General features: G+C 43.1%; 1 protein-coding gene across 1 annotated transcript; it reads right to left on the bottom strand.

The window, feature by feature from the left end:
- Positions 1-51,875: 51,875 nt before the first annotated feature.
- Positions 51,876-108,842, bottom strand: znf598 (zinc finger protein 598). The gene is made up of 12 exons (XM_048552296.2): positions 108,557-108,842; positions 106,759-106,871; positions 100,563-100,692; positions 97,643-97,854; positions 95,462-95,679; positions 92,561-92,663; positions 86,339-86,523; positions 81,651-81,726; positions 77,901-78,634; positions 74,255-74,405; positions 61,149-61,284; positions 51,876-55,128 (listed from the first exon to the last, which is right to left on the bottom strand). Exons 1-12 carry the CDS (start codon positions 108,746-108,748, stop codon positions 54,787-54,789), a joined length of 2,592 nt encoding a protein of 863 aa, XP_048408253.1. The 5' UTR covers positions 108,749-108,842; the 3' UTR covers positions 51,876-54,786.
- Between the last annotated feature and the right edge of the window lie 35,337 nt (positions 108,843-144,179).

Raw genomic sequence — 144,179 nt, 5'->3', positions numbered from 1 at the left:
GAACTCTGGCAAGTGGGCGGCCTTTAAAAGTGTGATGGCTAGAGTTCAAGGTCTATATGTTCCTGTGAGGGTGAAGGGCAAGGTTGGCAGGAGTAGGGAACTCTGGATAATAAGAGATGTTGAGGCTTTGACCAGGAAAAAGAAGGAGGCACAGCTCAGGAGCAGGCATCTGGGATCAAGGGAATCCTTGTGGGTACATGGGGAATTCAGGAGTTTACTGAAGGAGGAAATCAGAAGGGTGAAAAGGAGACACAAGATAGCTTTGGCCGAGAAGATTAGGGTGAGTCCAAAGAGATTCTTTAAGTATATTAAAGGAAAAAGAACAACTAGAGACAGAATAGAAACCCTCAAGGACCAAAGTGGAAATATATGTGGAACTGTAGGAGATGAACAAGGTCCTCAATGTTTACTTTTCTTGTGTGTTTACCATGGAGAAAGTCATGAAGACTTGGGAACTTGGGAGAGTGAGTGGCAATATCTTAGGGACAGTCCGTATCACAGTAGAGGAGGTGTTGGAAGTATTAGTCGTTATGAACTTGGATAAATCTCCTGGTCCTGATGAGATATATCCAAGAACCCTGCAAGATACTAGGGAAGAAATTGCAGGAGCCCTTGCTGATATATTTGCATCATCATTAGCCATGGGTGAAATTCCAGAAGACTGGAGGGTAGCGAATGTTGTGCCCTTATTCAAGAAGGGCTACAAACAAAATTGGGAATTATAGACCAGTAAACTTAACATCTGTGGTAGGTAAGTTACTTGAGAAGATTCTCAGGGATAATATATACATGCATTTAGAAAGACAGGGTTTAATTAGGAATAGTCAGTGTGGCTTTGTGCATGGGAGATCATGCCCCACAAATTTGTTAGAGTTCTTTGATTAAGTGACCAGGAAAGTTGGTGAGGGCAGGGCAGTAGATGTAATATATATGGATTTCAGTAAGTCCTTTGATAAGGTTCCATATGGTAGGCTGCTCTGAAAGATTAGATCATTAGATCATTAGATCATTAGGAATTCACAGAGACCTAGCAAATTGGATATACAATAAGCTTAATGGTAGGAAGTAGAAGCAAATACTGGAAAGATGCTTGTCTGATTGGAGGCCTGTGACCAGTGGTGTCCCTCAGGGGTCGCTGCTGGGCCCATTGCTGTTTGTTATCTATATTGATGATTTGGATAAGAATGTACAAGACGTGATTAGTTAGCTTGTGGATGACACTAAAATAGACGGTAATGCAGACAGTGAGGAAGATTATCAGAAATTGCAGCAGGATCTTAATCAGCTGGGGAAGTGGGCCAAGAAATGGCAAATGGAGTTTAATATAGATGTGTGTAGTGTTGCATTTTGGAAAATCAAATCAACGTAGGAATTTCATGATGAATGGTAAGGCCTTCAGGAGGATAGTGGAACAGAGAGACCTTGGCGTTCAGGTGCACGGTTTCCTGAAAGTGGAGTCACAGGTTGACAGGCAGTGAAGAAGGCTTTTGGCATACTGGTCTTCAGTCAGGGTGTTGAGTACAGAAGTTGGGAAGTTATGTTGTAGTTATACAGGATGTTGGTGAGGCTGCACTTGGAGTATTGTGTTCAGTTTAGGTCACCTTGCTAGAAGAAGGATGTTATTAAACTGGAAAGAATGCAGAAGAAATTTATAAGGATGTTGCCAGGACTGAAGGGACTGAGTTATAGGGAGAGGTTGGACAAGCTCGGACTATTTTCTTTACTGCATAGGAGACTGAGGGGGTATCTTATGGAAGTGTATAAGATGATGAGAGGCATGGATAGGGTGAATGCACCTTTTTCCCAGGGTTGAGGATTCGAGGACTAGAGGGCATCAGTTTAAAGTAAGAGGGGAAAGAATACATTGCAACTTGTGTGGCAACGTTTTTACACAGAGGGTGGTATGGATATGGAATGAGCTTCCAGCAGAAGTGATTGAGGCGGGTACATTTAAATGTTATTAAAGACATTTGGACAAATACATCGATAGGCAGTGTTTAGAAGGATATGAGCTAAATGCGGCAAAATCAGCTTCGCATGGATAGACATTTGGGTTGGCATGGACCAGTTTGGGCCAAAGGGCCTGGACAATTCAAGTAAAATAGACACAACAGAGATGGGACCTTTCTCTTTGTAATAAAGAGCAAAATGATCACTAAATGTCCTTGGGCATGAGGCCTTTCCTGGATTTATTGGAAATCAAACCAGGTACTGAATGTTCTTAGTAACTGAGGAATGGACGTTTAAAAAGCACTTTTCAGGATGTGAGGTTATCCAAAAGTGCTTTACAGGAAATTGAGCTGTGTTGAATTTATTCAGTGTTTCTGAGGGAATGAGGAGGTAATTTCAAAGACAGAGAGAGTTACAGACACAGAGATAGGCCAAGAGATACAGATAGAGCATGAGACTGTCCTGGAAATGTTTCAGAGCCGAATCTGTGACACACATGTTGAAGTACGGCAGCAGATAGAAATCAATTCTTCTGTTTTGATATAGAGTAAGCTTCGTATTGTGTCTGGTGTGATATGTCGTTAGAGTGTTTGATGGGGCGGGGGGGGGCGCTGTATCAAGGGAGCTTCCCACTGTGTCTAATCCTATGCTATCCCTGTCCTCGGAGTGTTTGATGGGGGCAGTGTTGAGCTAGCTTTATTTCAGTGTTGTTGGAACCTGGACTTTGGAGACACACCTGTAGCAAATGTTGCCAACTGGGGCCAAGAGCTAAAGGTCTCTCCTTGCTGCTGCCCAGAGCCTAAACATTCTGTTGCTGTTGTTAATTGGACCTAAGGATTGGGTAGCAGTTACTGCCTAAAGCCTGGAGTTTCTGTATTGACAACAGCCTGGGGCTCTCTTCTTTCTGCTGACTGGAGCCTGGGGCCTCTCCATGCTGCTGCCTGGAGCTTGGACATTTGTGGCTGCTTTTGACTGGGACCCTCCACATTAAGGCACTGTTTTCAGACCAAGACTCCCTGCATGGACCTAAAGCCATGAGCCTCTACAGTAGCACAGGATCTGATTTTCCAGTTTGTGATGGCGGCCTGTCAAAAGACCGTGCCTTTAGGAGTTCATCCCAGGATCTGGCAAGATAGAGCACAGGTGTGTGCTGAAGTGTCCCTGGCTTCCCCAGCCCCTCATGCTTTCCCAAACCACAGCTCCCATGCTGTTTGAGTGTGGGCCTCATTTAGCTGGATTAACCAGCTAACCAAGGACAGCCTGAGCAATATACAGAGAACAGCTCCATCATGATTTGTGCGCGTAGACCTCAGTCAGCTAGTGTAACACAGACCAGGGACAGCCTGAGTAATCTTCAGAGCACAGATCACTCCCTGTCTCTGTGCATGGGGATTAGTCAACTGGTTTAACCTCATTTAGCTGGATTAACCAGCTAACCAAGGACAGCCTGAGCAATATACAGAGAACAGCTCCATCATGATTTGTGCGTGTAGACCTCAGTCAGCTAGTGTAACACAGACCAGGGACAGCCTGAGTTATCTTCAGAGCACAGATCACTCCCTGTCTCTGTGCATGGGGATTAGTCAGCTGGTTTAACTCAACAGGGGAAGTCTGAGTAATATACAGAGTACAGCTACCTCATTGTTTGTCTGTAAGAGGCAAGGTCAGTAGGGTTTACACAATCTGGGTGTACACTGAGTAATATACAGGCTCAACCTACCTCATTGTGTGTGTGCCTGGATCTCAGTGCTGGTTTAACCCAGACAAGGGACATTAAATTACATTTCAGTGAGCATATTTCAGGGAACTGGCTGTCAAGTGAGCTATAATCACCGGTTGTAGCTACTTCCAGTCAGCTCACTGGAACACACTCACACGCCTTTTGTAACTGGGTAAAGTTCTTTCCACTGTCATTTCACTGCAACACTCTCAATTAGGTTATGTGACTGATTACATCTCCCTCCACAGTTACCTAACTGAAACACAGTCTCATTCTCTGTAACAGGGTTTGGTTCACTGCACAGTTACATTACTATAATATTCTCTATTACTTTGTTCAAGTATTTATGGCTCACTCTACAGTCTGTTCACTGGAACACACTCACTCAATCTGTTGACCTGGTTATTGACCTCTACATTCACATACTTTTATTTTACGTAACTGGTTATAAGCTCTCTCCAGTCAGTTCACTTACACACACTCTCATTCTGTGTAACTGGTTATACTTCCTCCCACAATCAGTTCACTGGTACATACTCTCTCTCTCTCTCGAACCAAATGTAACTCTCTCCCACAATCAGATCACAGAAATACACTCTCACTCTCTGTAATTGTTGAGAGGTCTCCACACAATCAGTTCACTGGAAACGTATTCACTCATCTATGTAAATACTCAAAGCTCTTGCCATAGTCAGTTCACTGGAACACTCTTCTTTAGTTTGTGTAATGGTTGAAGCTTCTTCCATAGTGAGTTCACTAAAAGCCACCCACTCAGCCTCTCCAACCGGATATAGCTCTTTCTGCAGTTCACTGAAACACTCTCACTCATTCTGTGTATCTTGTGATAGTTTTCTCCACAGTCTGTTCACTGGGTCAAACTCACTCACACTCTGCAACTGATCATGGCTCTTTCCACAGATTCTTCACTGGAACAAATGAACATACCCAGTGTTACAGCTCTTTTCACACTCTGTTCACTAGAAAAACTCACTGTCTGTCTAACTGGTTAAAGCTTTTTCCTTAGTCAGTTCACTGAAACATGCTCGCTCGTTTCAAGTAACTGGCTAAGGCTCTCATCAGAATGTGTTAATTAGAAGCCAATCACCTATCTCCCCAACTGGATAAAGCTTTCTCCACAGATAACAAAGTGTGGGGCTGGATGAATACAGCAGGCCGAGCAGCATCTTAGGAGCACAAAAGCTGACGTTTCGGGCCTAGACCCTATCTGATGAAGGGCCTAGGCCTGAAACGTCAGCTTTTGTGCTCCTAAGATGCTGCTTGGCCTGCTGTGTTCATCCAGCCTCACGCTTTGTTATCTTGGATTCTCCAGTATCTGCAGTTTCCATTATCTCTGAAAGTTTTCTCCAGAGTTCACTTGATACATGATCATTCTGCGTAGCTTGTTATAGCTTTCTCCACAGTCTGTTCACTGAAGCACACTCACTCACTCTTCCACAATTACTTATAGTTCTGTGCACAGTTTGTACACTTGAACACAGTTTGCCTATTTAAGTGGTTATACCTCACTGCACAGCTACTTAACTAAAACAGTCTCACTCATTCTGTGTAACTGACTGTAGCTTTCTCCACAGTCAGTTAACAGGATCATTCACACACATTCAATGTAGCTAGTTATAGCTCTTTCCAAAATCATTTCTGTCAAGCACATTCACTCATTCTATCAATCCAGTTAAACTTCTCTCCACAGTTGGTTTACAGAAAAGCGCTCACTCAGTCCATGTATCTGGTCATTGCTCTCTCCATAGTCAGTTCTCTGAGCACACACTTCAGCTCACTTGCACGCACCATCAGTCTGTCTCACGGTATACAGCTCCTTCTAGTCAGTACACAGGAACACATTCTCACTCTGTCCAACTGCTTATCGCTCTCTTCACAATCATTTAAATGAAACACACTCTGTTATTTCATAACTGGTTAGAGCTCTCTCCACAGTCATTTCAATGGAACACCCCTTCCCGCTGTCTGCAATGAGTTTTGGCTCACTCCAAAACCTATTCACAGAACGTCCTCTTTTTTTTGCAACTGATAAAGACGCTGTGTAATTGGTTATAGCTATTTGCACTCTGTGTACACTGGAACATAGTTATTCAGTCTGAGTTATTGTTTATAGCTCTTTACACAATTAGATCCCTGAAGCATACCCACTTGCTTTACAGAAGTGGTTAAAGCTCTCTCCACAATCAGTTCACTGGAACATATTCTCTCACGATCTGTAATTGCTGATAACTTTTTCCACATGGTAGGATGGTTAGTCAGGCTTGCTTAATAGAAACAAGGAACACTTGCACTTGCATGAGTAATATAGAGTACAGATCCCTCATTGACTCTGGGTGATTGGGTTCCTTTAGATAGGTTAACACAGATCAAGAACAGGCTGAGAAAGTTGCACAGCGCAGCTCCTTTGACCATTCAGTCAGCTGGTTCATCAGAGACCTGGAGTACTGAGACACATACAGCATACAGGTTTCTAGGTTCAGTGAACTGAGATAATACAGAACAGGGGCACTCTGATTTATGTACAGAGAGCAATTAGCTCATTGCCTCTGTGTGAGGAGTTCAGTTAGCTGTGTTATAACAGACCTGGAGTGCCTGAACATTGTACACAAGTCTGATCCTTGTTAGTCTGTGTGTGGGATTTGATCTGTGTGGGAAGTGTTAGACTAGTGGTATTATCAGTGGACTGTTAATCCAAGGTCCCAGATAACGTTCTGGGGACCCAGGTGCGAATTCTGCCATGGTAGATGGTGGAAATTGAATTTAGTAAATTTGTTTGGAATTAAGAGCCTAAGGATGACCATGAATCTATTGCCAATTGTTGGGGGAAAATCTGCCTGGTTCACTGATGTCGTTTAGGGAAGGAAACTGCCACCCTTAGATGGTCTGGCCTACGTGACTCCAGACCCACAGCAATGTGGTTGACTCTTAACTGTCCTCTGGGCAATCAGGGATGGGCAATAAATGCCAGCTAGTCAGTGTAGCCCTCATTATCTGAATGAATAAAGAGGGGGAAAAAAATCAGCTGAGTAAGGACAGAGCAAAATACAGAGCACAACTCCCTCACTATTTCTGGGTTTGGGGGTCAGTCAGCTGGGCTAACACAGACCAAGGACAGACTGAGTACCATACGGAGCAAAACACGCTTATTATTTCCATGTGTGCTCACCAGTGATGTCCAGATCACCAAACCCTCATTATCTCCATGTGAGGGTCTCAGTCAGGTGGTTTAACACAGATGAGGGGCAGACCGAGTCATCTGCAGAGTACATTCCCTCACTGTTCTGTGTTCAGTCAGTTGGATAGTCTGAGTAATATACAGAGCACAGCTCACTCACTGTATGCACTTCATAGAAGTATAAGTTTTACGGATAATAAACCATGTCTCATGGTAAATCATGTCTAATAATTGGTATAAAACATGTCCCAGTTAGTAAGCAAATAATACAATGCTTACAAGACATAGCATTATGTGTAGGGCCTGAAGAAGCTGATATACATAGGGAGGGTTCAGATGATGGATGATGTTGCAGAGATAGTGAGGAGTGTATTGTCTGGAGGAGATTACAGTTATAGATTGGATGTTGGGCAAAGAGGATGCAGTGATGAGTAGGGATGTAGGTCTGGAGGACGTAACAGAGAGAGATGTAGATACTGGAGGATATTCCAAAGATAAGGAGGGTTGTAGGTCCTGGAGGAGGTTACAGGTACATGGAAGGTTGTAACTGATTCTAATTCTCAGCTCCCTAACTAAGCAACTTCTTCAAACTCTTGATGATCATGAGTGAATGGCTAATAGTGACATGTTTTCTGGATAATACTAAGGAATAGGTGCAAAGAATTGTGACAAAGCCATCGCTGCCCATCACCTGTGCATCCTAAATCTTTCCTCTCTCACTTTAAATCAATGCTGTCTAGTTTTTGACTCGGATGCCCTGGGGAAAGACTTTGGCTATTCACCCTGTCCATGCCCCTCATGATTTTATAAACTTCTATAAGGTCATCCCTCAGCCTCCAATGCTCCAGGGAATAAAAGCTGCAGCCTATTCAACCTCTCCCTAAAGCACAAACCCTCCAAACCTGACAACATCCTTTTAAATCTTTTCTGAACCCTTTCAAGTTTAGCATCTTTCCTATAGTGAGGAAACCAGAAACGAACACAGCTTTCCAAAAGTGGCCTGCCAATGTCCTTTACAGCCACAATATGACCTCCCAACTCTAATACTCAATGCACCGTGCACCAAATGCCTTTTTCACTACCCTGTCTACCTGCAATTCCACTTTCAAGGAACTATGAACTTGCACTTAAGATGGTGAGTTAGAAAGGTTAGTCTAAATTGTACAAAAAACCCAAAAGAATTACATATGCTGGAAAACAGAAACAAAAACGCAAATTGCTGGAAAAACTCAATAGATCTGGCAGCATCTGTGGAGAGAAAGCTGAATTAATGCTTTGAGTCCAGTCCATTCTGATGAAAGGTCACTCAAACGAAAATGTCGACTCTGTTCCTTCTCTGTGTGTGCCAGACGTAATTGCTGTCTCCAGCAATTTCTGCTTTTGTTTATCTCAATAAATCTGTTTAGATAATTTCAGTAAAGTAGAATGAGCAACACAATTGTCTTGGAAAGACCCTTCAAGTGCAGAGTTGAATAGCAAACAGTTGGAGATCAGACCCCAAGGTGTTGTGTTCAAGTGGTGTCAGCAGAACAAAAGTGGAAAAGTGACTTCTGACACAGAGTTTGACTGTAGATAGTTGGAGACCAGGCAGTGTTTTCAGATGGTGTCAGCGAAACAGAAGTAAAACATTTGTCTTGGGAATCATTTACCTGACCAGGTCCATTTCAGAGGGCAGTTCAGAATCAGTCACATTTTTGTGGATCTGAAGCCACACATGGACCGTTGGGTCAGTTACTGACTGGGCAAACCCTCTGAGTGACAGACTAGGGAATTCCCAGAGTTAATCCCAAGTCTGTAAATTTAAAGACTTATCAGGTTCATCCAGCCTTCTGTCCAGCAGATAGTGAAACCTCATGTCCCAACTGCAATACTGTTCATGGAAGAGAAAGAAAGGTGACCAATTCAGAAAAATACTCAGAGTACTTGCTCTGTCCATCTCTGAGGCACCAGGAAGGAGAACATTGTTACTCCTGATAAAACCCAATCTAAATTGATCACTGCAGGCCAAGCAGCATCAGAGGAGCAGGATTCCTAAAACACACACTCGCAGCAATGCGCCGGCATCTCCTCAGCCTTCCTGCTCCTCTGATGCTGCTTGGCCTGCTGCCTTCATCGAACTCTACACCTTGTTATTTCAGATTCTCCAGCATCTGCAGCTCCTACTATCTCTAAATTGATCACTAACTCCTTTCCGTTGAACTAGCACTGTCCTCTCAGTGAGGAATTTATCGATTTTCCCTTCCAATATCAGTAGGGAACCTTGACTCATCAGATATTATATGCCTTTCATGATCACTCCAACCAGTGACAAATTGGGATAGCACAGACAAAGACCATTCTACACATGTTCTGTTGGTGTCTATAACTGATTGCTGTAAAAGCCAAATAGGGACTTCCTCCAAAACCTTCTGAAAATCTATTTATTGGGGAATTAAGATGAGAGATGAGAGATGTAAAAAAGACAAGAGCATTAGTTTTTTTTACACAGAGGGTGGTTTGTGTATGGAATGAACTTTCCAAGGCAGTGGTGGATGTGGGTACAATTACAATATTTAAAAGACATTTGGGTAAGCCCATGAACAGAAAACGTATGGAGGATATGGGCCAGAAGCAGGCAGGAGGTACTAGGTTTGTTTGGGATTATGTTTCTATGGACCGAAGGTCTGTTTCTGTGCAGTGTGACTCTGTGACTATGACTCTATGAGGGGCTGGATTCGAGTGAATTGATTTGGGACAGACAAAACTTGGCACTTTATCCAACACTTTGCCAAGCAAAAAGGTCTCTTTAATATATGGCCAGGAGTGGACACCAAAACAAGGCCGAATATGAAAAGACTAACAGAGAAATGAGGTTTGTCAGCATTCGTGAACAGAAATCAGACACCACCATACACCAGGCCTTGTTATCACATAGTCTGCTACTACTCACAACCCATTGTTAGCTACTAACAGTCCCCATTAGTAGCTATTCACCTTCCTAGCCAGATCATTATCCACACCTTTGTATGTCCAGATGTTCTTCCCTCTCTTTGGGCTCTATCCACACCTATTGCTCACTCCTTACCCCCTCCTCCAACCCTATCTTCTGCACCATCATTTCTGAGGAATGGCCAATGGACCCAAAATATTAACTATGATTTCTGTTCAGAGATGCTGCCAGACCTGCTGAGCTTTTCCAGCAATATCTGTTTTTGTTTCTGATTTATGCAGCATCCACAGTTCTTTTGGTTTTTATCTAGTTATAAAGTATTACATTTTGTTGGCAGTGGGTGAGAAGTAGTGTGTATGTGAAGGGAATAGAATGGTGAGGATATTGACACAGTCACAGTCAAAAAGAATATTTTTAACTTTATAATGAATCACTAGGAGATGCCTGGAGGCAGCAGGAATATAATCAAGAGGGAAATCAGGAGGTCAAAAACAGGACATGAGATAGCTTTGGCAAATAGGGTTAAGGAGAATCCAAAGAGAATTTACACATACATTGACAACAAAAGAGTAAATAGGGAGAAAATATGGGCCCCTTAAAATTCAGCAAGGCTGTCTACGTGTGGGACCTCAGGAGATGGGTGAGATACTAAATGAGTATTTTGCATCAGTATTTACTGTGGAGAAGGCTTTGGAAGGCAGAGGACTTGAGAAATAAATATTTATATCTGGAAAAGTGTCCATATTACATAGGAGGAGGTGCTGGATGTCTTGGAATGCATAAAGAAGGATAAATCCTCAGCAACTGATCAGGTGTATTCTAGAACTTTGTGGGAAGCCATGGAAATGATTGCTGGGCCCCATGCTGAGATATTTGTAACGTCGACAGTCATGCCTGGGGTGACTGGAGTTTAGTTAATGTGGTACCACAATTTAGAAAAACCAGGGAACTATAAACAAGTGAGCCTGACTTATTGGTGAATAACTTGTTTGAGGGGATCCTGAGGAACAGGATTTACAAGTATTTGGAAAAGCAAGGCCTGATTAGGGACGGTCAACATGGCTTTGTGTGTGGGAAATGGTATCTCACTAACTTGCTTCAGTTCTTTTGAAGATGTGACAAAGGAGATTGATGAGGGCAGAGTGGTAGATGTTAACTATATGGATTTTAGAGTGGATTTCTAGCTCAAATTGTGGATGCTGTGGTTGGTTGACTCGTCGAGCTGGCTTGTTGTAGGTAACATCATCAGTGCAGCCTCCGATGAAGTGCTGTTGTGTTTTCCCACCCCTTGTTTAAACTCTGGTGTCTATTGAGCTGGGTTACATCACTTCTGGTTTTCCTTCATGGTGGAGTATATATAGGGTCTAGCTCTATGTGTTTGTTGATGGCTTTCTTAATGGAGAACTAGGCCCCTAGGAATTCCCTTGCTTGTCTCTGCTTGGCCTGTCCCAGGCTCCTGGTGTTGTCCCAATCAAACTGGTGGTTCTCTTTATCCTTGTGGATGGAGATGAGCGAGTGTTAGAACACAGAACATAGAAAAGTACAGCACAGTACAGGCCCTTCGGCCCACAATTTGTGCCATGGAATAACCCTAATCCAAAAATAAAATAACCTAACATACACTCTCCTCAATTCACTGCCCTCCATGTGCATGTCCAGCAGTCGTTTAAATGTCACTAATGACTCTGCTTCCACGACTTCCAACTGGCAAAGTATTCCGTGCGCTCACAACTCTCTGGGTGAAGAACCTCCCTCTGACGTCTCCACTATACCCTCCTCCTAACACCTTAAAACTATGACCCCTCGTGGCAGTCAATCCTGCCCTGGAGGAAAGTCTCTGGCTATCAACTCTATCCATGCCTCTCATTACCTTGTACACCTCGATCAGGTCACCTCTCTTCCTCCTTCTCTCCAGAGAGAAAAGCCCGAGCTCAGTCAACCTCTCCTCGTAAAGCAAGCCCTCCAGTTCAGCCAGCATCTTGGTAAACCTCGTTTGCACCCTCTCCAAAGCCTCCACATCTTTCGTATAATAGGGCGACCAGAACTGGACACAATATTCCAATTGTGGTCTCACCAGGATTTTGTAGAGCTGCAGCATAACCTCGCGGCTCTTAAACTCGATCCAGCTGTTAATGAAAGCCAAAACAGTATATGCTTTCTTAACAACCTTATCCACTTGGGTGGCAACTTTGAGGGAGCTATGCATTTGAACACCAAGATCCCGCTGTTCCTCCACACTGCCGAGGATCCTGCCTTTAATCCTATATTCAGCATTTAAGTTCGACCTTCCAAAATGCATCACTTCGCATTTGTCCAGGTTGAACTCCATCTGCCATTTCTCAGCCCAGCTCTGCATTCTGTCAATGTCTCGCTGAAGCCTGCAATAGCCCTCAATACTATCAACGGCACCTCCAACCTTTGTGTCATCAGCAAACATACTAACCCACCCCTCAACCTCCTCATCCAAGTCATTTATAAAAACTACAAAGAGCAGAGGCCCAAGAACAGAGCCCTGCAGGACACCACTCAGCACTGACCTCCAGGCAGAATACTTACCATCTACAACCACTCTCCGCCTCCTGTCAGCCAACCAACTCTGAATCCAGACAGCCAAATCACCCTGTATCCCATATCTCCTGGTTGACCGTGTCTTTTTGTTGCCAGTTGATGTTTGTGTACCCTTGTGGTTAATTTCCTTCCTGTCTATCCAGGAACATTACATTGAATGCCCGCATTCACCACCATTTCTGAAGAAGGGTCCCAACCTGACCTGAAACTTCAACTTTCCTGCTCCTCTGATGCTGCCTGGTCTGCTATGATCTTCCACCTCCACACCGTGTTATCTCTGACTCCAGCATCAGCAGTTCTTACTAACTGTGAGTAAGTCATAACCCCACTGCGAAGCCTCTTCTAGGGATGCTACCTTGAAGAAGTTTTCCTCCTGTCTCCAGAGAGACAGAGGGAAATGTGGTACGCTATAAATCAGTTTGTTCCAGGTCTGTGTTGACATAGAATACTGACGCACTGATGCAGAAACAATGAAGTAGCAGTGCTCCCTATAATACACAGGCTGTCCAAGGTTCGTGAGAGCACATTATGGTGTACCTTGCAGAGACATTTGTATCATTGACAGCCACGAGTGAGGTTCCACAAAACTGGAGGGTGTTTAAAGTTGTGTCATTATTTAAGAAAGGCTGTAAGGAAAAGCCAATGAACTACACACAGACAGGTGAATCTGATGTCAGTAGTGGGTAAGTTGTGGGATTGATTTCTGAGAAACAGGATTTACATTTGGAAAGACACGGACTCTGGATGGCTTTGTGCAAGAGAAAACATGACTCACAAACTTGATTAAGTTTTTTGAAGAGGTAACCAAGAATATAGATAAAGGCAAGCGGTAAATGTTGCCGACATGGACTTTAGCATGGCCTTTGGCAAGATTCCACAAGGTAGACGGGGTAATTAGATTAGATCACATGGAACCAGGGAGAGCCAGACAATTGGATACAAAATTGGCTCAAATGTAAGGGACAGAGAGTGACAGTAAAGAGTTGCTAGAGAGATGCTTGCCTGTGCAGGGTATTATGCTGGCAGTCTGCCCTCTGCTTGCTATCTGCATCAGTTAGAGATTGGAGAATGAAATGAGAACACCTGCTTTCCCAGGAGAAGCTGCTGCTGATTGAGGGCATAGCCTGGGCCATTGGGTACTGCAGCCTGCCTACCTGCCTGGAGGGGAAACCAAGCCTTAGGATTCTGTTGCTGCTGCCTTTTGAAGCCTGATAACTTGCATCCTTCTTTGGCGAGTTAAAGACTGAAGTAACAACACATGTTGCACCTGGGAGTTGCTGCTGCTGCTGAACTGAGGTTCAGAGCACAGGGCTCTTTGGTCTTGCTGCCTTGATAAGGCTAGTGGTCTGCATTTCTACTCAGTTGGTGCCCAGAAGGTCAATTACTGGAGTGTAGACACTTTTCTTCAGTCTGGGAATTCAGGCCTGGACGGTTGACAGCGTGTTGTCTGAACATTTGTATGCAAGTGACTGTAGTTTGGATTCTGGAGCCTGGAACTGTTCAAAGCCTGGGCCCTTTCCTTGTTACTACTTCCTGACTGTGGCCTATACTATATCATCATCTGCTGCCAGTGGCTCCTGCCTTTGGACTTTAGGGAACTGTTGTGTGGGAGCTGTAGGTTGGGTAGCAGGTCAGGACATGGCTGCCTGGGGCAACTCGATTCGCAAGTGAGGTCTTAGATGTATGGTGAAGCAGTGTTCTTCCTGAAGACTGAGCAGGCAGTGCACCTTGCCCTGGAGAAGGGCTTACTGTCGATGGGACATTCTTGCCTTTCGACCGAGGTCTTAGATGTATGGTGAGGCAGTGTTCTTCCTGAAGACTGAGCAGGCAGTGCACCTTGCCCTGGAGAAGGGCTTACTGTCGATGGGACATTCTTGCCTGTCGACCTGGAGGTAGTTGAATAGAGGGTCATTTTACTGAATGTCCAGCCCTTTGTGCCATCCGACCTCCCTCTCCCCCACCTCCATCAGCTCAGGAATTGAGGTCAGGTGTGGCACTGCTGCTGCTCAGTCTGAAGGAGGCCCTCCTGAGACATATCTACTCCTTTAGGCAACAGGAGGAGAATGTGGAGGGTGTGTTTACTGAAAAGCATGAAGGAGACGGAATTCTCTCCTGCTTCCAGTCATGTCTGCCCAGCAGCTATTAGTGGCCCTGGGAGTGGACAGAAATATGAGGTGGCTGTGAAGGGGGAAAAGGAAGTCCCTCTCCCGCTTAGTAAGTTGGTTTTCCTGCTGTTGGTGATGGAACATACATAGAACATTACAGCGCAGTACAGGCCCTTTAGCCCTCAATGTTGCGCCGATCTGTGAAACCAATCTGAAGCCCATCTAACCTACACTATTCCATTATCATCCATATGTTTATCCAATGACCATTTAAATGCCCTTAAAGTTGGCAAGTCTACTACTGTTGCAGGCAGGGCATTCCACGTCCTTACTACTCTCTGAGTAAAGAATCTACCTCTGACATCTGTCCTGTATCTATCACCCCTCAACTTAAAGCTATGCCCCCTCGTGCTAGCCATCACCATCTGAGGAAAAAGACTCTCACTGTCCACCCTATCTAATTCTATGATCGTCTTGTATGTCTCTATTAAGTCACCTCAACCTTTTTCTCTCCAACAAAAACAGCCTCAAGTCCCTCAGTCTTTCCTCATAAGACCTTTCTTCTATACCAGGCAACATCCTGGTAAATCTCTGTATCCTTTCCAATGCTTCCACATCCTTCCTATAATGCAGTGACCAGAACTGCATGGAATACTCCAAGTGCGGCCACATCAGATAACAAAGTGTGGGGCTGGATGAACACAGCAGGCCAAGCAGCATCTTAGGAGCACAAAAAAATGACGTTTTGGGCCTAGACCCTTCATCAGAAAAGCTTCCTTCGACACGAAGGGTCAAGGCCCGAAACATCAGTTTTTGTGCTCCTAAGATGCTGCTTGGCCTGCTGTGTTCATCCAGCCCCACACTTTGTTATCTTGGATTCTCCAGCATCTGCAATTCCCATTATCTCTGCGGCCACACCAGAGTTTTGTACAGCTACAACATGACCTCATGGCTCCAAAACTCAATCCCTCTACCAAAAAAACCGAACACACCGTATGCCTTCTCAACTACCCTATCAACCTGGTGGCAACTTTCAGGGATCTATGCACATGGACTCCGAGATCTCTCTGCTCGTCCACACTACCAAGAATCTTTCCATTCGCCCAGCACTCTGTATTCCTGTTATTCCTTCCAAAGTGAATCACCTCATACTTTTCTGCATTAAACTCCATTTGCCACCTCTCTGCCCAGCTCTGCAGCTTATCTATGTTCCTCTGTAACCTGCAACATCCTTCCGCATTAAGATAACAAAGTGTGGAGCTGGATGAACACAACAGGCCAAGCAGCATCTTAGGAGCACAAAAGCTGACGTTTCGAGCCTAGACCCTTCATCAGAAAAGCTTCCTTCCGCACTATCCACAACTCCACCCACTTTAGTGTCATCTGCAAATTTACTAACCCATCCTTCTACTCCTTCATCCAGGTCATTTATAAAAATGACAAACAGCTGTGGCCCCAAAACTGATTCTTGCAGTAAACCACTAGCAACTGACCTCAGGATGAACATTTCCCACCAACCACGACCCTCTGTCTTCTTACAGCTAGCCAATTTCTGATGCAAGCCGCTAAATCACCTTCAGTTTCATGCCTCCGTAATTTCTGCAACAGCCTACCGTGGGGAACCTTATTAAATATAGAACATTTCAGCACAGTACAGGCCCTTTGGCCCTCGATATTGTGCCGACCTGTTGTGCCGACCATTTCAGGAGACAAAGCTACATGGCAAGGAAGGGTCTTCACGAGTCTCCTGGCCTCCAGTCCTGGCGGCTGGCTATCACGTTGGCCCCTTTTACCACTCGGAGATCTTGAAGATCAAGGAGCACTTGCCAGGCCGTCTGCTCCAACTCATGGTTCATTTCAGAGACATAGAGCTTCATTTCATGAATGTATTCGCACCTTGGATGGGACCTGAGCAGACGTGCTTCTTTGAGGAAGTTTACTCTTCTTAGCTCATCAGTGAGGGCAAACAAGTCCTTCTCGGTGGAAATTTCAATTTGACCCTCGAAAGGAGGACTGAGACTCACACATACACACATGCACACACACTCTCTCACACAAACACACTCACGGTTTCTCAAATGCACACTTTCTCACGCGCGCACACGCATAGGCACACGCAATGCACACAAACATATCTATGTTTATTTATTTGCAGATAAATTCTATTTTGTTCATCACAGTCAGTCAGTGTGACATCTTATAAATTCCAGCTTTCAGAAATAAATCAGCCTCATTCCAGCTTAAAATTCTGAAATAGACCCTAAATAAAGCCTCACACCTACAATTCAGTGTCTGACCTAAGATGTCACCTTTCATGAATTCCTGTGGCTCTGCCTGATTGTGCTGACAGCAAAGCACTGTCATTGACTTTATAAACACTTTACACTCTTGGTCACCTGTCACTTGACACTCCACTCATACCAGTTGTATGATATTTTGATCTCTTTGCTTTTGATCTCTCTACCTATAAATACCAGTCTGTGTGCCCTGCTGTCTGACTACACCTGACGAAACAACTGTGGTCCAAAAGCTTGTGTGACTCCAGATAAAACTGTTGGACTCTAACCTGGTGTTGTATGTCTTCTGACTCTGGCAGAGGTTACCAGAGGAAGGATGCTTTTCAGAATGGAGGACTGTGACGAGTGGTGCTCCACAGTGATCAATGCTACGACCACCTGCTATTCATGATCTACATAAATGATTTGAAGGAAAATGTAGTTGGTCAAATTAGTAAGTTTGCAGCTGATACAATGATTGGTGGAGTTGTGGACAGTGAGGAAGATTGTCAGAGGATACAACAAGATATAGATCAGTTGAAGACATGGGAAAAATGGAAGATTGAATTTAAATGTGAGATGATACATTTTGGAAGGTTAAGTATAGGTGGAAATTATATGGTGAATGGTAGAACCCTTAGGAGTATTGACTTGCAAAGAGATCTGGGTGTGCAGGTCCACAGATCACTGAACATGGCAGTGTAGAAAGATAATGCAATAAAAAAGGCAAATGATATGCTTGTCTTCATCGGAAGGAGCATTGAGTATAAGGTTAGGCAAGCTATGGCTGCAGCTTTATAGAACTTCAGTTATGCCACGTTTGCAATATTGCATACAGTTCTGGTCACCACACTAATAGAAGGATGTGGATGTTTTGTAGTGGGTACAGAACAGGTTTACCAGGATGTTGCCTGGTATGAGGGATTTTAGCTATGAAGAACATTTGGATAGATTGGGTTTGTTTTCACTGGAACATAGGAGATTGAGGGGGTGACCTGATAGAAGTTTAAAAGATTATGAATGGCATTGATAGAGTGGAAAGTATGAGGCTTTTTCCCAGACAGGAGAGGTTGATTACTAGGGGACACAGGTTCAAGGTGTAAGGAAGGTAGTTTAAAAGAGATGTGTGAGGCAAGTTTTTCACATAAAGGGTGGTGAGTTCCTGAAACATGTTGCCAGAGGAGGCACAGGAAGCAGACACAATAGCGGCATTCAAGAAGCATTTGGTCAAGTACATGAATAGGAAAGGAATAGAGGGATAGCGATCCTGTAAGTGAAGATAGCTTAAGTATGGAAGGGCAAAATGTGGGGATGCAGGGTTAGAGGGCCGAAGGGACTAAACTTGTGCTGTATTGTTCTTGTTCTCCATGACAAAGCATATCATCACCTTCATCTGCAAGTGGAAAGGGGAGAGGGAGGAAGTTAGAAATTGCAACCAATTTCACTGCTCCCACCTTGACTCCATCTCCTCTCCTTTGGGTCAGATCCTGCCCCGCTACATTCGCAACTCCTCTGGTGCCCTTCGCCACATTGACAATTTCCAGTTCCTTGACCCCAACTTTGGCCTTTTGACCTGACCAGCTCGATCACTAGTGCTGCTGCTGAACGACTTTTGTTGGTGGACATTGAAATCCCCCACCTGGAATACATTTTGCACCCTTGCCACCCCACTTACTCCAAGTGTTCTTCAACATAGAGAGAGGACAATATGTGATAATCAGCAGACGGCTTCCATTTTCAAGTTGATGCCTTGAAACTTCATGGGTCTGGCATCATAGATCGTAGAATCCCTACAATGCAGAAACAGGCCCTTCAGCCCAAAAAGTCCATACTGACCCCCAGAGCATCCCACCCAGACCCATCCTTCTAATACCCCACCAAATCTACACATCCCCGAATGCATGGGGCAATTTAACATAGCTAGTCCACCGAGCCTGCACATCTTTGGACTGTGGGAGGAAACCAGAACACCCAGAGAGAATGTGCAAACTCCACACAGACTGTCACCTGAGAGTGGAATCAATCCTGGATCCCTGTGCTGTGAGGCAGCAGTGCTAACCACTGAACCACCGTGCTGTCAATGTTGAGGACTCCCAGGGAAACTCCTTCCCAACTGTATACCACTGTGCTGCCATCTGTTCTGGGTGACAGGTGACAGGAGAAATCAGGTGATGGTGGTGTCTGGGACATAGTCATAGTCACATACTCATACCTTACAGACAATATCAAACTGTTGTGAGACAGCTTGTCCAATTTTGTCAATGCCAGGTGGTTCGCCCAGATTCATTTCTTTGTTGAAAATTTGTACTGGTTGATGCAACTGAGAGGCTTGCTGGTAGGAAAAGGGTTAGGCTTTCATAGTTTAACTATGGTGGGGGCAGCTCTGTCACTGTATTACACTTGTGTGCAGTCATAGTGGGAACAGATCGATCACAGTACAATGATGGATATAGAAATGGCCAGCTTAGGTCTGTCCCTGTATGACCACTGGGATACAGTACTCATGGAGTTTGGTCTGTCAGAGTATTACAGTTGAAAATAGGACTTTTGTGGAAATGTCTGTCTCTATAGAACAATGAATTACAATTTAATATAGTTTGAAAATACTTACTCACCAGCCAGTTGCTCCCGTTGGTCCATGTCACTTCCTGAAATGTCCAGGTTTGCTTTGTTCTGCTCCATGAGAGAATGGTGAAGGGAGGTATACAGGGGGGAGGAATCTGAAGGAGGGCACAATTGAGGACTCGAGCAGTGAGGCAATATGGGCAGAACTCAGAAATAGGAAAGGTGCAGTAACAATGTTGGGACTGTACTACAGGCTTCCCAACAGCGAGCGTGAGATAGTGGTACAAATATGTAAACAGATTATGAAAAGGTGTAGGGGCAAAAGGGTAGTGGTGATGGGAGATTTTAATTTTCTCAACATTGACTGGGATTCACTTAGTGTTAGGGGTCAAGATGGAGCAGAATTCATAAGGAGCATCCAGGAGGGTTTTCTAGAGCAGTATGAATGTAGTCCAACGCGGGAAGGGGCCTACTGGACCTGGTGTTGGGGAATGAGCCCAGCCAGGTGGTTGAAATTACAGCACGGGACTACTTTGGGAATAGTGACCACAATTCTGTAAGTTTTACAATACTCATGGAGAAAGATGAAAGTGGTCCTAAAGGAAGAGTCCTAAACTGGGGGAAGGCCAACTATACCAAAACTCAGCAGGAACTTGGGAATGTCGATTGTGAGAAACTGATTGAAGGTAAATCCATATTTGATTTGTGGGAGGCTTTTAAAGACAGGTTGATTAGCGTGCAGGAGAGACATGTTCCTGTGAAAGTGAGGGATAGAAATGGCAAGGTTAAGGAATCATGGATGACAGGTGAAATTGTGAGATTAGCTAAAAGGAAAAAGGAAGCATACATGAGGTCTAGGTGACTAAAGACAAATGAAGTTTTGGAAGAATATCGTGAATGTAGGGTGAATCTGAAACAAGGAATTAAGAGGGCAAAAAGGAGACATGAGATATCTTTAGCAAACATGGTTAAGGAAAATCTCAAAGCCTTTTATTCATATATGAAGAGCAAGAGGGTAACTAGAGAAAGGATTGGCCCACTTAAGGACAAAGAAGGAAAGTTATGCATTGAGTCAGAGAAAATGGGTGACATTCTTAACCAGTACTTTGCATTGGTATTCACCAGGGAGAGGGACATGACAGATGTTGAGGTTAGGGATAGATGTTTGATTACTGTAGGTCAAGTCGGTATAAGGACAGAGGAAGTGTTGGGTATCCTAAAAGATATTAAGGTGGACAAATCCCCAGGTCTGGATGGGATCTATCCCAGGTTATTGAGGGAAGCGAGAGAGGAAATAGTCGGGTCCGTAACAGATATCTTTGCAGCATCCTTAAATGCATGAGGTCCCGGAGGACTGGAGACTTGCTAATGTTGTCCCCTTGTTTAAGAAGGGTAGCAGGGATAATCCAGGTAATTATTGACCGATGAGCCTGACGTCAGTGGTTGGGAAGCTACTGGAGAAGATACTGAGGGATAGGATCTATTCCCATTTGGAAGAAAATGGGCTTATCAGTGATAGACAACAAGGTTTTGTGCAGGGCAGGTCATGTCTTCCCAACTTAATAGAATTCTTTGAGGACGTGACAAAGTTGTTTAATGAGGGAGAGGCTGTAGATGTCATGTACATGGACTTCAGGAAGGCGTTTGATAACGTTCCCCGTGGCAGGCTGATGAAGAAAGTGAGGTCGCATGGGGTCTGCTAGCTAGATGGATAAAAAACTGGCTAGGCAACAGGAGACAGAGAGTAGTAGTGGAAGGGGGTTTCTCAAATTGGAAACCTGTGACCAGTGGTGTTCCACAGGGATCTGTGCTGGGACCACTGTTGTTTGTGATGTACGCAAATGATTTGGAGGAAGGTATAGGTGGTCTGATTAGCAACTTTGCAGATAACATGAAAATTGTTGGAGTAGCAGATTTTGAAGGGGACTGTCAGAGATTGCAGCAGATTGGAGAGTTGGGCAGATAAATGGCAGATGGAGTTCAATCTGGGAAAACGCGAGGCGATGCATTTTGGAAGATCTAATTCAAAAGCGAACAATAGTAAATGGAGAAGTCCTGGGGAAAATTGATGTTCAGAGAGATCTGGGTGTTCAGGTCCATTGTTCCCTGAAGGTGGCAACGCAGGTCAATAGAGTGGTCACGAAGGCATACGGCATGCTTTCCTTCATCGGACGATGTATTGAGTACAAGAGTTGGCAGGTCATGTTGCAGTTGTATAAGACTTTAGTTCGGCCACATTTAGAGTACTGCGTATAGTTCTGGTCGCCACATTACCAAAAGGATGTGGCTGCTTTGGAGAGGGAGCAGAGGAGGTTCACCAGGATGTTGCCTGGTATGGAGGGTGCTAGCTATGAAGTAAAGTTGAGTAGATTAGGATTATTTCATTAGAAAGATGGAGATTGAGGAGGGACCTGATTGAGGTCCACAAAATCATGCAGGATATAGACATGGTGGATAGCAAGAAGCTCTTTTCTAGAGTGGGGGACTCAATATCTAGGGGTCATGAGTTCAAAGTGAGAGGAGGAAATTTTATGGGAGATGTGCGTGGAAAGTTCTTTACGCAGAGGGTGGTGGGTGCCTGGAACGCGTTGCCAGTCGAGGTGGTAGACACAGATACGATAGTGTCTTTTAAGATGTATCTGGACAGATGCACGGATGGGCAGGGAGCAAAGGGATACAGACCCTTAGAAAATAGATGACAGGTTTAGACAGAGGATCTCGATCGGCACAGGCTTGGAGGACCAAAGGGCCTGTTCCTGTGCTGTAATTTTCTTTGTACTTTGTTCTATCTTCTGTCACATTTGGATACAATGAGGCAGCTGCACACTTTATGCAACTCAGCCTGTCCCAGTTCTGTGTTCACCCAGCTGACTGATGCAGTCACGCAGCTATAACGGAACCGTGCTCTGCATTTAACCCAGGCTGTTGCTGATCTGTGTTTATCAGTTAACTAAGCCCAACACAGCAACAATCAGGAACCTGTGCTCTGTATAATACACAGGCTGTTGCTGGTCTACATTATCTGAAATGTCTGAGCGCCTGGTGCTTTGTATGTTACTCAGTCCGTCCCAGTTCTGTGTTAACCTAACCTGAAGAAGTTACCCTCCTCCCTCCGGACCAACCTCAGGGAATCTCTCCATCTTCGGTCCGCTTCCCCCTCTCTTCCTATTTATTCCAGAACCCTCACCCCATCCCCCTCTCTGATGAAGGGTCTAGGCCCGAAACGTCAGCTTTTGTGCTCCTGAAATGCTGCTTGGCCTGCTGTGTTCATCCAGCCTCACATTTTATTATCTTGGATTCTCCAGCATCTGCAGTTCCCACTATCTCTGTGTTAACCCAGCTGAGCCACGCCCACAGAGACAATAAGGAAGCTTGTCATTCAGGCTGCCCCTGGTCTCTGTTAAACCAGTTGACCAAGTCCCTTACATAGAGACAATGAGGGAGTATTGTCTGGAAATTACTCATGCTGTCCCTGGGGTTTCTGTTAACTCAGCTAAGCCTCTTGTACAGATAAGAATCCATAGAATCCCAACAGTGTGGAAACTGGCCATTCAGCCCAACAAGTCCACACTGACCGTCTGAAGACCATTGCACCCAGGCCCATCCCCACCCCCACCCTATAATCCTGCATTTCCCATGGCTAACACACCTAACCTACACATCCTTGAACAGTATGGGTAACTTGACGTGTCCTTGCCACCTAACTTGCACAACTTTGGACTGTGGGAGGAAACCAAGCAGAAACCCACACAGATATAGGGAGAACATGCAAACTCCACACAGACAGTTACCCAAGGCTGGAATCGAACCCAGGTCTCTGGCACTCTGAGGCATCAACGCTAACCATTGAGCCACTGTGCTACCCCAGATAAAGTGGGAAAACATATTTTTCCTCAACATCACTGTGACTGCAAATGCATTTATTCATGAAGATATCAATAAGAGTGACCATCAATCACATGTTCCTTGTGGAGGCAAATTTCAGCCTTAAATTGAGGACACCCTTCATTGCACTGTGTGGTACTATCAGCATGCTAAATGGGACAGATTTCAAACAGTCTAGCAACTCTGGGCATCCATGAGCTCTGTTGAACCATCAACAGCAGCAGAATTGTATTCACCACAATCAGCAACTTCATGGCCCAGCATACCCCACCCCTCATAGTGCCATGGAGTCATAGAGATGTACAGCATGGAAGCAATCCCTTTGGTCCAACTGGTCCATGCCAACCAATATTCTAAGTTAATCCAGTGTCATTTTCCAGCATTTGGCCCCTATCCTCTAAACCCTTCCTATTCATATAGTAGTCCAGATGCCTTTTAAATGTTGCAATTGTACCAGTCCCAACTATTTCCTCTGGAGCTCATTCCATGCACACACCACCATCTGCATGGAAAAGCTGCCCCTTGGGTCTTTTTTTAACTCTTTCCCCTCTCACCTTAAACCTATTCCCCTTTGTTTTGAATTCACCTACCCTGGGGAAAAGACCATGACTATTCATCCTGTCTGTGCACCTCATGATTTTATAAAGTTCTGTACCATCGCCCCTCAGCCTCTGATGCTCCAAGGAAAATAGCACCAGCCTATCCAGCCACTCCTTATAGCTGAAACCCTCCAATCGTGGCAACATCCTTGTAAATCATTTCTGAAACCTTTCAAATGATGCTGGGGACCACTGGAGGAGGCCAGGCTTGATCATCCACTCAACCCTTAGAACAAAGAACAATACAACACTGGGACAGGCCCTTTGGCTCACTGAGACTGTGCGGACACATTTTGTCTTTCTGTGCTAAAACTGTCTTCACATACAGGACCTGTATCCCTCTATTTTCTACCTATTCCGGTATTCATCCAGGTGCTTGAATGCTGCTGTTGTGTCTGCTTTCACCATCTCCTCTGGCAGCACATCCCAGGCACTCACTACACTTTGTGTGAAAACTTACCTCTTTTAAACTTACACCATGCCCCCACATCTTGAACCTGTGCACCCTAGTAACCCAGGAAAAAGCCTCATACATTCCACTCTATCCATACCATTCACAATCTTATAAACTTCTATCAGGTCTCCCCTCAACCTCCTGCATTCCAGTGAAAACAAACCCAGTCTATCCGAACTTTCTTCAGAGCTAAACTCCTCCATACCAGGCAACATCTGGTGAACATTTTCTGTACCCTCTCCAAAGCATCGATATCCTTCTGCTAGTGTGGTGACCAGAACTGTATGCCTATTCAGTGTGAATTGAAGTTCTGTAAAGTGTGAAGTGTGAAGTTCTGTAAAGCTGAAGCATAACTTGCCTATCCTTATACTCAATGCTGCTTCCAATGAAGTTAAACATGCCATTTGCCTTTATTACTACCTTATCTACCTGTGCTGCCACCTTCAGTAGTCTGTGGACCTGCACATCCAGATTGCTCTGCATATCAATACTTCTAAGGGCTCTACTATTCATTGTATAATTTCCACCTGTATTGACTTTCCAAAATGCATCACCACACATTTTTCTGGATTAAACGCCATCTGCCATTTTTCTGCCCATGCCTCCAACTGATTTACATCCTGCTGTATCCTCTGACAGTCCTCCTCACTATCCACAACACCACCAATCTTTGCATCGTCCGCAAATTTGCTGATTAGACCAGCCATGTTTTCCTCCAAATCATTTATGTAGACCACAAACAGCTGACGTCCCAGCACTGATCCCCACGGAACACCACTAGTCACAACTCTCTATTCCGAAGAGCTTCTGGCTGAAGATTGCTGCAATTACTTCAGCCTTATCTTTTGCATTATGTATTGGTTTCTTCCATCATTGAGGACGAAGATATTTATGGAACCTTCTCCTGCAGTTTAATTGTCTATCTCCATTCACATTGGACTGCAGTGTGTAGATCTAATCTGTTGTTTATGGAATCATTTAGCTCAGGCCATCACTTGCTGCTTTCGCTGCTTGGCATAGTAGTCCTGTTTGGAGACTTCACCAGGCTGACACCTCATTTCCAGGTATGCCTGGTGCTGCTCTTGGCATGTCCTCTTGCACTCTCTGTTGAACCAGCGTTGATCCAGCCTTAATGGGAACGTGTCAGGTATAGACAGTAGGGAATCAAATGAATCCTTAGAAGAGTATCAGGGCAGTAGAAGTATATTCAAGAGGGAAATCAGGAGTACAAAAAGGGGACATGAGGTAGCTTTGGCAAATAGAGTTAAGAAGCATCTAAAGGGCTACTACAAGTACATTAAGATCAAAAGGGAGAGAACAGGGCCCCTTAAAGATCAGCAAGGCCATACTTGTTTAGTATGCTACAGAAGATGGGAGAGATACTAAACAAGTATTTTATATCAGTGTTCCCTGTGGAAAATGATATGGAAGCTAGAAAACTTGGGGAACTAAACAATGACATCTTATAAAGTGTCCATATTGCGTATTGCTGGACATTATAAAACGTACAAAAGTGGGTAAGTCACCAGGACTTGATCAGGTATACCCTAGAACTTTGTGGAAAGTTAGGGAAGTGATCTCTGGGCCCCTTGTGGAGATATTTATATCATCGATTGCTACGGATGAGGTGCTGGGTTTGGCTAATGTGGTGCTACTATTTAAGCAAGGTGGGAAGGAAGAGCCAGGAAACTATAGACCATTGAGCCTGACATTGGTGGTGGGCAAGTTGTTGGAGGGGCTTCTGAGGAATGGGATTTACATGTATTCGGAAAGACAAGAACTGATTAGGAAGAGTCAGTATAGTTCATGCGTGGGAAATGGTGTCTCATTAACTTGATTGAGTTTTTTGAAGACATGTCAAAGAGGATTGATGAAGGCAGAACGGTGGGCATTGTCCATATGGACTTCAGTTTGACAAGGTTCCACATGGTTGACTGGTTAACAAGGTTAGATCACATGGAATAGAGGAGAACCAGCCATTTGGATACAAAATTGGATCAAAGGCAGGAGACAGAGGGTGGTGGTGGAGGGTTGCTTTTCAGGCTAGATGTCTGTGGCCAGCAGTACGCCAGTGCTGGGTCTACTGTTTTTTGTTATTTATATAAGTATTTTGGGTGTGAATATAGGAGGTATGGTTAGTAAGTTTGCAGATGATGGTGTAATGGACAGCAAACCAGGTTACCTCAGAGCAAACCTGGGCTTTCATCAGATGGGAAAATGGACCAGGGGAAGTTTTAGGTGGATTTTTGGATAAATATGATATGCTGTATCTTGGTAGGGTAAATCAGGGCAGGATTTATACATCTAATAGTGAGGTCCTGGGGAGTGTTGCTGAACAAAGAGTTCTTGCAGAGCAGGTTCATAGTTCCTTAAAAGTGGAGTCCCAGGTAGACAGGACAGTAAAGAAGGCATTTGATATGCTTGCCTTTATTGACCAATGCATTGAGTATAAGAGTTGGGATGTTATGTTGTGGCTGCACAGGACCATTGGTTAGGAATACTGCTTTCAATTCTTGTCTCCTTGCTATAGGAAGGACAAAAATTTAAAGGATTCAGAAGCGATTTAATAGCATGTTACCAGGGTTTGAGCTATAGGAAGAGACTAATAGGCTGGGGCTATTTTCTCTGGATCGTCAGAGGCTGAGCGGTGATCTCATAGAAGTTTATAAAATCATGAGGAGCATTAATAGGATGACCAGTCAGTCTTTTCCCCAGGGAGCAGAGGTTCAAAATTAAGAGGGTATAAATTTAAGTTGACAGGGGAAGGATGTAAAAGGGACCTGAGGGGCAACTTTTTCTGTACCATCTCCAAAGCATCGATAACCTTGTGACCAGAGCTGTATATAATATTTCAAGTGTGAAGTTCTGTAAAGCTGAAGCATAACTTGCCTATCCTTATACTCAATGCTGCTTCCAATGAAGGTAAGCATGCCACTTGCCTAGAGCATGGTGTGTGTATGGAATGAGCTGCCAGAAGAAGTGATGGAGGCTGGCACGATAACAACATATAAAAGGCGTCTGGAAGGGTAAATTAATAGGAAGGTTTTAGAAGGATATGGGACAAATGGTAGCAAATGGGACTAGATAAATTCAGGATATTTGGTCAGCCTGGTTGAGTTGGACTGAAGGATCTGTTTCTATGCTGTACAGCTCTATGAATATACGAGTAAGGGCCAGAGAGAGGGCGAGGTTGAAAGAGCAAGGGCCAGGTCGAGGATAAGGCCAAGGGAGCAAGGGGCAGGTAGAAGAAAGAGAAGAAGAGCAGGCCAGGGAAAAGGGACAGGAGTGAGGGAAATGGAGATGGAGTGGGCAAGGGATAGGGAGAAGGACAAGGGCTAGGGAGGGCAAGTGAGCAAAGGTGAGCAAGGCAGAGTGAGGAGGGGAGGCAAATGAGGAAGGGGGAGCGAGAGAGGAGGAAGCAGGAAAGGATGGACCAAGGGAGGAGGGCGCAAGGAAGGGGTAGTGAGACAGGGAAGAGCAGGAAAGGGTAGAGAAAGTATGAGGGGAGCAAGAGAGGAGAGAACAAGGGCTAGTGAAAGGAAATGAGGGAGAGCAAGTGAGGAAGGAATGAGAGAAAGGGAGCAAAGGAAAGGAAGTGAGGACCAGAAAGAGGAAGCAAGGGCCAAGGAGATGGAGAGCAAATGAACATCAGGAGACAAATATGGAGGCAGGGTCAAGGAGATGGAGGCAGGGCCAGGGAGATGGAAATGGAGGCAAAATCAGGGAGCAGGAGATGAAGGCAAGGCCAGGGAGAGGGAGAGCAAATGAGGACCAGAGAGATGGAGGGAGGAAGAGAAACAGAGAGATAGTGAAGACTTGGCAGCATAGGCCAGAGTGAGGGTAACGGTGTGAGGGCCAACAAGAGGGGTAGAAGGGAGGGGGGCAGGGGTCCAGGGAGTGGGAGAGGGAGATGCTGAGGGATTGTAGACAATAGGAGAGGGAGAGGTTAAGCGAGCAAGGGTCAGGGAGAGGGAATATGAGAGAGCATCAGTGAGAGGGAATGAGAATCAAGGCCAGGGAGAAGGAGAGGTGAAGGGAGCAAGGGCCATGAAGACAGAGACAGAATGAAGACAAAGGAGAGGGAGAAGGAGTGGGAGCAAAGGCCATTTACTGAGAGAGGAATTGAGCGTGGGAGTGAGTGACTCAGAGCAGTATGAATAAGAATGAGCGAGTGAGGAATTATAGTGAGTGAGACATACACTTTTAGATATATCCAGTGCTGCACTTGATGTGCCCTCCTGCATTTTTCTTTGTAGCAGGGTAGATAATTCTGGCATGATGTGAATGGTAGGGTTGGAGGCTAGGCAAGCCTGTGACGCTATGACGTTGTGGTGGAGTTCAATTCTGTTGGCCTCCAGGGCCTCAAGGATGTCCATTTTTGAGATGCAAGGCCTGTTTGAAGCCTCTGCCATTTAACACAATTTTGCCACACAATATGCTGGAGAGTATCCTCAATGAGAAGATGGGATTTCGTCTCCATAGTATGATGCTCATATCAGCTATTACTGTTTAAGTGAGAGTGGGTAAAAGCAAGTGTCAGTGTGTGGAGTGGCTGTGGGTGTATGAGAGCTTATGAGGGAGTGCAGGCAAGTAACAGCGAGTAGGAGCAAGCACTCGTGAGTGAGGGGTTTCAAAAGTGAATGAGTGTGAGTTGGCGAATACAAGTGAGTAAACATGAGTGAGCGCAAGTGGGAGTGACTGAGAGACAGCAAGTGCAAATCCATGTGTGAGCCTAATTGAAAGCAACAATTAAAGTAAATGACAGCAACAGACAGAGCAAGAGCAAATGTGATTGAATTAAATTATGTGAGAATACGTGCTTGGGTTAGCAAGTGTGGGGGAGGCAGAGTGAGTGAAAGCAAATGAAGATCAGTTAGTGAGAGTGAAATTGGGGGGTTAGAGAGCAACTAAGTTCAGCTGTGAATAAGAGCAAGTGAGATAGACAGAGAGTAAGTGAGGGCATGAAGGTGAGTGAGGACACGTGAAAGCGAGACCAAGCAAGTGAGAATGGGTGTGTGTGAAAAGGAGTGAGAGTGAATTCATGGGATTCCCTCAGCCATACCCTTTGTTTCAGTGAGCAGTTTACCGTGCTTGTTCCTCAAAGTCTACACTCTATTCATTTACTACTAATCTTTTACTATTAATATGTTTGAAGAATATTTTGTTATTTGTTTTATTTTGCAATGTCGTAGCCTCACAGGCTTGCATAGCCTCCAACCCTACCATTCACATCAAGCCAGAATTATCTACCCCGCTGCAAAGAAGAATGCAGGAGGGCACATCAAGTGCAGCACTGGATATATCTAAAAGTGTATGTCTCACTCACTATAATTCCTCACTCGCTCATTCTTATTCATACTGCTCTGAGTCACTCACTCCCACTCTCAATTCCTCTTTCAGTAAATGGCCTTTGCTCCCACTCCTTCTCCCTCTCTTCTGTCTTCATTCTCTCTGCCATTCTTTTCTCGTGCCTCCTCTTAGCCTTCCTGATTTCAGCCTTAACCTCTCCCCTGCATTTGAGGTACTCTTCCAGATTTCTATTGTTATCTTAATTCTAGTATGCATCATATGCTTCCTTTCTCTTCCTTGTTTTCTCATCAATATCCTTGATTATTCAGGGTTCTCTAGCTTTGGATATCCTGCATTATTTCTCAGGGTTATGTATCTTGCTTGCACCATATTCATCTCTCTTTGAATTCACCCATCTTTCATTCACTCTTTTATCCACCAAAATGCATTTCCACCCAGTGTGCTCCTGTTCAATTTTTAGACCCCTAAAATCTGCCCTTTTTCAGTCTGCAAGCTTAATCAATGACTGACTTACATCCTTTTCAACTTAATATTGAACCTTATGTTGTGATCATTATTTTCCAAATTTTTACCCACCCTGATGTTCTCCACTCATTTCCGAGGACAAAATCTCTCCCCCTGACAGGATTGGAAAAGTACTGTTACAGAATGTCCTCCTGCATACATTGCATGAATTTCTCTGTTTCCGCGGCCCATGTTCACCTTACTGGAAAAAAGATAAATTGAGATCTCCAACTATTACAACCCTACTGGTCCTGCAGATTTCCATAATTTGCCTTCAAATATTCTCTTCTACTGCCTCTCCAGTATTTGGATGTCTATAATAAATAGATTACTGCTTCCTTCCTGATTCTCACCAACAACCAGAAAGATTCTAATTCAAGAACTGCATCTTGTTCAAGGGCAATGATACAATCTTTGAACTTCTTCCTTTTTATCACCCTGTTTCTATTAAAATAAACCTCAAACCCAAAATGTTACATCCTGGACAGACTTGTTCTGGCTTGAGCCATGTTTCTGTCAATGCTATTGTGTCATATCCCCCAAGAGCAATTTATGCATCCATTTCCCCAATTTTGTTCACTATATCCCATGCATTTATATACAGACAATTTAAGTTTGCCCTGACTCTTTCTTGACCATTAGAAGATGACCATTTCTTTGTTCACCATCAACACTCAAGCTTTTCCTCATTTCCTTTGCCCCATTTGCATCATTTTTTTTTGCCCTCTCTGGTACTTCCAAATTAGGCCTATTAGACAACTCACTGCCCTCCCTTACAAATTTAAATCCACCCTCACTGTTGTGATTGGAATGAGGTCAGCCTGGCAGATCTCATAGAATATCAGTTCTCTAGTTGATGCCAGGGACTCCTGGCTGACATATTAACAGAAGCATCAAAGGTTCTGTTCATGTTTTGAGAAGATTTGTAGCTCAGGTTGAGGTTCTGGATGTGAGTTTGCTCGCTGAGCTGGAAGGTTAGTTTTCAGACGTTTCGTCACCATTCTAGGTAACATCATCAGTGAGCATCCGACGAAGCGCTGGTGTTATGTTCCGCTTTCTATTTATCTGGTTAGGTTTCCTTGGGTTGGTGATGTCATTTCCTGCATTGGTGATGTCATTTCCTGTTCTTTTTCTCAGGGGATGGTAGATTGGCTCCAAATCAATGTGTTTGTTGATGGAGTTCCGGTTGGAATGCTATGCTTCTAGGAATTCTCGTGCGTGTCTCTGTTTGGCTTGTCCTAGAATGGATGTGTTGTCCCAATCAAAGTGGTTTGTACCAGCGCTTCGTCGGAGGCTCACTGATGATGTTACCTAGAATGGTGACAAAATGTCTGAAAACTAACCTTCCAGCTCAGCGAGCAAACTCACATCCAGGTTCTGTTCATACTAGGAGCTGACTTTGACCTATCTGGGTCCAGGTCATGTACTATGCACGTGTAAATAAGTGTGACTTGGTGACAGGGGGAATGGCCTTCATGGAATTATTTCACTCATTACATGATTTATGCCCTCAATCATACAATAATTTCATTTCTGCTTGGGGAAACCCACCACTTCTGAACAGCTTTGTTTTCCCAAAAGTGATCTCAATTTCCCAAATATCCAAACCCCTCACTTCTACATCAACCCTCAGGTCATGCATTTACCGTTCTGATCTGTCTTTGCCTAAATGGATGTTCTAGAGGTTCTGTTTTTCAACATACTCCATAATTCCAACTGATCCTGCAAGTCCTCCATGCTATACCTCCCTATCCTATCTTGTTGGTTCGCATGTGGACCACAACTATTGATTGTTCATCTTCCTTTTCAGAGGTTTATCCAGCCATTCTGTTACGTCCTCAACCCTTGTACCCGGGAGACATCAGACCATAACGACTCACAATCTCGGCTGCAAACTCAACTGTCTATCCCTCAAACTATTGAGTCACAACCACCACCATCTTTCTAATCTGCCTAACAGCCTCTTCCTCTTTTTCTACAGTGGAGTTGGGCACCATGGTATTGTGGTTTTCCCTCACGTCATCTATTCTCAACTCAGTTTGGGGCTTCCATAGTCCCCTTCTTAGTTATGGCAAATGAGCTGACTTCTCCCACAAATATCTTCAATCAACATCTCACCAGTGTCCTCTCAGAGGTAGGTGAGATTATGAGATGCATGGATAGCTGTTTACTTTCGAGTCATTGAACTGTACAGCATGTAAAACCACTCTTCAGTCAAACTCGTCCATGCTGACCAGCTATCCTAAATTGATCTAGTCCCATTTGCCAGCATTTGTCCCACATCCCTTTAAACCCTTCCTATTCATGTATCCATCCAGATACCTTTTAAATGTTGTAATTGTACCAGACTCCTTAGGACCCTTTTAAACTTTTCTCTTCTCACCTGAAACCTATGCCCTCTAGTTTTGGAATCCCCACCCCAGGGAAAAGACCTTGGCTATTCATAAACCTCTATAAGGTCACCTCAGTCTCTGATACTCCAAGGAAGACTGCCCCAGCCTAATCAGCCTCTTTCTGTATCTCAAACCCTCCGACCCTGGTAACATTTTCTTAAATCTTTTCTGAACTCTTTTAAGTGTAACAACATCCTTCCTATAGCAGGGAGATCAGATATGCATGCAGTATTTCAAAAGCGACCTAACCAATTTTCTGTACAGCTGTAACATGACCCTCCCCAATCCTACACTCAATGTGCTTACCACTAAAGGCAAGTGTTCCAAAAACCTTCTTCACTGTTCTGTCTACCTGGGACTCCACTTTCAAGGATGTATGAACCTGCACTCTGAGGTCTCTTTGTTCAGCAACACTCCCCAGGACCCTATCATTAAGAGCATAAGCCCTAATTTGCCTTTCCAAAATGCATCACTTCACATTTATCTAAACTAAACTCCATCAGCCACTCCTTGATCCATCAGAGGATCTGATCAAGATCCTGTCGTACTCTGAGGTAACTTTCTTCGCTGTCCTTTACACCTCCAATTTTGGTATCACCTGCAAACTTACTAACCGTTACATCCTATGTTCACATTCGAATCATTTATATAGTGATGAAAAGCATGGACCCAACACTGATCCTTGTGGCATACCACTGGTCACAGGCCTCCTTTAGTTGAAAGATCAACAATAAATGGGTATAAGTTTAAGGTGAAAAGCTGGAGTTTTACAAGGGATTTGAGGAAAGAGTTTCTTCGCATGGAATGCGTTGCCAGCAGCAGTTGTGGAAGCAAGGTCATTGGGGTCATTTAAGAGACTGCTGGACATGCATATAGTCACAGAAATTTGAGGGTGCATACATGAGGATCAATGGTCGGCACAACATTGTGGGCTGAAGGGCCTGTTCTGTGCTGTACTGTTCTATGTTCTATGTTCTATGTTCTATGTTCACCTAGAGGGTGGTGGGAATCTGGAATGCACTGCTGGGAAGGTAGGCAAGGCAGCAAACCCCAGAACCTTTATGAAGAAATTGGATGAATATTGAAGTGTCATTATGTTCAAGACTATGGGTTAAGTGTGGGAAAGTGGGACTAATGTAGGTTTAGTGTAACTTTGGCAGTACAGACTTGATTGGGCCAAAGGTCCTCTTCTATATTGTTTGTTTCTATGATTAATATGATAACATTTAAGGCTATGGGCTGAGTGTTTGAAAGTAGGTCTAGTAGACTCTGTAGTTTTGAGCCAAAGATTCTGTTCTCCCTATGAGCCAGCTCCATGCTAGCTCAGTGTTTTGTACTATGTACATGCAAATAAGGGTGTCCTGGTGACAGAGTACTGGCCTTCATGAAGTTATATCAGTGGCAACGAGAGAAAACATGCCCCTGAAGAGATTCACTCACAACAGTTAACTTTGAACTGGGGCAAGTATTTCTGGCATCATGTCACTATTTGGAATGTTTGATTTGGTCAGTCCTGGCGTCAAAAACTGGGCCCAGAGTGTGGAAAGAATGCATTATTGTTTTCTGAACAAATGACTTTGGGGCAACGAAGAACAATGAGTAATTCACCTGACCCATACATTTTGGTTTAGTTATTAGGAACCTAACTTTCCCAGAGACAGCAGATAGTAAAACCTTTCAAGAGTCGATGGATTTAGCTAAGGAATATTATAACCCCAAGCCTCCTATATCAGACACATCATCAGTTTTACTCAATAGTTTGAGAACCAGGGGAATCCATATCAGAATTTTTGATGAGATTAAAGTGACTGGCAGAGGCTTGTGATTTTGGATTAACCCTAAGAGAGATGCTGAGACAAGCTGAAGTCCAACAAGTACAACAACTGGCTTTGCAGCAAGTGGAGCATGTGGGTTACGGGGTATACCAATGGAACTGGAAACCCTTGCCAGGCTGAATTGGTGAACACCACTTGAGTGAAAGCCACACCCTGAACAGAGAGACCCTGGGTCAACCCATAGCAAAAGCCCAAAACAAAGCCAAATCTCAATCAAGCAGTTACGTTTGGGGGCTCAAGTGGTTAGCACTGCAGCCTCACAGCACAGGGACCCGGGTTCGATTCCCGCCTCAGGTGACCGTCTGTGTGGAGTTTGCACATTCTCCCCGTGTCTGCGTGGGTTTCCTCCGAGTGCTCCGGTTTCCTCTCACAGTCCAAAGATGTGCAGGTTAAGTGGATTGGCGATGCCAAATTGCCCGTAGTGCTTAGAATTGTGTGGGTTATAGGGCGATGGGTCTGGGTGGGATGCTTCAAGTGGCAGTGTGGACTTGTTGGGCCGAAGGGCCTGTTTCCACACTGTAGGGAATCTAATCATTTCTCAAGGATCTGGGCTGGTATTCCACTGTAGTTGCTGCAAGGGAGTCCCAGTAGGCCTGAATTGAGTTGGAGATCTCATAGGCAGGTATCCTGGAGAGTGCACATCTTGTAAAGTCTTCCTACGGGTGATTTGGAACAGTTAAATTGCTTAACAACATCCAAATCAAAACCAATCAAATTAAAAGTCTGGTTAAATGGTCACCCAATTCAAATGGAAGTCAATACCGGTGCGGAAGCATCATGATTGCAGAATGAGTTTTTACCAAAATCTGCTGTGGACTCCAACCTTTAGGTTTGCATAAGACTTGAGCCAGGCTGAGAATCTATACTGGGGACCAACAGAGATTAAGTGTACAACTTCCATCTAATCTTCTGTGAAAAGCAGCCGGTTCACTTACCACTGATAATAGTAGAAGGATCGGGCCCAAGCTTGATGGGCAAAATTGGTTGTGAACTATTCAATTTGATTGGCTCAACAATTTTCCATTAGAGAATGATTGCATCAATGAAATCCTAACTAAATACCCGGAAGTTTGTCAAGGAGGTCTAGGGACTATCAAAGAGGCCAAGGCCACATTACATGTCGACCAGGAAGCAATTCCATGATTCTGTAAAAGATTCAAGCAAAAGTAGAGGCAGAAATCAGGAGGCTGGAAAGTGAAGGAATCAACAAACAAAAGTTTGTGGAATCGGCAGCACTGGTAGTACCAATTAGGCTGTTTCGCCTTTGTGGGAATTTCAAATAAATAGCGAACTGCTTTTCGCAGACTAGATACATACCCAATCTATTGCACAGAGGATTTATACACAATATCAGCAAGAGGGCTGTCCTCCACGAAGTTGGACATGAGTCATACAATTGCAGTTGGACAAAGATTTCCAGAAGTATGCTTCAATTAATACCCATTAAGGATTTGTACCAATATACGAGCCATTTGAGGTACGATCAGGGGTGTTTCAGCAGAGATGGAAAACCTTTTACAAGGTCCACCCCCGGTCGCCATTTATCCAGATGACTGATGTGCTAATAACCGGGAAGACCAATACAGAGCATGTACAGAAGATAAGTACAGCACTTAAATATTTCTCCAGTATGCCTTAGGAGAGAAAAACGTGTGTTCCAGGCACCTCAAGTGACCTACTTGGGCTACAGAGTCAACAAGACCGGGTTACAGCTGTTGGAGGATAAAGATTTTCCCTTGGGTTAGTGAATTATTACTGAAAATTCATACATAACCTATCCTCCTTCCTGGCATCCTTACATTTGCTATTGAAAAAGGCTTTTGAAATGGTCTTATAGCCAAGATGTGCCCTTTAGGGAAATGAAACAGCTATCATCGTCTAAGGTGTTGACACATTATGATCCCAAGTGAGACATTGTGCTGACTTGCAGTGCCTCCCTGTATGATATCGGAGTAGTGTTGGCTTACCGGCCGCCCAGCAGAGAGGAACGCTGATAGCTTATGTCTCAGCTGATGCTGAACGAGAATACGCCTAGATAGAGAAGGAAGGTTTGGCGGTCACCTTTGGTGTCAGAAAATACCACCAATCAATACCTTTAGAAATGTAAATTTGTAATGGTAATGGACCACAAACCCCTGATAGGGCTACTTAAAAACACAGGGCTATGCTACCCATAACTTCAGATCAAATTCTAAGGACATACAATAACAAATTAGAACACTCCCTTGAGCGAAGGTCACCACCAGATACTGGTTGAACTCCACCAAAGGTCATCAAGAGGTTTCCAAAGTGAAGATGTTGGCGAGAAGATACATCTAGTCACCAGGCTTAGATGCCAACATAGCTGTGTTGGTAGCACAGTGCCCAGAATGCCAACAGGGACAACAATTACCAGTGGCAACTCCCCAACATTTGTGGAAATAGTTGGGTAAATCTTGGGCTCAGTTAAACATTGACTGTGCTGATCCTGTAATGGGCTCTATGAATTTAGTCATTGTAGATGCCCATTCAAAGTGGTTGGATACATGTAGAGTTCATTCATCAAAACATGGGTCCGACAATTGAGAAGTTGTGAGTGTCTTTTGCAATACACGTAGTCCCAGAGGTGTTGGCCACAAACAATGGACCATCATTTTCCAGCAGGCTAGTTGAATATTTCCTAAAGTTGATTGGCATTTGGTGAGTAAAGTCAGCTCCATAAGATCCATTGTCCAATGGTGTGACTGAAAGAGCAGTTCAAACTTTGAAGGCGGGCTTAAAGAAACATCCTACAATTTCACGCAATACCAAATTGTCCTGGTTCCTGTTTAATTATAGGACCATCCCTCACGTAACTACAGGGATAACGCCAGCAGAGTGGCTAATGGGGAGAAGATCCTGGACCTAGTTAAATGAGGTCTTCCCAGGTTATTAGCACATCACCCGGATACATGGTGACCGGGGGTGGACCTTGTAAAAGGTTTTCCATATCTGCTGGAACACCCCTGATGATACCTCAAATGACTCGTATATTGGTACAAATCCTTAACGGGTATAGCATATTCACAACATGAAAGCTGCAACCTGTCGAATGGGGCAGGAACAAAACCCCTCAGGGCTCCTGTCAGTTCTCGCCCTGCAATGCCACTACCACCTGAATATTTTCTTCCTATAAGTTCCAGGCATAAGAAGTGGGCAACGATCTGGAACGCACTGCCAGTATCTAAGGCAGAGTCGGAGGAACCAGACCTGGTGCAAAAACGTCCCGAGAGAAGCTACATTCGAAGAGGAGGGATGTAGTGATTAGAGCAGCGTCAGCCAGTAGATTTCATAGAATCCTGGATTGGGGCTGTTAATCTGGTCCAATCAGTGAACCCTAACTGACAGATATAAACAGGAATGTCAGGGACTCTTATTCTTTCTAGGAGCCTGTTCTATGCTAGCTCAGTCAGTGCATTGTACTCAACACATGTAATTGAAGGGTGACTTTGTGACAGGATACTGGCCTTTGTGAAGTTATTTCAGTACCCCTATCAAAATGGTATTCACAGTGGTCTACACCAGAACTTTCCATGTGTGGGACCAGTTTAATTATTTGACAGCAACTGCACGTTGAGCAAATTATGCAGTCCCAGTCACATGCCCTGAAGAAAACCATCTCATTTCTGTTTTTCATGTCAAAAGGATGACTTTGCACTTCTCCCACATTGAACTCTTTCAGAAAGAAAACACAATCTCTTGAAACTAAATGTGCATTGAATATTTTTCGTTTTAAGTCTGAAAATGTCAATCTGAGACTTCCTCATCGTGAATCACTGTAAAATCTGGTATCAGCCACATCTCAGCATGAGGTTCTCAAACTGGCAGTTATTGTCTAAAACTCACACTTACTTGGATCTGGAGTACTCCTTGTTGAGGACACTCTATCATAAACATGCTGTCATGAAGTGTCTTTATCCACAGCTTTCAGTGTCACACTAGAGATAAATTCTGCGATCCTCAATTGCCACCTCCAACCTATTGTTCCTGCAATTGATGAGCAAATTCTTGACAATGAACAGACCTTGACAAGATGAGCTCGGAAAAATGGTTATCTCACGTTTAAAGACATCATTATCCACAGGACTCTACAATTCATTTGCGATATTATATTTGTAATTTATTTAAGTACTGCAAAGAAGCCAGATGAATTATGAACAATTTACCACTGACAAAACATGCATGTTTTAATACAGAAACCACTCATATGAATGCCTTGCATTTAATTGATTACAAAATTCCCATTTGAATGACTGCTATGCACTGTGCCACAGTAGGGTTGTAAATGACAGCTTCTTTCTGAGAACAGCATTATTCAATGGTTTACAATGCCTCTAGCCTCAAGCTTCCAGTTTTATTTCTATGTTCTTGTAACCTACCCACATTCTTCACTTTGGCACATAGCACAGTGAACAGTCAACAGACATGCAATCAACCAAACAGTCAAATGCAGCATTGACAGAACAACTAGGGATTTCTAAATTCTTTATCTTCTCGCTGAGAAGCAAGAGAACAGATTTTCCTGGCCCTGGCTGAGAAGAAAATGGCCACCAACCTGTACAGCTTCAAGTCCTACCCTTCTCCTATTTTCCCCAAAGATGAGGGAGAAAGGTGGCCTTGAGACAACCCCACTTCTACCGAGCTCCAAATTTATATTGTTGGGAGCTCACTAAAGGTCAATCTCAGTAAGTATTCTTCGGTTTCATTGACACAACTCTCAAGGCTACTCACCAGTCAAGACCATTTGACTGGTCCCCTTTTCCATTCAGTCTCATATCCATTGATTCCCCAAGAGGCCAACATTCTTGTCTATCCCAGTTTTAAACATATGCATCTATAATTGTTTGTTTAGACAATTCCAAAGATTAACATTCCTTGACATGCATGCTTAACTCTCAGAACCATACTTTGCAGGCAATTTCCCAAAACCAATGTCACCATCCCTGGGTATGTCATGCCCTGGTGAAGTTGGATATGATTTAGTCATGGTCATATAAATTTAATTCACACCCTGTGATAGTTCAAGGAGTCAGGCCAAAACTGGGCAAGAAACCTTCTGCTGATTAGTGCCAACTGTCAGCCACACTACCTCCCCATCCCCTCCCTGGCTAATAAATCAGTACACCATGTTCAGCATTAAATGGACCATGTCCTGAGCGTGGAATGGGCACAGAATGTATTCTGGGTGGGAGATTTCACAGTCTATCAAGAACAGATCTGTTATACAACTGCTAAACTGAGGCTGAAAAGGCACCACAGCCAGACCTGGGCAGGGGGTGTGGAAATGAGTGAGAGAAAAAAAATTGCTGTTGGAGACAAAGTTTTGTTTCACTTAGAGGGCAGCCGCTAGCTCAGTGGTTAGCGCCAGGGACCCGGAATTGACTCCACCCTCAGGCAGAAGCCCAGAGGTCTGGGAGGGATGCTCTTCAGAGGTCTGGTGTGGACTTAATGGACTGAATGGCCTACTTCTACGCTGTAAGAATTCTACATTTGAGGATACCTTCCATAATGTTGTGCAGCACTACGTTAAATGGCTTTGAACAAAGCCAGCAATTCAAGACCAGCCATCAATGCTGAAAGCCATCATCGCCTGGCATATTCCCACCGTATCCATCAACTAGGACATCAAGCCAGGTTTAACAAAGTCTTCAGGGGGCATGGTAGGAGCAGTAGCAAGGATACCTAAAAGTGAGATGACAACCTGCTGAGGCCCAAAAACACAACTATTTACATTTAAAACAGACAGCAGAAGCAACCATCAATAGACAGGGCTAAGTTCAGGGGAAGATTCTCTGCTGTTTGGAGTCATACCTGGCACAAAGAAAGGTGGTTCCAGTTGTTGGCAGTTAATCATCTCAAGTTCAGGACTTCTCTGCAGAAGTTCCTCAAGATCGGTATCTTCCAATTAACCTGTTCAAAGGTGTTGTGAAACAAGTAGGACTTGAACTTGGGTTCAAATGTAGGTGACATGACCACTGCACCACAACAGCCCTAGTTTCTCAGGGGAAACCCTCTTCAGTTACTTCAATGACCTACCCTCCATCACGAGGTCAGAAGTGGGGATGTTTGCTGACAACAGCACCACATCTTCAAACATTCACTCTTTGCCACCAATACTTAGTATCAGTAATTTGTATGAGATGAACTGCAGAAATTCATTAACGCTCCTTAAACGACACCTTCCAAATCTCAACCCTCTAGAAGGACAAGGGAAACAGATATAAGGAAACCACTGCCTGCAAGCTCCCCTTCAAACCACTCACCACCAAAACTATTTGCTGTTCATTCAATGTCATTCGGTCAAAAACCTGGAACAGCACTCTGGGTCTACCTACACCAAATGGACTGCAACTGTTTGAGGTGGCAGCTCCCCACCATCTTCTCAAGGGCAACTTGTGATAGGCCAGCAATGTCCACATCCACTGAATAAAACAAAAAGATCAGATTGAAGCTTCTCAGTCCTGCTACATCTAGTCGCTAAATACAGAAGAGGCTCGTCAAATGTTTTCATCCTTATCCTGACAGGGAGATTTGATAGTTCTAGTTGGGAGCATTTGTGCAAGTAGGGAGGGCTTTGTGTAGGGATCCTAAGTAGTGGCAACAATAGAAATACAAACAAGGATGGTTCTGAAACTAAAGAGAGCAAGTTAATTAGTCAAGGCAGGCCAAGCAACAGCAAATCAGAGAACAAGGTAACTCTGAAGAATTAAACTGTATTTATTAAATGAGAGATGTCTTACAGGTACAACAGATGAACTCAGGGAATGTACAGGACTATGGGACAGGGACATCATAGCTATTAAAGGAACATGGTTGAGGACTGGCAGCTCAACATTCCAGGACTTAGATGCAAGAGAAAGGATTGAGAGAGGGGTGAGAGAAGTGGGGGAGTGCATTTTTGAATAGGAAAAACACTACTACCATACTTGGAGAGGACATTTATGAGGGATTATCCAGTGATGCTATGAGTTGAACTCAGAACTAGAAGGAGATGATCACCTTGATGGTATTATACTATTGACACCGTGTAGTCAGCAGGGAATGAAGTGGCAAATATAGAGCAAGATCTCAGGACTTACACAGTTAATGGTAAGGCCCTGGGGAGTACTGCCAAATGAAGAGACCCAGCAGTGTAAGTGCAATATTCTTTGGAAGTGGAGTACGGGAGTCAGCGTGGTGAAGGCAGCCTTTGGCACATTTACCTTCATTGGTCAGAATATTGAGTATGGGAGTTATAAGGTCATTTTGCTGCTGTAGGGGTCACTGGTGGGGCCACTTTTAGAATACTGCACACAATTCTGGTCATCCTTCTACAGAGAAGATATCGGTAAACTTGAGAGGTCAGAAGCGGGGATGTTTGCTGACAACTGCACCACATCGCAAATAAGTGCAGAAAAGATTTACAGGAATGTTTGCCAGGGTTGGAGGGATTGAGCTATCGGGGAGAGAGCTCAATAAGTTGAGGCTATTTTCCCTGGAGAATTAGAGACTGAGAGGTGACCTTATAGAGGTTTATAAAATCATGAGGGACATGGGTAGGGTGAATAGTCAAGGTATTTTCCTACGTTGGGAGTCCAATTCTTGAGAGTAGAGGTTTAAGGTGAGAGGGGAATGATTTAAAAGGGATGAAAGGGGAAACCTTTTCATGCAGTGGGAAATGGGACTAGATTAGCCTGAAGGTGGATAAACCACCAGGACCAAATGGACTATACCCTGGAGTTCTTAGGAGGATAGTTGAAGAGATACTGGAGGCAGGAGTGGTGATCTTTCAGGGGTCGCTAGAATCAGGGAGGGTCCCAGAGGACTGGAAGATCACTAACGTGACACCTCTGTTTAAAAAAGGAGTAAAGCAAAAGACTGAAAACTACAGGCCAATTAGCCTACCCTTAGTCATGGGTAAGATTTGAGTCCATTGTGAAGGATAACATTTCTGAATACTTGGAAGTGCACGGTAAAATAGGGCACGGTCAGCATGGCTTTATCAAAGGGAGGTCATGCCTGACAAATCTGTTAGAATTCTTTGAGGAAGTAGCGAGCAGGTTAGACCAAGGTGAGCCAATGGATGTTATCTACCTGGACTTCCAGAAGGCCTTTGACACGGTGCCACACAGGAGGCTGCTGAGTAAGATAAGGGCCCATAGTGTTAGAGGCCAAGTACTAGCATGGATAGAAGATTGGCTGTCTGGCAGAAAACAGAGAGTGGTGTTAAAAGGGTCTTTCTCAGGATGGCAGCTGGTGACAAGTGGTGTTCCGCAAGGGTCAGTGTTGGGACCACAACTTTTCACTTTATACATTAATGGTCTAGATGAAGGAACTGAGGGCATTCTGACTAAGTTTGCAGACGATATAAGGATAGCTTGAGGGACAGGTAATACTGAGGACATGGTGAGGATGTAGAAGGATTTGGATAGGTTAGGAGAGTGAGCAAAGAAGTGGCAGTTACAGGACAATGTGGCAAGGTGTGAGGTCATGCATTTTGGTAAGAAGAATCGAAGTATGGACTATTTTTTAAATGAGGAAAAAATCCAGAAGTCTGAAGTGCAAAGAGACTTAGGAGTTCTAGTCCATAATTCTCTCAAGGTAACCTTACACATTGGGTCAGTAGTTAGAAAGGCAAACGCAATGCTGGCATTTATTTTGAGAGGATTTGAACATAAAAGCAGGGATCTACTTTTGAGGCTCTAAAAGGTTCTGGTCAGGATACATTTAGAGTATTGTGCACAGTTTTGGGCCCATATCTGAGGAAAGATGTACTGTCTGTGGAGCAGGAGCAGGTTCATGAGAATTTTTCATTCCTGGACCACTTAACTATGAGGAATGTTTGAGGACTCTGGGACTATACTCACTAGAGTTTAGAAGGATTGCGGGGGGGGGAGCGGAAATCGAATTGAAACTTACGGAATGCTAAATGGGAAGATGTTTCCATTGGTAGGAGAGACTGGTAACAGCCTTAGAGCAAAAGGAAGACCATTTAGAACGGAGATAAGGAGAATTTTCTTCAGCCAGTGTGGAACTCACTGCCACAGGTAACTGAGGCCAGGTCATTGAGTATACTTAAGACGGAAATAGATAGGTTCTTGATTGTCAAGGGGATCATGGGGAGAAAGCAGGAGAATGGGGTTGAGAAACCCATCAGCCATGATTGAATGGTGGAGCAGACTCAATGGCCTGAATAACTTAATTTCTGCTCCTATGTCTTATGGCTTATTAATTTAGAATATCTAGTCATCATGGATGAAAATGAGGGCCTGTTTCTGTGCTGTATGACTGTATGGCAAAGATGGGCCTGGAATCAAATTTCTAAACTCCAGGGAGGCCAATTTAAACAAGTTCAGCTAATGATTTGACTGAAGTGGACTGAGAGCAGATACTTATAGGTAAATCTGTGAGAACAGTGGTTCACATTCAGAATGAAAACAGGGGGAGCACAGGGTAAAAATGTTACAAGATAATATAGGGTGGAACCAACAAATCCAGCAAACCCTGAACACAGGGATTAATGCAAGATTAGATAAAGAGGTTAAAAAAGGGCTTATGGCAGAAACTGAGGGGTCAGATTAGAACCCCTAAATTAATAAATTGTGCAGAGGAAATTTAAAAGGAAATTAGGAGGGGAAAATAGGTATGAAAGGATATCAGTAATAGGGATTTTCCTTAAATTATTTTTAAAGTACATTAAGCAAAAAAGGATCACAGTGGTGATTTATGCTTGGATCCAGAAGACAGTGATAGGGTTCTAAATCAATACTGCGTGTTGGAGTTCACCAGTGGCAGAGGGACGATAAGCTAGTAGAAACCATTGTGAATAACTGTGAAATAATGGAAATTAGCATAGAAAGAGGGAGGTTGAGTGATTGGGTAGGCTTAAAATGAGTTAAACTTCAAAAGGACAGATGAAATGTATCCTGGGTTGTTGAATAGCCGGACCACTGGCAATTTTCAATTCCACCTTGGTCACAGAAGACATGCCAGGAGCCTGGAAGACAGCCAGCGGGCTGTTGTTATTCAAAGTAGCAAGAGATAAACCAGGAAACTACAGGTCATTCAGACTTTCTGAAGAAGGGTCTAGGCCTGAAACCAGTACATTTGTTTGGGGAGGGTCGGTGTCATGCTTGCCTGACTGGATTAAATTTTGAGCTGATGACTAAGCATGTAGATGTGTTGATGTAGTCTGCTTGGAATTCAGCAAGCTTCGTGGGCCTCTGCTCTTTGTGGTTTTTATAAATGATTTGGATGAAGACATTGAGGATGGGTTAGTATGTTTGCTGATGACACAAAGGTTGGAGGTGCTATTGATAGTATCGAGGGCTATTGCAGGCTTCAGCGAGACATTGACAGGATGCAGAGCTGGGCTGAGAAATGGCAGATGGAGTTCAACCTGGATAAATGCAAAATGGTGCATTTTGGAAGGTCGAACTTAAATGCTGAATATAGGATTAAAGGCAGGATTCGCGGCAGTGTGGAGGAACAGCGGGTTCTTGGTGTTCAAGTCAACACGGCTTTGTGAGGGGTAGGTCATGCCTTACAAACCTTATCGAGTTTTTTGAGGATGTGACTAGAAAAGTTGATGAGGGTCGAGCTGTGGATGTGGTGTATATGGACTTCAGTAAGGCATTTGATAAGGTTCCCCATGGTAGGCTCATTCAGAAGGTCAGGAGGAATGGGATACAGGGGAACTTAGCTGCTTGGATACAGAATTGGCTGGCCAACAGAAGACAGCGAGTGGTAGTAGAAGGAAAATATTCTGCCTGGAAGTCAGTGGTGAGTGGGGTTCCACAGGGCTCTGTCCTTGGGCCTCTACTGTTTGTAATTTTTATTAATGACTTGAACGAGGGGATTGAAGGATGGGTCAGCAAGTTTGCAGACGACACAAAGGTCGGAGGTGTCGTTGACAGTGTAGAGGGCTGTTGTAGGCTGCAGCGGGACATTGACAGGATGCAGAGATGGGCTGAGAGGTGGCAGATGGAGTTCAACCTGGATAAATGCGAGGTGATGCATTTTGGAAGGTCGAATTTGAAAGCTGAGTACAGGATTAAGGATAGGATTCTTGGCAGCGTGGAGGAACAGAGGGATCTTGGTGTGCAGATACATAGATCCCTTAAAATGGCCACCCAAGTGGACAGGGTTGTTAAGAAAGCATATGGTGTTTTGGCTTTCATTAACAGGGGGATTGAGTTTAAGAGTCATGAGATCTTGTTGCAGCTCTATAAAACTTTGGTTAGACCACACTTGGAATACTGCGTCCAGTTCTGGGCGCCCTATTATAGGAAAGATGTGGATGCTTTGGAGAGGGTTCAGAGGAGGTTTACCAGGATGCTGCCTGGACTGGAGGGCTTATCTAATGAAGAGAGGTTGACTGAGCTCGGTCTCTTTTCATTGGAGAAAAGGAGGAGGAGAGGGGACCTAATTGAGGTATACAAGATAATGAGAGGCATAGATAGAGTTGATAGCCAGAGACTATTTCCCAGGGCAGAAATGGCTAGCACGAGGGGTCATAGTTTTAAGCTGGTTGGTGGAAAGTATAGAGGGGATGTCAGAGGCAGGTTCTTTACGCAGAGAGTTGTGAGAGCATGGAATGCGTTGCCAGCAGCAGTTGTGGAAGCAAGGTCATTGGGGTCATTTAAGAGACTGCTGGACATGTATATGGTCACAGAAATTTGAGGGTGCATACATGAGGATCAATGGTCGGCACAACATTGTGGGCTGAAGGGCCTGTTCTGTGCTGTACTGTTCTATGTTCTATGTTCTATGTTCTATGCTCTAAGTGCATAGCTCCCTCAAAGTTGCCACCCAAGTGGATAAGGTTGTGAAGAAAGCATATGGTGTTTTGGCTTTCATTAACAGGGGGGTCGAGTTTAAGAGCCACGAGGTTTTGCTGCAGCTCTACAAAACCCTGGTGAGACCACACTTGGAATATTGTGTCCAGGTCTGGTCGTCCTATTATAGGAAAGATGTGGAGGCTTTGGAGAGGGTGCAAACGAGGTTTACCAGGATGCTGCCTGCACTGGAGGGCTTGTCTTAAGAGGAGAGGTTGACTGAGTTCGGGCTTTTCTCACTGGAGAGGAGGAGGAAGAGAGGTGACCTGATCGAGGTGTACAAGGTAATGAGAGACATGGATAGAGTCGATAGCCAGAGACTTTCCTCCAGGGCAGGATTGACTGCCACAAGGGGTCATAGTTTTAAGGTGTTAGGAGGAAGGTATAGAGGAGACGTCAGAAGGAGGTTCTTCACCCAGAGAGTTGTGAGCGCATGGAATAGTTTGCCAGTTGGAAGTCATGGAAGCAGAGTCATGAGTGACATTTAATCAACTGCTGGACATGCACATGGACAGCAGTGAATTGAGGGGAACGTAGATTAGGTTATTTTATTTTATTTTTGGATTAGGATTAATCCACGGCACAACATGGGCCGAAGGGCCTGTACTGTGCTGTACTTTTCTATGTTCTGTGTTCTATGTTCTATCTCTACTGCCCTTCTTGAACAAGGGCACAACATTTGCAATCCTCCAGTACTCTGGTACTAAACCTGTAGACAATGATAACTCAAAGATCAAGGCCAAAGGCTCCACTACCTCCTCCCTAGCTTCCCAGAGAATCCTCGGAAAAATCCCACCTGGCCCAGGGAATTTATCTACCTTCACACCTTCTAGAATTGATAACACTTCCTCCTTACTAACCTCAAATCTTTCAATTCTCATAGCCCATAACTCAGTCTTCTCCTCTACAAGACCATGTACAGGACATTGGTGAACTCTCTTGTGGAGTACTGTGTATAAGAAGTTCTGATCACCCTGCTATTTGAAGGATATTTGAAATTGGAGACGATTAAGAAAAGATTTATCAGGATGTTGTCGGGATTTGAGAGTTTGAGTTATGAAAATTGGCTGAATATGCTAGGACATTTTTAACTGGAGGGAAGGAGATTGACAGGTGAACTTCTGGACATCTCTAAACTCATAAGGGGCATAGATGGATAAAGTGAATAAGGAGGTCTTTCCCTTGGATTGGGGGGAGTTCAAAACTCACATGCATATATTTAAGGTAAGAGAACAAAGTTATAGAAAGGCCAATGAGGGCTAACCTTGTTACACAGAGAGGGGTTTGTGTTTGGAATGACCTACCAGAGCAAGTGTTGGATACAGGTACAGTTGTAATATTTAAATATCATTTGGACAAGTTCAAAAATAGGAATGGTTTGGAGGATAATGGGTCAAATGCAGGCAAGCGGGACTAGTTTAGTTTGGGAACATGGTCAGCATGGACAAGTTGCAACAAAGAGTCTGTATCCAAGCTGTATGTCTCTCTGACTCTCTGATTAAATAGCCGATTCCATTCATTTATTGAATTCATTTTCAACAGGAACAGATTGCTGCTTTAATTCTTGTGTTATTACACCATGCAGAGTTGCCCGATGTCAGAAGGAAGGGTTGGGGGTCTGGCAGCATGCTATATGGAAGAATATCTTGACGATCTCACAGAGCTGCCTGTGGTATCGTGCTGTGCGGCTTTGTCTGCAGGTTTCCTTCACACATCAAAAGTTTGCCAAAACTATGGGCCAAGAAGTGGCATATCGAATTTCATTTAGATAACTGAGAGGTACTGGATTTGGAAAGGCACATCAGGCAGGACTGCTACTCTTAGCAGTAATGTTTCCGAGGAGTGTTGCTAGGCAAAGAGACCTTGCAGTGCACATTCATTGATCCTTGAAGGTGTCATCACAGGTTGATGGTGCTGTAAAGGCAGCTTACGGTGTTCTAGATAATGAAGGGTGAAGCTGGATGAACACAGCAGGCCAAGCAGCATTTCAGGAGCACAAAGATACAGTGTTCTAGGTTTTAGTGGTAGAGGGATTGAGTTCCAGAGCCGTGATGTCATGCTGCAACTGTACAAAACACTAGTGCGGCCTCACTTGGAATATTGCGTGCAGTTCTGGTCGCCTCATTACAGGGAGGATGTGGAAGCATTGGACAAGGTGCAGAGGAGATTTACTAGGATGTTGCCTGGTCTGGAGCGAAGGCCTTATGAAGAAAGGCTGAGGAACTTGGGTCTGTTCTCATTGGAGAGAAGGAGGCTGAGGGGATTTAATAGAGACATCAAGGATGACCAGAGGATTAGATAAGGTGGACAGTGAGAGTCTTTTTCCTCGAGGGTGTGGAATGCCCTGCCTGCCAATGTAGTTAACTCAGCCACATTAGGGGCATTTAAACATTCCTTGGATAAGCATGTAGATGATGATGATGATGATGATGGGATAGTGCAGGGGAATGGGCTTAGATTAGCTCACAGGTCAGCACAACATCAAGGGCCAAAGGACCCGTTCTGCGCTGTTCGATAACTGTGCTTCCCCAATGCATCAGTTATCAGACAATGCAAGGGAATACATGATGAATGTGACCCTGGGAAACATGGACACCAAGATCAGTGTGATCCTCCATGTCTACTAATCCTTTAAAGAGGTCAGCTAGATCTAGTTAAAAGGAGGCATAATGGATATTTGCCTTTATTTGCCAAAACATAAGAGTTCATTACCTTAAAACTCATCTCCCAACTCAGTAAGGCACCAGAGTAGTAAAGGACCATGGGGCTGTTCTCTGAAACAGATGCCTGATGATCCTCTATCTAAACCTGTCACCTATTTTCCAAGGGTCTGTATCCCTCTGCTCCCTGCCATTTCATGTATCTGTCTACATACATTTTAAATGATGCTATCATGCCCGCCTCTACCACCTCTGCTGGCAACTGTCCAGGCAACCACCACCCTCTGCATAAAGAACTTTCCACGCATACCTCCCTTAAAAACTTTTCCCCTCTCACCTTGACATCATGACGTCGAGTAATCAAGTCCCCCACTCTGGGGAAAAAGCTTTTTCCCATCCACCCTGTCTATACCCCTCATGATTTTGTAGACCTCAATCAGGTTCCCCCTTCAACCTGTCTTTTTAATGTAAATAATCCTAATCTACTCAACCTCTCTTCATAGCCAGTGCCCTCCATACCTGGCAACATCCTGGGTGAACCTCCTCTGCACCCTCTCCAAAGCACCCATATCCTTTTGGTAGTGTGGCGACCAGAACTGCCTACAGTATCCAAATGTGGTCGGACCAAAGTCTGATACAACTGTAACATGACCTGCCAACTCTTGTACTCAATGCCCTGTCCAATGAATGAAAACATGCCATCTGCCTTAGTGACCACTATTGACCTGCATTGCCACCTTCAGGGTACAATGGACCTGAACACTCAGATCACTGTACATCAATTTTCCCCAGGACTTTTCCATTTACTGTATAGTTCACTCTTGAATTAGATCTTCCAAAATGCATCAGGTCGCATTTGCCTGGATTGAACTCCATCTGCTATTTTTCCACCCAACTCTCCAATCTATCTATACTCTGCTGCATTCTCCAACAGTCCCCTTCACTATCTACTACTCCACCAATCCTAGTGTCATCTACAAACTTGCCAATCAGGTCATTTATACCTTCCTCCAGATCACTTATGTATATAACAAACAAGTGGTCCCAACACGGATCCCTGTCGAACACAACTGGTCACAGTTCTCCATTTTGAGAAACTTCCTTCCACTACAACTGTCTCCTGTTGCCCACCCAGTTCTCTATCCATCTAGCTCGTACACCCTGGACTCTATGTGACTTCACTTTCTCCATCAGCCTACCATGGGAAATCTTATCAAATGCCTTACTGAAGTCCATGTATCTGACATCTACAACTAACAACTTTTCAATTCCTTTCAGAAAGTGACACTCGTGCTGCTGGTGTCGGTCTGCATTGCAAACTAGCCATCAAAATCAACCCCAACTGGAACTGTATAAAACATTAATTCAGCCACAGCTGGAATGTTGCTGTTCACAAATCCATGTTTTAGTTGAGATGTAACTGCATTGGAGGTGGTGGTGAGGAGATTTAGATTCCCTACAGTGTGGAAACAGGCCGTTCAGCCCAACAAATCTACACCGCCCCTTGAAGCATCCCACCCAGACCCATTCCCCTATAACTCACACACCCCTGAACACACTGGCAATTTAGCATGGCCGATCCACCTAGCCTGCGCATCTTTGGACTGTGGGAGGAAACTAGAGCACCTGGAGGAAACACATGCAGACACAGGGAGAATGTGCAAACTCACACACAAGGCTGGAATCGAACCCAGGTCCCTGGCACTGAGAGGCGACAGTGCGAAGCACTAAACCAGCATGCAGCCCCAGGATTTACCAGGATTGGTGAGTTTCAGTTATGAAGCCAGATTGCATAGACTACGGTGGTTGCCCTTGGAACAGAAGGGACTGAGGAGAGACATGATTAGCACATACGTTCTATGTTCTCTGCTCTATGTTACAATTGACAGGCAGAGTCAGTAGACAAAATGGAACTTTGTCCTGTTGGTAAAGTAATCAATGACCAGGGGCACAGATTTAAGTTAAGAGGCAGGCAGTTTAATATGGATGAGAATGAAATATTTTTCACTGGGAGGTTGGTGGGAATCTGAAACTAATTGCCTTAAGGGTGGCAGAAGCAGAAATCCTAAATATTTTACGAAAACTTAAGACGTGCATTCATGATGCCCAGGTTACAGCCAAGTGCTGTAAGATGGGATTTGAATAGTTAGGCTTTTTTGACCAGTACCAACTTGACAGGCTATAAAGTATTCATTTTCAGTGCTCTAGACTAGCTCTTAAATCAACATTTAAGTATTCACACACTTGAAAAATTAATTAATATTATGAGCGAAGTAAATCATCTCACTTCTGTATGTTATATTTTTCCACCTTTTCACCAACTCATAGCCTGAGATTCCTTGTGGCCTACATCCCCTCAGTTTACATTCTAACCTGCTTCAAATCGTCAGCAAATTTGATTTATAGGTGGTCTCTTCAAGACATTAATGTAGATTAGTTTCTTTTGAAAGGCGGCCAAGGATCTTACAAATACCTTTTGTAAATTCTAGCAAACTGCTTCTGCTATTCCCCTTGATCATTTTTAAAAGTGGCAAACCCAAAAAACAGACTGACTCAAATGCATTGTTGGAACTTCCTTAGGAAGGCCATCTTCTAGAAGTCTGAAAGACAATGTACAAAACAAAAGAGCAGGTGGCCCTTTTAAGTCTTTTACATAGTGGATCAATGACTAAACGACAGCTCTCAAAACTCATGATATAACCTTGACTATTGTAACAATGCATTTTCAGATCCATATAGTAGATTCTGTAGCCTCTTTTTACAATGAGTACAGAAAACATTACAGATGACACCTAAAAATGCATACAAATGTTTGTGTTCAAGTCATTAGAGCTTAGATAATCTAGTCACTGGCATTTCAGATAGAATGCACATTAAAATAAAAGTTCCACAGGAAGCAGCAAAACATCACCCAATCACATGCAGGAAGAACAGCACAAGGACATCTTTCTACATTAAATACACTATTATAAATACAAGCTGTGCTGACAGTGATTATAAATGGCATGTATCAAATTGGTTTTATGTTTGTTAATACTGCCCTTATGTTGGAAATAGAACTGAGATGGTGTAAAAATGCAGCTTTGATCAAACACTTTTACTGCATAAAGTTTTTTTTATTGGCAACCTTCAAAAATTCCAGGACATACTGTATATGGTTCTTTTGAGGCAAACTTACTCTTACTAGTGCTTAGCCAAACATTCATTGAATGCAGGAATTGCATGGGTATAAATATTTCAGTGATACAGGTACAAATGCAGAACCAAAGGCAATAAATGTACAGGTATTCCATGTTCCAATAACTGTAGCATAACATGGTTCAAGTCCATCAAAACTAACAATGCAGAGTATATATCCGCATATCATCTTAGCTTGGAGGCTACTTTAATTTAAAAAAAGTACAATTAATTCAAATTTCCTACTGAACAGAAAACAGAAAACTAAATTATGAAAGCTCAGAAAGCATTTTGTTCCTTTGCACCAAAAACAAATTAATATATTGTATCCTTAAGATGTTATCAGCTGCCTACAGAATCACAAGTCTAAGCTCCAGAAATTGCCTAGATATGCCTCAGCATTAATACTACTGCAGTCCAGATTGCAAATGCAATGTGGTTATCTGCACCCAAATAATTTCATTTACATCTCCTCCCATCACATAAATGCAATTTTCTAAACTAAAATATATGCTTTTAAGCCTTTTATTTCAGCTTATTTGTTGCCATTTACTTTAGTATTTTAAGAACAGAAACAAAAAAAAACTGGACCTCCAAGTTTTGTGCTCAAACAGTATTTGTTCAAGACAATATTAATCAGTTCTGAATCCAAGGTACGCTAATAATGAATATTCAGAGGTATGTTTAGTTCTTTAAATATTTGTTCCACTGACTTGGGCATTCAATTCATTTCTGCATCACTTGGTACTTAATCCAAATACAAACAGATAATATCAGAATAAAACAATAGTAATCAGTGATGATTGTTAATTGTTGTGACTTAATGTGGTGCCATTTTATTACTGGTGATGTTCAGTGACTCAGACCACGAGTGACGTGGTTACAACTCGTAAGTACACAGATTCAGGTTACTTCAGTAGAATACCTACTACAGTTAAATGCTGCCATAAAAATCTCCCAATGAATGCATAAGACTAACACTCATGAGAAATGTTTTATACACTGTCCACATTGTCAATATTGCACGTTACCTTGTCAACTACACATCTGATGCTCAATTTTTAAAAAATAGAATACAGAATTCTTAGATAGCCCCAAACTTAAAACCATCACGCACCACAATGCAGCATACGTAACCCTTTCAAACAAAGTTGAGTATGTACTCCCAGTCAACAAAAAAAATTAAATCAGTGTATTGTATCACTATGTCATTCAGTGATAAGATCACTAAAGAATATGGTGCATAAACTACCAAATAAATGTCTATTCTCATCCAACCTGAGTGAAATATTGATCACTGAAATACAAGGATAATTTTGTCATTGTTACTTGGGTAGAGCTACCCAGTCAAAAACTGCATTACAATGTAGTTGGTGAATGGGTTTATTTGAAAGTCACTGAAAGACTCAAATGATGGGACAGTGAGTTTCCTCAAGAATGTAATAGCATTTAGACCAGGGAAGCCACAAGTAGTTCTGGCTAAACTGACCTCAGTCAAGCCAGTTAGGAAATGGGTTTCGTGCCTTCAGCAGAATGTGTGAAACAGCTTCTAATTATAATTTAAGTAGTTACCAGAGGGGCAGACATGTAGGCAGCGAATGGAAAAAAGGATTGAACTATGCGGTAACAAGCCCTACTTCAACAGCTCGCTGATGATCATGAACAGTAACCAACTACAGAAGACAAGATAAGGGCCGATGTTCATGGAACATGAACGGGATAGAGAAACAGAAAAGTGGCAATAAAGCGATTGCTAGCAGAAATGGACGTGAACAGATACATGCTGCCTTAAACTTACATTGAAAATCAACCACTGCAGTAAAATCTTTTAGGTGGTAGTAAATGAGTGCCATCATTGATCAAACTCTTCCTGTAACAATACAGACAACTATCAAACTAAGTTGCAAGAAAAATAAAACCATTCCTAACAGCGAACATCAGAAAACAGACAGGTTTCCAGGATGACACACACTGTGCCACTTACTCTAATTTAATTTGCTTAAGCCAAGCTAGCAAGGCTTAATTTCAAAGCTATTGATAAATACAATGAGAGCCACATTGGCATATTTATATTGCCATCCTTTCATCAACATGGTCACTGCTTTTTGTTTTAAATCTGAGCTTCACAACTAACAAAAGACATGAAGTCTTAAAAGGCCCAGGAGCCTAAATATTATTGCCATTTCACAATGCAACTTACAATAATGGAACCAAAATTAATTCACTGCTTTGGTGGCATGACCTGCTGCTATTTAAATATAGAGAAATGTCATTGTGTAGGGCAGCTCGTGAACGACCAATTTAAACAGGAAAAAATTGGATTATAGCAATGCAATATCCTGCATTGAACTAATTTCTAAATATATATATATATATGTTACATTAATTATAGGGTCAATTTCAATTATATTCACTTCGTTTTGATGTCCAATTTTGTTAATACAAAACTTTTGCACAGATTTGATGCTTCAACAGCCAATTTCAAATGCAACATCCTGGAAATAAGGACTTACTTTGTCAAGTGCCTCCTTCAGTCTGATGTTTGCAAAATGATGTAGAAAGTAGTTTCAAAAACGTTCAAAAAAATGTGAAACAATACATCACCTTTTCTTTCCACTGTAGTATAGCAGCAGGTTTAGATACTGTAATAATACTTCGCTAACACACACAAATCACTTCCTTCCTCTCAGCTACGTACTATACTACATTTCTCCCAAGTTTCCCTTTAAAAGCAACACATGCCTGTAAATAGCAACACCATCTACATGCACCATTACTCTATATGGTCGAGTAAGTCTTTCCTCGGATCTGGAATATTCAGCTTGATTATTAACTGATAATCCGGCTCACAGACTGGAGAGTAGGAAACTCATCATCCTCAAAATGTGAAGTCTTGTGGGTGGCAAAGTCTTTCTGAGTCAGCACCTGTTGGCATGTGGGACACACATGGCAGTCAAAGTCTGAGTTCATGGTCGTTTGCCATGCATTTTTCTTGTTCTTTTTTGACTTGTTTGAGCCTTGCTTGTCTCTCAAGTCCTTATGAGCGGAAAGAAGTTCCTGCTGTTTGGCTGTATCCGGCAGCAAAACCAACAGTTCATTGAATATTTTCAAGAAATTTTCTCCCAGAAGTTCTCTGCAACTCCTATAATAGTCTGCAGCAGAAATCTGACCCTATGAATGCAAGAGAGAGAGTGATGTAAAAATGGAAGTAAATCATAGTTCACCAGATATTTAATAATTTAAGAGCAATCTACAGACCATTGGTCTGAGCAGAAAAGTCGTCTTCGGAATCAAATTATCAAACTGACAGACTGGTGCAAGCAACTATTTTAGTGCAGAGTCAAAGGAGTTAAAAAAAGGACAACAATACAAAACATTTCTACCAGGTTCCTATCATAAGGTTAGTAATTGTATTGGTGCAACAGTGCCTCTGAAATAGTACTCCGGGAAGTGTCATTTTTGATTTGCTTGCATTTCAATTGAAAATTGGAAAATTTCCGTATTATTCCTGACCCAAAACTAGAAGACTCATCCATTGCTCAAACTGAACATCCGTAATGTGCAAAGAGGAAAAGACATTTAAAAAAAATACTGAGGTAGCTTGGACATAAAACAAATTACACCCAACAGCTTTAAAAATGAAAACTGGTCATTTGTTATAACTTCATATTTTCATGGACTTCGCTTTTCTAACAATTAATCTCCTTTAGGAAGTATTAGATTGGTACTTACTTCTCTGAGAGGCCATATTCTAGTATAAATGTGTGTATACAGGATTAACATTTGATGTAATCTCATATGATTAATGTTTGGGCTCCCTCTCTATGGAGAGTTTAAGCATTTATACTGTACATAAAAATAATAACATTTTTAAATTTTTAATTCCAAAGCTAGTTTAGTTTCATCTATCAGTCTGCATTTTTGTTGATCTGTGTTGTTGAGGTGTAGATTATGAGATCCATGTCTGTTTTATTAAAATGTTATCAACACGTTCCGAAACCATTGGCCTATGAAGTTAACATCCATTGTTTTGCAGGGAACTGTACCGTTTCTGAGGATCCTCTTAACAATAATGGTTATCTGGGGTAAATTACCATTAAAGGCAGGATGTGTTACTAAGGGTCGATAAGCATCTTGAGCTTTCCTTCACAATTTGTAAAAAGAAATGAGATTGATTGTTTTAATGAAGGTTGTGGCTACCCAGAGGAAAATGTAGGTTTATTGTATGGAGAAGTCAAATGGGATACTTGCCTTAATAATCAAAGCTTCGAATACAATAGCAAGGATGTTACGATAACTCAGTACAAGATGCGTAGCTAATGTTTTTCTACTGTTCAAGAAGGGAAGTAGGGACAATGCAAGAAACTATAGACCGGGGAGTCTCACATTGGTCGTTGGGAAGCTGTTGGAGAGAATTCTTAAGAATAGGATTTAAGTGCATTTGGAAAAGCATGGCATAATTAGGGACAGTCAGCAGGGCTTTGTGAAGCGCAAGTCATGTCTTACAAACTTGGTTGAATTTTTTGAGGAGGTGACAAAAGTATTTGATGAGGGTAGAGTGGTGATATTGTTTACATGGATTTTAGTAAGACTTTCGACAAGGTTCCTCACAGTAGGCTCATCCAGAAGATTAAGATATGTGGGATCTATGGTGACTTGACTGTGTGGATTCAGAATTGGCTTGCCCATAGAAGGGAGGGAGTAGTGGTGAAAGGGTGTTTTTCAGGCTGGAGATCCGTGACTAGTGGTGCTCCAAAGGGATCTGTACAGGGACCTCTGCCGGTTATGATATATATAGATGACTTGGATGAAAATGTAGATGGGCCATTTCATAAGTTTGCAGACGATACAAGGATTGGTGGAAGTGTGGATGGTGTAAAAGGTTGTCAAATGATACAGCGGGACATAGATCAGATGCAGATATGGGTGAGGAGGCGGCAGATGGAGTTTAATGCGGTAAGTGTGAGGTGCTGCACTTTGGGAGATCAAATGTTAAAGAAAAATACACAATTAATGGCAGGACCCCAAACAGCATTGATATACAGAGGGATCTTGAATTCAAGTCCATAGTTCCCTGAAAGTAGCTTGTGTGATAAAGAAAGTGCATGGCATGCTTGCTTTTCTTATTCAGAGACTTAAATACAAGAATCAGGATGTCATGTTGCAGCTGTATAATACTTTGGTTAGGCCACTCAGCGTATTGCATTCAATCCTGGTTGCCACATTACAGGAAGGATGTGGATGGTTTGGACAGGGTGCAGAGGGTGCTTACCAGAATGTTGCCTGGATTAGAGGATATGAGCTGTAAGGAGAGGCTAGAAAAACCCATGTTGTTTTCTCTTGAGCCGCAGAAGCTGATAGAAGGCTACAAAATTACCAGGTGCACAGATAAGGATGACAGTCAGAATCTTTTTCCCAGAATTGAAATGTCCAGGGGAGCATGCATTTAAGGTGAGAGGGGGATAGTTCAAAGGAGATGCGAGAGGCAAGTTTTTTTTTTTTACACAGAGTTGTAGGAATCTGGAAAGGATGGTGATGGACCAGATACAATAGGGGCATTTAGGAGACATTCAGATAAGCACATGAATATGCAAAGCATGGTGGGATATGGAAGGGCAGGCAGAGGGATTAGTTTAATATGGCTTCATTTTCAGCATAGCATTGTGGGCCAAAAGCCTGTTTCAGTGTTGTGTTGTTCTATGTTCTATGTTAGTTTGGCCACAGGTGGGATACTGTTTGCAATTCTGGGCGCCACAATATGGCATGGATGTGATTGCACTACAAAGGTCACAGAAGGGATTCATCAGGTTGTTGCATAGGCTGAAGCGATTCAGCTACAAGAAGATTCCAGATTATTTGAGGCTGTTTCTTTAGAGTAGAGAGGGCTGAAGGTGGTACCTGATGAAGGTGCACAAAGTTATGAGGACCATAGACAGGGAAGGTTAGAAGCAACTTTCCCCATTGTAGAGGGGTCAATAGCCAGGCAGCAGGAGGTTTAGAGGGGATTTGAGGCGAAAGTTTGTAACCCAGAGGGCAGTGGATATCTGGAATCACTGACTAAAGGGATATAGAAGTAAGACCCATCAAGACATTAAGGAATATTTAGATTAGCACTTCAAACATCATAATATACAAGGCTATGGGAAAAGTTCTGGAAAATGGGATTGGAAAAGATAGATGCTCGACGACTGACGTGGTTACAGTAGGCCTTTTCCAAAATCTTTTCCCATGCTGTAAAAACTGTATGATTCTTTGATCTGGACTTGATGGACCAAATGAGCTTGTTTCGTGCCAGAATGACTCCACAATGCCAGTTACCTGATCTCAGCCGGTGATCTTTCAGCTGCAGATCATTGAGGAGAAAAATCAATCCATGTTTTCTTCCCTAAATTCTATGCAGTAATCCTTGAGACAGAGCATGAAACATTATGATGGAATGGGATTCAGTTTACTTATATGGAGTGTCAAGACTTGGATGGGATTGAAGACCTCTTGGAAATAGGTCCAGAGGGGGGCCAATATCAATGGATCCAAACAGCAGATCCACCATCAAGAGCAGTTGGAAGAACTGGCAATAAAATGTAAAAATAAATTGCGTGTTGGCGAACAAATTCAATTCAATTATTCCATTCAATGGGTGGAGCTCCTGACCTCCCTGCAGAAATGATCTCTTTTTTAACAAATCCAACAGGAATGAACATGTACTAAGTGGAAGGAAATCCTGCTCCTAAACATCAGAAAAAAACTACATTACACAATCATTAATCCTAATCACAGTCAATCACTTTTAAACTTCCCCTTTGAGGGAAAATTTCAATCTGGGCACACTTCACGGATTTGTTGTGGTGCAGAAGGCGGCAATTGGCCCAGTGTGTTTGCAATGTTTCCGAATGTTTTAACTTAATTCCAAAAATGTATCACTCTACATTTGTTTGGATTAAAGTCCATCTGCCATTTCACTACCCAAGTCTCCAGCCTACCCACATCCTGCTATATCCTCTGACAATCCTCCCCACTATCCTTAGCTCCCCCAGTCTTTGTGTTGTTCACAAATTTACTAACCAGGCCATCTACTATCTCTGTCAAATTATTTATTTATTATAAACAATACTGGTCCCAGCAGTGATTCCTGTGAAACACCATTGGTCACGGATCTCCAGTCATAAAGACACCCTTCCACCTCTTCTCTCTACCTTCTTTGACTGAGCCAGTTCTGTATCATCTTATCAGCTCACTGCAGATCCCATGTGACTTCACCTTTTGTGTCAGCCTGCCATGAGGGACTTTGTGAAAGATCTCGCTAAAGTCCAAACAGACAACGTCAAACATCTTTGTCGCTTCCTCAAAAACATCAACCAAACTTGTGAGACACGACCTTCCCCACACAAAGCCATGCTGCCTAACAGTAAAAAGTTCATATTTTTTCCAAATATGAATAAATCCTACCCTTAAGAATCTTCTCCAATAATTTATCTACTGTTGATGTAAGGCACACCTGGATTATCCCTGTTACCCTTTCTAAACAAAGGAACATTGTGGCTATTCTCCAGTCCTCTAGGACTTTTCCTGTGAATAAAGAGGATGCAAAGATTTCATTTAAGGCCCCAGCAATTCCTCACCTGCCTCACTCAGCATTCTAGAATAGATCAGGTCCTTGGGACCTGTCTACCTTAATGCTTTTCAAAACACCCAACATATTGACAAGCACTAGAATATCAACAAATCACTCCCAAGACTCCCATTCACCATATCCTTCTTTTTCGTGAATATCGATGCAAAGTATTCATTAAGGACCCCACACACTTCTTTTGGCTTCACATTTAAATTCCTGCCTTTGACCTTGAGTGGACCTATCATTTCCCCAGCTACCCGCTTGCTCATTATATGTGAATAAAATGCCTAATCCTGTTTGACAGACATTCCATGACCCCTTTTAGCCCTCCTAATTCCTTTCGTTCTTTCTTACTATCTTTTTATTCTTCAAGGTCTCTGCCTGTCTTCAGTTTCCTAAACCTTATGTATGCCTCCTTTTCCTGTTGACTAAACCCTCAATTTCTCTTGTCATCAAAGGTTCCCAAATTTTGCCATCCTTATCCTTCATTTTCACAAGAATATTTTGGTCCTGAACTCTTATCAACTGGCCTTTAAAAGATTCTCACATGCCAGATGTGGATTTACCTCAAACAGTCGCCAACACAGCTACCTCTCTGCTCATCTACACTAAGAAACTTACCATTAGCCCAGTACTTTGCCTTCCGATTACTCCTACCAAGGTGCATCACCTCACACTTGTCCGCATTGGACTCCATTTGCCACCTCTCAGCCCAGCTCTGTAGCTTATCGATGTCTCTCTGAAACCTACAGCATCCTTCGTCACTGTCCACAACACCGCCTATCTTAGTGTCGTCTGCAAATTTACTAACCCATCATTCTACACCGTCATCCAGGTCACTTATAAAAATGACAAACAGCAGTGTACCCAACACCGACCCTTGCGGTACACCACTAGTACAGTTCTGGTCATCGCATTATAAGAAGGATGTGGAAGCTTTGGAAAGGGTGCAGAGGAGATTTACTAGGATGTTGCTTGGTATGGAGGGTAGGTCTTACGAGGAAAGGCTGAGGGACTTGAGGCTGTTTTCATTAGAGAGAAGAAGGTTGAGAGGTGACTTAATTGAAACATATAAAATAATCAGAGGGTTAGATAGGGTGGATAGGGAGAGCCTTTTTTCTAGGATGGTGACGGTGAGCACAAGGGGGCATAGCTTTAAATTGAGGGGTGAAAGATATAGGACAGATGTCAGAGGTAGTTTCTTTACTCAGAGTAGTAAGGGTATGGAACGCTTTGCCTGCTACGGTAGTAGATTCGTCAACTTTAGGTACATTTAAGCCGTCATTGAATAAGCATATGGACGTACATGGAATAGTGTAGGTTAGATGGGCTTGAGATTGGTATGACAGGTCGGCACAACATCGAGGGCCGAAGGGCCTGTACTGTGCTGTAACGTTCTACGTTCTATGTTCAGTTAATTCCCAGTAAATGGCTCAAAACACGTTAGTCTATTTTCATGAAACAATAAAAATCCAGTTAGCAAAAAAAAAGTTATGCTGCCACACCTTTCACGAATAGGAAGAACCTGGAAAAGAATGCCCTCCTCCATCATTATTTCACCTTTGCTAATGCATCTTACCTGTCTGAAGTGCCCAGACTGCGTCTTGAATTTGTTGAATTTTGTTTCATCGTTGTGCAAAATTGTATTTATTGACTGAATTAGTTCAACATTCCTCTGCTTAAAGTTCTCAGGAAGGAGGTAAATGTTTGAAGATCTACATTGAAACAAATTAAGAACTATTTTGTGAAAACCGATCAAATAGAAGAGCCACTTCTAGTTTCATCTTTCCAGTGCTGTGCTTCCCCATGATCACGCCCAAAACATTAGATATCAGTTTAGCATTATAGTATGCTATTACCAATACATGGGTGAAGGCCACATGAGCAGATCACAAACATTAATGCAAATCATTTTCTATTTTAATTCCTTCCACCACGAGAATCAGCCCTTGAACTGGGATTACAATTTAAATCAGATTACAAGCTCCAATGGAACTAGTGATTAAACAATGGAAAAAACATCTCAAAATTTTATCAAATAGATGTGGAAAAACTAGGAGTTACATCTTGTATTTAGTACAAGAACACATACAAAACATTTTATAATAGTGAACTGTGGGTCCACTTGCACTGCTTGTGCCAACACTACCACTAAGTAGCCCTGAAGCACCCTAGAAATAGCGCAACACCAAGTTCTACAATCACTAAACAACCAGTTTCAGATCTTCAAAATCTCTACGTTACGAAATGACAGATCTGAATCTCCAGTAAAATCTTACTACGAAATGAGAGAATAAGCAGGCACCACAAAACATCAGTCTGGACTTGAATTCAGGATTTTGGATGCCATTGGCAGAAGCATTTCTCCTGACATTAACTCCACAGATATTCAGGATCAATGCGTAGACAAGTTATTCAACAGTGGAAAGCATCACAGCTAATTCCAAATCTACTCTTAAAAAGCCTCTCATTTCCAGACAGATAAAGAGCTGAGTGTTAACATGTCAGCAAACAGAAATGAGATATGAATATTCTCCATTAGATCTGCTCACACTCCAACAGAAACAAAAGATTAAATCAGGGATATCTGTAATAGGTCAGTCCTATATTGAGCAATGAATTTACAACCTGAACCAGAAATACAAAATTAAAAAAATAGGAACTGGAGTTGGCCATTGTACCCCTTGAGCCTGCTCCACCATTCAACAGGATCACGGCCGATCTGACACACTATACATCCACTTTACTGTATTTTTCCATAACCCTCGATTCTCCTGATCTAGAATCAATTTAGTTCAGCCTTAAATATACACAAGGACTCTGCCCCACCAACCCACTGGGAGAAAAAAAAATCATGTCTTAAATTGGCACCACTTAATTTTGAGACTGTCCTCTGGTTCAATACTATCCCATGAGAAAAAACATCCTCTCAGCAATTACTCTGTCAAGCCCCTTAAGAATCTAATATGTTTCAATGAGATCACCTCTCATTTTCTAAACTAACGAGTAGAGTCCCAACCCATTTCACCTTTGCTAAAAAGACCATCCCTCCATTCCAGGGATCATCCTAGTGAACTCTCTGAACTGCCTAATTTTTTTCCAAAATAAGGGGACCAAAGTTGCTGAGTACTCCAGATGTGGTTGCACCTTCTACAGTTACAGAGCAAACATTCCATTCATCTTCCTGATTCCTAGCTGCACTTGTGCACTACCTTTCTGTTTCTTGCTCACGTTAACCATGTTTCATTGTGTTGCAGATTTCCTGGTTTTCCTCCATGTAAATGATACTGTACTTCTGTTTTCTTATCTATATGAACTGCGCATTCCTCTCAACCGGTCTTTTCATCTATTTTTGTGTCACCTGCAACTAAACCTACATTACACTTCCTTCCTTCCTCCAGTTCATTCATATATATTGTAAACAACTGTGGTCCTAGCACTGATCCCTGTGGAACTCCACTGGCCACAGGTTACCAACTAAAAAAATCCCTTACTGTTTTCTGCCCATTAGCTAATTCTCTATCCATGCTAACATAGTACCTCCAACACCATGAACTGGTGACTTAACCTTTTGGGGTATTTTAGTGAATGCCTTTTGGAAGTCCAAATACAACATTAACTGGTTGAAGCTTCCTCAAAAGAACTCTAATAAATTAGTCAAACAAGATTTCCTTTTATGAAACCATGTTGACTCTGCATGCTAGGATTTTGATTTTCCAAAATGTTCTATTACAGCAAACTTTGTTTTAACCAACACCTTATCAACCAGCCCATTAGATTAGATTCTCTACAGTGTGGAAACAGGCCCTTCGGCCCAACAAGTCCACACCACCCCTTGAAGAATCCCACCCAGACCCATTCCCCTATAACCCACTCACCCCGAACACTATGGGCAATCTAGAATGGCCAATCCACCTAACCTGCTCATCTTTGGACTGTGGGAGGAAACCGGAGCATCCGGAGGAAACCCACGCAGACACAGGGAGAATGTGCAAACTCCACACAGACAGTCGCCCTAGGCTGGAATTGAACCCAGGTCCCTGGCACTGAGGCTGCCGTGCTAACCACTGAGCCACCGTGCCGCCCGTTTGATAAACCTGCAAAAATCATATACAATAAATTTCTTGTATTCGAAGTATTATCATGATCTTCTTAATGGGAGACCAGGCAGTTCAGAATAAGCATGAGAAGTACTCTGCTAGTAGGTTTTATTTAAGGCAAAGTTTACATTATTATTTAAGTGATTTATATTGCAAAAAGTGTAATAGTTGAATGTATAACCCCAAAATATTAGATTACTTAATATGTTTTTACAGTGATTGATGCAGACCTCTTGATCAACCATTTCATTCCTGGTCCCATGGGTGCCAGTTAATAAAATGCTTGTTACACTTCCTTAACAATTAATTCCAATACTTTTCCATCAACATGTGTTAAGCTAATTGGCATCTAGGTACACACATTATGCCTCACTGAGCATCACAGCGCATATTTAGGTGCCACATTGGCAACTTTCCTCTGGTACTTCTCTTCAGGATCTGAAATATTTTAGGAATTTAAAACCACCGTATCCACAATCATTGCAGCTACTGCTTTTAGGATCCTAAGATGCAAGCCCATCAGAGCCAGGGGATGTGTTTGCTTTGGCCCCAGTAGTTTGTCTGATACTACTTTTTTTTAGTAATGGTAATTAAATCCTTCTCTGTATTCTTCAGAATTATTGGAATGTTCAAAGTACCTCCCACCATGGATGGGTTGGGGAGACTGTCTGGGTTTTCAATCGAGGGAAACACACGAGTCTTCACAGTTAAAAAACAATTCCAGTGGGCCCATTAGATTTCCACTCTAGATTTACAACTTATTTTTAAAACATGGCTTTGAACAAAGTCTCTCTCAATACTGATGAGTGGACATCATACTTAAAATACAGCTGGGCAGATCTTTTGTGATGACAATGCACCTGGCTTCCATTCAATATCTTTTATCACGCAGACAACAACGGAGATCAGGAATGCACCAACTGCTTCTGAAATCCAAATGCAGGCTGTGCCCTATTTTGCAGTAAACCATAGAACATAGAAAAGTACAGCACAGTAAAGGCCCTTCAGTCCACAATGGTGTGCCGTGGAATATTCCTAATCCAAAAATAAATTAGCCTAACCTACATTCCCCTCAATTCACTGCTGTCCATGTGTATGGCCAGCAGTCACTTAAATGTCACTAATGACTCCACTTCCACGACTACCACTGGTGAACTATTCCATGCGCTCAACTCTCTGGGTGAAGAACCTCCCTCTGACGCCTCCTCTATACCTTCCTCCTAACACCTTAAAACTATGACCCCTCGTGGCAGTCCATCCTTCCCTGGGGAAAAGTCTCTGGCTATTGACTCTATCCATACCTCTCATTACCTTGTACACCTTGATCAGGTCACCTCTTCCTCCTCCTCTCCAGAGAGAAAAGTCCGAGCTCAGTCAACCTCTCCTCGTAAGACAAGCCCTCCAGTCCAGGCAGCATTCTGGTAAACCTCATTTGCACCATCTCCAAAGCCTCCACATCTTTCCTATAATAGGGCGACCAGAACTGGACACAATATTCCAAGTGTGGTCTCACCAGGGTTTTGTAGAGCTGCGGCATAACCTCGTGGCTCTTAAACTCGATCCCCATGTTAATGAAAGCCAAAACACCATCTGCTTTCTTAACAACCTTATCCACCTGGGTGGCAACTTCGACGGAGCTATGCACTTGGACACCAAGATCCCGCTGTTCCTCCACACTGCCACGAATCCTGCCTTTAATCCTATATTCAGCATTTAAGTTTGACCTTCCAAAACGCATCACTTCGCATTTATCCAGGTTGAACTCAAACCAGGACCCAAGATGATATCATCAACAACTTATATAATGTCTTTCACATAATGAGACACTTCACAAAAACACTGCTAAAGAACATTACTAAAGGACCGCATGGTGGTGTGCACCAGGGCCCTGCGTTCGACTCTAGCCTTGGGTGACTGCAAATTCTCCACAGGCACACTCGCCCCGTGTCTGCGTGGGTTTCTTTTGGGTGCTGCAGTTTCCTTTCACATTGCAAAAATGTGCAGGTTAGGTAGACTGGCTATCGTAAATGCATGGATGTGAAGATAGGTTGGGGGTTGGGGCTGGGATGCTCCTTGGAGGGTCAGTACAGACTCTATGGGCAAAATAGCCTCTTTCTGCACTACAGGGATTCTAAGAAGAGTTTCTATTCCATAAACAAAGTATAAAGACAAAAACACATCAGAAGGTATTAGATCAGGTGGTCAAAAGCTTGGTCAAACATGGTAAATGGTAGTACCTTGGGTATACAGAAGATGTCAGGACCTTTAGGAGCATTGATATACTAACAGATCTTGGGCTGCAAGTCCATAGCTTCCTAAAAATAGCAATACAAGTGAATATGGTGATAAAGGCAGCATACTTGCCTTCAACTGGTTGGGGTACAGAGTATAAAATTTGACAAGTCTCGCTGCAGCTATACAAAACTTCAGATGGGTTATACTTGGAGCATTGTGTGAAGTTCTGGTTGCCACATTAAAGGAAAGATGTGGAAGCCTGACAGGGTGAAAAAGTGGTTGACCAGGGTGTTGCCTGGATTGGAGTGTACTAGCTATAAGGAGAGACTGGACAGACATGGTTAGACTGTCAGATACTGAGGTGGTGGTGGTGGTGGGGGGGCGGTGCCCTGGTAGACACATACAAATTATGCCAGACATGGACAGGGTGGACAGTTAGAGTCTCTTTCCCAGGATAGAACTATCAAATATTAAGAGGCATAGTTTTAAAGTGAGAGGGGTAAGTTTAAGATGTACAAGTTAAGTCCTTTTTCAAGGGGGTGGCAGGTGCCTGGACCACTCTGCCAGGGAGGTGGTACAAACAGATACAACAGAAATGTTTAAGCAGCATTTAGACAGCCATAAACAGGTAGGGAATTGACAGACATTAATCCCCTCTGCCTGGTCCTGGTCAATTTAAAATGACATCATGGTCAGATATGGTGTGCTGAAGGCCACATTCTTGTGCTTTAATGTTTTGCATTTTGATAGCAAGGGAGAGGCACAGAGTTGTGGGAGAGTATTCCAGAGTATAATGCCAAAGAAATAGAGGCAGCTGCCAAAAATTGACTGACTCAAGTCAGCTTTTTCTGAGAGAAGCACATACACGAAGGGTTGACAGCTATGGTAGGTATTGAAAACAAAGAGCTGGGGCTTAAATGGATTTGCAAACAAGCATACAAATTTTAACATCAAGGCACTGCTTGACAACGAACCAAGGTGACTACGGGGCGATAAGAGAATGCAACTTAGTACAAGCTCAGACACAGTTTTGGATAACCTCAAATTTCTGGACCAAGAGCAGATCAGCTGAAATAATCTGAATGATGGCATGAATGTGGTTAAACGTTCACAGGGTCAAATGTTATACCAAAATTACAAACAGAGGATTGTTCCCTGACTGATCATATTGAGGGGGAAGCGGGGGTGTTGGTGGAATGAAGTTTAGTGGGATTAAAAAAAAGTCTTCAATCTCCTTTGCGTTTAACACAATTTCTGCTCATCTAGTATGGGATCAAATTCATTGCAACTCCTTATACTTAAAGGAAAGGTTACACGTGTGCAAACAGTCACTACTTCAGCAGTTTTCCAGTTGGCACAATTACCACCATAATGTCGCAACAAATTCCAATTCTTGCATAACCTGGCTCACCTGTTTTACAGCTCACAGGACTCCTAATCCACAGGTTGTTAGTCAGTGTCCAAAGACACACACTGGGTTACCACTTTTCTAATTCATTGAATATTTATCATAGCCATAACTCAGGAGCAGAAGCCAGGCCATTCAGCCCATTAAATCTGTTTCAATCAATCATGACTGATAAGTTTCATAACCCCACTCTCCGGCGTTCTCCCCATAACCGTTGTTCTCTTCAAGAATTATTAACCTATCTCAGTCTCAAATATATTCAATGACCTGGCCTCCACAGCCTTCTGAGACAATGAATTCCATCGATTCACCATCTGGCTGAAGAAGTTTCTCACTATCTCTGATCTAAAGGTTCTTCCCTTTAATCCAAGGCTGGGCCCTTGGGTCCTAATCTCTTCTGCTAATGGAAACATCTTCCCAACATCCACTCTGTCCAGGCCGTTTAGTATTCTGTAAGTTTTAATTAGATCCCCACTCATCATTCTAAATTAAATCCAGTAAAGACCCAGAGTCCTCCAACATTTCTCATATGAAACCTTTCATTCATGGAATTATTCTCAACCTCCTCTGGACCTGCCCCAGGGCCAGTATATCGTTCCTGAGGTACGGAGCCCAAAATTGCTCACAATATTCTAAATGTGGTCTGACCAGAGCCTTACTCAGTCTCAGAAACACATCACTGCTTTTATACTTTTTTCTTCAAAATAAATGCCAACATCTAGGGGAGGCACAGTGGCTTAGTGGTTAGCACTGCAGCCTCACAGCACCAGGGACCCAGCTTCGATTCCAACCTCGGGCAACTGTGTGTGGAGTTTGCACATTCGCCGTGTCCGCGTAGGTTTTCTCCGTGTGCACCAGTTTCATATCACAGTCCAAAAGATGTGTAGGCTAGGTGGATTGACCATGCTAAATTGCCCGTAGTGTTCAGGGATGTGTGGGTTATAGGGGGATGGGTCTGGGTGGAATGCTTCAAAGGGCGGTGTGGACTTGTTGGGCCGAAGGGCCTGCTCCCACACTGTAGGGAATCTAATTGCATTTGCCCTCCTGACTAGTTACTCAACCTGCAAGTTAACCATAGAAAATCCTAGGCCATGACTCCCAAGTCCTTTTGCACTTATTTCTGGATTTTCTCTCCATTTAGAAAATAGTCTATGTCTCTAATCTTCCTACAAAAATGCATGAACTCACTTTCCTATGTTGTATTCTATCTTCAACTCTTCGCCCACTCTCCTCACCTGTCTAAGCCCTTTTGCAGCCTCTGCACCTCCACAGTACTACCTACCCCTCCATCTATTTTTGTATCATCTGCTAACTTCGTCAGAATGCCCACAGTCCCTCCATCTAGATCATTAAATGTATAAAGTGAAAGACTGTAGTCCCAGCACTGCCCCTTGCAGAACTTCACTAGTCACCAGCTGCCATCCTGAGAAGTACCCTTTTAAACCCCTCTCTCTGCCAGACAGCCAATCTTCTATCGATGCTACTACCTTGCCTCAAATACCGTAGGCTCTTCTTACTCGGCAGCCTCCTGTATGGCACCTTGTCAAAGGCCTTTTTGAAGTCCAAGTAGATAACATCCAACAAGCAGGTTAGACAAAGCTCATCAGGCATGAACCCACCCCACCTATGAAACCATGCTGACTTTGCCCATCCAAAGGCAGTTTCTCTCAGTGACAAAGAAATCCATGACCACTTGAGATTGCTGCAAAATGGGAGTCAAGGGGACAGGGGTTTAGACGGCCTTGGATACCATTTGCATTCCAGCACAGAATGAGCACTTGAATAGGACAGGTCACTTTTCAAATAGGTCAGATCAGGCAATGTATGACTACATACATTACATGCTATATCCTTTTAAGTCCTGCAGACATTAAGGAATGATAAGGAACAGGCAGATGATTAAATCACGATTTTAATGGGGATTACAGTAAAAGTCAGGGGATGGATGTGATCAAGTAAATCAGGAGCTGAAGAGTGTGGTAAATACAGACAAGAATACAGAATTGAAAACTGCAGTTTAGGTCAATCATGGGATAGTTTATCCCAGGGATGGATACAGCAGAAAGCAGGATTAGAAAATAGAAGACTGAAGATGGTGGTTTGATTTGATTGGCAGAGGCAGAGAGGTGGTGGTAGCTGGTTGGGTGGATAAAGAGGGGAAAAAGGGTTTGTCAAAATTTTAGAAAATAGTTACACAGGAGTCTGCTGTCAAGGGCACAGATAGGAGATTCTGCGATAATAAGCGTGAATGTAGAATAGTATGTTGCTTTCCTGGTGCCAGGAGTAAGGAAGTCTCAAAATGTTTAATACATATTGTTATTGGGGAGCGTGTGAAACTGGAAATTATGATACACATTGGTAGGAATTACATAGTTAAGGAAAAGATTAAGGCTTTGCAGAACAAATATGAGGGGGTTAGGTCGAAGATTTTAAGAAAAACAGAACTTCAAAAAGTAGTAATCTCTGACTCACTACCATTGCCAAGCTCGAATGAGGGAAAGAACAAAAAAGGATAAGAGGATATAAATCAATGGCTGAGGAGGTGGTATAAAATGTTCAGAGATTCAGGATCTTGGGCCATTGGGACCACTTCTGGGGCAGAAAGACCTGTTTAAAAAGGATGGGTTTTACCCATACTGCAAACGGACCATATCTTAGCAGGAAGATTTCTTAATTCTGTTAAAGGAGACTAAGCTAATTTTCCAGGGTAGGGTGGAGACAACAATTTTATTTAGCAGAGTAATTAGAAAAATAGATGAGGAAGGTGGATGAAATCAGGGCATGTTTGGGAAAATGGGATTGGGACATCTATGCTGTGACAAAAACTTGGCAAATCCTGCCAAGCTGATTTTACAAGCGGGAAGGGTCCCTTAAGATCAAAGAGGTCATCTTTGTGTTGAAGCTCAAGAGGCAGGAGAGATGTTAAATGAAGACTTCATGTCCGTTTTTGCTGTAAAGAAAGAAGTGGAGGCTGAAAAAACACAGGGAAACAAATACTGATGTTCAGAAAATATCTCAAATTATAGAACAGGAAATCCTCTCGGTCTGAGATAAGATATGGTTGGAGAAATTGCGAAAATCTGATCTAGTGTATCCCAGGATGTTGTGAAGTTAGGGAGGAAATTACAGGTCTTGCAGAAATATTTGCACTATAAACTACAGAGCATAGAACCCCAAAAGTGTGGAGGCAGGCCATTCAGCCCACACTGACACCTCCAAAGAGCATCCCACCCAGCCTCACCCTATCCCTGTAACCCTGCATTTCTCATGGCTAATCCACCTAGCCTGCACATCCCTGGACACTGGGCAATTTAGCATGACCAATCCACCTAATCTGCACATTTTTTAGGCTTTACACATTAGGTGCCAGATGACTGGAAGTGACTAATTCTGTGCTTTTGTTTAAGAAGGGGATGGGAGGAGAAGCCTGGGAACTATACACCTGAGAGTCTGACTTCGGTGATAGCTGAGTTGCTGGATTCTGAAAGGTAAGATTTATGTAGATTTGGAGAGACAAGGAATGATCAGGGATCATCAGCATGGATGTGTGCAAGATCCTTTTCTCATAAACTTGATGCATTTTTCGAGGAAGTAATCAAGATGATTGTTGAGGGCCAAGCAGGACACATTGTTTACTTGGATTTTAGGAAAGCCTTTGACAAGGTTCTGCACGGTAGACTAATTAATTAGTGAAGTTAGATCACATGGGATTCAGGGTGAGTTTGCCGATTAGATACAGAAGTGGCTTAATGACAGGAAACAGAGGGATGGTGATTTTAGGACTGGAGGCCTGTGACCAGCAGTGTTCGACATGCATCGGTGCTGGGTCCGCTTTTGCCTGTCATTAATGAATGATTTAGGTGAGAATCTGGGAGGTATGATTAGTAAGTTCGCAGATGACACCAAAATTGGTGCTACAGAGGTGAGTGAAGAAGGTTATCCAAGACAAAGAAATTATTGATCAATTGGGTCAATGGCCTTAAGATTGGCAGATGGAGTTTACTTTGGATAAGTGCAAAGTATTGGATTTTGGTACAGCAAATTAGGGCAGAACTTATACAATTAAAAGGCCGGTCCTGGGTAAAAATTCAAAATTCTTTGAAGTTTGCATCACAAATAAATCGTGAGGTTAGGAAGGTGTTTAGCAAGTTTGCCTTCGTCACTCAGAACTTTGCGTGCAGGAGTTGGGATGTCATGCTGAGGTTCCACAAGACGCTGGTGAGACCTCTTCTGGAATAGTGTCCAGTTCAGGATGTCCAGTTATAGGAAGGATCTTAAAATAAAGAGGGCTGAGAAAAGATTTAGCAGTATGTTGCCGGGAATGGATGGTTCATGTTATCAGAAGAGGCTGGCTAGTCTGGGACTTTTTCCACTAGATCTTGGAAGATTGAAGTGTGACCATAGACATTCATAAGATCAAGGACATAGAAAATGTGAATGGCAGATGTCCTTTCCCCAAGGTTGGCCGGGGGGGGGCGGCACGGTTTCAAAACTAGGGGACATTTTAAGGTGAAAGTTTTAAGGACTTTTTGCTTTACAGAGTGGTTCATGTGGGGGAAAAAACTTCCAGAGGAAGGGTGGATGCAGGCAGACATTTAGACATGAATAAGAAATGTGTGGAAGAATGTGGACCAAGACCAGGCAGGTGGAATGAGCTTAGTTTGGGATTACGATTACGATTGGTATAGACTCATTGAACCAAAGAGTCTGTTTTGTGCTGTATGACTGGCTCTTTAATAAAAGTAGTTATCTGAAATTGCTTTATCAATTATTACTATGACGACCAGAATTCTAAGGCGGCAAGAACAAGTGGGTGGATATACGATAACAAATGGAAAATTTGTGAAGGGAGACATTGAGGAGAACAAGTGGGCAGTAAATTCAAAGGAGACTACCAAGTTCTTCAGTTTTGAGGGAGGAACCTGACAGACCTTCTAATAGGGAATGAGCCTGGTCAGGTGATTGAAGTTTTAGTGGGTTAGTACTTTGGGAACAGTCACCTTAAGTCTAAGTTTTAAGTTACTTGTGGATAAGGATAAGGGATAAGACTAGTTCTTGGTGAAAGTACTAAATTGAGAGGAGGCGAACTATGGTAATATTAGGCAGAAACTGGGAAATTGAGTGTGGCCGTTTGAGGATAATTCCACATCCGGCAATCCGTTAGAACTGAATGCGCATTGAATATTTATTCATGTTAACTCTAATAACAGGGCATCTTGACATATATGAATAGGCTGGGAATAGCAGGAGATAGACAGTATAGTTGCAGAAAGTTTTTAGTTTGACAACGCAGGCTCAGTTCGACAATGGGTCAATTCTTGTACTGTACTGTTCTTTGAAATTAGTTTTGTCAAAACCAGTGAGGACACCTTTATTTCTATCTTCTCTGTAAAAGAAAAAATGCCAAATTTGGAAGTGAAGAAGAGTCAGATGAATGCTGAAAGGTCATGCCAGTCAGACTAAAGCCTGACCTGGTGAGAAGCAGCACGGATTATGACAATCCTGGGAAGGCAACTGAAGATATAGATGAGGCTGCATTAACTGTCAAAGGTGTCATGATCAGCCCTCAGCCAGATTTTCATGAATGCCAAAATATTTATGTAATTAATCACTAATTCATGGTTGGCAAAGGCCTTATGCACAAGTGAGCAGGCATTTTACACAAAACTGCATAGAGGAATGTTGACAGCTGATCCAATGGAGGAGTCTGCTGTGGCATGATAAATTGGAAATACAAACTTAGCAAGATGAACAGGCATACTGGGCAGGAAGGTGACAGGAAATCAGGAGACAACTATGGCTGCTGCACATAATGAGCCAGCGCTTCATGCTGAGAGGTGCAACTATGTTTGAATGGTAAAGGTAGAACAAGAAACTGTGGAAATACAGCAACGGATTCAGGTCTGGAATGGCAACCAAGAATGATCTCTGAGACAGCTCAAGTTCAAAGATCAGATTACATAGAAACCTTATTACAAACAATAGAATTTGAATTGAAATGACTGCTGTGTTTCCTGCATTAGTCAGATCACAAGATTATCGCAGTGTTGTAGCTTTAAATAAGTCAGAAATTCTATTGCTATCAGCATTTTGCAAGGAATTATAGGACTACTGTATTTTAGTAATCTGTATAATCTCCAATGAAATGGTAAGAAAGATACTTGACCAGTCAGGCCACTGCAATGTTCAAAGAGGTTAAAACAAAGTGCTGGAAAGAGATCTGCATTTATACATTGTTACACTAAATGTTGTATTTCAGACTTCAGAGGTCAGCCTGCACTCTGCGTAAATACAACAACAATCTTCCGAAACCAACATTAGCCTAGAATTTGTGGGATAAATCCATCCATGCAACAGGAATTCACTTTTCAGGTGATTTACCCAACATACCAGGCTTGCACCTTTGAAGATGCGGTTCACGGCAGGACAATTTGCAAGAATACTAATTCAAGGTGAAAACCAATATTTCTCCTGCATAAGAGTGATGATTGATTGGCAAGCAGACTAATCTGTATTACCATAAAGAATAATTTTTAATTGATGCATACTCCATGATAATATGCCAACAAACCACAGTCCATTTGCCAGCCAATCAGCATTTCCCTCTCATGGGGTATAATGTTGGTCTTCCTCTTCAACTGTTATTTCTTGCAAATTGTCCATACATGATGAAAAGCTTCAACAAAACGTCTTTTTTTCTGCAATATTCCTGCATCTATACCACCAAATGACTAAAAATATAATTCTTGTACTCTATCAGTGGAAGCTGCAGTAAATAGTCTCATTATAAAAAAATTCAGACAGGTTGAAGCAGCCAAAAGTACTGAGGAACTAAAAGTTAGTTGTGCTGTTTTGACAGGGAGATCCACCAGTACTGAACCCCTGTTTTACCAAGTGGTAACAGAAGAAGAATTGCCTTGCAGTGGAAAGTAATTTACATACTGTTTTGGTGCTGGAATCATAGGCTCGCTGATGTTTGAATTCAGAGGGACACCAGTAAAGCCAGGAGGGGGTTTACTAACAGGGGCAGTCAATCCTGGTGGAGGAGGAAGATTGGATGGTGGGCTCTTCACTGGTAATAAGTTGTTAAAACCTGGATAAAAAATAAATTCAGAATTAAATGTCTAAAATTTGCTCAAACTTTAAATTGTTTACAAAAACCAGATATCTTAGTGACCATTACAATTTAGCATTATCAAAAGTGAAGCATTCATTAGCTCACTACACTGAACCACAAGCATAGAGCCTCAAATTTCACATTTACCTCTACAGTGTTTAAGCCCCATCTGCTTTGTCAGAAACTTTTATTTCCATGCAGTTCTTTAGCTGCCAAATATTGATTTAAGCACTTACCCATTCTCCAGCAAACAATCCTTAGAATCTGTCCATAAAGAGATGGCTCCAATTTCACTAGAAGCATTTAGTTCTTACTGATAAAATTTCAGTGACTTAAGTTTTAAAATGGCTGAAGGTTATATACAGTGTCAGAAATATCCATGTCAAACCTGAAACACATTTTAAAACAACGCAGTGCACTGTTCAAATGATGGCAGACTTGAAGCCTTGCTATACCTTGTGACATGTCTAGCATAGAGCTGTCAACAGCAAGGTAGATAGTTTAAACAACTTTCGAATCTACTTAAGATTTTGACGCCGTTCAGCATTACTAGTTGAAGATACAGTCACAAATACCACTGGTTGTTTCAAACTCTGCACTGGCAGACAGCATCATGTTGAGACTTTCACAACAGTCAATTTTATTGAAGCATAGATTTTTGAACCATTTCTTCATACTTTAAGGCAATACAGTGTGCACCAATACCACTGGAAACAACCCACGTTGTTTCATTTTAACGAATCAGTCTGCACGGCCAGTATGGAGGCAAACACAGCAACCATTTTAACGTGCAACTTCATGTCGATTAATGAAATGAATGATAAATTCACTCTTATATTTGGTCATTTGAAAGAAAGTATGGGGAAAATGATTAGCACACAGGAGAACTCTCAACTGAACTGCCATTCAAAAGGGAAACAAAACAGCATGGATTAATACTTCAGTGGAAAGCAAATAAACCATTTCTTTAGCATCCTTATTGGAATGGTGCCTCGATCATATACCAAAATTCTTTGGGATTCAAACCCACAACCAATGAACTCAAAACAAAGCTGTAACCATATCACCCAAAGTCCAAGCAAATTGTTTAACAAGTCAACCATCACTGTAGGAGCACAAAAACTTTTACCAAAAAAACCTGGAACCGACAGTAGCAGATTGTCTCACGCTCACCTCATAAAAGTCAAAATACTTTCGTATTCTGACAAGTAGTTTCCTAGCTACAAAATCTGAAGCTTTCCTCCATTCCCTTGAAGCTCTGAATTTCATCAGTAATGATGAAATTAGAAAACTCTACTTCAAATTGCACGATGGCTGTTCAAGAATGTGTCAAAACCTAAAATAAGTGGGTCATTATAGGTGGTTGCAGCATGTTACAAGGATCAGCATGGGTACCTGAATTATTTACGATCCACACCCATAACTTGAACAAAACGACTAACATGTACAGTTTGCTTTATTTGATTATACAAAGATCGCTCGGAAAGTAAACAGTGCGAAGGGCACAAAATGTTTACAAAGAGATATAGATTGGTTAAGAATGTGACAACGTTGTGGGTTTGAGAGATTATGTTGCCGTACATTATTTTAAAAATGAGGTTTTATCATAGAGCTACAGAGCTGTCTACTAGGAAAGTCAGTAAACAGGCACCTTGGGGTTACTTGTGAGACATATCTCTTTTTCTGAATTTGCCCTTTTGCCAAGTGGTGTGCTTATGTTAAGTTACTAGATTGGAACAGCTAATTCGTAATAGTTATCATATCTATTATTTGTTAATTTTTCCAGAGTTAAGTTATTCTATGTTCTTTTGTTTTACAAAAACTATAGTGTTTAAATAAATTGTATTTTGCTTAACATCAAGAGATTTGACTAATTGAACTGCATCTGGAACATAGCAGATTACATTTGTCTGTAATATATTAAAAAAGGTAGGGTCTAGGCTACTTTCTTCGAATATTTTGAAGCTGTCTGGTCTAGTCCATAACAAGTGAGTGAACAAAATTTAGCAGATGGACTGCACTACAGAAATTGTGAAGAAGTTCAATTTGAAGAGAACAGAAAAGCAGTATGTTATTTCAAAGGGGTTTCACCAGTTCTGCATTAGAATATTAATGTCCTATATGAATCAGAAAGATCAGCAGTCAAGTCCAGCAAGTGGAGTATTAGCAACTATTCCAAGTGGTATGGTGGAATGTAAAAGATAGTTTTGCTACAATTGTTCCTACTGTTAAGTTTCTCTTGTGGGAGAGACTAAAACTAGGGGATAGCCTAAAAATGAGGTCTCCTATTTAAAATGGAGATGAGATATATTATATCTTCAAGTACCATTGGTTTGTGGAACATTTTTCCTCATAACAATGAAGGCTGGGTCATTTTCTTTTCAGGCTGAGCTAAGCATGACCTAGATTGAAAAGGGAGTCAAGGATAGAGAACAGGGGCTAGAAAGGGAAATTGAGTCCACAACCAGATCAAATAGTGGAGCAAGCTGAAAAATGCAATGGTGAGAGAGTTTACACAGGTTACTAAGGATTTGATGGGTGCAAATCCAATGACAGAGGAGGAGTCCAATGACAAAATGATCCTAAAGTACAAATAGGCCACAGGTTAGCAAGACCATTAAAAAAAGGTTTAAATCAAGATGGATACAACTGAAAAAGGAGGAGCTAGTGTTAAACCCTAGCTCAACATCACTACAGCACAGTCTGATCACTAGATTACAAAAATACAGATACAGGACAGGGTACCAAGAGAACTTGAAAAGACGACACCAGAAATGCAAAAGGTATACGTGCACATTGTTTAAAAATGCAATCTGGTCTGATTTTCCAAAAACGTTTGAGGATGTCTTTAAAATGAAGAAAGGTTTTGATATATAGACACAGAGAAAGGTTCCTCTTGTGGGAAAGACCATAAACTAGAAAACACCAGTCTAAGATAGTGACCAAAAAACGTCTACAAATGAATTTAGAACAAACCTTTTCATCCAAAGAATGCCGAGAATGTGGAGTGGGTGAAGTTCATAGTTTGAATACATTTAAATGTGAAGTAAAATAAAGGGAATAGTGAATAGTTTATTACAATGACTTTATGTAGTGTTTATTACAGTGGTCCTGTACTTTATATCTTATGCTGCCCATTGCAAATGGTACCAGCATGTTTAGTTTTCCTACAATGCATCAATTCTGACCACATCACCAAATAAAGTTGTTAACCTTTGGCAGGGGCCTCCATTTTATAACACAAAGAATGGATGTAATCATTCAAGAGCACAAGCTGCTCTCAAGCTCTCTTGATTTTAAGTTTAAAAACAATGCTTAGAATGGCATCCCAGTCACATACACATGGTAGGCCGAAGGGCCTAATCTTCTGTCGTACTATGTTCTAATGCTTTACAATAAATCATTCAAAATAATACCAAAAATGATCATTTCAACTTCAACATATTTACACCTTAATACTTAAATTCATACCTGGAGGTGGCATTTTTGGTAAAACTGGATTCCCAAGTGCAGGAAAATCTTCTTCAGGTAAAGGACCTGGATTGTCTTCGAATTTCTTAAAACCTGGCGGTTCCTTAAGTGTACATACACTTGCACTTTCAGGACATAGTTTGTCAGTGTGACCATTCAACACATTGGTAACTGGTGCACTCTGTTTAATTTCTGGAACATTCTCCTTTTGAGCTTTATTTACTACAGTATCAATGCAAAGAGATGAAGAAGAATTTTGCTTTTCACCTATTTTTTTCTTTTTGCCAACCTTACATACAGTCTGTGCTGAAGTTGTTAACAAAGAAGAAATATCTAGCATTGTCGGTGCACTTCTGAATTCTTGAGTTGTCAAACCACTGCCATCATCTTCTTCCTCGTTATCAGACTTTAAAGCTGCTTTAGATTTTGCTTTTGCACCATGAGTTGATAAGGATTTTTTAGCATTCTGATTAGAACTGTTGCTGCTGGAATGGACAGTTTTAAAACTACTTTTGCCGGGAACGGCAATCCACGCAGATCCAGATGTAGTCGTAGATGGTTTTTGTTGCTTAATTTTAGACACAAGGGCAGGAAAATCCTCCTCTTGAAAAGTGGTATTTTTCTTGGCTGTAGAAGTATAAGTTGGAGTAAGGCCTGCAGTACTGGCTTGTGCTGTAGCAGATAAGCTTGGAAATTCCTCTTCATTTAAGCGAACAGGAACTAAATGATTAGAACTGCAAAATGAAAGAAACTGAATTATAGATAAGTGTGTGCCTAGAAAAATCTACAGATTCCTTCCCAATGCACTAAATGACTGATCATATCTCATCAAATCCCATAAGAATTAAATAACTTGAAGGATTTCAAATGTAGTGTTGCATCTGGTGTTTGTCTGTGGTTCACTGCTACAAAAGGAGGAGTGCTGTAAATATTTAGATTATGGTTCATGCACTTTGCAAGGTATACTGCAATGTAAGAAAAACTTGTAGTTTCAATAACTTAAGTCAAAATAAATTTTTGCACTTTGAAACATTAGAATTAAAGAGCTAACACTAAAATGGCAGACAGAGAAACTTGAACAATACCTGACCTAACTGAAAACAGAAATTGTAACGCAAAAGAAAAAACAAGGTGAAAACTGATCCTTCTTCCCTTTTGCTCTGAAACTTTAGAAACCAAAACTTCGGGGCAGACAAACTACAAAAGGCACTCAGCCATACGGACAATGCTTGAAGTTTAAATCAGACACAGATACAGCTCATTAAATGATAGATGAAACAAATGATACTTAGACAGCCCTGGTCTTTCAGAAGAACAAAAGAAAACTAACTTCATAATTCATAGAATGGAATAGAGATGAGGATTAATCTAGTTTGAATCAGGTGAGGAAACAGAAATTGGAAGATTGCAGAGTTTGAAATTAATAGAAGATTCTGCATAGTTTATTTAATTAATGGTCAGACCCTGGGTAGTGCTATGGGAGAGACATGGGATTCAGGTACATAATTCTTTGAAATGTGTATCACAGGTAGACAGGGTGGTTAAGGCAGTGATTGCCTTCATTGCCCAGATCTTGAAGTTGGCACATTATATCGAGGTTGTACACAACATTGGTGAGGCCTCTTCTGGAGTACTGTGCACTGTTCTGGTCACTTTGCTATAGGATATTATTAAATTAGAGGGGATTCAGGAAAGATTTACCAGTACGTTGCTGGGAATGGACAGTTTGAGTAATAAGGAGAGGCTGGATAGGCAGAGGCATTTTTCACTGGAGCATAGGAGGTTGAAGGGTGACCTTGTAAAGGTTTATAAAATCATGAGGGGTACGGGGTATTTTTGCTAGGATAGGAGAGTTCAAAACTGGAGGGCATACTAGTAGCGCAAGAGGGGAAAGATTTTAAAAAAAGACATGGGGCAACTTTTCTCTTTGTATATAAAGTGGTCGTGTACAATGAACTGGGGGGGCAGGGGGCAGTGAGTGGTGGATGCAGGTAGCTACAACATTGAAGAGACTTTTGGATAAGACAATGAACAGGAAAAATTTGGAGGGATATGGTCCAAATGCTGGCAGGTGGAACTAGTTTAGTTTGGGCAAATGGTTAGAGAGTGGTCTAGTTGGGCTGAAGGGCTGGTTTCCATACCTTATGATCCTTGATGGATTGTGACACAAAAAGTAGTAGTAATCAGTAAATAAGCCTTAAAGGGTTAAAAAAATTACCAGGAACCACCCACAACAGAGAAGAAAATCAGAGGCCTTCCGAGGCCTCAAACACACTTCTAACTGTTCTCTACCAAGGGAAACAACTAAGATTTCATAAGAAGTGTGCTCTGCAAGTAACCCTTAGAACTGGCATACATGGGCAAACTCTTGTTAATTTCACTGTTACACAGTGCTGTTGTCACTGGACTAGTCACCGAAGTTGATATAACAAGGTATAGAGCTGGATGAACGCAGCAGGCCAAGAAGCATCAGAGGAGGAGGAAAACTGACATTTCGGGTTTAGACCCTTCTTTAGAAATGGGGGAGGGGAAGGGGTTTCTGAAATAAATAGGGAGGGGGGGGGGGGGGAAAGAGAGGTGGACAGAACACGGATAAAGGAGAAGATAGATGGAGAGGAGACAGACAGGTCAAAGAGGCGGGGATGGAGCCAGTAAAGGAGAGAATGTAGGTGGGGAGTTAGGGAGGGGATAGTTAAGTCCAGGGAGGACTGACAGGTCAAGGAGGCAGGTAGGTCAGATGGGGGTGGGGCTTGAGGGAGGAGTGGATAGGTGGGAGGAAAGACAGGGTTGGAGACAGGGACGAGCTGGGCTGGTTCTGCGATGCAGTCAGGGGCAGGGAGATTTTGAAGCTTGTGAAGTCCACATTGATACCATTGGGCTACAGGGTTCCCCAGCAAAATATGAGGCACTGTTCCTGCAACCTTTGGTTGGCATCATTGTGGCAGTGCAGGAGGCCCAATGATAAACATGTCAAAGGAGTGGGAGGGGTAGTTGAAATGGTTCGTGGCTGGGAGGGGCAGTCATTTGTCGTGAACAGAGCATAGTTGTTTCACAAAGCGGTCCCCAAGCCTCCACTTGGGTTTCCCTGATGTAGGGGAGGCCACATCGCCGAAGCTGATTTTGTACAGACATTGGATCAAATGCTAAGGCAAATGCTGAATTTTGATTTCAGTGAATAAACCTGGAATTTAAAAATAATTAAAAATCCCATCCGCTTCAATAATGCTCTTTAGGGAAATAAATCTGCCATCTTACCTGGTTTGGACTAAATGTGACACCAGACCATCAATGTTGGTGATTCTTAACAGCCCTCTGAAATGCAAGCCACTCAAACGAATGGCATCTAGGGATCGGCAGCAAAGGCTAGACTTGCCAGTGACATCCACAAAGCAAAGAAAATCATAACTTCTTGTTCTGGGGTCAAAGCAAGTATGCTATCAGAAAACACTGTGGTCACTTCAGACTGCTATGAGAAATTCACTGAGGTTGGGGAACCTATGAAATTCTCTTTTCACTGGAAGCTAAATCACTGATTTTAGAAAAAATTATTAATAGGATCAGGGTTTTGCTAAAAATCAGCATTTCCTGCCTATCACTAATTACTGTTGCTAACCTACAGGATTTGGATATTTTATAAACTGAAACTAAAATGAAGCCACCTTGGAATCTTCACAAAACACCTGAATTTTTTTGTTGCAAGTGGCATATAAAAAAATGTACTTTTTGAAATATGTAACTACCATTCTATACCTTGGGTTAGACAGAGCAGTTGTGGCCACTGCTTGGAGATTCTCTTGTCTTGAACTTTTGACAGCTTCTTTGGTACCTTTAAGGCAAATTACATCCAATTTACTCATACCTTGATAGTGAGGCAGTAAATCTTAGTTACAAGAAATCCAACAAAGGCTGTTGCTATGCTCTAATGGTTATAGTATACAGTGTTACACAATACCATAAAAAGTTAGTATTCTAGTCATCAGTCTTTGTCCAACACAATGCGGATAAAGGCAACTATATCCACTTCGTGGCTGCAGTGGGATGGGAGAGGGGTGAAATACCATTGAGACCTACAAACATAACCAGATAGGGTGAACAAAGGATAGATGTTCCCAGTGATCAGGAAGTCCAGAAATAGGGGTCAGTTTAAGAATACAGGGTAAACTATTTACAGCAGAGATAAGAAAAAAAATCCTTCACGCGGATTAGGGTAAGCCTGTGGAATTCTTTAACTGCTTTCCATGGCAAAGTCAAAACACCAAACACTTAAGGAGCTTGATCAGTTCTTAGGGCTGAAGGGATCAAAGGGTATGGGGACAAGGCAGGAAGAGGGTCCTGAGTTGAATGAATAGCCATTATCTTAATGAACAGTACAGCAGGCCTGAAAAGCATCCTATTTTCTATGTTTCTTCAAATAATGCAGAAAACATTAAAAAGGGTTAATATTCAGATTTCCAGTCATCAATTACAATATCGCATATGAACCTACATAAGCCAACAGCCCACCATGTTCAGAGGAATATATCAGAACGCACAGAAGACTGACTGACTAATAAGAAGTTGGGATAAAGGGGACATTTTCAGGATAGCAACCTGCAATGGGAAATGTAAGGGAACGGTTGTGGGTGGGATGCTGTGGACTTGTTGGCCTGAACAGCCTGTTTCCACACCGTAGGGGTTTGATGAGAACCAGAGTAGCACCGGGCGGGGGGTAAAGTTATTTACAATAATATTACGTATTTGGATGAGAGATGTGAATGAACCAAAGCCAAATTTTGTATATGATGGAAATAGGTGGGAAAGGAATAGTGAGGATGAAGGTCTGCTGATGGATTTTGTAAAGACTGTCTATTTTTCTATATTTTTTAAGTTGTGGGCAGTAATGAAGAAAGAATGGCTTCAAACACCTAAGATTGCCACATATTTCTATAGCAAGTAACTTGGAACTTGTTGCAGCACAGTTTCAACTGCTGCTTGTTCAAGCAGTCTTTGAAGTGCTGTTTGTAGATGAACTAACGCTGGATGGTTGTGAACAACCTGTACAAGAGGGAGCAGTTATGACGACATGACAAGGACAATGACAATGGTTTTCAGCTTGCCAGCAACTATGTGTTGCATTCTCAGGTAGATTAACAGCCTGGGGCTGTAAAGAAGATATAGAAAAGCCTCTAGGCCTCTCAGCTCAAGAGCTCTGTTACCTGAAGTAAAAAGGTGCTTGAAGTCTGAAGAAAACTAGGTCACCTTTCCTTCCACAGATGCTTTCAACTTTTTTTAAACTCGTGAGTCACAAGATCTTTAAGATATGGATCACTTCATTTGTGCCTCCTGCAAGCCAGCAAAAGGCCCTCATGAATGAAGCCCGAGAAGAAGATATTCTGCATCGCACCAGGATCAGAAAAATCATCTCAAAAACCCTGAAAAAGGAGCTGAAACTCAGCAGGTTTGGCAGCAGAAAGACAGACAACTTTTTTTGAGGAATTGGTCCACAGAGCATTGTGCGTGCAAAGAAATTCGATTTTGAATTCAACAGCAAGACAGATTTTTAAATCATGAGTTGGGGGATAAGGCAAGATAATGATGTAGAGGATTATCAGATCAACCATCTCACCGAATGGTGGAGCAGACTTGATAGGCACAATAACCTACTTCTGTTCCACATATAGTCAGCGTATTAGAGCATGGAAACAGGCCTTTCAACCCAAACTGGTCCATGGTGCCCTCTCAGCTAGCTCTAATTGCCTACATTTGGTCTATATCCCTCGAAACCCTTCTCATCCATGTATCTATTTTTAAAAATGCTGCTATTGTACCTGCCTCAACCACTTTCTCCAGCAGTCCATTCCTTATACACAGCAATCTCTGCATGAAGCAGCTGCCCCTCAATTCCTTAAATCTATGCCCTTTAGTTTTCAATTCCCCATCCTGAGGAAAACAGACTATATGCATTCATCCTATCTATGCCCCTCATGATTTTATACACCACATTCTCCTACACTCCAAGAATAAAGTCCTATCGTGGCCAACCTCTCCTTGTAACTTAGGCCTGCTAGTTCTGGCAATGTCCTTGTAAATACTCTTCGCACACTTTCCAGTTTAACTAGGTCTTTCTTATAACAGGGTGACCAGAACTGGACACAATACTCAAGCGTGGCCTCACTGACGGTTTATACACGACGTCCCAACTCCTATACTGAATGCCTTCAATGAAGGCCAGAATACTAAATGCTGCCTTCTTCAGTGTCCACCTTTGACAGCGCTCTTAAACTATGCAAATGTGCTACTAGGTTCCTCTGTTCCACAACTCTCCTCAGGACCTTACTATTTACTGTACATGTCCTACCTTTGTTCGACTTTCCCCAATGCAACATCTCATACTTATCTGTATTGAATTGCATTTGCAAATCCTTAGCCCATTTTCCAACTGATCAAGATCCCTCTAAGTTTTGATAACCTTCTCTGCTATCAATGATACCTCCTAATTTTGTATCATCCACGAACTTACAAATCATGCCTTGTACATTCACATCCAGATCTTCTGATCTTATTGATCTCAGAAAGGAGTTCTGCCATTTAAATTCAAAACTTGGAAATTTAATGTAATTCTCCAACATGCAACGTCAGTTCACTTGATTTTAAAATATTCCTTTTCAGGAGTTACACTGGATGAAAACAAACTGGTCCCTCACTCCCAACAGGAGCACAACTAGCATTACTCCAGTCACTGTTGGGGGACCAAAGAGATATAAATATCTCATCTCATTTTTAAAAACTAGCTTCAGTTTGTACTTGTCTCAACAGTTTCCTTAATTTTCCTGTAACCGTCAACCAGCTCAAATACTATTCATCATTTAGGTTGCTATTACTTGTCATGATTACAGTTTTCTATCTGAGCTAGTATTTGTTAACTTGCAATTAAGAAAATGGGGCTTCCACACATATTGCAATCCTTGTTGATATACTCCTATATTGAAAACCTGCTCTATTATAAATCTCGGGCTGAAGCCATTGCAAGTAAATATACAACTAGCTCAAGAGATAGAGACAGCAACTAAACACACCAATCTAAAGGAGAGGAATTATGTAGAAAGCCAATTTTTCTTGACCTTCAGGAAAAAGCTCAAAATTCTGAAGTGACCCTTTTGTGGAGTATTAATTCTGAGTAACCCAGTCAGAACACAGACTATTCAGGAGACTTGCTAATGATATAAGTTAATCCACAACTCCAAATTAAAGAAACTGGTGTCCTTTCCATGCCAAAGCAATTGCATAAACAGGTACTTCATGATCTGCGAGTTAATCACCCTTTCAGCCATTTCAAACTTCCACTGTTTCACAACTTTGAACCTCACATGGCAAATGATTAAACATTTTACAGAAACATAAAAATCCATAAATTCCTGTTGTTTTTGGCCCATGGGACTTAGGCATTATTGGCTAGGCCAGTATTTATTGCCCATCCTTAACTGCCCTGGGAGAAGGTAGTGAGGTGCCTTCATGAACTACACTGGGAGGCAATGGCCTGGTGACATTATTGCAATGCCATTAATCCAGACATTCCAGGGACACGAGTTTGAACTCCTTCATGGCGTATAATAGAATTTGAATTAAACGAAAACCGAGTCCAATGATGACATTGATTGTTGGGAAAAACCCAACTGATTTATATCCTTTGGAGAAGGAAATAGCCATCCTTACTCAGTCTCAAATGTACCTCCTGACCACAAAGCAACATAGCTGACTCTTAACTGCTATCTAACCCAATTAGGGACAGACAGCAAGTGCTCGCCAAGATTTGTCTAATACTCTGAGTGATACAATGGTGATAAACTTCCATGATAGTTTGCGGCATTGGGAGAAGGGGGACAAATTCCATGGCGTGCCACATCTTTGCTAGGCTTGTCCTCCTAAGTTGTATGAATCAAAGGTTCGGAATGCTGAAGGAGCCTTGGTGAGTTGAAGCACACTTGGTAATTGGTGCAGGCTTTTGCTGCTGTGCGGGAGGGAAATAATGAGTAAGGTAGCAGATGGGTGCTAATCAAGTGGACTGCTCTGTAGAAGATGGCGTCAGGCTTGCTGAGTGTAGCTGGAACTGTACCCATCTGGACAAGTGGAAAATTTTGCATCATCATCCTCACTTGTACTTTGCAGGTGTTGATGGGCTTGTTTTGGTTTTTGGGGGAGCGTCCGCACACATACTAGTCAGAGAATTCAGAGCCCTCAAATGGTCGTTTTGGCAGGTTCTTAGAAATATCCAAGTCACTAACATTTTCTTCAGGACAACCCCAGTTAACATCAGACTCACTAGCAGCGTTTTTTTTTAAAAAAGAAAAAAAAAAAAAAATCGGTATATGGTACTGCTTATTCAAAATCAGAAATACAGACATATCTTAAACTGCTCTTGCCCATGTCCTACAGTAAACAGGAACAAAACTAATACCAACCTGACATTTCATTGGATGTTTGAACCGTATTTTTCACATTACAGGTATCATCCATCTCTCTTTCACTCTGGTTATTTTTATTATCATCGGTTTCTTTTTTCAAAGCAGCCTGCTTCTTTTCCTCTTGCCTTTGTGCTGCGACAGATGCGCGAACAGCAGCAGCAACATCCCGATCTTCCTCCTCCCTAGAAAACGAAGTTCCAGTTGGTTACAAAGCAAATGAATTAATTATACAAAAAAAATGTTGAGACACTCATCCAGCATTTCAGAGGCTTTTGGAATCTGCAGGTGATCGATAACAATGCAGCAACAATTGTTATTAAGGCTTGATATTTTCTTTTCAGATCAAATAAATTTTATTACTGATCTTTTAGAGTGTTTACTCTCATTCCTTAAACCAATTAAGAAATTCAGGTTTCAATACCTTTCATAAACATTTCTTCCAAACAGTCGAATCCATTCAAAATTGTTAACTAGTTTTTTTAAAGTATCAATGTAGTGGATGTCACTGACTGTGTTAGCATTTACTACCCAACCAGAGTTGTTCTTGAGAGGTGGTGTTGAGTTGCCTTCTTTAACCACTCCTGCCCATTTGTTATATACATAAGGCTATTAGGGAAGGAGTTCCCGGATTCTTGAAGCAGCAACACTGAAGCAATGGTAATATCTTTTCAAGTCAGGGTCTTAAGTGGCTTGGAAGGGAAGATGCAGACGGTGGTGTTTCCATTATCTGTTACACTTGGCCTTCCAAATGGCAGTGGTTTTGGGTTTGGAAGATGCTGTCTAAGGATTGCACCCAACATAGCAGAGCAAGGACAATCAAATCATTCAGACCACAGAGGTAGATATAGAACAGACAAATTGGCATGTGAAGTGTAATTTCCAAAAGGAGAAAAAAAAACCTAGAAGTTACTTGATCAGAATTTAAAACTATGAGCAAAATTGATCTGGGACACGACAGCGTACACTGCTTAACAGATATTGTATGATTCAGTACAAGGTTAGAGTCAGCATTTCATTGATTTATATCATTTAATCAAACAACGGAGTGAAGCCAATTAACTTCTGCTGGACAATATACAAGTTTCGGAATGTATTGAAATGATGGCGCAAAATGTTATGATGTGACAGTAAAAGAAACAACACTCCCAATAGCCCAAGATTAGCGCAGAAGTAAGAACTTGATATATATTTCATAACCAACAAGAGAATGATTTGATGTGAACATAGAAGGTATGGTTAGTAAGACTGCAGATGACACTAAAATTGGTGGTGTAGTGGACAATGAAGGCAGTTACTTCAGAGTACAAGGGGATCTTGATCAGATGGACCAATGGACTGAGGAGTGGCAGATGGAGTTTAATTTAGATAAATGTGACATTCTGCATTTTGGAAAGGCAAGTCAGGACAAGTCTTGTACACTTAGGGAAGTGCAGTTGAACAAGAGAGAGAGACCTTGAAGTGCAGGTTCACAGTTCCTTAAAAGTAGAGTCACAAGTAGGCAGGATAGTGAAGGCGTGTTGTATCAGTGATAATGGGAACTGCAGATGCTGGAGAATCCAAGATAACGAAATGTGAGGCTGGATGAACACAGCAGGCCCAACAGCATCTCAGGTGATGAAGGGTCTAGGCCCGAAACGTCAGCTTTTGTGCTCCTGAGATGCTGCTGGGCCTGCTGTGTTCATCCAGCCTCACATTTCGTTATCTAGGATAGTAAAGGCATTTGGTCTGCTTGCTTTAAGTGGTCACTGCACTGCGTATAGGAATTGGGCTACATTGGACATCGGTTTGGTCACTTTTGGAGTACTGCATGCAATTCTGGTGTCCCTCCTGTGGGAAGGATGTTGTTATACTTGAAAGGGTTCAGAAAAGATTTGAGGATGTTGCTAGAGCTGGAGGGTTAGAACTATAGGGAGAGGCTGAACAGGGTGGGGCAACTTTCCCTGGAGTGCCAGAAGCTCAGGGGTAACCTTATAGAGGTTTAAAAGACAGGACAGGCAGGGATAAAGTAAATAGGCAAGGTCTTTTCCCTGGGCTGGGGAAGTCCAAAACTAGTGAGCATAGAATAACAGGGGCTGAAGGGGTACCTTTTTCCATGCAGAGGGTGGTATGTGCACAGAATGAGCTTCCAGAAGAAGTGGAGGAGGCTGGTATGCTAACATTTAAAAGGCATCTGGATGTGTAAATGAAAAGTTGAGAGGGATATGGGCCAAGTGCTGGCAAATGAGACTAGATTTATATAGGCTATCTGGTCGGCATGGATGAGTTGGATGGAGGGTCTGTTTCTGTCCTGTATATCTCTATAACTTGCATTTTGTCACTTGCATTTTGGTAAAACAAAGGCAAGACTTACACAATTAATAGTAGGGCCTTGGGCAACGTTGCAGAACAGAGACACCTAGGGGTTGAGGTATATAATACTTTGAAGTTTGCATCACATTATAGAGAGGATGGTTAAAAGGCATTTTGCATGCCTGCCTTCATTGCTGAGACCTTGGAGTATGGAGTTGGGACCTTACACTGAGATTGTACGAGACATTGGTGAGGCCTCTTCTGAAGTACTGGGTCCAGTTCTGGTTGCCCTTTTACAGGAAGGACATTATTACGCTGAAGGCAGCTCAGAGAGACTTACCAGGATGTTGCCAGGAATGGAGGGCTTGAGTTATAAGGAGAGGCTAGATAGGATGGCTTTCCACTGGAGCAATGGAGGTCGACATATGACCTTAGAGGTCTTTAAAATCATGAGGGGTACAGATAAGTGGAAATGGGAGGGTGGAGGATTTCCAGACGAGGGGCATATTTTAAGGTGAGAAGAGAAAGATACAAGAAAAAGGATGCTATACATTTTTTTTTCTGAAATCAAGGTGGTTCACGTGTGGAATGAACAAAGAACAATACAGCCCTGCACCACCATATTTTGCCCTTCCATACTAAAACTTTATTCACTTACAGGATCCATATCTTCCTGTTCCCTTCCTATTCATGTATTTGTCCAGGTGCTTCTTGAATGCTGCTATTGCATCGGCTTTAATCACCTTTCATGGCAATATGTTCCAAGCACTCACCATCCTTTGTGTGGGAAAACTTGCCTCGCACATCTCAAACCTTCCAACACCTTGTGTGCCCTAGTAATTGACTGTCCACCATGGGAAAAAGTCTCATGCTTTACACTCTATCCATGTCATTTACCACCTTATAAAACTTCTATCACATTGTTCCACAACCTTCTGCGTTCCAGTGGAAACATACCCAATCTATTCAACCTTTCTTCAGCTGAAATCTCCCATTCCAAGCAACATCCTAGTAAACCTTTTCTCTACCTTTTCCAAAGCATCCACATCCTTCTGCTAGTGTGGTGGCCAGAACTGTAGACAATATTCCAAGGGTGCCCGAACTAAAGTTCTATAAAGCTGCAGTGTAACTTGCCTATCCTTATACTCAATGCCCCTTCCAATGAAGGCAAGCATGCCATCGGCCTTTTTTTCTTACTACCTCATCTAGCTGCAATTCCTTCAGTGATGTGTGGACCTGCTAACACAGAATCCTCTGCACATTGATACTCCTAAGGGTTCAGCTTAAGGGTTCACTGCACAATTTCCACTGTACTTGACCTTCCAAAATGCATCACCTCATGTTTATCTTCTGGAGGAAATGGTGGATGCAAGTACAGTTACAACATTTGAAAGACATTTAGATACAGACATGAATAAGAAATGTTTCAAGGGGTCTGCGACAAGCACAGCTAAGTGGAATGAGTTTAGCTTGGGATTATGGTTGGTTTTCATGCTGTATGACTGTTAGCTTCACTGCAGTCCACATCTCTTTTTGGATGCAGGTGACCTGTACAAGAGGGGCAGGATGCACTTGAAGCACAGGGGTTCCAATAATGCTAGGCCCGGGGGGGCAAGGGGGGGGGGGGGGGGCGGGGGAAGAGAAGAGAAGAGAAAAAAAACTTCTGGTTTAAATGGTATTTGTTTCATCACACGAGGCCTGACTGGTAAGGCAGATGAGCTCAGAGCATGGATTGACTCTGGGGACTGGGATATTTCAACCATAACAGAAATATTGCCAAGAGAAGGGCAGGATTGGCAGCTCAATGTTCCAGGATACAGACATGACAGAAGTACAAATAAGCAAGGAAAGAGGAGTTGCTCTTTTGATATGGGAGAATGTAACAAGTGCTTAGAAAGGACATTCTTAAGGAGTCATCAAATGAGGCGATATGGTTAGAACTCAGAAACAAGCAGGTGGTCACTCTGTTGGGACTATATTATAGAACCCCAAATAGCCACTGGGTACTAGAGGAGCAACACGTAGAGAGACTGCAGACACCCGTAGGAATAATAGGGTAGTATTGGTTGGAGATTTTAATTTCCCTTGAATTGACTGGGTCACCCAGAATGTGAAATTCCCTAGACAGGGTGAAATTTGTCAAATGTGCCCAAGGCAATTTCTTAAATCAGTAGGTACAGGAGCCTATTTGGGAGGGTGCAACACTGGACCTCCACTTAGGGAGGAAGGTCAGGCAAGTGACTGAAGCATGTGACAGTGACCATAACACTTTCCCAAGAGGGAAAAGGGAAAAGCTGGCAGGTTTAGGGATCCCTGGCCGACGAGGGATATTGAGGCCCTGGTAAGGAAAAAGACAGCATACATTGAGTTTAAGCTACTGGGCTCAAGTGAGTCACTACATGACTATAAAAAGTGCGGGAGGTCAATCAGATGAGCAAAAGGAGGGATAAGACAGATCTGGCAGATATGCTTAAAGATAATCACAAAGGGTTCTATAGTTAAATTAAGAGTAAAAGGGTGGCTAGGGAGGGAATAAGTCCCCTCAAAGATCAGCATGGCCACCCATTTGTGGAGCCACAGGATCAACCAACATCTGGATAGTCAGCATGGGTTTGTGCGCACTAAGTCATGCTTGACAAATCTTTTAGAGTTTTTTTGAAGAGGTAACCAAGAAGATGGGTCAGGGTAGGGCAACGTCTGTATGGATTTCAGTAAGGCCTTTGACAAGGTCCCGCATGGCAGGCTAGTCACACAAGTTAGGTTGCATGGAATCCAGGGACAGCTAGCTAATTGGTTTCAAAATTCAATGGTAGGAAGCAGAGGGTAATGGTTGAAGGTTGTTTCTCGGACTTGAGGCCTGTGGCCTGTGTGCCACAGGAGTCGGTGCTGGGATCTTTGTTATTTATATAAATGATCTGGATGAGAACGTACAAGGCATGATTTGTAAGTTTGCAGATGATACTAAATTTGGAGGTACTGTTGATAGCGAAGGTGGTCATCAAAAATTAGAGGGATCTTTATAGGAGTTGGGATGTCGTGTCACAGTTGTATAAATCGTCAGTGAGGCCACACTTGAGTATTACGTCCAGTTCTGGTCACCCTGTTATAAGACAGACATAGTTAAACTGGAAAGTGTGTGAAGACGATTTACGAGGACATTCGCTATAACTTAGGCCTGCTAGTTCTGGCAAAGGTTGGTGACGACAGGACTTTATTCTTTGGAACGTTGGAGAATGAGGGATGACCTTATTGAGGTGTATAAAATCATGAGGGGCATAGATAGGATGAATACATACTGTCTGTTTTCCTCAGGGATGGGGAATTGAAAACTAAAGGGCATAGATTTAAGGAGGATTTGAGGGACAACTGCTTCACGCAGAGAGTGGTATGTAAGGAATGGGCTGCCAGACAAAAAGTGGTTGAGGCAGATACAATAGCAGCATTTAAAAATCATTTTGATAGGTACATGGAGGAGAAGGGTTTAAGAGGGATATGGACCAAATGCAAGCAATTGGAGCTAGTTGAGAGGGCACCATGGTCAGCATGGACCAGTTGGGGTTGAAGGGCCTGTTTCCATGCTGTGTTATTTTGTGACTACGTTCTTGGAGACAGAAGTACAAGATTTTGATCCAGAGACAGTGAAGGAGAAGTCAGGATGTTGTGTGGCTGGGAGGGGAACATGCAGGTGATGTTCCCATGTATTTGCTGCCCTTTGCCTTTACATAGAAGAGCCTGTGGCTTTGGAGGGTGCAGTCCAAGCATCTTTGGTGAACTCTGCAGTGTATCTTGTAGATGGCACACACCGCTGTTACTAAGCACAGGTGGTACTTAATGCAGCGACACTTTGAAACAACAACAATAAATTGTATGTTTACTCAGACCTTTATGAATGAAGGCATGTCATAGATGGTTTCTAATTATTCTACATACCGGGTGTACTTCCATCTGCCTCTGCGGTTTTGTCCTGCACGGTTTTGGCCTCCCCTTCTATTAAATCTATCCACTTCTTCATAATCATCTCCACTCACCGTACCTGTAGTCAAATGCGAAATGTAATTTTTTTAGGATTAGATTCCCTACAGTGTGGAAACAGGCCCTTCGGCCCAACGAGTCCACACCGCCCCTTGGAGCAAACCACCTGGACCCATCCCCCTGTAATCCCATAACCCACACACCCCTGAACACTATGGGCAATTTAGCATGGCCAATCCACCTCACCTGCACATCTTTGGACTGTGGGAGAAAACCGGAACACCTGGAGAAATCCCACGCAGACACGGGGAGAACGCGCAAACTCCGCACAGAGGCTGGAATCGAACCTGGGTCCCTGGCGCTGTGAGGCTATAGTGCTAACCACTGAGCCACCGTCCCGCACCAATTCAAAATCCTTGAGATATATTATTTGCAAGCATAATTCTATAATTTGGAAAGCAATACATCATCACGAAATAGACAATTACATGAGGGTAATGGCTGGAAAAACCCAGAACAGGTCTACTTGCACAGAGTGCCATGGATTTTGAGTTTTTAACTGCCCCATTTTGGCAGATGCAGACTGTATATTAATAAACATTGCCAGAAATACAGATGTCAATGGGGTATTCTAGGATCTCAAGCTTTGGGTTCAACGGTCTCCTTAATAAAATCTTGGAATAGAGAAAGAAACAGGCCATAATGGCCAAAAGAAGTGGGGTGACTTGTAGGAAAAATTATGTTTTGAAAGTAACAGGACTCCATTTGAGGACAGGAAAAGAATTGACAAAAAAAAAATCTAAATCCTTCACAGTTGCAATTTACTGCCAACAGAACTCCAGCTTCATCTGCGAAAACAAAGCGTGGAGCTGGATGAACACAGCAGGCCAAGCAGCATCTTAGGGGCACAAAAGCTGACGTTTCGGAAGGGTCTAGGCCTGAAACGTCAGCTTTTGTGCCCTCAAGATGCTGCTTGGCCTGCTGTGTTCATTCAGCTCCACACTTTGTTATCTCGAATTCTCCAGCATCTGCAGTTCACTATCTCTGATCACATTCTCTCTCTCTCTCTCTCTCTCCCCCTCTCTCTCTCCGGCTTGATCTGCTCCCTTTTTGAGCCTCCAAGGGCTAGTGGCTTCTCAGAACCATAAATTACATCACTAGACAGGATTTCTGTAACCAATTTACCAGCCTTTAAATAGATGTATTGAGGTTCATCTATATTAGTGGTACAAATCCACAATGAGGGTCAGTTCACTTTTTGTTTACAATTTTGAGGCTTATGGTGGAACACTGGAAATTGTCCAGCAATCTGTGGAGATTCACAAGTCACAGCAATTCCTGGGCCCTTTGGCAATTTCTAACTGTTAGAATCCCTATTGACTTCTATGCTTTTGTTTAAATCAAAATTTTTGGTTTTGAGCTGTGAGCTGACCTTTGGACTGCAAGCAGCAACCTGTGTTTATAAAATGCTTATTTATTTTTGATAAGGTCAGAAATCACAGGTTGTAGTCCAACAGGTTTATTTGAAAACACTTGACTAGCCAAAGGCCTTGCGAAAGCCCACATAGACAACATCCACTGCTCTACCCTCATCTATCCTCTTGGTTATCCCTTTGAAAAACTCAAACATTTGTCGGACATGACTTCCCATGCTAACTATCCTAATTCGACCATGACTATCCAAATGTCTGTTGATCCTTTATTTGAATATTATTGAATAAATACTGAATGTTAACTATAACTTCGTAGAACCATATACTGTCTGGCAGGGAGAAACCAGTGTTTGAATTGGTTTTTGGACTATGGCTGGATTAGGAAGAGTTTATAGCTGTCGATGCTACACTTGAAGTTTTGAAACCTTCCTGCCCATTCTTCAGTTATCAGCTATTGAAATATCAGGAAATAGAACTGCAGTTATAAGAATTAAAATATTCTTCAGAGCCTAACGGAAACTATTTGCATGCAGCGTCCTCAGAAAGAAGACATAATACAATATGTCAGAGGCATTATGGGCCCCGAGCCTACTTGAGAGAATTGGCTAGTGACACATCACATTTTTTAACCCCTCTTCATTTGTCCCTTAACTGTGTCTACCAATTTACCAATCATCAAGAATGGGGGGCTAGAATTGAGGACGATAAGGTTTAAACCACAGAAATTAGGTGATCTTGTGGTTTAACTATGTTCTGCTTTGGATGCATCATTAATAAATTGTTAAATCTTTTGTCTATGTTGGCAACTCGTATTGATTATTCAAAGTCTGCTTAGGAACTACTGGGATTGACTGATGGTCTTTGAGTATTTTAATTTTACGTTGTTGCAAGTACAGGAATATAGCGGCTAAACAGAGAAATTTAAGTGGAGAAAATTTTCATCGTAGCCAAATTGACAAATCAACACTCAGCTGACTTAAGAAAATTAGAAGGAATTTTTCCACACTGATTTCTTCCACCCAGTTTATCAGAATATGAAGAACACTAAAGCACTTTGCAACAAATTACTCTTAAAACCACTCAATGCCACTTGGGAAATAATTATAGAAAGATGTTGATGCGTGCAAGAAAAGAGCAGAAAAAGCACGTATCAGGTGGTGTTGAACCTGCCATTAAACAAATGACTTAGACCCCCTTCACTGGTCTCAAATTTCTCCAATGGCCTTAATTTCTTGTGCTTCAATTCCTTTCTTAGGGCTTAAAATGCAACCAATCTTTGAAGCATAAACAGGAGGTGAGAAAAGTTAATTGTTTTACAAACAGGATGACTTTATGCTTCTCATTTGGCTGTAAACTGCATTCCCGTTGCATAAAGTGTTATTAAAGCACAAGATACAACTAATACTGAAACCAGAATAACTCTTACCTTCATTCCGTCTTTGATGCCGAGGAACATAGTTAAATTGGAGATCTATCTGTCTATTCTGTCGGGCCTCTGCTCTGCTTTTGCTATGAAAGGTAGCCTTATGTGCTTTGTAATCAATCTCTGAGCGAAAAGCATGAGTAAACTGCTCAGTGTTACAACGCCCTTCCTCACACAGATAGTGCTTCTCACGGAAATGATCGCGAAGATAATCATAATCACTACAACAAAAGAAATTAACAATTTTAGTTAATTTTCCAATAGTCAAGTGTTGAACTGTTTAGAGCATTATCGTACAAATCAGAAGTGTCCCAGAATTGTTCAGAGTGGTAATAGCAAAAGATTCAATAATTGACCTCCTGAAAAATGGAACTTGGGATAAAAAATAGTTCACCGACAGTTTCTGCCAGCAATTGTCCAGAGGCTTTAACTGGAGCTTCCTCAATTAAGGACAGGATTGAATTCATGATTGAATTCGCAACGACACTTTATTATGAGACTTCAATACAAAGGGAGATAATTACAAACAAAAACGAAAATCTTTTAAGGTTTGACATGGAGTGAAATTTGTGGCCACAAATGATGAATAGCAGCAGATACAGTCATACAAGGTAGAACATAGAACGATACAGCACAGAAGAGGCCCTTCAGCCCTCGAACTGTGAACGAAGTGAGCCCATCCCCCTACACTATCCCATCATCATCCATATGCTTATCCAAGGACTGTTTAAATGCCCCAAATGTGGCTGAGTTAACTACATTGGCAGGGCATTCCACACCCTTAGCACTCTGAGTGAAGAACCTGCCTCTGACATCTGTCTCAAATCTATCACCCCTCAATTTGCAGCTATGCCCCCCGTGTACAAGCCCAGGTCATTATCCTAGGAAAAAGACTCACTGTCCACTCTATCCAATCCTCTGATCATCCTGTATGTTTCTATTAGCTGCCTTCTGTCCAATGAGAACAGACCCAAGTCCCTCAGCCTTTCCTCTTTAAGACCTTCGCTCCAGACCAGACAGCATCCCGGTAAATCTCCTCTGCACCTTTTCCAATGCTTCCACATCTTTCCTGTAATGGGGCGACCAGAACTATACGCAATATTCCAAGTGAGGCCGCACTAGCGTTTTGTACAGTTGCAGCATGACATCATGGCTCTGGAACTCCCCTCTGCACATCCACACTACCAACAATCTTCCCACTGACCCACTATTCGGCCTTCCTATTATTCTTTCCCAAGTGAATCACCTCACATTTATGTGCATTGAACTCCATTTGCCACCTTTCAGCCCAATTCTGCCGTTTATACAAGTCTCCCTGCAACATTCTTCCACACTGTCCACCACTCCACCGACTTTAGTGTCATCTGCAAACTTACTAATCCATCCACCTATGCCTGCATCCAAGTCATTTATAAAAATGACAAAACAGCAGCGGTCCCAAAACAGATCCTTGAGGCACACCACTAGTAACCAGAGTCCGGGCTGAATATTTTCCATCAACCACCACTCGTTGCCTTCTTACAGAAAGCCAGTTTCTAATCCAAACTGCTAAATCTCCCTCAATCCCATACCTCCGCATTTTCTCCAATAGCCTATCATGCGGACCTTTATCAAACGCTTTACTGAAGTCCATGTACACCACGTCAACTGCCCTCCTCTCATCCATATGCCTGGTCACCTTCTCAAAAAGCTCAATGAGGTTTGTGAGACACGACGGGCCCTTGACAAAACCAAGTTGACTATCTCTTATAATCCTTTCCAAAACTTTTCCTACAACAGAGATAAGGTTCACTGGTCTGTAATTACCTGGGTCATCTCTCCTGCCCTTCTTGAACAAGGGCACAACATTTGCAATCCTCCAGTCCTCTGATACTAAACCTGTAGACAATGATAACTCAAAGATCAAGGCCAAAGGCTCTGCCATTTCCTCCCTAGCTTCCCAGAGAAACCTCAGAACAATCCCATCCAGGCCAGGGGATTTAACTACCTTGACACCTTCTAGAATTGATAACACCTTGTCCTTACTAAGCTCAATCCTTTCAATTCTAATATGATAGGTTACTTTTGATTACAATGGCTCTGTAATTTAGAATTGAACATGGAAGGGTGTCAGTTTGATATGCATTGATTTTCGATACTACAATGGCTGTTGTCAAAGTGCAATCAAAGTCTTTCTCTACTCACCTATAATATTCTTGAGCACCATCAGAATCACAGAAGTGACAGAAATAGTGGTCCCTTCTTAAATGTTTCAACAGTTCATCATTATCCAGGTAGCGGTCATCACAGAACTTGCACAAAGGATGCCCACGATGTGAAGTATCATCTGGGTCACCATGCATTCGATGGCGTGCAAGATCTTTCCGATTATACCATTTGCGTTCATAGGTAAAAATCTAAGGAGAAAAAAATTGATGAAATCTTAATCACAATGATGTAATACTGTTCTATATTGCAGCAAATAAAGGCCCTTATTTAGCAACTGCTACAACAGTGAGGCAAAGTGAAACAGCAATAATCTGGAGATGTCAGGAAAATTGTTCCTGAACCAAATGATTTTTCATACTCAAAGCAATTTATCATATAGAGGCCATAGCACCCATGTACCTCAATAGTATGTACCTCAACAAGTGCATTAAGAGTTAAAAAAGCTAAATACGAGATGTATTATTTAAGGGGATGTCAGGCAAGAATTGCCTCCACAGATAAGAAAAATGATGAAATGTGTGGAACCATTCACAAATGTTTGAGTGTATGAAATATACTGAAGTTACGAAGGCAATATAATAATTGACAAACTCTTTAGAAGCCTTTAAAAGGGCAATTAACTATGGCGGCAGGGTAATTGTAAGACGTTGAGAAGGGATATATACAGAGTCAGAATCATACAGTGCATCTACAGTAGAGCAAAAAGGTCCTTTGGCACATTGCATCCATGCTAGTTAAAAATATGACACCTATTCTAATCCAGTTTTCTAGCACTTGATCCATAACCTGTATGCCTTGGCATCACAAATGCACATCTAAATATTCAAATGTTAGATTTTCTGCCTCTGCTACCATTACAATGCCAGATTCATATCACCAGAGTGAAAACGCTTTCTTCACTGTGCCCCTAAAGCTTTTGTACTTTACCTTAAATCTAAGGCCCCTTGCCACTAACCCCTCCAACAATGGAAAAATTTCTTCCCGTCTACTCCAACCAGAACCCTCAATTTTACTCATCTCAATTATGTCTCCTTTCAATCTCCTCTGCTCCAAGGGAAACAAACCCATCCCGGCCAATGTCTCTTCAGAACTGTAACTCTCCAGCCCAGGCAACATCCTGGTAAATCTCCTCAGCATTCTCTCCAGTGCTACTGCTTTCCTCCCATCCTTGGATTCCAGAACAGCACACAATACTCTGGTTGCAGCCAAATCAATGTTGTGCACAGTTCCAGCATAAGTCCACAGCTCTTAAACTCTGTGCCTCATCTAATAAAGTCTAGCATTGCCTTCTGAATCACTTTATGCACCTGCCCTGATACCTCAAAGGAACTGTGAGCATGCACACCAAGGTCAGAAACCTTGGTCCTGCCAAGGATCCCACTGTTCATTATGTATTCCCTTTTCTCATTTGTCCTGCCCAAGGGCACCATCTTGGATTTTTTGAATTTAATTTCGTCTGTCACTGAAGTTAACATCAAGTCCAGTGATCCTCTTTCTGACCTGTTTTGTTTCCTCACCACAGATGCTGTCAGACTTGCAGCAATTTCTGGTTTTGCACGTTTCAGATCTCCAGTATCCACTGATATTCATTTTATCAAAATAAATTTTGGAGCTGGTTTCCACGAAAAGATAATTTTTGTTTTAAGTTTCTTGCATTTTGCAGGTTTATGGACCCTTCTTTGTTTGTCATTTATATAAGAGGTTTGTTTGAGAATATAGAAGGCATGGTTAGTAAATCAGTGGATAACACCAAAATTGATGGCATTGTAGACACTAAGAAGGTTTGCTAAGATTACAAACAAATCTTGATCAAGTGGCTGAAAAATATCAGATGGAGGTCAGTCTGGGTAAATGCAAGGTATTGCACTTTGGTACAGCAAACAGGGATATGACTTATACAATTAATTGTCGAACCTTGGGTAGTATTGTAGAATGGGGGACCTTGGGGTTCGGTACATAATTCTTCGAAGTTTGTATCACAGCCAGGGTGGTTAAGAAGGTATTTAGCACACTTGCCTTCATCGCTCGGTCTTTTGAGTTGGGAAGTCACATTAAGGTTGCACAGGACATTGGCGAGACTTCTTCTGGAGTACTGTGTCCAGTTCTAGTCACTCAGTTATGAGGATACTATGAACCTGAGATTTACTAAGATGTTACCTTTGTGTGGAAGGCTTGACTTCTCAAGAAAGGCTGGAACTTTTTTTCACTGGAGCATAGCAAGTTGAGAGGTGACGTTATAGAACTTTATAAAATTATGAGGGGTATAGATAGGGTTAATGGCCTTTTTCCTACAATGGGGAATTTCCAGACTTAGGGGGCACATATTTAAGCAGGGGTTTTTAAAAAGATACGAGAGGCATTTTTTTTAAAACAGTGATTCATATGTGGAATGAATTTCCTGAGGAAGTGGTAGACATTGGCAGAATTACAATGTTTAAAAGACATTTGGATAAGTAAACGAAAAAGAAAAGGTTTGGAAGGGCAGGAGCATGCAGGTGGGACTAGTTTAGTATACAATTACGTTCAACAAGGACTTGTCAGTCCAAAGGGTCTATTTCTGTGTTGCATGACTACGAAGATAAATATAATTTAGCAAATTTTTACAACAATTAGGAGAAACAAATGTTTTATTCTGTAATTTTGGATACTATGATACTGAAGTTCATTTATTACTGAAAAATAAAGTGTCACATTTCAAAAGCTCAAATGTAGCAATAAATACTATAAAGTCTGCTTTACCCTACATCTGAGAGCTGGCTAAGACTCAACTTTTAAAAATATTAATTTGCAAATTGATCTGTCAAATAAAATACACACAGAAATACACAGAGACAAATCTACACAACTGATTAATATCACTAGAGAACTAAATTTCCTCAAGAGTCAAGTAACTTACCTGGAGGTGTCTTACACAAAGCTTACAGCTGAACATCTCATGCTGCTTCCGCATATGATGCTCTAGGTCTTCAAAAGTATTAAATGGTCTTGACTCAGAACACACAGGGCAGTCATGCTGCAGAAGCTTCCTAATGAAAATTACAAAATGTTCAAAGTTATCAAAAAGGCTGCAAGGGTGTTCGCAGCTAAGACTTTTTCTGTTTCCTGAACTGGGTACTCAAATTCATCATTCTGTTGGAGAACTAAACAATAGTAAGGCCTAACCAGAATTTTAGAATTCTCTGCACAAAAACGCAATTGTGTAGGACCTTCATTCATTCAAGGCAGTACATAAATTGCAAGCAGACAGGGGAGTTGATAGTCTTATTGGCATTAGATTATTAATCCAGAGACCCAGGTAATATTCTTTGAGAGTCTCGGCCCGAAACGTCAGCTTTTGTGCTGCTTGGCCTGCTGTGTTCATCCAGCCTCACTTACACTTGGTTATCTAATATTCTTGGAACCTGGATTTGAATCCTACACATGGTGGAATTTGGATTCAATAAACATCCGAAAATTAGAGTCTAGTGACGACCTCGAGACCGCTGGCAATTGTTGAGAAAAACCCTTGGCTTACTAATGTCCTTTAGCGAAGCAAAGTGCTGTTCTTACCTGACCTGGCCTACATGTGACTCCAGACCCATAGCAATGCGGCCAACTCTTAACTGCACTGAGCAATTAGGGATAGGCAATAAATGTTGGCCTGGCCAGCAACACCCACATTCTTGAATGAATAACAAAATCCCACAAAGCATATATTCAATTTTGAGATTAAAAGCAGAAACTGGAAAAAACTTATCAGGTGTGTCACCAGCCATGGAGAGAAAGTTAACATGTCAGTCTGATGTTAACTTCTTCAGAACTGAAAAGGAGATAGAAAATGGCAATTTTAAAAAAAAATGCTGTTTTCAGAGTGGAAGGTGCAGAAAGTGGTAAAAACAGGGAGCACTAACAATGATAAAGGAGACAGAGATGGGGCAGAACATCCACGACAAAGTGATACCTTTAAACTGTGTGGCCACACAGCCACTCAGGAGGTTCTGCGCACAGCCAAGTGAACTGACATACTGACTTCAAGTCACTGCCACACACAGACCTTAGTGGTCTGCACATGAAAACAATAAATCAGAGCAAGTATAAACTTTATAGCCAATTCTGACAATTATTGAAACTAGACTCTTTCTCAATCTGCTTCATGCAAGGATTTCATTCAACTCTTCCAGGTTCCTATAACCCCATTACTTCTACTCCTATAATGCCACCTTGCATCTTGTCTCCAATATGTCCTCCTTGATTCTCAACCAGGGTTGACACAGCTCGACAATGTCCAATCCAATTCTGCATATCTACCCTTCACCCCTGACTTTGTTAAATGAAGTCACACTGTACCAGTTTATAGACCAACAGGAACAAAAACAAAGTTGCCGGAAAAACTCAGCGGGTCTGGCAGCATCTGTGGGAGGAGAAAAGTTTCGGGTCTGGTGACTGTTCCTCAGAAAGCTTGATTTTAAATAAACCTGTTGGTCTATAAGCTGGTGTCGTGTGATTTCAGATGTTGTCCACCGTAGCCCAACACCGGCTCCTCCATATCTTTGTTAAAGATTGATGGGGTTCCCCTTGTCCTCACTTTCCATTCTGCCGGTCCCACATTCACAGATTCATTTTCCCAACCTTTGTTCATAATTCATACTCTCTATCCAAGGATCCTGGGCAAATCTCCTCAGCGCCATCTCCAACGTAAACACATCATCTCCCAAACTGCATGTAATACTCCAGTTGTGGGCTAACCAACAATTTATTAGTCCCAGCAAAATTCCTTGCTCTTGTATCGTATGCCTTGGGTATCAAAATGAAGTGGGTTGATGTCATTTCCTGTTCTTTTTCTCAGGGGGTGGTAGATTGGCTCCAAATAAATATGTTTGTTGATGGAGTTCTGGTTGGAATGCTATGCTTCTAGGAATTGTCATGCGTGTCTCTGTTTGGCTTGTCCTAGAATGGATGTGTTGTCCCAAAGTGGTGTCCTTCCTCATCTGTATGTAAGGATACGAGTGGTAGCAGGTCATGACCCATCAACAAACACATTGGCTCCAAATCAATCTACCATCCCCTGAGAAAAAGAACAGAAAATGACATCACCAATGCAGGAAATGACATCACCAACCCAAGGAAACCTAACCAGATAAATAGAAAGCAGGACATAACACACCAGCGCTTTGTTGGAGGCTCACTGATGATGTTACCTAGAATGGTGACGAAACATCTGAAAACTAACCTTCCAGCTCAGCGAGCAAACTCACATCCAGAACCTCAACCTGAGCTACAAATCTTCTCAAGACTTGCTACCTTCAAGGATATATAGATAAGCACATTAAAGCCCCTGCAGCGTTCAGTACTTAGTGTCCTAACATTCATAAAGTTATCCCTTGCCTCACCCCTTTCAAGACTGAATTCAACTTGTCACTCTTCTACCAAGCTGGCCATTCTGTTGATACCCTCCTGCAGTTCATACCATCTTTCTCAATGGTTACCACCTTAGCACTTATCCTATCATCCATAAACCTCTTGATCGCATCCCTGATACTTAAGTCCAAATCATTACAATACAACGTAAACAGTAAGGACCCCAGTACTGAGCCCAGCACCACATGAGACAAATTCTAGGAATCTCCTCTGTCTCTCTTTGCTTTTGGTTCTCTGCTAGTTTGAAATCGAACATGCCACTTTGTCTTGGATCCTATCAGCTTCTATTTTCTTACCCAATACACCACAAGAGACCTAATGAAAAGCCTTGCTAAAACGTCAATGTAGATCATGTGAAACACATTACCATAAAAACAAAATCTGATCAAGTGCACAGAGTATAGAAGGTCATGATGTGGCTGTAGAGGACATCGGTTAGGCCAGTTTTGGAACACTGCATTCAATTCTGGTCCCTGCTACAGGAAGGATGTTGCAAAACTTAAAAGGGTTCAAAGTTTACAAAGGATCTTGCTGAAGTTGGAGGGTTTGAGCTAGAGGGAGAGGCTGAATAAGCTGGGCCTATTTTCCTTGGAGAAGAGGCTGAGGGGTGATCTTACAGAGGTTTACAAAATCATGAGGGGCATAGATAGGGTAAACAGGCAAGGTCTTTTCCCCAGGGTGGAGGACTGCAGAACTAGAGGGCACAAGTTCAAGATGAGAGGAGAAAGATTTAAAAAGGGACCTAAGGGGCAACATTTTCACAGAGGGTGGTTCATGTTTGAAATGAGCTGATAGAGGAAACGGTTGGGGCTACTACAATTACAATATTTAAGAGGTGTCAAATTGATATGAATTAGGAAGGGTTGAGGGGGATATGGAACATATGGAACAAACGGGACTAGATTTATTTAGAATATCTGGCCAATGTGGCTAGGTTGGACTGAAGGATCTGTTTCCATGTTGTACAGCTCTAACTAAATCGGCTGGCATTTTTCTGCTTTAACATCAAATTTCTAGCACCCACAATATTATGTATTTATAATATAATGCAAATGCATATAATTTCCATAAAACAGTAAATCTGTTAAATATATTTAATTACTGAGCATTAAGATACATGATCACATTGCAATAAAGAATACAAAAGATGCAATTGCATATAGAGGGAAGTGCCTTTATCTTTTACAATTTTAGAAAAACCTGTAAGGCAATTGACTTTATATTTAAACCTTACACATCTTACATGTACTGTTTATCAACTTTTCAAAAGAAGGTTCACAAGATTTCATGGCAATAAATCAATAAGATAAATAGTATTGACAAACCAGAATCATTTTAAGCTGTGAAAATTACCTTAGATATTGAGTTATCCTTTCTTATTCATTTTATCATCACCAAAAAGGCAGTTTAAGATTTTATGGTTAAGGTTGTTTCCTTACCAGAAAGGCAGATGGGAGTATATTGCACAATTTCCCATACAGATGAAATATATTTAGAAAGTGTTAGCGTGGACTGGGTGGGCCAAAGGGCCTGTTTACACACTGGGATTCAATGAAAATAATTCGCAAAATATGTAAGGAATGAGAATGGGAGCTGATGATATTCTGACAGCCAGCCAACATGTATTCAGAGGGCCTGGTGGGTCCTTAGCCACAAATAAAGGAAACAAAGCAAGATGACAAATGGTACATTAGTGAAGAGGAAGGTTACTGTGTGTCCTGGCAATCTGAAACAAGCACAGAACACCCATTAAACTCAGCAGGCCCAGCAGCATTTGTGGAGAGAGAAACAGAGCAAACATTTAGAGTCTGATACTGACTTTTGCGGAGCTGAGGCGACTCAGACTCAAACATTAATTCTTTCTCTCTCCACGGGTGCTCAGACATACTGAGTTTTGCCTGCATTGTGTTTATTTATTTGAAAGAGTTGGAGTACAGTGTAATTACATGGCTTTAGCCAGACCACATCTAGAATACTAGAGTCATAGAATCATACAGCATGGAAACAGACCCTTTTGTTCAATTAGCCCACACCTACCATGTTCCCAAACTACATTAATCCCACTTGCTTGCATTGACCCATGTCCCTTCAAACCTTTCCTCTGCATGTACTTATCCAAACATCTTTGGAACATTCTACACTGTACCTGCATCCACCACTCCCCCCGGTGGTTCATCTCTAACACACACACACACACACACACACACACACACACACACACACACACACACACACACACACACACACACACACACACACAGATGCTCATGTCCTTTTTAAAAATTTGCTCTTGCCTTAAATATGCCTCCTAGCTTTGAATTCCCTCATCCTAGAGAAAAGACGCTTGCTATTCACCTGAGGTCACCTGTCAATCTCCTAAACTTGTGTAAGAATTCCCAACATACTGATAAATATTCACTGAACCCTCTCCAACTTAATATCCTTCCTACAGCAGGGTGACCAGAACAGGCCTCACCAACATCCTGTACAACCTCAACATAACCCAACTCCTATACTCAAGCTAAGCACATTCTTAACCACCCTGTCTATATGTGACACAAACTTTAAGGACTAATGTACCTGGACCCCTAGGTCTCTTGTGTTTTATCATTCTTTCAGCAGAATTATACAGAATTTCTCAGGTTAAATCTTTGAAAAGTTAAAAAGCACACTCTCCCCTTGGCTCACAATTGCATCTTTAATCCTTATTTAAGGCAGTCTCAGAGGAAGTGCAACAAAGATTCTTTAGATTGATTCCTAAGATTAAGGGTTATCCAAGGTGGTAAGATAGTATGGTACCATACTATCTGGAGTTTGGAAGAATGGAGTGGCCAAAGCAAAGATGCATTTAAGAGAAAGCTCAGTACAAGAGAGAGGTGAAGAGAGTGTTCCAACAATGCACTAGAAAAACCATTGAGGAGGGTGCTAGAATGCAACATAGCAAGGAATGGTTGGGCCGAATGGCCTGTTTCTATGCAAAATCTCACTGGTTTGCCATTATTCCTCCACTGAATAGTTGAATCAAATAAGTTGGTGCTTGCCTAACAATGCATAGGGCATACTTTTCTATTGCTGACCACACAAAATTACCTATACATCAAGCATAAAAACCCAGCCAGATTGAGATTGTTAAGACAATCAGCACAATTCCATCAATTTTTATTGGACATAAAAATTCCTCAGATATAGTTCTGCCTGACCCACTTAAGTTTCATCCATACATGATCCAGCATGCCTAGGAAGAAAACTTCCAAGTGTCTGAATGAGATAAAATTCCAAATTTATTTTGATCTTCACACAGGGTTTTCTTTTTAGCCACTCACTCCCAAAGTGGCTTCACTGGCGAGATCAGCTTTAATGCTGAATGATTGCCCAAAGGACAGTTCAGATTCAACCACATTGCTATGGGTCTGAATTCTCATGTAGGCCAGACAAGACAAGATGGCAGTTTCCTTCCCTGAAGGAATTTAATGAACCAGATGGGTATTCCCAACAATCACAATGGTTTCATGTTCATTAGATGCCAGATTAGTACTGTACTCAAATTCCATAAATTTTCCTTCGCAGATTTGAACCCCATTCCCCAAAATGTTACCTGGATATCTGAAATAATAATCTAACAATAATAGCAAGGAAGGATAGCAAAAAGAATATTTTTATGTACATTGTTTATTTCGAAATAAACAATCAAATACCTAAACTGGGCATGAATCCTCCCATCAGCAATATAAATATCAAATTTCTTTTCATGGTGGAACTGGTGAGTTACTATTGCTGAGAATGGAGCAACTTTCTTCATAAATACGACCTGTATGGAACAAATGGAAAACACTTAAGAATTCATGGGATTAGCAAAATTTATTTTTATAGCCAACAAAACATTTTGCAAAAAGAAAGTTGTAAACTGAATAGCAATTTTTGTCAATTAAAATCAGTAACCAGAATTGCTTTCCACATTATCTTACTCCTTCAGAAACTTTGCTGCACAGGTCTCATTGAGTTAGTACTTTATTCAGGTGTTTCAAAAGGCACAAGGTTGGGATAATTACATCAATCATGCTGGAAAAATACAGGGTCTGTCCAATCATGCACAAGTAATTTTCAACAGAACAATTTCTCTGGCATTGAAAGACAACTTTGGCAATCTCAGTCCTTCGCCAGTAATTATTTTAAGTTTCCATCTCCATTTTTCCCTTACATCCACTCTTTGCCTCTCTAAAATTACTTTCCATATAAGGTTTGCAGTGAAATGGCAAATTTTAGGATGCATTTCCTGGTTCAGCATGCAGAGATTAGATCAAATTCCCTACAGTGTGGAAACAGGCCCTTCGGCCCAACAAGTCCACACCACCCTATGGAACATCCCACCCAAACCCATCGCCCTATAACACAGTTTAATAAATCAGGTAGATAAAAATATTGTTGCTTTTCCTATTCACAAAACCCCTAGATACAGAATGCTGCAACGTTTTGGATTTCTATTCATTGTCAGTTCCAAAGAAAGTCCGAGCACACTTCCCAAGGAGCGTCACTGGACCCAAAATATTAACTCTGCTTTCTTTCCATCAATGCAATCAGACCCTGAATTTCCTCAGCGATTTCTGCTCTTGTTGCTGGTACCGCTTATTTATCGCTGACTCCAGCACTTGGACTAAAACATGGTTCCAAAAATCCAAAGTTCAAGAGTGATTAACACAGTAGTCACTAAATCCTTGACGACAACTTTGGGCACCGTACGGAGCTACAGACAACAGTAGAAACTCAAAGCAGCCAAAAGAGAAACACTGGGTTACTGAAGCCAGAACTGCAGTCACAGATAACAGTGCGAAACTAGGGGGAAACAGCAGACCTGGCGGCATCAGACAAGCAGGAAAATTGACGCTTCCGAAACATCAACATTCCTGCTCCTCGGGTGCCTCGCCTACTGTATTCCTCCAGCTCCACACTTAACACGAGATTAGTGTCACATTTGACTAATTTCTAACAAAGAGCCCCACCCTTCCCGATAGTTTGTAGTTTCAACATCCTGCGAAATCAAACCGAAATTGATGCCAGGAATGAAAAGCGCATTTTGTAGGCGCTGCCCCATTCCGATGGGGAGACTTTGCCAAAACCCAGTGCCAACAGGGGCCCACGAACAGGGTCACAGGCACAGGGTCACAGGCACAGGGTCACAGGCACAGGGTCACAGGCACAGGGTCACAGGCACAGGGTCACACACACTTCCAAGCAGAAGAGCCAAATGACTCCACGCCCAGAGCCAGGACCGAGGGAAGTCCCCAGCACCCCCACCACCGTTCCCCCTTCTTCCTGGATCTCAACAGTCCTTTCCCACCGAAAGCCTGAGAAAAGGCGTTTTCTCCAAGGGGTAAACTTAATGCCTTCTCAAGACTGACTGACTGGCCCCACGGCCGGAGTGACCAGTGAAGACCCCCTTCCTTGCACAGCCGCAGCTGGGCGACTGTGCCCACTCGGGGACCACCACAGCCTCACCTTGTCGAGTTCGAGCCGGCAAACAGCGCAGTACCTCTGGCCGCACAAGGCCCGCATCTTGGTGGAGCAGCGATAACACACCGGGTGGTCGCACTTGCCCACGGCGAAGATCTCCAGCTCCTGGCAGCACAGCACGCAGGTCCGGTCAGCCCCTATCGGGCCTGACTCCCGCGCACTACTACCTGAGGCCATGTTGCGGGCGACCGTCGGCCGCCGCCAAACCTGAGCTGAACTCTATCCGCACACCAAAAACCGGGCCACCGTCACGTCACACCAACATCCGCCGGAACCCACGTGACCCCCCCCGGACTATGACGCAATAGACTCGCGGGGAAGGAGGAACGTTTCAAATTTAAACGAAAACATCCGAATGGACGCGGAGAAGTGTCTAGGTGTTAAAGGGCAGAATCGGGAACCGGTGGGAAAAGAGAGAAGGTCAGGCCGGAAGAGAGAGCGCGGTGTCGGAGTGGAGTGGAGTCGGACCGGACCGTAGCGTCCTACAGCACGGAGACGAGTCCATTTGCCTTGCGGACCCAGATGTCCGTCCGCGCTTCAGTTGGAGGAGTGGGGGAGAGCACTGAGGAGGAGTAATACGGTGTGGAGCTGGACGAACACAGCAGGCCAGACAGCGTCAGAGGAGCAGGAAAGCTGACGTTTCGGGTCTGGACCCTTCAGAAAATTTTCCGAAAAGTCAGCTTTCCTGCTCCTCTGATGCTGCCTGGTCTGCTGTGTTCGTCCAGCTCCACACTCTTGGGAGATAGATGTGTAAAGGGGTACCACCTCTCCAATACCTCCTCCTGTCTCCCCCCAGTTCATGACCCTGCCTTGTGTACAGTGGTCACTTACCTCTTTTCAACTGCCTCCAAGTTCATTGGCTCCTAACCCCACACATCTCATTTCTATCTCCTTCCCAAAATCCATAAACAGGACTCCCTGGGCAGACCCATTGTCTCTGCCTGCTCCTGTCCATAGGACCCATCTCTTTCTACCTTAGATAACATGGTGTAGAGCTGGATGAACACAACAGGCCAAGCAGCAGCATCGGAGCAGGAAGCCTGACGTTTTGGGCCTAGACCTTTCATTCTCCAGCATCTGCAGTTCCTATTATCTCTTCCTACCTCAACTCAGTTTTTTTCCTTCCTCTTATCCAGCCCCTTCCCACTTAGGTCTGCAATTCTCTGACACCTTATGTTTCAGAATGTCCAGTTTATGGTCTCCAGCCGTCTCTTTATCATGAGCATACCACCCTTTTACACATCCATTCCCCATTACGATGATCTCAGGGCTCTCTGCTTCTTCCTGGAAAAAAGGCCTGAACCGTCCTCATCCTCCAACGTCCTTGTTTCTCTGGCGAAGCTCATTTTCAATCTGAACAACTTCCCTTTTAATACATCCCACTTTCTTCAGGTCAAAGGGGTGGACATGGTACCCACATGAGTCCCAGTTATGCCTGTCTCTTTGTAGGGCCCATGGAATGTCCTATTCTGTCCTCCAACCACAACACTTTCTCCAGTATATTGATGGTATCATCTGTGCTGCTTCCCTTTCTCTTTTGGAATTGGAAAAGTTTATCAATTTCGCTTCCAATTTCCACCCGACTCTCATCTTCACCTGGTCCGTCTCTGACTTCCTCCATCCCTTCTTGGCCGTCAATATGCACTATAAACCAACCGACTCCCACAGTCACCTTGATGATACACCTTCACATCCTATTTCCTTTAAAGATCCTATTCCATTCTCCCAGTTCCTCTATCTACGTTGCAACTGTTTCGATGATGCCAATTTCGACAAGGGGGCCTCTGAACGTCCACCTTTTTCCTCAACTGAGGATTTCCTAGCACCATAGCCCTCAGTCAGTCGAACCCATCTCCTGCACTTCAGCCCTCACCCCCTGTCTTCCCTCCAACAGCAACAATAAGGTCTCTCTTGTTCTCATTACCATCTCTCCAGTATCCACATCCAGAGGATCATTAGCCACCATTGCCACCACATCCAGCGGGATGCCACCACCAGACACATGCTCCCCTCCCTTCCTTTGTGAGCCTTCCACAAGGGCAGATCCATCCAGAACACCCTGATCCACTCCTAGTGCAGCCCCACGGTGTCTTCCTCTGCAAGGTAAAACAGCTACCTGTTTATCTCCTCCCTGCGCATTATCCAAGGGCCCAAACATGTAAAGCAGCATTTTACCTGCACTCAATCTAGTGTATTGCATTTGTTGCTCACAATGTGGTCCCTGTTTTGGGGAGTGTCGCCCAGGTGACCGCTTCATAGAACACCTACATTCTGTCTTCAAAAAAAGTTCCAGCGAAGCTCAATGCAAGCTGGAAGAACAGCACCCACTTTTATGCTTGGGAACTCTACACCCTTCTAGATTCAATACCAATTTCAACAATTCTATGGCTCGAGGCACCTTCCATCTTCTCACTCCAACCCCAACACAACAGGCTTTGTTATCACATGGTCTGCTATTACACAATACTAATTGTTAGCTACTAATAGACCTTTCGTTCTCCTAGGCTGATTGTCATTCACTCCTGTGTCTGTTCACATGTTGTTCTCTTTCTTTGGACTCTATCTCCACCTATTATTTACTCATTATCCCCTTCCCCCACCCTATCTTCTGCATAAAAATAACTGTATCCGAGCTACAATCAGCTCTGAAGAAAGATCACTGGACCTGAGGCATTAACTCTGATTTCTGTCCAAAGATGCTGCCAGACCTGCTGAGCTTTTCCAGCAGTCTCTTTCTGTTTTTGCTTTTATTTCTGAGTTCCAGAATCTGCATTTCTTTCATTTATTTTTCAAAATCTGATCGTGATTGATTCAGACTCATGCACAGAATGATTCTGATTCAGGTTGCGATTACTTCACGGTCCCATTGAAAATTGAGGTTGATTTAGATTCATATCCAGATTGAATTTGACTCAGATTGAAATTAGGTTCCCATTCAGAATATTTAAAATTGAAATAGCTTCAAATTTAGTATGATTCAGGTTGAGATTGATTCAGATTCACTCTTAGAAAATCTCAGAATCAAATTGATGCAGATCTTCTGTCAGTACGATTCGGACATAAAATATAATCAATGCAGATACACATTCAGAATGATACTGCAACTTTCCCCCCACAGTGGTTGAGAACGCCCTTGACCGCGTCTCCCGCATTTCCCGCGACACATCTCTCACACTCCACCCCCGCCACAACCGCCCAAAGAGGATCCCCCTCGTTCTCACACACCACCCCACCAACCTCCGGATACGACGCATCATCCTCCGACACTTCCGCCATCTAAAATCCGACCCCACCACCCAAGACATTTTTCCATCCCCACCCTTGTCTGCTTTCCGGAGAGACCACTCTCTCCGTGACTCCCTTGTTCGCTCCACACTGTCCTCCAACCCCACCACACCCAGCACCTTCCCCTGCAACCGCAGGAAATGCTACACTTGCCCCCACACCTCCTCCCTCACCCCTATCCCAGGCCCCAAGATGACATTCCATATTAAGCAGAGGTTCACCTGCACATCTGCCAATGTGGTATACTGTATCCATTGTACCCGGTGTGGCTTCCTCTACATTGGGGAAACCAAGCGGAGGCTTGGGGACCGCTTTGCAGAACACCTCCGCTCGGTTCGCAATAAACAACTGCACCTCCCAGTCGCGAACCATTTCCACTCCCCCTCCCATTCTTTAGATGACATGTCCATCATGGGCCTCCTGCATTGCCACAATGATGCCACCCGAAGGTTGCAGGAACAGCAACTCATATTCCGCTTGGGAACCCTGCAGCCCAATGGTATCAATGTGGACTTCACCAGCTTCAAAATCTCCCCTTCCCCCACTGCATCCCAAAACCAGCCCAGTTCGTCCCCTCCCCCCACTGCACCACACAACCAGCCCAGCTCTTCCCCTCCACCCACTGCATCCCAAAACCAGTCCAGCCTGTCTCTGCCTCCCTAACCTGTTCTTCCTCTCACCCATCCCTTCCTCCCACCCCAAGCTGCACTACTAACCTCATCCCACCTCCTTGACCTGTCCGTCTTCCCTGGACTGACCTATCCCCTCCCTACCTCCCCACCTATACTCTCCTCTCCACCTATCTTCTTTTCTCTCCATCTTCGGTCCGCCTTCCCCTCTCTCCCCATTTATTCCAGAACCCTCACCCCACCCCCTCTCTGATGAAGGTCAGTTTTTGTGCTCCTGAGATGCTGCTGGGCCTGCTGCGTTCATCCAGCCTCACATTTTATTATCTTGGATTCTCCAGCATCTGCAGTTCCCATTATCACTGATTTAGATTCAGCTTGATTTGGATTCGTATTCAGAACAACTCCGATTTATTCAGGTTTACATTCAGAATCATTTAGATGCACATGAAATTAATTGTAATTAAAATAATTAATAATTGTAATTCATTATTAGATGCATTCAGATTTGTATTTAAAATGATTGAGATTTACATCATGTGCAATTCAGTTTTAGACTTGCATGTCAAGCCATTCAAATTGATTTATGATTCATTCAAATTCAAATTTGGTTACGTGGAGAGATTGTACAGTCTTGGTTTCTTTTCATTTTAACGTCGGATGGTTGAAGGCTTTTCCCTGGGTAGGAGTGTCTATTACTAGGAGATATAGGTTTAAAGTAATAAGGGGTAAGTTTAAAGGAGATGTGTGAGGTAAGATTTTACACAGAGGGTGGTAAGTGCCTGGAACGCACTGTTGAAGGCGGATATACTGGAAGCGTTTTGACAGATATATGCATACCAAGGGAACAGAGGAACATGGACTGCATGAAGGTGCTGTATGACTGAAGAAATAAGGGTGAAAACGTATGGGATGAATATCAGAAATTAACTTAAAAGTCACTTTTAAGTAAGACCTACAGCAAGCTGTATTCTTCTAAAGGTAAAAAGAACCTGGCATAACATGGCCAGAAATCACAGACGCAAGGTTTTAGCCCAACAGGTTTATTTGAAAACACAAGCCTTCATACTCTGACCTGGTGTCGTGTGACTTCTGACTTTGTCCATCCCAGTCTAACACCGGCACCTCCACTTCCTGGCATAACATGGGCAACGGTCTTCATAATAAATGTGAAATTGCTGCCAAAGTTTATAAACAACAAAAAGCCACTCGTCCTGATGACGACTGGCACTAGTGTACAATATTGGATCAGCTTAGTAAAACTGCACACTGGTACAGCAAGACTAGGTCCTAATTCTTATTATCTTACTGAACACACTACCTTAACTACACAACTTGATAAACACAATTGTTAAAAGAAAAGTATGGAAATTGAAACGAGGAAGCTAATTACAGTAAAATTAGCACTCTTACCAAATCGCAACATTGTTACAAAACAACAGAGGCCATTTGGCCCATGAGGCATCAGCTCTTCAAATGAGCATCATAACCTAGTGCCAAACACCTGATATTTCCCATACCCTAGCACACTATTCCTATCCAAATAATCATCCAATTAGATCAGATAAGCATCTTCTGTGCCACATTTTAAATGTGTAACATCAAAAAAATTATAAGTCTCTAAATCTTACTAAAATACTTAGATTTTTTTGGGGGAGGCATAGGTCACCTCCACTCAGACTCATTCAAACGAACCATGCCTGTCAACCTCACAAAGTGGGTGTTGTTCACGTGCTGTGGGTTTCAAGCTGCAGATATCCTCTGTCTGCAGGAATTTCACAGCATAATGTTACCTTTAAGGATGCCACAATATTCAACTGTTCCTGGTATTCAAGTAGTTGGACCATTCCTGTACTTGGTGGAGAAATTTGCAAAGAAATTCACCTTTGATCACAATTCCATCAGGAAGTGGTCAGCATGTAGCATCCTTGAGACCCTGTGGGAAAAGGAGAGGGTGGACCCTGTCGCTTGTTTGCCTGATCAGACAGTCAAAGTCATTTGGCAGAATGCCTCATCACCAGAACTATCCAACAAGGACCAAGACATCGCTTGGCTGGTGGTGACAAGGACACTACCAGTGAGATCCTTCTTGTACACCTGATCAGTTTGCGCTACCATATGCTCCCCTTTGGGCGTCCCGAGCAGTTCCATGATTCAGGACTCCATGCCCTACGCTCTGTTCCCTGGGATGCACACTGAGACAAACATCAACTGTACCTTGAGGACCATCAAATCGATGAAAGACGCTCTTTCGTTTGCCTGAAACTTGTTGGCTTTCCAGAGCACGGAGTTGACCTTGACCAGGTGATGCAGACTTGCATATTCCAAGGTCCATGACTGTGTGCTGAGGGAAGCACTGAAACTTGGGGTAACTGCTGCCAAGGCATAGTGGGAAACAGGGGTCCATTCAGCTGTTGGACCCTCCTGGTGCCTCAAATGCATTTGGGGCAGCACGATGGCTTGGCAGTTAGCACTGCTGCCTCACAGCGCTAGGGACCCAGGTTTGATTCCACCCTCGGGTGACTGTGCGAAGTTTGCATATTCTGTCCATGCCTGCGTGGGTTTCCTCCCACAGTCCAAAGATATGTAGGTTAAGTGGATTAGCCATACTAAATTGCCCGTAATGTTCAGGGATGTGTGGGTTATAGTTGGGTGGGTCTAGATTTGGATGTTTTGTCATTTGGTGTGGACTTGTTGAGCCAAAGGGCCTGTTTCCACACTGTAGGAATTCTGTTCTGAATATAGTTTGGTTCAAGTAAGAGATGCCTTTGGTTTGTTTGGATGGAGTCTTGCTTCCATGTTTGTTGCTTCCTTGATATGTCACTGTACAGAACTTAACTGCGTTGTGGCTATATACAGATATAAAGGAACTTATTTATGAATAAAATATACTTTGAAATAAAAAAGTCATAATATTCAAACTACTGCTGAAAGCCTTTGAAGGGAAAGGAAATCAAGAGCCCCTCTCATTCCTCGCTGCTGAGCCTCTGTTTAAACTGGATTCTCAGAGGAGTCAGGTTGTTCTAATACACATACACAACCCCTATGTCTCTAGCTGATATGCTTTTGTGCCTTAGCAGGTATATGCAGTTGGATGGCAGTATCAGAGTCAGAGAGATCTTGGCCCTAAAAATGGCCCTTCTGTCCATAAAGTTTGCACTGATCAAAAACAACCACGTAATCAAATGAGGTAGTGGATTTTTTTTTTGGAATCTGGACTAGGAAATTTCAAGTAAAGGTGATCTTGAAGGTGGAAGCTAATGAGAGGCTTCTCCACCTGCCTTCCAACTTCACCATTGGAGGAATGTGAGACTACCTAATGCATGCAAGGTGAACCTGTGCTGAACCGACAAGAAAAGAGAGGACATATGATGGCAGACTCTAAGGTAACACTTTGGAGAAACTGCTAGCTATGGTGTTGTGGACCAGACCAAATCTCCCTCAAAATAAAATAAGAAAAATTTAGGGTCTTGTTTAACTTCGTAGAATAAAGATAAAGTACTGTGTTCTAGATGTAATTTGACTGATCAATGTTAAGCAAAATACAATTTATTCAACAAAATACAATAATAGAAAGAAGAACTTAGAATAACAACTCTATTGGAAACTTAGCAGTTTCACTCATCTCAATCCACATGGACAAGGAGAGTCATGACTTTAACTGGGACAACACCAAGATCCTGGGACAGGCTAGGCAGAGACAAGCGTGAGAATTCCTGGAAGCATGGCATTCCACGAAGCATGCTGTTAATAAACACACTTAACTCGACCCCATATACATTCCACTACAGAGGAAACCTGGAAGTGAGGCAATCCATCGCAATGGACACCAGAGTTTAAAATCCAGGCGGGAAAACACTGATGCTTTATCAGAGGCTGCACTGAGGATGTTACCACAGAGAGTAACAAAATGTCTGCGGAACAACAATCCTGCTCGGTGAGTCAACCAACCTCAATTAACCATAGCCATTCAGGCTGGTTTTATTGTTCCAATGTAAAAAAAAATTCAAGGCCTCGCAAGTTGTTTATTTTCTCATTGACTGCTTGGCATCTATTCCCCAGTCTCTCTCTAAAAGAAACCAGAACAAAACACATCTCTTAAAGCCACAGCATCATCGCAGTAGGGCCATTTGTCTACAGGCAGGTTACCTCTACAAACCCTGCCCCAGCACATGATGCTAGTTATGCACAAATGACAAAAGTTGGAACCACAAGCAGTGTTTCCCAAAAGGACAATCAGGCACCACTCACCGAGACAAATGAGACCAAGGAGGGTGGGAAGGAGGCCAAGCTGTGTGGACAAGGAGAGAAGGAATCTTTCAAAGTGAAACATCTCCCTAACATTCCTACAGGCAAAATAGTTGAAGGAAGAAGAGGCAGCAGCCAATCAAGTGGATGGACAAACAGTGAGGAGAAACCTCAAAAGAAAAACATGGGCGAGGAGGTCTGTCATAAATCAATGGAGTATTGAAAAGTGACAGTTGTCTGGGACACCAGCAGTTGTTCCTCTTCCACTGAAGAAATGCAGGAAAATGGCCATAAACAGAACAAATGGCAAAGTTTCAGGAAGGGAGAGAAGATGAGGCCTCCCCCTCAGCTGGGAAATACTGGAGATGATGAGGAACCCAAGAAAAATGGCCTTAAATATACCAGGAGCTGCATGTACACAGCACATCCCAGCTCTGGGCAACTCGGAATCACATCTCTTGACTAGGAGTGGATCACAACTGCAGAACAACCCAATTTCAAGCCAGACGCCAAGCGTGATCTTCCCAACTACATGTCTCCCCGATGTCATCCATGTAAGACAATACTCCCAGGGCTGTGCAGGACAGTTATCTCAGCCCTATTAGAATACAACATTTTCTGCACACAATGGAGATACAGGACCTTACCTAAAACATGAACAGACTCATGTGATTGGAGTTTTGGACACCTGAACTGGTAAGCTGAGAAATTTAAAGTGTTTTAAAACATCAACATGCATGGCATTGAAGGTGTTCATGATTGTTTTCCTCATTGGCTTTCCTGACTAGCATCAAAGCTGATTTGCTTTATCTTAGAAAGTGATTAATCTAGTGCTCCCACAGATCTCAATTTAGTAATGACTGCTTCTGGTAGCCATCTCTAACAGTGTATGGAACTGGAAAAGATTTGTTTGAGGTAGTTGGCTGTCACCAATCTTCATCTGTATTTGCTTTGACTTGGTTCCAACTAATAATTAGTGATTTGAACAGGCATACGTACTGGAATGTTGCAGAACTGCTTTGCATACACTGCTCTCGGCCAAACATAGATTAGAAACATGGTAAATTAGAGAAGCTGTAGGTTATTTGGGCCTTCAAGGCTGCTCCAACATTCAAATCATCATAACTGATCATTCAACTCAATACCCTTTCCTGCTTTCTCCTTCGATCCCTTTAGTCCAGAGAATCCCTAAAGTGTTGAAGCAGACCATTTGGCTGAATTCAGTCCACAACACCCTCCAAAGAAAATCTCACTCATGCCTGTAAACCTTAATTTCCCATGACTAAGCCACCTAGCTTGCACATCCCTGGACACGATGGGCAATTTAGCATGGCCAGTCTACCTAATGTTGGGCTGTGAGGGGAAACATAGTCCTAACATAACAAAATAGCCCTAAGAACTAAATCTAAAGTCTTCTTGAAAACATTCAATATTTTGGCCTTAAACATTTTCTGTGGCAGAAAATTCCACAAGCTTACCATTCTCTGGGTGAAGAAGTTTCTTCTCATCTTAAGTCCTAAATGACCTATCCCATATCCTGAAATTGTGATCTTTCGTTCTGGACCCCTTGGTCATTGGAATACCCTTCCTGTGTTTACCCTCACCAGATCTGCTGGAGTTTTATAGGTTTCTATGAGATCCCCCTCTCTGCATGCTTTTAAACTCCATTCAAACTAGCGTCGCGTGTCAGTATTACCAAATCAGGAATCAATCTGGTCAAACTTCATTGCCAGAACATACTTTCTCAAATAAAGAGACCAAAAGTGCATGACCCAATTGTGGTCTAACCAAAGCCCAGTGTGCTCGCAGGAAGACATCCCAGCTCCTGTACTTCTAGTGTGACACTCACTAGGAGGGGTCAGCATGGTGGCTCGGTTAGCAGCACCAGAGACCTGGGTTCAGTTCCAGACTTGGGTGACTGTTTGTGTGGAGTTTGCACATTCTTCCTGTGTCCCCAGTTTCCTCCCACAGCCCAAAGATGTATGGGTGCGGTAGATTGGCCATGCTAAATTCCCCATAGTGTCTAGGGATCTGCAGGCTATGTGGATTAGCCATGGAAAATGCAGAGTTACAGGGAGAGGGAAGTGGGGTGGAACTGGGTAGAATATGGGGGAGTATTGAGTACGGACTTGATGAGCAAAATGCCCTGCTTCCAGATTGCTGGAATTCTATGAACTGTGCACAATACTGTAAATGTGACCTAACTAAAGTTTTATATATCAACATCTGAAAACATTCTAAGAACACGATGGGAGGAGATAGTGTAGAACAGACATTGATAAAGGAAGAGAAAGGGGAAGATTGATAGTTCATTCCCTGATTGGTTGAAGGAGAACTTAATGTATAAACCTATGAGACAGAAGAGACAACAAGATGTAGAGCTGGATGAACACAGCAGGCCAAGCAGCATCAGAGGAGCAGGAAAGCTGACATTTCGGGTCTTGACACTTCTTCAGAAATGGGAGAGGGGAAGGGGATTCTGAAATAAATAGAGGGGAGGGAGGCAGATGGAAGATGGATAAAAGAGCAGATAGGTGGAGCGGAGACGGACAGGTCAAGGAAGCAGGGTTGGAGCTAGTAAAGGTGAGTGCAGGTGGGGAGTTAGGGTGGGGGTTGGTCAGTCAAGGGAAGACAGATAGGACAAGGAGCCGGGGTGAGGCTGGTAGGTCAGAGATGTGGGTGGGGGTTGAAATGGGAGGAGTGGATAGGTGGGAGAAAAGACAGAGAGGTCAGGGAGGCAGGAATGGAGCCAGTAAAGGTGAGTGTAAGTGGGGAGTTAGGGTGGGTGTACGTCATTCAAGGGAGGTCAGTCCTTCCTCCAAGTCTTTAACATATATTTCTATCAGTTGCAGTTCCACCACAGATCCCTGTGGAACTCTGCTGTTTACAGATTGCCAACTTGAAAAACAATCCCCTCTCCACACATGCTATTTTCTGTCCATTATCTATCTATGCCAATGTCCTGCTTCTAACACCAGGGACTCTAAGACAAAAGATCACCAGAAGACCTCTGGATATAGAAGCAAAATTAGGACCATTGGGTCTGTTCCAACATTTGATCATGACTGATATGTTTCTTGATCCCATTCTTCTGCTTTCTCCCTATACCCTTTGATCCCCTTAATAATCAAGAACCTATCTATCTCTGTCTTAAATACACTCAATGGCTTGTCCTTTGTGTGGAAGTGAGTTCCAAAGATTCACCACCCTCTTACTGAAAAAATTCTCTTCATCTCAGTTGGAAATGGTCGGAATAATTCAAATTCATTCAAACTGCAGAAGCGCATCTTCCTTAGATGCAAGGCCCAAAATGGCTCACTATCTTGCAAATGCAGTCTAACCAGAGCTTTATACAGCCTCAGTTGTACATCTCTGCTCTTGTATTCTACCCCTCTTGAAATGACTGCTAACATTGCATTTGCCTTTCTAACTGCCAAGTGAGCTGCATATAGAATCCTGAATTAGGACCTCAAGTCACTTTGTGTTCAGATTTCTGAAGCCTTTCTCCAATTAGAAAATGGTCTACAATAGACAATAGGTGCTGGAGTAGGCCATTCGGCCCTTTGAGCCAGCACCACCATTCATTATGATCATGGCTGATCATCCACAATCAATATCCTGTTCCTGCTTTATCCCCATAACCCTTGATTCCACTATCTTTAAGAGCTCTACCTATCTCTTTCTTTAAAGTACCCAGAGAGTTGGCCTCCACTGCCTTCTGGGGCAGAGTATTCCATATATCCACCACTCTCTGCGTGAAGAAGCTTTTCCTCAACTCTGTTCTAAATGGCCTACCCCTTATTTTTAAACTGTGTCCTCTGGTCTGGACTCACCCATCAGCGGAAACATGCTTCCTGCCTCCAAAGTGTCCAATCCCTGAATAAACTTATATGTCTCAATCAGATCCCCTCTCATCCTTCTAAACTCAAGTGTATACAAGCCCAGTTGCTCCAATCTTTCAACATATGATAGTCCCGCCATTCTGGGAATTGACCTCATGAACCTCGTACACCTCTATTCTTCCTACCAAAGTACGTAACCTTACACTTTCCCACATAGTATTCCATCTGCTGCTTCTTTTTCCTCTCTCCAAGCCTGTTCAAGTCCTTCTCCATCCTCCCTGCCTCCTCAACATTACGTGCCCCTCCACTTATCTGTGTGTCATCTGCAAACTTAGCAACAACACCTCAGTTCCTTTATCAAGAATGTTAATGCATAACATTAATAGCAGTGGTCCCAACACTGATCCCTGTGGAATTCCACTAGTCACCAGCTGCCATCCTGAGAAGGAACCATTTATCCCCATTCCCTGCCGCTGCCAATCAATCAGACTTTACCTATTCTGGTACCTTCCACCTCAGACCAGGGCTGTTAACACTTTCAGAATCCTCCTGCATGGCACTTTATCAAAGGCCTTTTGGAAATCCAAATAGATGATGTACACCTGCTGTCCTTTGGTTAACTTGCTCTTAACCTCCTCAAAGAATTCAAACAGATTTGTCAGGCATGACCTCTCCTTGATGAAGCTATGTTGATTTAGTCCTGTTTTACTAAGCATTTCCAAATACTCCCCGATCTCATTCTTAATAACAAACTCTAAAATCTTACCAATGACCAAGGTCAGGCTAACAAGCCTATAATTTCCTGCCTTTTGCCTCCATCCCTTCCTAAGCAGGGATGTTATGTTAGTCATTTCCCAGTCTGCTGGGGCCTTCCTTGACTCCAGTTAGGCTCTTATCTTATGACCTATTGTTTTGTGAATTTGTTGAACACCTTCTGAAAGTCCAAATGCAACACTATTTGTTGGTCATTCGAAAGGGGAATTTAGTAATGGGAAATGAGGAAATGCCCTGGATTTTAATAGATATTTTGTGTCTGTCTTCACAGTTGAAGACACAAATAACATGCCAATAATTGATGACAAGGCGACTGTGGCAGATGAGGACTGAGAATCAATCATAATCACTAAAGTAGTAGTATTGGGCAAGCTAATAGGGTGAAAGGTAGACAAATTTCCTGGCACTAAGGGAATGCGTCCCACAATACTAAAAGAGGTGGCTTATAGTAATTTAAATTATAGTCATTTAAAAGTGCTTATAGTAATTTACCAACATTTTCTGGACTTTGGAGTGGTTGTGGTAGATTGGAAAACAGTAAATGTGGTGATACTGTTTTAAAACAGGAGGTAAACAAAAGGCAGATAATCTAATGCTTAAGTTAACTTCTATAGTGGGGAAAATGCTTGAATCTATCATTAACAAAGGAATAACAAGACATCTAGATAGAAATTGTCCCATTGGGCAAACACAGCATGATTTCATTTAAAAGCAGACCATGTTTCACCATTTTGCTTAAATTCTTTGAAAATATTACAGACGCAGTAGGCCATGGAAGAACTGGTGGAAGCAGTGTATTTGTATTTCCAGAAGGCATTCGGCAAGATGCCGCACAAAAGGCTACTGCGTAAGATAAAAGTGCAAGGCATTATGGGTAAACTGTCAGCATGGATAGAGGATTGGTTAACTAACAGAAAACAAAGAGTGAGGATAACTGGGTGTTTTTTCTGATTTCAGGTTAGTGGCTAGTGGTGAGCGTCAGGAATCGGTGCTGCACCACAATTGTTTACAATTTACATAGATGATTTGGAGTCAGGGATCAAGTGTAGTATGTCAAAGTTTGCAGATAACACAAAGTTGAGTGATAGAGCAAAATGAGCTGAGGACACTGCAAGTCTACAGAGCAAGATAGATAAGTAGTGAATAGGCAAGGGTCTGGCAGGTGGAGTATAATGTTGGTAAATGTGAGATTATTCTTTTGATAGGAATAAAACTAAAATGGACTATGATTTAAATAGTGAAAAACTGCAGCTTGCTGCTGTGCAGAGGGACCTGGGTGCATGAATCGCAAAAAGTTGGTTTGCAGGTCCAGCAGATAATTAAGACAAATGGAATATTGTCTTTTATTACTAGAGGGTTGGAGTTTAAAAACAGGGAGGTTATGCTGCAGCTGTATAGGATGCTGGTGAGGCCCATCCTGGAATACTGTATACAGTTTGGTCTCCTTACTTGAGAAAGAATAGACTGGCATGGTGGGGTTGCAGAGCAGGTTCACGAGGTTGATTCCTCCAGTGACAAAATCATGGATGAATGGACATTGAGCATAGGGGTAACTCTGTAAACTCTGAAACTGGCTTTTAAAGTTGTCAGTATTAACATATACAGGTTTAATCCACTATCCAATATCTATCCTCAATGGCTTACCTGGCTGATGTCAAAGCAGAGCTCCTGTTTCTCCAGGATGCACGATACCATACCTCAGCAGCTACAGGAAATGGTTGAGCTTATGGGCGCAGGGATTTTCAATTCGATCATGGGAAATGATTGCTATTCCTCTGGCCTGAGTATTCTGCTGTAAAGTTCACCATCTCTGAAGTTAAGGAGGTGGTTGGAAGGTGCCTCCTTGAAGCAGACATTATATACAGAAACATTCCCCCAAAACTAATAACATGTACACTCTGCAGGTAAAGAGCAAGCGGCTTACCATCCTGCAGCAGCTCCCACTGCTACTGATGATGTGCAGGCTGGTCATTTTGGCCAGAGACTTCAACTTGATCCAGATGGACAATCTGGAGGGGCTGATAGCAAACCAAACACGATGTCCAGGTTCTTGATGGAATGGTTAAAGTCACCAAGCTGCATGATGGCTTCAGCACCCCTGCAGATGGAGCACAGTATAGCTACACCTGGTCATGGCCAGTCAGGTCTATCTGGTCAAAGATGGATTTCCTGTTTGCGTCCCGCACGTTCTTAGTCAGATCCATTGATGACAAGCCAGTGTTCTTCTCTGACCTGCTGGCCAGCATTCACCCACAGAATGGCCAGCATGCCATCAAGGAAATGTAGAAGCTGAACAGGAAACTGTTAACCAAGAAAACATTGAGGATCTGAAAAGGGATTACACAAGTTGGAGAACCATGAAGCCCCTCTTTGAGTCTCTGTCAGTTTGGTGGGAAATAGTCAAAGGGAACCAAAAAACATCTTTTATCCTCAAAAGTGTTCAGATCAGGTGATGATCTTGCTTTCTGTGCACCTTCTCTGCAGCCATAATATAACTCACTGTGTTCTGCTACATTATACACTTCGTGTGTTATAATCTACCTGAACTGCTTGCAAACCAAAACTTTACATTGTACCTAGATACATTTGACAATAATAAATCAAATAAAATCAAGAAGGTGAGAGAGAGATGGGGAAAACAGTCCAAAACTTCAGAAAAGCATGCAGAACCTACTCCTGCTGCAGATGATGGAGGTTGATATTAACGAGGATATCAAAGCCTCAGAAGCCTTCAAGACAATCTTCCAAATCAGGGTTCATACCGTGGAATCAAGATGAGACATGCTTGCATTTTTCCTTTGAGAAAGTGGATGAGGAGGGAGCTCTGTGTTCAGCAGCTTGAAAGAAGATGGCTTGGTAACATCATCTCAGTCTGACACACTGAGGATCAGCAAATACTTTTACGCCAGTGTGTATGACGTGAATCTCACAGACAGAGTGGCCTCACAGTCATCCCTGTCCTCTGTCATGGAGGTCTTAGATGACAGCACACAGGAGAGACCATCCATTATCTCTGAATGAGCTGACTAAGGCCCTCAAGTCCTTAGAAAAGAATAAGACTCCTGGGAGTGATGGCTTTCTGGCCGAGTTATATTCAGACCTGTGGGAGTTAATAGGCCAGGACATGCTGCAGGCGTACACAGTATGTCCTGGCAGGTACCATGTGTGAATCCATGAGAAAAGGTATCACCACCCTCACCTATAAGCAGAAGGGGTAGAGGGAGGAAGTTAGAAATTGGCAACAAGTTTCACTGCTGAACAAAATTCTGTCTAAGGTCACCACTAACCAGGTGGGTCTGATCTGGAGTCGATGATTCACCCTGACCTAACCTGTGCAGTACCAGGCAGGATGATCTCTTAAGAGCCTCACGTTCCTCAGGGATATGATCGTCAATGTATAGGACAGAGGAGTGGAAGCCTACCTTAGCCTGGACTAGGAGAAGGCCTTTGACGGGCTATTGCACACCTACATGTGTAATGTGCTGTCCAAAATGGGCTTGGGGAGGGAATCTGCAATTGGATCTGACTGCTCTATACTGCAGTCTCAACCAGTGGGGGGGTATCAGAAACTTTCCTGATCAGGTCCGGAATCAGGCAGGGCTGCCCACTCTCTCCTGCCTTGTTTGTGTGTTGTATAGACCCTTTTTCTGAGTCCATCAGGACAGACATGAGCCTGACAGGGGTAACTCACCCAAAAGCACAAGGTGAGGCAGTAACATGTGCCACAGAGCTGGTGTAGGAGGGAGATCATCAGATATGTGGATCATAGGGATACCTTCTGGGGAGGTGGGACCTGTACAGGAAGGATGGCTTGCACCTGAACTTGGGGGGGGGGGGGGGGACCAATACCCTGGGCAGGAGGTTTGCTAGAGCTCATCGGGAGGGTTTAAACTAGTTTGGCAGGGGGATGGGAACCAGAGGTACAGATCAGAGGATAGAATAGCCAGCGTACATGCAGATAGAGCAAGCAGTGAATCTGTGATGAAGGATAAGCAATTGCGAGGGTGTAGTGGCAGTCAGTGCGATGGGTTGAGGACTGTCTACTTCAATGCAAGAAGTGTCAGGAATAAGGGTGACCAACTTAGAGAATGGATCAGAACTTGGAACTACGATGTTGTTCCCATTACAGAGACTTGGATAACAGAGAGGCAGGAATGGTTGTTGGATGTTACTGGGTATAGATGTTTCAAAAGAAACAGGGATGGAGGTAAAAGAGATGAGGGAGTGGCATTGCTAATCAGGGATGGTATCACAGCTGCAGAAGGGGAGGTTGTGGAGGAGAGTTAGTCCACTGAATCAGTATGGGTGGAAGTCAGAACTGGAAAGAAGCAGTCACTTTATTAGGAGTTTTCTATAGACCTCCCCCCCACCCCACCCCGACCCCATAGCAACAGAGACCTTGAGGGAACAGATTGGGAGGCAGATTTTGGAAAGGTGCAGAAGTAAAACGTTTGTTGTCGTGGGCGACTTCAACTTGCCTAATATAGACTGGAATCTCCGAAGTGCAAATAGTTTGAATGGAGCAGATTTTGTCAGGTGTTTCCAGGAAGGATTTCTGACTCAAAGGTAGGGTGACTAGCGGGGAGGCCATATTGGATTTGGTGCTTGGCAACGATCGAGGCCAAGTGTAAGATCTCTCGGTGGAAGAGCATTTTGGTGATAGTGATCACAACTCCCTGATCTTTACTATAGTCATGGAGAGGGATTGGAGCAGACAGTATGGGAAAGTGTTTTATTGGGGCAGGGGGAAATACAATGTTATTAGGCAAGAACTGTGGAGCATAAATTAGGATCAGCTGTTCTCAGGGAAATGTACGACAGAAATGTGGAGGTTGTTTAGGATTCATTTGCTACAAGTTCTGAGGCAAGGAAAGGATGGTAAGGTGAAGGAACCTTGGATGACAAGACATGTGGAATATCTCTTCAGAAGGAAGAAGGAAGATTACTTAAGGTTGAGGAAGCAAGGACCAGACAGGGCTCTAGAGCACGACAAGGTTGCCAGGAAGGAACTGAAGCATGCACTTAGGACAGCTAGAAGGGGGTATGAGAAAACCTTAGCAGGTAGGATCAATCCCAAGGCATTCTATTCTTATGTGAAGAACGAGAGGATGACCAGAGTAAGAGTAGGGCCAATCAGGGATAGTGTAGGGAACTTGAGCATGGAGTCAGGAAGTAGGGGAGGTCCTTAATGAATACTTTGCCTCAGTATTCACAAGTGAGAGGGGCCTTGACATTTGAGGACAGCATGAAACAGGCAGATATGCTTGAACAGGTTGATTTTTGGAAGGAGAATGTGCTGGAAATTTTAAAAAAAACCTGAGGATTGATAAGTCCCCTGAGCCAGACAGGATATACCCAAGGTTACTTTAGGAAGTGAGGGTAGAGATTGCTGCCCCTTCGGCAATGATTGTTGCATCCTCGTAACAGATGATTGCAGAGCGTTAAATGTCATTCCCTTGTTCAAGAAAGGGAGTAGGAATAATCCTGGAAATTATAAACCAGTCAGTCTTACTTCTGTGGTGGGCAAATTATTAGAGATGATTCTGAAAGATAGTATTAATGATTATTTGGAAAAACACAGTTTGATTATAAATAGCATGGCTTTGTGAGCGGCTGGTCATGCCTCGCAAGTCTTATTGAATTCTTTGAGGATGTGACAAAACACATTGAAGGCAGAGTAGTGGATGTAGTCTACATAGATTTTAGCAAAGTAATTGGGAAGGTTCCCCATGGTTGGCTCAGTCAGAAAGTAAGGAAACATGGGATTTAGGGAAATTTAGCTGTCTGGATACAAAACTGGCTGTCCGATAGAAGACAGAGGGTGGTAGTGGATGGAAAGTATTCACCACTGGTCACCAAACTCCTTGCTGTTGTGCAGGGATCTGTTCTGGGACCTCTACTCTTTGTGATCTTTATAAATGACTTGGATGAGGAAGTGGAAGGGTGGGTTAGTAAGTTTGTTGATGGCACAAAGGTTGGTGGAGTTGTGGACAGCCTGGAGGGCTGTTGTAGGTTGGAACAGAACATTGACAGGATAAGACCATAAGACATAGGAGTAGAAGTAACGCCATTCGGCCCATTGAGTCCACTCCGCCATTTAATCATGGCTGATGGGCATTTCAACTCCACTTTCCTGTACTCTTGTCGTAGCCCTTGATTCCTTGTGAGATCAAGAATTTATCAATCTCTGCCTTGAAGACATTTAACGCCCGACCTCCACTGTGCTCCGTGGCAATGAATTCCACAGGCCCACCACTCTCTGGCTGAAGAAATGTCCCCTCATTTCTGTTTTAAATTTACCCTCTCTAATTCTAAAGCTGTGCCCAAGGGATCTAGTCTCCCGGCCTAATGGAAACAACTTCCCAGCGTCCACCCTTTCTAAGCCATACATTATCTTGTAAGTTTCTATTAGATCTCCCCTCAACCTTCTAAACTCTCATGAATACAATCCCAGGATCATCAGCCGTTCATCGTACGTTAAACCTATCATTCCAGGGATCATCCACACTCCAGGACCAGTATGCCCTTCCTGAGGTGTGGGTCCCAAAATTGGACAAAGTGTTCTAAATGGGGCCTAACTAGAGCTTTATAAAGTCTCAGAAGCACATCACTACTTTTATATTTCAACCCTCTTTGGATAAACGACAACATTACATTCACTTTCTTAATTACGGACGCTACCTGCAAGTTAACCTTTAGAGAATCCTGGACCAACACTCCCAGATCCCATTGTACTTCTGCTTTACGAATTTTCTCACTGTTTAGAAAATAGTCCATGCCTGTATTCTTTTTTCCAAAGTGCAAAACCTCACATTTACTCATGTTGAATTTCATCATCCATTTCCTGGACCACTCTCCTAAACTGTCTAAATCTTTCTGCAGCCTCCCCACCTTGTCAGTACTATCTGCCTATCCACCTATCTTCGTATTATCAGCAAACTTCACCAGAATGCCCCCAGTCCCTTCATCCAGATCAGTAATATATAAAGTGAGCAGCTGCGTCCCCAACACTGAACCCTGCGTGACACCACTTGTCACTGGTTGCCATTCCGAAAAAGAGCCTTTTATCCCAACTCTCTGCGTTCTGTCAGACAGCCAATCCTCAATCCAAGCCAGTAGCTCACCTCGAACACCATGGGCCCTCACCTTATTCAGCAGCCTCCCGTGAGGCACCTTGTCAAAGGCCTTTTGGAAGTCTGGATAGATAACATCCACTGGGTTTGCCTGGTCTGACCTACTTGTTACTTCTTCAAAGAATTCTAACAGGTTTGTCAGGCACGACCTCACCTTGTTAAATCCATGCGGACTTGTTCTAATCCGACCCTGCACTTCCAAGTATTTAGATATCTCATCCTTGACAATGGATTCTAGAATTTTACCAACAATCGAGGTTAGACTAATCAGCCTATAATTTTCCATCTTTTGTCTTGACCCCTCTTCAAACAAGGAGGTTACAACAGCAATTTTCCAATCATCTGGGACTTTCCCAGACTCCAGTGACTTTTGAAAGATCACAACCAAAGCCTCCGCTATTTCCTCAGCCACCTCCCTCAGAACTCTAGGATGTAGCCCATCGAGGCCAGGAGATTTATCAATTTTTAGACCTTTTAGCTTTTCTAGCACTTTCTCTTTTGTAATGCAGAGTTGGGCAAAGAAGTGGCAGACAAAATCCCAGAAAAGTGTGAAGTGATTCATTTTGGAAGGTCGAATTTGAATGCAGAATAGAGGGTTAATGGCAGGATCCTTGGCAGTGTGAAGGAACAGAGGGATATTGGGGTCCACGTCCAAAGATCCCTCAAAATTGCTACCCAAGTTGATAGGGTTGTAAAGAAGACATATGGTGTGTTGGCTTTCATTGGCAGGGTAATGGAGTTTAAGAGCCGTGAGGTTATGCTGCAGCTCTATAAAACTCTAGTTAGACCACACTTGGAATATTGTGTTCAGTTCTGGTCCCCTCATTATAGGAAGGATGTGGAAGCTTTAGAGAGGGTGCAGAGAAGATTTACCAGGATGCTGCCTGGACTGGAGGTCAGGTCTTATGAGGAAAAGTTGAGGGAGTTTGGGCTTTTTTCATTGGAACAAATAAGGATGAGATGTGACTTGATAGAGGTGTGCGAGTTGATGAGAGGTATAGACAGAGTGGATAGCCAGAGATTTTTTCCCAGGGTGGAAATGACTATTACAAGAGGGCATAATTTTAAGGTGTTTGGAGGAAGGTGTAAACAAGATGTCAGGGGTAGGTTGTTTACACAGAGAGTGGTGGGCGTGTGGAATGCGCTGCTGGCAGTGGTGTTGGAGTCGGATACTTTAGAGACTTTTATGTGATTCTTGGATAGGCCCATGGAGGATAGTAAAAGTAGGGTATGTAGGGTCGTTTGATCTTAATAGAATAATAGGTTGGCGTAACATCATGGACCGAAGGGCCTGTACTGTGCTGTACTGTTCTATGTTCTTATGTTTGTTGATTGCAACTCAAAACCTCTTGCATGTGGATTGTGTTGCTGTTTTCTGCTCGGAGCCACCGTCGTTGCACAGACTCATGAGCATCTGCGACCAGTTCGAACAGGCCTCGGGAGCCAAGGTAAATCGAGCCAAGAGCAAAACCCTGTTCTTGGGGAACTGGGCCATTCAAATCTTCATCCCCTTCACCATTAGGACAGATTACCTGGAGATGCTGGGATTATGGTTCAGAGGGGTCAGAATGTGCACAAAAACTGGGAACAGCACATTGCCAATGTGAGACAGAAACTGGGCCTTTTGGAGCACCGCTCCCTCTCCATTGCAGGTAAAAACCTGGTCATTAGGTGTGACGTATGCCCTCTGTTGTTGTACATTGCATAGGTCTGGCCCATTCCCCAAACCTGCGCTGTTCTACTCACCCGAACCATCTTCCATTTCATCCAGAGGTCTATGATGGACTGTGTCTGCAAGGACACAATGTATAAAACTCTGAATAAGGGGAGAAGACCATATCCAATGCCACCCTCTTCCTGAAGGCCACCTTTGTATGTGGATGCATCAAGCTGTGCTCAGACCCTTGGTACACAAACACCAAGTGCATGGAGGTTCTATCTGTTCCTGGTGTTGCAAAGGACGGGACTGGCCTCATTGCCATGCAACACTCCAAGCCAAATCATACAATCCCTACAGTGTGAAAACAGGACATACCGTGCATCAAGTCTAAACTGACCCTCTGAAGCGCATCTCACCCAGATCTACAACCCCGCCCCCCTCACCCTGTCGTTGTAACCCTGCATGCCCCATGGCTAATCCACCTAACCTGCACATCTCTAGACACCAAGGGCAATTTACCATGGCCAGTCTACCTAACCTGCACATCTTTGGACTGTGGGAGGAAACCAAAGCATCTGGAGAAAAACCATACAGACACAGGGAGAATATGCAAACTCCACACAGACAATTAACTGAGGCTAGAATTGAACCTGGGGTCCGTGATGCTGTGTGGCAGCAGTGCCAATCGCTAAGTGACTAGTTTTGACTATCCTGTATCACCTGTCCTTAGTGGAGAAATTTGCAGAGAAAATCACCTTTGACCGCGTGTCCATCAGGAAGTATTCAGCATGTAGCATAGAACATGGAACATAGAAAAGTACAGCACAGTACAGGCCTTTCAGCCCATAATGTTGTGCCGTGGAATATTTCTAATCCAAAAATAAAACAACCTAACCTACATTCCCCTCAATTCACTACTGCCCATGTGCATGTCCAGCAGTCACTTAAATGTCACTAATGACTCTGCTTCCACAATTACCACTGGCAAACTATTCCTTGCGCATCATCCAGAAATTTCTGAAGCAGGGTCCAGACCCACAATGTCAACTTTCCTGTTACTCTGTTGCTGCCTCACCTGCTGTGTTCCTCCAGCTCCACACCGTGTAATCTCTGGAGAAAGATGGCGTAGTTTTTGTTGAGGTTCTTCCTGAGCAGTTCTGTGACACCAAGAGATGAACAGGAGGCTGGAAGAACAGGCAGCATTCAGGGGAAAGGAGAAGTCAATGTTTCAGATATTTCCCTTCTTCAGGACTGGATGTGGGGACAGGGGGAGCTGCAGATAAAGGGAGTCAGGTTAGCGGAATGGGGGTAGTAGGTGGCCACCAGCAGTTGGTTTGACATGATTGGTTAATGGGAAAGATGAATCCAGTTGGTAGCTGGAAAGGAGAGTCAGTAAGTGTCCGAGGTGGAGTGGGTGGGAGGAATTGAAATGGGTGGTAGCTGGGAGGTAATGCTCGCCATTATAAGCCAGGCAAAGATAATTGGCGAAATGGTCACCTAGTCTATTTTTGGTCTCACCAATGTAGACAGACCACATTGGGAGTACTGGATGCAGTTGACTAGTTTGGACGGGATACAAGTGAAGCTTTGTCTCACCTGGAAGGACTGTTTAGGGCCCTGAATGGAGGTGAGGAAGATAGTGTGTGGGCAGGTGTTGCATTTTTTTATGGTTACAGGAGAAGGTACTGGGGTGTGATGTTGGAGTGATTGGGGAGTGTGGCATGAACTAAGAAATGGTGAAAGGAATGGTCCTTGCAGAGAGGGGTGGGGAGCAGAAGATGTTCCATGTGGTGGGGCCTAATTGGACTTGGTGGAAGTGTTGGAGGATGTGGAGGCTGGTGGGGTGTAAAGTGAAGACAAGGGGGCACCCTATCTTTATTATGTTTGGAGGGGAGGTAGTTTAGAGTTGTAGAGTGGGGAGTGGAGAAGGTTTGGTGGAGGGCTGTCTCGATGACAGCGGGGGCAAAGGAATTTTGTTTGAAAAAGTAGGATACCCTTGATGCTTGGGAGTAGACTATCTCCTCCTCAGAGCAGATGCGATAGAGATGGAGGAATTGGAAAAATGGGATGGAGTTTCTGCAGGATACAGGATGGGATAAAGTGTAGTCTAGGTAGCTATGGGAGTTTGTGGGTTTATAGTAAATGTCAGTCTGTAAACTGTCGTCAGAAATATAAATAGAAAGGTCAAGAAAGGGGAGAGGTATCCGAGATACACCAAATAGATTTGAGGGTGGGGTGAAAGTTGTTAGTGAAGCTGATGAATTGCTCCAGTTCAGCCTGGGTTCAGCCTGATGCAGCACCAATGCAGTCATCAATGTAATGTCAGAAGAATTGGGGAATGGTACCGGTGTACAGATTGAAGAGGGACTGTTTGACAAAGACACAGGTATAGCTGGGACTCATGCAAGTGTGCATGGCAACTCTCTGGATTTGGAGAAAGTGGGAAGAATTGACAGAAAAGTTTTTGAGGGTGAGGACTAGTTCAGCGAGGTGGAGAGGGTATTGGTTTGGGGGTGTTGGGATCTGGATGGGCCTGTTGGAAAGGAAAAAAACTGTAGGCCTGTAGGCCATCCTTGTGGGGTACGGATGTATGGAGGGATTGCATGTCTATGTAAATATGAAGTGTTGGGGGCCAGGGAACTGGAAGATTCTGAGGAGGTGGAGGGCGTGGTTTCTGTCCCAGATGTAGGTGGGGCGTGTCTGGACTAAGGGGGAGAGAATAGACTCAAGGTAGGAAGAGAAGAGTTTAGTGGGGCAGGAGCATGTGGAGACAACGGGTGAGCCAGGGTAGTTGGGCTTGTGGATCGTGGGGAGCAGGTAGAACTGGGCAGTGCGGGGCTGGGGGACTATAAGGCCGGAGGCGGTGGAGGGGAGGTCACCAGAAGTGATGCGGTCATGGACAATGTGGGAGACAGTGGCTTGATGGGCCATGGTGGGGTCATGGTCAAGGGGAATGGAGGACATAGTATTGGAGATTTGGCATTCAGCCTCTGCAACATAGAGGCCCATCCTCCAGACTACCACTATACTGCCTTTGTCAGTGGCTTTGATTGTGGAACAGAGATTGGTGTGGAGCACTGACCATTCAGAGGGGGAGGGGTTGGAGTGGGTGAGAGGGTTGGAGAGAGGCAGTCAATGTCACATTCACAGTTAACAATGAAGAGGTTCAGGGCATGTAAGACACTAGCAGGGCCTCCACAAAGAGGAGGAAGGTTGGAGGCAGGAAAAAAGGTCCCCGGAGGGTGATTGGGAGTCTCTATTGAAGAAGAAGGCCTGGAGGCGGAGGCAGCAAAAAAAGGGTTCCATGTTGTGATCTTGGAGAGGTGTGGCAGAGAGGCATGAATGTGAGCCCTTTACTGAGGACAGGCTGTTCAGCCTCAGACAGTTTGAGGCCAGAGGGATGGTGAATATAGGGCAAAATTCAGGTTGGGGTTTTGTTGGGGTCTCGATAAGGCTGATGGAGCAGAGTCGGGGAAGACAATAGCATGTGATGGTTAAGGTTCGGATATGGTGTGGTGGGGTGGGAAGTATCGTGGGAGGAAAAGGAGAGTGGGATGGAAGATTGGATTGGGGGAGGGGTGTAAGAGATGAGGTAGCGAGGAGGGAGAAGAGGTAGAGGGGTACGGTGTATTGTGAGGGGGGACAGATGAGGAGGAAGAGCAGTGCAGGCTAGCTGCAGGTGGGCTGTAGCACCCAGGACTGACCCTAGGAATAGGAGTACATGTGTTCAGAGATAATGGGAACTGCAGATGCTGGAGAACCCAAGATAACAAAGTATGGAGCTGGATGAACACAGCAGGTCAAGCAGCATCTCAGGAGCACAAAAGCTGATGTTTCAGGCCTAGACCCTTCATCAGAAAAGGGGGGTGGGGAGAGAGTTCTGAAACAAATAGGGAGAGAGGGGGAGGCAGACCGAAGATGGATAGAGGAGAAGATAGCTGGAGAGGAGAGTATAGGTGGGGAGGTAGGGAGGGGATGGGTCAGTCCGGGGGGGACGGACAGGTCAAGGGGACGGGATGAGTTTAGTAGGTAGGAAATGGAGGTGCGGCTTGAGGTGGAAAGAGGGGATAGGTGAGAGGAAGAACAGGCTAGGGAGGCGGGGGTGAGCTGGGTTGGTTTTGGGATGCAGTGGGGGGAGGGGAGATTTTGAAGCTTGTGAAATCCACGTTGATACCATTGGGCTGCAGGGTTCCCAAGCGGAATATGCGTTGCTGTTCTTGCAACCTTTGGATGGCATCATTACGGCACTGCAGAAGGCCCAGGATGGACATGTCATCAAAGGAATGGGAGGGGGAGTTAAAATGGTGCGCCACCCGTAGGTTGCAGGAACAGCAACTCATATTCCAATTGGAAACCCTGCAGCCCAATGACATCAATGTGGATTTCACCAGCTTCAAAATATCCCCTCCCCCCACTGCATCCCAAAAGCAGCCCAGCTCGTCCGCATCTCCTGAACCTGTTCTTCCTCTCACCTATCCCCTCCTCCCACCTCAAGCCGCACCTCCATTTCCTACCTACTGAACTCATCCCACCCCCTTGACCTATCCCCTCCCTAACACCCCACCCATACTCTCCTCTGCACCTATCTTCTCCTCTATCTGTCTTCAGTCCACCTTCCCTCTCTCCCTATTTATTTCAGAATCCTCTCCCCATCCCCCTTTTCTGATGAAGGCTCTAGGCCTGAAACGTCAGCTTTTGTGCTCCTTAGATGCTGCTTGACCTGCTGTGTTCATCCAGCCCCACACTTTGTTCCAATGGTTTCTAGGTGGTTGCCTGAGATGGAGACAGAGAGGTTCAGGAAGGTGAGGGATGTGATGGAGATGGTCCAGGTGAACTTGAGGTTGGGGTGGAAGGTGTTGGTGAACTGGATGACCTGTTCAAGCTCCTCTTGAGAGCACAAGGCAGCTCCGATGCAGTAATCAATGTAACGGAGGAAGAGGTGGGGTTTGGGGCCAGTGTAAGTACGGGAGAGGGACTGTTCCACGTAACTTACAAAGAGGCAGGCATAGCTTGGGCCCATGCAGGTACCCATGGCCACCCCCTTTGTAGGAAGTGGAAGGAATCAAAAGAGACGTTGTTGAGGGTGAGGACGAGTTCAGCTAGGCAGATGAGGGTGTCGGTGATGGGGGACTGGTCGGGTCTGTGGGGACAGGAAGAAGCGGAGGGCCTTTAGGCCATCTGCCTAGGGAATGGAGGTGTATAGGGACTGGACGTCCATGGTGAAAATTAGGTGTTGCGGACTGGGGAATTGTAAGTTCTGGAGGAGATGGAGGGCGTGGGTGGTGTCACGGATGTAGGTAGCAAGTTCCTGGACCAAGGGGGAGAAAGTGGAGTCAAGATAGGTGGAGATGAGTTCAGTGGGCAGGAGCAGGCAGAGTTAATGGGTCGACCAGGGCAGGCGGGTTTGTGGATTATGGGAAGGAGATAGAAGCGGGCAATGCGGGGTTGGGGGGAACAATGAGGTTGGAGGCTGTGGGTGGGAGGTCACCTGAGGTGATGAGGTTGTGAATGGTTTGGGAGATGATGGTTTGGTGTTCGGGGGTGGGGTCATGATCAAGGGGGCGGTAAGAGGAGGTGTCGGAGAGTTGGAGCCTGGCCTCAGCAATGTAGAGGTCAGTGCGCCACACTACAACTGCGCCTCCCTTGTCCGCAGGTTTTATGGTGAGGTTGGGATTGGACCGGAGGGCTGCATGTTCTGCAGGGGAGAGGTTGGAGTGGGTGAGAGGGGAGGAGAGGTTGAGGTGATTGATATCTCGATGGCAGTTGGAGATGAAGAGGTCGAGGAAGGGTAGGAGTCCTGGGGGTGGTGTCCAGGAGGAGGACTTGTGTCGGATGCAAGTGAAGGGGTCAGTGGAGGGAGGGTTGGGCTCACGATTAGAGAAGTAAGTGTGGAGGCGGAGGTGGTGGAAAAACTGCTCGATGTCCAGACGTGACTGGCATTCGTTGATATGTGGGTGGAGGGGGACAAAGGTGAGCCCCTTGCTAAGGACTGACCATTCGTCTTCAGTCAGGGGGAGGTCTGTGGGGATGGTGAAAATTCGGCAGGACTCAGTGTGGCTGTCTTCTCTGGGGTTGCTGGCTGTGGAGGCTGTGGGCGGAGCGATGTCGGCTGTGGGCGGGGTTCTGTCGACGGTGGGCTGAGTGTTGCTGGTATCGGCGGTGGGTGGAGCACTGCGAAGTCTCTTCAAAGGATGTCCACTTTGAAGAAATTCTCTGCCTCCCTCACACGAACGCAGTGAGACCCTTTCCACTTGTAATGTTAACTACTCTTTTCCTTCAGATGCTGTCTGGCTTGCTGTGTTCTTCCAGCCTCCTGTTTGTCTACCTTGGATTCCAGCATCTGAAGTTTTTTTTTGTGTCTCCATGAAATGGGACTCTGCTCTACGGCCTGCTCCCTGGGATACACACCAAGACAAATATCAAGCGTGCCTGGAGGGCCATCAACTCAGTGAAAGACACTCTTTGGTCTGCCCAAAATTTGTTGGTCTTCCAGTGCAAGGAGTTGACCTTAACCGAGTTATGCAGATTGGCACATTCCAACATCCAGGACAACATGCTGAAGGATACACTAAAGCTTAGGGGCAGCTGCCACAAAGGCACTGTGGAAAAGGATCACCATCTAAAATCTTTTCAGAGATAGTAGGAACTGCAGATGCTGGAGAATCTGAGATAACAAGATGTACGGCTGGACGAACACAGCAGGCGAAGCAGTATCAGAGGAGGAGGAAACCCTCCTGAGATAACAAGATGTACGGCTGGACGAACACAGCAGGCTAAGCAGCATCAGAGGAGCAGGAGCTTGGCCTGCTGTGTTCATCCAGCTCTATACCTTGTTATCTCACCATCTAAAATCTTTCTGCTGAAGTACAGTGATGGTCTGCTCCATTATCGGACTCTTTCAATGCCTCAAATGCATGTAAATATAGTCTTGTGTAAGTAAGAAGTACCCTGGGTTTGTTTGTTCTACATATGTACAGACTGTGTGTAGAATTCAACTGCTCTAGTGACTGTATATGTGTAGAAAGATTTTTTTTCTTGAGTAAGTACATTTTTGAAATTTATAAAAAAGGATTCTGGGAGAATTCAGTGCATTTACCACATCTGATAAGATAATCACAGAGGAGCTGGAATTAATGTAAGAAGGACAACACGTTAGGCCCAGTGCTGAAAAAGTGGGAGAGCAATCAAAAGAGTTAGGTGATAGCCTAGTAGTGTTATCGCTAGACTTTTAATCCAGAGACCAAAGTAATGTCCTGGTGATCTGAGTTTGAATACTGCCATGGCAGATGGTGGAATTTGAATTCATTAATAATCTGGAACTAAAAGTCTAATGAAGACCATGAAACCATTGTTGACTGTCAGGAAAGACTTATCTGGATCACTAATGTCCTTAAGGGAATGGAAATCTGCATCCTTACCTGGTCTGGCCTACATGTGACTCCAGACACACAGCAATGTGATTGACTTTTAACTGCCCTCTGGAAAATTAGGGTTGGGCAAAAAAACCTGAGAATTGGAGGATTCTGGGAGAATCAGGCCCACTCACCACAACTGTGAAGATGTTCACAAAGGAATCAGTGTTTGACAGCAAGGTGAGCATCTAACAGAGGGTGATTAATAAGAATTGACTGAGAAGGATTCTGGGAGCATTCAGTTTGCTCACCACAACTGAATTGGTAATCCCAGAGGGCATGTGACTTTGGTTTAACCCTTAATGAGATGCTGAGAAGCATTTTTTCATGAATACTCCCAAGAGCTGAGATAAAAGATTAGATTTCTTACTGTCTGCAACCAGAGATTGCCCACATTAATCTATTGAATTCAATCCATTTGAATTTATTTATGGTTATGAGACTAGAAGTCCATTAAAATTGTTTAGAGATAAGTTCTTGAAACAAAGGATGAGTTCTTCATGATAGTAAGAACTGCATATACTGGAGTCAGAGATAACACAATTTGGAGTTGGAAGAACACCGCAGGCCAGGCAGCATCAGAGGAGCAGGAAAGTTGACATTTCGGGTAGGGACCCTTCTTCAGAAATGAAGAAATTAAGAAGGGTCCCGACCTGAAACATCAACTTTCCTACTTCACAGATGCTGCCTGGCCTGCTGGGTTCCTCCAGTTCTATGCTGTTATCCACAAAGTCCTTTGTGTTAGATTACATGTCAGTGGTTCTAAACAGATTACAGAAGCATAGTTAGGACAAGAGAGAACAAAGGGTCTTGGGAAATAAAAGAAACATCTTATCAAAGCACGGGTACTGTTGTTTTAGACTATGTTTCCCAGGTTACTTTTTCTCTACACATGCTTATCCATGTATTTCTGCATGTATATGTAGGGCGTTTAAAAGGGAGGTAGAGTTTTAACGAGTCGAGTCAAATGATAGGTCATAACTGTTTACTTGTGGTTAGAATTTACTTCATTAGTAGTTCTTATTAAATACAGGAACCTAGTCAGCATTTTCTATTAACTTGATTCCATGAGACAGATAAATTGGGAAGCTTGCAAACTTTGACTAAATAACTAACTTTTATGGTGACCCCATGAGTTGGGGGGACTGATAATTGGTGCAGGTGGGTCATAACAATACCAGTTGGAAAGTATAAGAATGTGGATCGTATGAAGACAACATTGAGATGAACAGTGATACCTTCATGGTCAAATAGCTAATCACTACTGGATATGAACAAGAATACTTATTTGTGGAGTCTGCCTTGCCAGTGCCTTGACAGAAAGTGAAATGACAATTAACACAATAGAAGTTTCTTTCTATGTAACCGAGATTCGATCCCCTACTTCTGAATTGAAACAACATTAGGCTTTTTAAAAACTACCACAAACACCCTGTAGAAGAAACAACTTCAATTTTAACAAATTGCAGTTTTATCCAACCAAGTTAGAATATTTTGATTCAATGTGTAAAATACTTCAGATTGAGCAGACATTAGTAATTGTATGAAATCTATTGAATCCAGCAGCACTATTATTGTGCATTATCCTGGTATTCTAACATCGGTATTTGAATCAATGCACAAGTAAATCTCCTTCCAAATGAAAATATATAAAGTTTATTATTATGGATGAATTCCTGGTTTCAAAATGTGTACAAACAAGTTTTAATTTTGGATTTAAAACACGCCATAATACAATGAAAGATCAAGTATCATTTTACATGAGGGAATGTCTGGAGAGTCCATATGGTGTATGTGAAGCTAGAGTTACTAAGGAGCTTATTTCATGCTGCGCAAGTGGCAGCCTCTTGCTTCATACTTAAAGTAGTAAAGTAAATTCCCGAGACATCCAGGAGCACGATACTTGGATCTAATTTTAAGTTTGCAATGGTAAGTGAGTTAAAATCTTTCCCATTGAAACTGAATGTTACCACTGTGGAGTCCAGAACCTGGATATAAAGTGAACAGGAAAGTGATGATTCTTTGGAATAACTCACTCTGAGTAAACATGCTTTACATTACACATTTAAAAAAAACTAAACACCCCACCACAGCAACTTAATTTTGACAGTGCTTTCAATAGCATAAAAAGCCTATTACTCTTAACACAAATTATTTTGATAACTGAAATCAGGTTTACAGCTTAGGAATTAACTGATACAATCTGGCACTTGTCATTGCTGAAGACCAATCTTCAGCCAGCGATGCAAGTGTTTAAAATACAGTTTCAATAATAATTGGGAAGTGCTGGAATGAATCAATTGGGGGACCAGTTCATCTGAAAAAAACAAATCACTTTCACCAGTATAATTAAAAACTTTATAAGTTAAATATACACTTAAGGACAGCAAATATCAGCTAATCAATTATAATATTCAAGAGATAATCAAACTCTTTGACATGAGCTGAAACTTACAGATTTTGAAAGTTTGAAGGATTTTATTATTAAATATGCTTGAAAAATGTGGTCAGTAGGGAATCCTGAAATTAATTTAGCTAGACCGGTTTTGATAACTAATACGTTTTGAAAGCCTCTCAGGTTTCCTCTGATTGTTTAGCAAATAAATAGTTTAAACTGTGACTTGGGAAGCCAAGTTCAGCTTGATTGTATTTTGGAAGCCATTATGGACCAGCTTCTTAAATTCCATATGCCTTGAGCAAATATTCAAGACGAGGGTCATGGCCTCTGAACATTCTAAACACTTCTGCAGGATGTGTTCCACCTCCGAGACTCAGCACAGTGTCTCTGAACCTGCAGATAAGCATGAAACAGCAATAGTATTAAATAATTGTTTGTTAGTACAGAACTTAAATCTTCCTAAAGACAGATAAAAAGTTCAAGCTTTTCATCTTGTGCACATCAGAAGTAGGAAACGTGAAACAGACTTGAACAAAACCATGCTGTAGAAAGTGATGTTTCTTTTCATAAGGACTGCATCTTTTTATTTTTCTTATTTTATTTTAAAAGTGGACTAAAGTGGAAAAGGATTGCTTTAAGACCAACAGGAAGGAATTGCTGCACTTTTGGAAACCATTCACTAGACTCATTGTGAGTTATGTTTAAACTGTTGTTTTGCAAGCAGTGGAGGAGGAGCGATGAACAGGATGGTGACAGGGAGCGTGTGAAGAAAGTGATGCAGGTAACAACAGACTGCTGATTGGCTTGTGCAGTTGTGACCAGTTGTGCATATTGGAAATCGTCAGCCCATCAGATCCCAGGATTAAAGATTTAATTAAAGAATGTAAAGCTGTTGATGTCAGCAGCAGCAGCGTGGGCCAGAATGCCGGCGGGAAGGTAAGGTGGTTTTTGTTTTTTCCCTGTACAAAAACCTACCTCGTGCAGCAAGTGGCCCTCTTGTTTTCAGCGGCAAGTGTGTCGGGGTAATGTGAGCCAGGAAGAAACAGGTACATTTGGGCATTGGCTAAACCCAAAACACTACACGTGTAGTGTCTCCCCACCTGTCCTCCTCCTCTGACCAGAAAAGACTGTGTGGAGGTTCGGTGAGGTAAGGCTTTTTTTCATTCTTCTGGAAATCTCAAGTAGAGGGAATGAAAACTAGGGCAGTTGCATGCTCCTCTTGCAGGATGTGGGAGGTAAGGGTCACTGCTGGTGTCCCATTTGACTTCACCTGCGAGAAGTGCACCCAACTCCAGCTCCTCAAAAACTGTGTTAGGAAACAGGAGCTGGAGCTGGATGAACTCCGGATCATTTGGGAGGCTGAGAGGATGATAGAGAGGAGTTACAGGGAGGTGATCATGCCCAAGGTACAGGAAAAAGGTAGCTGGATGACTGTCAGGAGGGGGAAACGGAATAGGCAGACAGTGCAGGGATTCCCTGTGGCTGTTCCCCTCAATAAGAAGTATACTGTTTTGGATACTGTTGGGGGGGGGGGCGGGAAACGACCTACCAGTGGAAGGCCATAGCGGACAGGTTCGTGGCACTGAGCCTGGCCCTTTGGCACAGAAGGGAAGAGGTGAGAATGGGACAGCAATTGTCATGGGGACTTGATAGTAAGAAGCACAGACAGCCAGAGATAATGGGAACTTCAGATGCTGGAGATTCCAAGATAATACCAGTCCAACCTGTCTCTGCCTCCCTAACCGGTTCTTCCTCTCACCCAACCCTTCCTCCCACCCCAAGCCGCACCCCCAGCTACCTACTAACCTCATCCCACCTCCTTGACCTGTCCGTCTTCCCTGGACTGACCTATCCCCTCCCTACCTCCCCACCTACACCCTCTCCACCTATCTTCTTTACTCTCCATCTTCGGTCCGCCTCCCCCTCTCTCCCTATTTATTCCAGTTCCCTCCCCCCATCCCCCTCTCTGATGAAGGGTCTAGGCCCGAAACGTCAGCTTTTGTGCTCCTGAGATGCTGCTTGGCCTGCTGTGTTCATCCAGCCTCACATTTTATTATATTAGCACAGACAGCCAGTTCTGTGGCCGCAAACAAGATGAAAGGATGGTATGTTACCTCCTGGGTGCCAGGGTCCGTGATGTCTCGAGTCGTGTCTTCAACATCCTTAAGGAGGACAGTGAGCAACCAACAGTCATGGTACACATCGGTACCAATGGCAGAGGTAGAAAAGGACTGAGAATGTGAAGAATGAGTGCAGGTTGGAAGCTGAAGTCCAGGACAAACAGGGTAATACCTCTGGATTACTACCAGTGCGACATGATAATGAAGTAAGAAATAGGGAGAGAGTGCCGCTAAACACGTGACTACAGGGCTGGTGTAAGAGGGAGGGCTTCCATTATGTGGATAATTGGAGCATATTCTGGGGAAGGTGGGACTTGTACAGTGAGGACGGGTTGCACCTGAACCGGAAGGGCACAAATATCCTGGGAGGGAGGTTTGCTAGAGCTGTACGGGATGGTTTAAACTGGTTTGGCAAGGGTGGGGAACCGGATTTATAATTCAGAGGATGAGGTATCCAACAGACACAACAGGGAGTGACATGGTTTATAAAGAAATGCGATTGATGGAGCGTAATTGCGGAAACGAAATGGTTTAGGGTGTGTATACTTCAATGCAAGAAGTATCAGAAATAAAGCGGATGAACTTACAGCATGGGTCGGTACATGGAACTACGATGTTGTGGCCATTACAGAAACTTGGGTATCTCAGGGACAAGAATGGATGTTAGAAGTTCCGGGATTTAGATGCTGTAAAAGAAATAGGGAGGGTGGAATAAGAGGTGGGGGAGTGGCATTGCTAGTCAGGGCTAATATAGCAGCTTCTGAAAGGCAGTTCGAGAATGATATGTCTACAGAGTCAGTTTGAGTTGAGGCCAGGAACAAGAAAGGAGCAGTCACTTTGTTACGATTTTTTTTACAGACTCCCTAATAGTTGCAGAGAAGTAGAGGAATGGATTGGGAGGCAGATACTGGAAAGGTGCAGAGGTCACAGGGTTGTAGTCATGGGTGACTTCAACTTTCCAAATATTGACTGGAAACATTTTAGTTGTAATAGCTTAGATGGAGCAGATTTTGTCCAGTGCATTCAGGAAGGATTCCTGACACAGTCTGTAGATAGATCAATGTGAGGAGTGGCCACTTTAGATTTGGTGCTTGGCAATGAATCGGGCCAAGTGTTAGACCTGTTGGTAGGAGAGCATTTTGGCGGTCATGATCAAACTCTGTTTCTTTCTCGTTAGTCATGGATAAGGATATGTACATACGGCAGGGTAAAGTTTATGATTGGGGAAGGGTAATTACAATTCAGTTAGGCAAGAACTGGGTAACATAAACTGGGAACAGATGCTGTCAAGGAAGAGCACTATTGAAATGTGGAGATTGGTTAAGGAATGCATACTACATGTACTCAATATGTTTATCCCAGGGAGGGAGGGAAAACGCGGTCGAGTGGTCAATGTGGACTTCACAAGCTTCAAAATCTCCCCTCCCCCCACTGCATCCCAAAACCAGCCCATCTCGTCCCCTCCCACCACTGCATCCCAAAACCAGCCCAGCTCGTCCCCGCCTCCCTAACCTGTTCTTTCTCTCATCTATTCCCTCCTCCCACCTCAAGCCACACCTCCATTTCCCACCTACTAACCTCATCCCATCTCCTTGACCTGTCCGTCCTCCCTGGACTGACCTATCCCCTCTCCACCTCCCCACTTATACTCTCCACCTATCTTCTCCTCTATCCATCTTCAGTCCACCTCCCCCTCTCTCCCTATTTATTTCAGAACCCTCTCCCCATCCCCCTCTCTGATGAAGGATCTAGGCCCAAAACGTCAGCTTTTGTGCTCCTGAGATGCTGCTTGGCCTGCTGTGTTTATCCAGCTTCACACTTTTTTGATCTCAGTTAGTCTTGTGTCAGTGGTGGGCAAATTATTGGGAAGGGCTCTGAGAGACAGGATTTATGATCACTTGGAAAGGCACAGTTTGATTCATGACAGTCAGCATGGATTGTGATTTGAGATCATGCCTCACAAACTTTACTGCATTCTTTGAAGAGGTGACCAAACATGTGGATGAAGATAGAGCAGTGGATGTGGTATACATGGACTTAAGTAAGATGTTTGATAAGGTTCCCCATCGTAGGCTCATGCAGAAGGTAAGGAGGCATGGGATGGGGAAAA

Source organism: Stegostoma tigrinum, chromosome 23, assembly GCF_030684315.1.
Source record: "Stegostoma tigrinum isolate sSteTig4 chromosome 23, sSteTig4.hap1, whole genome shotgun sequence".
NCBI lineage: Eukaryota > Metazoa > Chordata > Chondrichthyes > Orectolobiformes > Stegostomatidae > Stegostoma > Stegostoma tigrinum.
The sequence above is the reverse complement of the archived record's forward strand: the minus strand, read 5'-3'. Positions and strand labels throughout refer to the sequence as shown.

Coding starts and splice junctions, on each gene's coding strand:
- znf598 (XM_048552296.2), bottom strand. CDS start 108,748: ATGGCCTCAGGTAGTAGTGCGCGGGAGTCAGGCCCGATAGGGGCTGAC. Junction 92,664..95,461: donor GCATCAAAGACGGAATGAAG/GTAAGAGTTATT, acceptor ATTTGACTACAG/GTACGGTGAGTGGAGATGAT. Junction 78,635..81,650: donor ACTGCTCTGTCTAACCCAAG/GTATAGAATGGT, acceptor TTCATTTTGCAG/TTCTAATCATTTAGTTCCTG.